Below are 121,896 nucleotides of genomic sequence, written 5' to 3' on the forward strand. Positions count from 1 at the left end.
AGTTCTTGTGGTAGCTTATTGAAAATGGATGCAGCGGAATACTGCACTCCTTTCTGCACAAGACTCAAGGAAGTGCATTCCACATGCAGATTTGATTTGTGCCTAGTATTAACTGAGTGAAAGCTGCTAACGCTTGGGAATAAGCTAATATTGCTAACAACAAACGACATTAAAGAAAATATATACTGTGAGGGCAATGTCAAAATTCCCAGACTATTGAATAGGGGTCGACAAGAGGTTTTCGAACTTACACCACACATAGCTCGAACAGCCCGTTTTTGAGTCAAAAATACCGTTTTTGAATCAGAAGAATTACCCCAAAAAATAATACCATATAACATAAGCGTATGAAAATATGCGAAGTAGACTACTTTTCGTGTTGAAATGTCACTTAATTCAGATACTGTTCTAATGGTAAATAAAGCGGCATTTAGTTTCTGAGCAAGATGCTGAACATGGGCTTTCCACAACAGCTTACTATCTATCCGTACGCCTAGGAACTTGAACTGTTCTATGTCGCTTATAACAGGCCCATTCTGTCTGATTAAAATATCAGTTCTTGTTGAATTGTGAGTTAGAAACTGTAAAAACTGAGTCTTACTGTGATTTAGCATCAAATTATTTTCCACAAGCCACGAACTTATTTCATGAACTACATTATTTGATAATGTTTCAATATTACACACAAGATCCTTCACTACCAAGCTGGTATCATCAGCAAACAGAAATATTTTTGAATCACCTGTAATACTCGAAGGCATATCATTTATATAAATAAGAAACAGCAGTGGCCCCAGCACCGATCCTTGGGGAACGCCCCATTTAACAGTGCCCCATTGGGACTGAAGATCATTACCACTCTCAATATTGCGGAGAATTACCTTCTGCTTTCTGTTCTTAAAGTAAGAGGCGAACCAATTGTAAGCTACTCCCCTTACTCCATAATGTTCCAACTTCTGCAGTAGTATTTTGTGGTCAACACAGTCAAAAGCCTTCGTTAAATCAAAGAAAACACCTAACGTTCGTAACCTTTTATTTAATCCGTCCAAAACCTCACAGAGAAAAGAGACTATAGCATTTTCAGTTGTTAAGCCATTTCTAAAACCAAACTGTACATTTGACAGCAAATTATGTGAATTTAAATGCTGCAGTAACCTTGTATATACAACCCTCTCGATAACTTTAGCAAACACCGATGGCATAGAAATAGGTCTATAATTATCAACATTATCCCTGTCTCCCTTTTTATAAAGTGGCTTCACTACCGAGTATTTTAATCGGTCAGGAAACCGACCACTCCTAAAGGAAAAGTTACAGATATGGCTAAGTACTGGGCTAACATACATAGAACAATACTTCAGTATTCTGCTAGATACCCCGTCATATCCATGAGAGTTCTTTGTCTTTAGTGATTTAATTATTAACTCAATCTCCCTCTTGTCAGTATCATGGAGGAGCATTTCAGGTAACAGTCTCGGAACACTTTTTTCTACGAGCGCTATTTGATTCCCTGTTGGGACTAGGTTTCTATTTAGTTCACCTGCTATATTCAGAAAGTGATTATTAAATACTGTACATATATGCGACTTATCAGTAACACGGGGCATTCCCACTATGCACTGATTCTATATCCTCGACCTGACTCTGCAGACCAGCCACTTCCTTTACGACTGACCATATGGTTTTAATTTTATCCTGAGACTTAGCTATTCTATCTGCATACCACATACTTTTTGCCTTCCTAATAACTTTTTTAAGCACCTTACAATACTGTTTGTAATGGGCTATTGCATTTAGATTGTGACTGTTTCTAACGTTTTGATATAATTGCCACTTTCTTCTACAAGATATTCTTATACCTTTAGTCAGCCACCCAGGCTGCCTGTTTGTGCTAGTACCCTGTTTTGAACGTTCTAACGGAAAGCAACTTTCAAAGAGCACGAGAAAAGTCTTGAGAAAAGCATTATATTTATCGTCTACTGTATCAGCACTGTAAACATCTTGCCACTCTTGTTCCTTGATAAGGTTTACAAAAGTCTCTACAGCAACTGGATCAGCTTTCCTAAAAAGTTTGTAACTATATTTAACATTTGTTGCAGCACAAAAATCTTTTAGACTTAAAATTTGTGCATCATGATCTGAAAGGCCATTCACCATTTTGCTAACAGAAAGCCCTTCTAGTAATGACGAATGAACAAAAATATTGTCTATGGTTGTTCTACTGTTCCCTTGCACTCTCGTTGGAAAGAATACGGTTTGCATAAGATTATATGAATTAAGGAGGTCTACCAGCATCCTTTTCCTTGCACAATCACTCATACAATTTATATTGAAGTCACCACATATAACTAACTTTTTGTATTTCCTATAAAGTGAACCAAGAACCTCCTCTAGCTTTAGCAAAAATGTTGTGAAATCGGAGTCTGGGGATCTATAAATAACAACAGTAAGAAGTTTAGCTCCAATAAATTTAACCACACCTGCACAACATTCAAACACCTTTTCAGTGCAGTGCTTTGAAACATCAATTGACTCAAATGGGATACCGTTTTTCACATACATGGCTACTCCCCCACACCGCAAAGAACTCCTAGAAAAGCTGCCAGCCAACCTGTATCCTGGTAAAGGAAGCTTCTGAATTATCTCCTTATTTAAGAAGTGTTCAGATATACCAATAATTTCAGAGTCAACATCTATAAGCAGTTCTCTAACTTTATCTCTAATGCCTTGTATGATTTGATGAAATATACAAATTACCTCATATACATATATATATATATATATATATATATATATATATATATATATATATATAATTATTATTATTATTATTGGTGTTTTGCCCTTAAAGAGCGCATTTGGACTAAACTACATGGCCAGTTCCTTTTGCTGCCTTCCTTGCTGCCCAAACTTCCCTCATTCGCTCGCTGTGTTTCTGTTTCCGGTCCTCTGTCCATGCTTCTTGTCGGCTTCGTGTCTTCGGCTTCATCTTGATTGCCTTTTTGGTTGCCCATATTTCTTTCATCTTCTGGCTGTGATCTTGCTTGCGTTCTTCGGTCCATTTTATGCCTGTTCGTTTGTCGCATTGTATCTCATGTAGTTTACTTTTCTTAATGATGTTTCTGAACTTTATTCTGTCGTTTATTGTGTCTGCTGTTATGTTGAGCTGGTTCAGGTCGTTTTCTACCTCTGCCACCCATTTGTTGTTTCTAGTGGTTACCCAGTCAAAGATCTGTTTGGTCAGCCTGTGTGATGGCATTCTGTATAGGTGTCCATAGAATTGTAGTCTGCGTTTTCTAATCTTTTCTGTGATTGTCTCTGTATGTTTGTACAGTTCCTCTGTAGGTTTCTTGATCCATATTCCATTGTTGTTAGTTGCGCCAAATATTTTCCTAAGTATTTTCCGTTCTACTTTTTCTAATTGTCTGATACGTGTGTACCCTCGGATTAGTGTGGTCTCTGCTGCATATAGTGCCTCGGGGAGCACCACCGTGTCGTAATGGCGTAATTTGGCTTTTTGTGAGATAGACTTCTTGTTGTAATGATTCCATACTACTTTGTATGCCTTGTCCAGTTTAGTCTTTCTTTCTTCATTTGAGTCTCTGTTATGTCCTCTCATTTGTAGCGTTTCACCGAGGTATTTGAAGTTTGCTGTTTTGTAAATCGTGCCATACTTTGTGTTCAGAGATGAGAGTTTCTTTGTGCTCATAAACTGTGTCTTTTCGTAAGAGATCTGTAGTCCAGTTTTGGAAGCGATTTCGTGCAGTTTTTCAATAGCGTCTTTTGTTTCCTTTATACCTTTCGTGACAATCGCCAAATCGTCTGCAAAAGCCAGGCATTTAATCTGTAGGTTTCCTAAGGTTATCCCCTGTTGTGATGTTTCCCATTCTTTTATGACTTTATCTAACACCAGATTGAAAAGGAGAGGTGAGAGGCCATCGCCTTGTCGGACACCTGTGCGAATTTCAAAGGGCTCTGATAGTTCCCCACAGAACTTTACTTTGGAGGTCGTGTTGGTTAAAGTTTGCTCTATGATAGCCCGTGTTTTGTTGTCTACTTTGTATTCTGCTAGAATTTTGAAGAGAGTTTTCCGGTCGATAGAGTCGTACGCCTTTTTGAAGTCAACAAAGGTAATGATCAGGTTCTGTTTGTGTTGTAAAATCATTTTCAGGTTCCAAATTTGTTCCGCACAAGACCGCCCTTTACGGAAGCCTGCTTGGTATTCCCCAATCAAGTGGTCGGTTTGGCATTCTAGTCTGTTCAGTAAAGCTTTAGAGAGGATCTTGTATGTGACCGGTAGTAGGGATATTCCTCTGTAGTTGTTCGGGTTAGTCTTGTCACCTTTTTTGTGTAGTGGGTGTATCAGGGCAGTTTTCCAGTCGTCAGGAATTTTCATGGTCTTCCAGATGTCTTCCAAGATCCTGTGGATGTCTTTGGTGAGTTCTGGGTCTTGTAACTTCCAGATTTCCGCGATGATGCCATCTTCTCCTGGTGCTCTACGATTCTTGAGTGACTTTATTATTTCTTTAACTTCTTCTAGAGTTGGAGGTTCACTATCTGGATTGTATGTGCTCGTTTCTGTCATCATTTCTTCCATGGGGGGGTCCGTGTTGAGCAGTTTTTCAAAGTACTTTGCCAGAATGTCACAATTGTTTTTGGTATTGGTTTCTAGGGTTCCATCCGGTCTTCTGAAGCACAAGTTGGGTGGTTGATATCCAGTCATATTTTCTCTGAACGTTCTGTAGAAGTTTCTTGTATTGTTCTTCATGAAGTCTGATTCGATCTCTGTCAGTCGCCGTTTGTCATACTGTCGTTTTTCACTGCGAATGATTTTGCTTGATTGCTTCTGTGTTTTCAAGAAGTTCATCCAATTCGCTTGGGATTTATGGCAACTAAATTTTTTCCATGCACTGATTCGTTGGTCAATAGCTTGGTCACATGTGTGGTTCCACCAACGGTGTTTCCGTGTTCGTGGTGCTTGTGCTAGTTTCATGGCCTCTCGGATTCTTCGTGAAAGTTGTGTCCAGTCTGTCGTTTTCTCCATTTTAATTTTGTGTAATATTTGTGTCTGGTTTAAAGTAACGTATTCTGGATCTGGTCTAACAATTTTGTTCTTCTGGAGCTTTTTCTTGGGCAAAGGACGAATCCTGATCTGTAGTAGGTGGTGGTCTGAGTCGAAGTAGCCTTTACGGGTGTCTATGTTCAAAATTTCTTTTTGTGAGTCTTTCTGCACTATTACGTGGTCGATTTGTAGTTCTTGCTTTCCGCTGGGGAATTTCCATGTGGTATATATATATATATATATATATATATATATATATATATATATATATATATATATATATATAATGACTTTTGAACGCTATTAAGGTAAATACATTATTTGTTCTCTATCAAAATCTTTCATTTGCTAACTATGCCTATCAATAATTAGTCACTAACTGCTAGTGCCTTCAGTAGTTAGAATCTTTCATTTAGATGGCAGTATTGGCGCTCGCTATATTGCGGTAGTTCGAGTAACGAAGTTTTTTGTGAGGTAAGTGATTCATGAAAGGTATAGGTTATTGTTAGTCAGGCCCATTCTTTTGTAGGGATTATTGAAATTCAGATTGCGTTGCACAAAAAAAAAATGTGTGTCAGTTTAGTGATGATCAGAATAAGTAAAGAGAGAACTGTCTGAGTACGTTCAGTTTTGCTCAACTGTTTGAAAATCAAATAACGTAAGAGTTTTTCCAGCACTGTCATTCACAATTTTTCCAAGGGGACGTTTCACTGTGAAATTTTATTTTGTTTTATTTGCTGCCATTTACAAACTATCTGTCACCTAGTTACTAAGATCGTGTTTTCACAATTTGAAATTGTACATATACGGCCTATTAAGCTTCTTTCGTTTCTTCTTCTTCCAAAAAGTTTAAGAGTCATGTAGCTTTAATACTTTGAAACTTAAAGCTAATTGGGAAACAGAAATAATTAAAATTAAAGATTTAGCTATTAAGAAGATAGAAAATTAGGAAGATAGAGAAGAGTATATATTTAGAACGTCACCACCGATGCTGTCCAGGAGGGAGTGTACGAGAAAGGCATTTAGTTTTGATCTGACGACACTGCAATCGTCCAGTAATGATTGTGGGTTCTTTTAGTGCTCTGGGAGATGGCTGATCGGAACTACGGCATATTAAACATTAGCCCACTTTATTACGAGAATGATAAAAAGATTTACATAACTTTATACAACGCATTGCTACAGGAATGATTCGAATGCTTACAACTGTCTTTGAACAGTAAGTAAGTTAGTTAGCTAGTTAGTTAGTTACGTGTTTCATAGATCAGTCTCATGGAAACCGTTATAATGCGGAACGTGTCAAGTGCATAAGAAATGCACACATGAATCAAAGTTTTTTTTTAAGAGAAACTTAAAAAAATTTTTACATGCCCTACCTGGTTGTAGATAATTGTTTTTCTAGTATAAATAGTACATTTGACTTCCAGTCAGAAAGATTGATATAAATCAACAAAAACAATCTTAGTTTCCCTTCAAAGTGCCACAAAATGCATACATTATATTTGTACCCATAGATTTATTTATTCCTATTCAAGAATTCATCTATGGTATAGAAGTTGTCAAGGAGATGTGATTTCGATTTATTGTTGAAACTATTATTGCTGTCTGTCAGACATTTTATTTCATCTGGCAATTTATCGAAACGTTTTACAGCAGCATATTGTACCCCTTTCTGTGCCAAAGATAGGTTAAGTAGAGGATAGAGTAAATTTTTTTTCATCTGGTATTATAATCCTGAATGTCACTGTTGTTTTTCAACTCGGCCCATGTTGTTGAGAACGAATTTCATTACTGAGTAAATGTACTGTGACGCTGTTGTAAGAATTCCTGACCTTTTAAATACATGCCTACAAGATGTGCGACTATAAGCCCCACACACTATTCTAACCAGTTTCTTTTGAGCAGTCAATAATTTTTGCGTAAGTGTTGAGTAGCCCAAAATATTATTCCGTATGACATCAGAACGTGAAAGAATGCAAAGTATGTCAGCTTGCGAATCTCTATATCCTCAAAATTACCACTTATTCTGATTACAAAAGTTGCTGAACCTAGGCGCTTTAGGAGATCCAAAATATGAATTTTCCAACTAAGATTGTCATCTATAAGGAAGAGCCAAAAACTTAGTGTGCTCTACCCAGGCAACTGACATCTGTTGATGTATTATCTTGATTGAAGGAACTGTAATTTTTGCAGCAGAAAATTGAATGTACTGCGTTTTTTTCGAAGTTTAGAGCAAGCCCATTCGCAGAAAACCAATCAATAACTTTTCCAAAGACATTATTTGTGTCATTTTCTATTGGAGTTTCTTTTACTGGATTGATAATGATGCTTGTATCATCAGCAAACAGTGTCAGTTTAGCTTCCTGTTTCAAATAAAGAGGGAGGTCTTTCACATATATCAAGAATAAATGGGGGACCCACGATCGAACCCTGTGGAACATCTAATGTAATTTCACCCCAGTTAGAGGGAGTGAGAAACTTCCTTAAGTCTCTTAATCCATATAAAGAAACTTTTTGCTTCCTGTTCTGTAGATATGACTTAAACCACTCTTATGCTGCTCCATTTTTACCATAGAATTTTAATTTTTGTAATATAGTGTCATGGTTCACACAATCAAATGCTTTAGATAAGTCACAGAAAAGTCCTATTGGTGACATTTTACTATTTAAAGACTCTATTATGTGGACAGTGAAATTGTATATTGCTGTTTCAGTATAACAGCATTTTTGAAATCCAAATTGTGATTTACTTAGTATCCCATTACTGTGTGCTTGATGCATGCAATTACAAACTCTTCTCTGGAAGTACTTGTTCACCATTTAAGAAAGTACAGTTGCATCAGAGACCTGAATAGTTCTGGTATCGTAACTAGATGACGCTGACTGTTTCATCAGAGGTCACGAACTGGGGCAGAGCAACTCCACGCTCGGCTCTATATCGACCTCTGAGAGAGTGTGTGTGTGTCTTCAGGAGCGCGTCCCAGAAATCACTGCGGACTGCAGCAAGACCTCGCTAATTTCTGTACTGTCGAAGTGCGCTGCCGACTTTGGCGTGGCACCACAATCTTTGGACGATACCGCACATTGAGCCTCTCACTCCAGGGCAGTCACCATCCGATCTACTACCACTTGTCCCCTGAGGGCGAATGCCTTAGCAATACTTTGAGCTTCTCGCCCTCAGATGCCTTGCTTCTACATCTACGAGGGTCACTCCAAAAGAAATGCATACTATTTTTGTAAAAACTCAGTTTTGATTCTGCATGTGTGAAAGTTTTACAGTGTGTAGATACATCCTTCCCGTTCGTTTTCAAACTTAGTTCAACCTGTTCCCGTGAGTGGCGCCGTCACAGCATGTTTCAAGATGGCTGCTACACTTGGCGTTCGTCAGAAGCAACGTGATATCATAGAAGTCCTGTGCTGTGAAAACGAGACAGTAGGAAACATCTACAAGAGGTTGAAAAAGGTGTATGGAGATACTGCTGTCGATTGCAGTACAATTAGTCGGTGGGCAAGCAGGTTACGTGATGAAAGCGGGCACAGCAATATTGAGGATTGTTCTCACAGTGGCAGGCCTCATACTGCACATGTTCCAGACAATGTGCAGAGTTAACGAATTGGTGACTACTGACAGACGCATCACAGTGAACGAACTGTCACGCTGTGTTGGGATAGGGGAAGGAAGTGTTTGCAGAATACTGAAAGTGTTGGCGTTAAAAAAGCTTTGTGCCAGGTGGGTTCCCAGAATGTTGACAGTAGCTCAAAAAGAAACAAGAAAAACGGTATGCAGCGAACTTTTGGAACAGTATGAGAATAGTGGAGATGAATTTCTTGGAAGAATTGTGACAGGTGATGAAACATGGCTCCATCATTTTTCACCAGAGACGAAGAGACAATCAATGGAGTGACATCATGCAAATTCACCCAAGAAAAAAAAAATTCAAAGCCACACCTTCTGCTGGAAAAGTTATGGCTACGGTGGTTTTCGATTCCGAAGGACTCTTGCTTGTGGACAACGTGCCAAGTGGAACCACCATAAATTCTGATGCATATGTGACGACACTGAAGAAACTTCAAGCTCAACTGAGTTGTGTTCGACCACATCGGCAAATGCAGGATGTTTTGCTGTTGCACGACAATGCACGGTCATATATCAGTCAAAAAACCATGGAAGCGATCACAAAACTCGGATGAACATCACTGAAACACCCGCCTAACAGTCCTGACCTGGCTCCATGTGACTATCATCTCTTTGGGAAGCTGAAAGACTCTCTTCGTGGAAGAAGGTTTGAAGATGATGAGTGACTTCCTTGTGCATGCAGCCAATCAGTGGCTCCAAGAGGTTGGCCCAGAATTTTACCATGCAGGTATACAGGCACTGGTTCCAAGATGGCGTAAGGCAGTTGAGAGGGATGGAAATTACGTGGAGAAATGAAAATATTGTTCCTAAACGATGTATCTACACACTGTAAAACTCTCAAACATGTAGAATAAAAGATGGATTTTAAAAAAAATAGTGTGCATTTCTTTTGGAGTGACCCTCGTACATTACGTTACTTTACATAGCAGCGTGTGCGGTCCTCTCTTTCTGCAATTCTCATACACTCTAATATTAATGCCTTATGAAGACCTGTTTTCCTGACACTTAGATAACTATACATTTAGTTCTTATTCTATGTTCGTCTGTCTTCACCCGTGCCGCCGTCGTCTGGTCTGCTACCGCTACTGTCTCATCTGTCTCGCTAGTATTGTCTGTGGAACTATTCGTTGCCTTGCACCTTACTGCTTGTTCTCTCGTCATTGTAAGTACCCTTCATGCAGCGCTCTGGATACTATGTCTGCAAAGTCGCTCATACTGGTTCACAAGGTTTGATGTTTAAGTGATTGTGTTATTTCGTCGTGTAAGTGCGCCAGTCATCTCTCCTGCGACGAACTGTCACAGTAAAAAGTATGTTTCCTGGCTCCCTCTCTCTCAACAGGCACAATCGGCCTCCTGGCCAAGGTTTACAAGCAACATCTGAGTGGCCCATGGCGGTTAACAAATAAACTATGCCCCAGCTGCTATTAACACATCTCGCTCCCTGATATTGGGGAAGAATACAGATGCCCTGTGGCTCTTTTCTCAGTTGTCCCTCTCCCTTTTCCATGAATTCACTCTCCGGGTTTTGAGCACTCTCACAGTCTGTGCGAGGTCTGTTCAAAAAATTCCAGAACATTCGTAATTTCGCGCCAATGGCGTGTTGGAGCTAAATGCGGTGTGCATCCCTGCACACGCTTGTGTTTAATGTGTAACTGCTGGAAGTTTCATTGTTGTATGTTTGTTAATTATTGTTCAGTGCTGTATTGAGTAGAACGTTTTGTCACACATTTTGCGAATTTCGAGATTGCAAAGTTAGAGGAGCAACGCGTCTGCATTAAATGTTGCGTGAAACTAAAGAAAACCTTCACAGAGACATAGCCGTATTCGGTGTTACGACACACGGTGATTTCAAACACATACCCGACTCATACGATTATAGTTGGTGGTGACTTTAATTTACCCTTTACATGTTGGCGAAAATACATGTTTAATTCCGGAGGTGCGCATAAAACATCATCCGAAATTGTGCTAATCACATTCTCTGAAAAATATTTCAAGCAGTTAGTTCATGAGCCCACGCGAATAATAAACGGTTGTGAAAACACATTTGACCTCTTAGCAACAAATAATCCTGAGTTAATAACGGGCATGAGAACGGATACAGGGATTAGTGAACAAAGGGTTGTCGTAGCAAGACTGCATATTGTAGTCCATAAATCCTCCAGAAATAAATGAAAAATATACCTATTCAAAAAAGAAGATAAAAATTCGCTTGACGCCTTCCGAAGAGACAATCTCCACTCCTTCCAAATTAACAATATAAATGTAGACCAAATGTAGCCTGAATTCAAAGAAATAGTATCGGCAGCAATTGAGAGATTTATACCAAATAACTTAACAAGCGACGAAGTTGATCCTCCTTGGTACACAAGACGGGTCAGAACACTGTTGCAGAAACAACGAAACAAACGTGCTAAATTTAAACAGGCAAGACTGGCGATCATTTACAGAAGCTCGAAATTTAGCGCGGACTTCAGTGCGAGATGCTTATAATAGTTTCCACCACGAAACTTTGTCTCGAAGAAAATCCAAAGAGATTCTGGTCATATGTGAAGTATGTTAGCGGCAAGAAACAATCAATGCCTTCACTGCGGTAGCGTTCTCGCTTCCCACGCCCGGGTTGCCGGGTTCGATTCCCGTCGGGGTCAGGGATTTTCTCTGCCTCGTGATGGCTGGGTGTTGTGTGATGTCCTTAGGTTAGTTAGGTTTAAGTAGTTCTAAGTTATAGGGGACTGATGACCATAGATGTTAAGTCCCATAGTGCTCAGAGTCATTTTTTGAATGCCTTCACTGCGCCATAGCAGTGGAGATTCTTTCGAAGACACTGCTGACAAAGCAGAGTCACTAAACACAGCCTTCCGAAATGCCTTCACAAAAGAAGACGAAGTAAATATTTCAGAATTCGAAACAAGAACAGCTGCCAACATGAGTAACGAAGAAGTAAACATCCTCGCAGTAGTGAAGCAACTTAAATCACTTAATAAAAGCAAGTCTTCTGGTCCAGACTGTATACTAATTAGGTTCCTTTCGGAGTATGCTGATGTAATTGCTCTATACGTAACAATCATATGCAATCGTACGCTCGACGAGAGATCCGTACCCAAAGACTGGAAAGTTGCACAGGTCACAGCAATATTCAAGAAAGGTAGTAAGACTAATCCATTAAATTACAGGCCCACATCATTAACGTCGATATGCAGCAGGATTTTCGAACATAAATTGTGTTCGAACATTACGAATTACCGCAAAGAAAACAATGTATTGACACACAGCCAACAAAGATTTAGAAAACATTGTTCTTGTGAAACACAACTAGCATGAAGTGTTGAGTGTTTTTGACAAGGGATTTCAAATTGATTCCGTATTTCTGGATTTCCGGAAAGCTTTTGACACTGTACCACACAAGCGGCTTGTAGTGAAATTGCGTGCTTATGGAATATCGTCTCAGTTATGTTACTGGATTCGTGATTTCCTCTCAGACAGGTCACGGTTCGTAGTAATTGACGGTTAGTCATAGAGTAAAACAGAAGTGATTTCTGACGTTCCCTAAGGTAGTGTTGTAGGCCCTTTGCTGTTCGTTACCTATATAAACGGTTTGGGAGACAATCTGAGCAGCCGTCTTAGGTTGCTTGCAGATGACGCTGTCGTTTATCGGCTAATGAAGTCATCAGAAGATTAAAACAAATTGCAAAGGGAATTAGAGAAGATATCTGTATGGTGCGAAACTTGGCAATTGACCATAAATAACGAAAAGTGTGAGGTCATCCATATGAATGCTAAAAGACAGCCGTTAAACTTCGGTTACACCATATATCAGTCAAATCTAAAGGCCGTAAATTCCACTAAATACCAATTAATTACAACTACGAACAACTTAAATTGGAAGGAACACACAGAAAATGTTGTGGGAAAGGATAACCAAAGACTGCGTTTTATTGGCAGGACATTTAGAAAATGTAACAGATCTACTTACGAGACAACCTACTCTACGCTTGTCTGTCCTCTTTTAGAATACTGCTGCGCGGTGTAGGGTCCTTACCAGATAGGATTGACGGAGTACATCGAAAAAGTTCAAGGAAGGCAGCACGTTTTGTATTATCGCGAAATAGGGGGGAGTGTCAATGATACAGGATTTGGGGTGGACATCATTAAAACAAAAGCGTTTTTCGTTGCAGTGGAATCTTCTCACGGAATTCCAATCACCTACTTTCTCCTCCGAATGCGAAAGTATTTTGTTGACACCGATCTACATAGGGAGAAACGATCACCGTAATAAGGGATATCAGAGCTCGTACGGAAAGATATAGGTGTTCGTTCTTTCCGCTCGCCATACGTGATTGGAATAATAGAGAATTGTGAAGGTGGTTCGATGAACCCTCTGCCAGGAACTTAAATGTGATTTGCAGAGTATCCAAATAGATGTAGATGTAGATACATGATTTTTAAAACAAGATTTATGTATCATTCAACTTAAAAGTAAGTTTACATTATCTGACGCATACATAACACTATTTTCTTCTTCAGACATCTTCTTGAGCTGCCAAAGAGATGGGCAATTATATATTTCCAACTTACAGATTCCATCATGCTTGTAAATTATGTGCATCCATGAAGCCTTCTCATTGCCTCTGATGCACATAATTATGTGTAAGTGGTCAAAAATTTGTACCTATGTCACCAAATCTTTGTAAGCCATCTCTGGATCATCCCAGCTTATTGTATGGAAATCACGAGTTAACTGTAAAACAGTTCTTCGAATTTTAGAACGCTTCAGATCTCCGAACATTTTCGGTGATGCGACAGTTGTGAAGAATTTGGTGATAACACATCAATTATTTGTGGTCCGACTCCGTAGCGCAACCGTAGCGTTTTCGCCTAGCACGCAAGGGGACCCGGGTTCGATTCCCGGCAGGGGGTGGGTGTTGTGTGTCCATCATGATTTTCGCCATCATTGACACACAAGTCGCTGAAGTGGCGTCAACAGACTTGCAATACGGCGGCCGAATCCCGAAGGGGATATCCCAGCCAATAAATGCCATACGATCCTTTCATTTTTCAATCATTTGTGAATGTGACAGAAGCAGTATCCCTAAATACAAACTGTCCATATTCATTGTAGAAGCCTTGAGTGTCTATAATGAGAGGGCGTGAGGGTGGGTTGGGGGAGGGGGGCAAGTCATGATGTCTGCCCCGAGTAGCAGTTTCAGGGGGAGCCAAATTCAAATTCTTGAAGAAAAAAAAAAATCTTGTATCACAAAGCGCCTAGCATCCAGTGCATGTTGGTCTATCGACTATTCATATAATTTTGAAACGCATTGCTATTAGTTTTTGAATACATTCTAAGTTGACATCTGAACGAATCATAAGCTGATTTTTGAATGCCTGTGTAGTGTGTGTGGTGTCTCTGCCGGGGTAATCCCCATCGGGTCTGGAAATAAAAAACATTTCCACAGACAAAAGCAGAAACGGCTATATGAACTGAACCGAATAAGCCTGAACCGGTGAATACAATCGCTGTTTGTTTATGTGGTTGATTCGGTGTGCGAATGATCAGCGTTATTATAATTATTAGTGACCTCTGTAGATTCAGACTACCTGAGTGGGAATAAACAACTAACAGGTAAGAAAAAGTACACTTTTTTTAGTATATCCGAGAAAATTAAAGTTTGACAGAAAATTTTTGCCAAATCGCTACACTACTAAGGGCCATTTGTACAGTCAGCGGTTATCAGCCGTCTAAGATCTGATCTCGGAACAGCACGGAAAACGCGTTGAACGAACACGAAATAACTCCTAACTGGCGAATAAACGCGGAACAACTAAACCGGTGATTATGTCAGGGTTAGTGAATTAACCGGAGCGTATATTTTGACAATGGTAGGAATACTTACGGAATTAGTGATGGCAAGATTGTTTGTTAGAATGAGGAAGGGGAAGAACCGCGGACGTCAAACAAATTATATGGAAGAATATGATGATGCCAAATTTATATAAAAATTTCATAATACTTCTTTTCGATCTTGTGCTCGAGAAACTGGAGCATATGAATGAAATGTGAAACTACCTGATAACTTAAAACTTTTTGCTTTTGGTGGGCCTAACAGGCCTTTGATATCGGTAGTTCATGAATTATATTCTGTTGTGCTATTTATGTAAATGAGGTAGATAAAAATGACCATTTGTGCCTAAAGAATGCAAATTTTTTGTAGTTTTCTTATTGTCCACGTTACGAATAATCTCAACCATTATTCATTGTGAGTTTTTTTTTAGGGCGGTGACTAGGAGCAACAGAGGCACCACAAAACATAGTAACTTCCACTGTCCTGAACATAAATCTGATGGCTCCCATTACAAAATATACACGTCTGAACTGCATAGAGCGAAATACAGTAAAGTGTGATAGAAGAATGCTGTATGAAGAGGTGTGGCACTGCACTTTGGCACAGCTAATACCGAATATGTTTCTTACATTTCCTTGAACATATATGATCTTTCCAGAAAGATGTGTGCTACAAGATGAACATACACTCCTGGAAATTGAAATAAGAACACCGTGAATTCATTGTCCCAGGAAGGGGAAACTTTATTGACACATTCCTGGGGTCAGATACATCACATGATCACACTGACAGAACCACAGGCACATAGACACAGGCAACAGAGCATGCACAATGTCGGCACTAGTACAGTGTACATCCACCTTTCGCAGCAATGCAGGCTGCTATTCTCCCATGGAGACGATCGTAGAGATGCTGGATGTAGTCCTGTGGAACGGCTTGCCATGCCATTTCCACCTGGCGCCTCAGTTGGACCAGCGTTCGTGCTGGACGTGCAGACCGCGTGAGACGACGCTTCATCCAGTCCCAAACATGCTCAATGGGGGACAGATCCGGAGATCTTGCTGGCCAGGGTAATTGACTTACACCTTCTAGAGCACGTTGGGTGGCACGGGATACATGCGGACGTGCATTGTCCTGTTGGAACAGCAAGTCCCCTTGCCGGTCTAGGAATGGTAGAACGATGGGTTCGATGACGGTTTGGATGTACCGTGCACTATTCAGTGTCCCCTCGACGATCACCAGTGGTGTACGGCCAGTGTAGGAGATCGCTCCCCACACCATGATGCCGGGTGTTGGCCCTGTGTGCATCGGTCGTATGCAGTCCTGATTGTGGCGCTCACCAGCACGGCGCCAAACACGCATACGACCATCATTGGCACCAAGGCAGAAGTGACTCTCATCGCTGAAGACGACACGTCTCCATTCGTCTCTCCATTCACGCCTGTCGCGACACCACTGGAGGCGGGCTGCACGATGTTGGGGCGTGAGCGGAAGACGGCCTAACGGTGTGCGGGACCGTAGCCCAGCTTCATGGAGACGGTTGCGAATGGTCCTCGCCGATACCCCAGGAGCAACAGTGTCCCTAATTTGCTGGGAAGCGGCGGTGCGGTCCCCTACGGCACTGCGTAGGATCCTATGGTCTTGGCGTGCATCCGTGCGTCGCTGCGGTCCGGTCCCAGGTCGACGGGCATGTGCACCTTCCGCCGACCACTGGCGACAACATCGATGTACTGTGGAGACCTCACGCCCTACGTGTTGAGCAATTCGGCGGTACGTCCACCCGGCCTCCCGCATGCCCACTATACGCCCTCGCTCAAAGTCCGTCAACTGCACATACGGTTCACGTCCACGCTGTCGCGGCATGCTACCAGTGTTAAAGACTGCGATGGAGCTCCGTATGCCACGGCAAACTGGCTGACACTGACGGCGGCGGTGCACAAATGCTGCGCAGCTAGCGCCATTCGACGGCCAACACCGCGGTTCCTGGTGTGTCCGCTGTGCCGTGTGTGTGATCATTGCTTGTACAGCCCTCTCGCAGTGTCCGGAGCAAGTATGGTGGGTCTGACACACCGGTGTCAATGTGTTCTTTTTTCCATTTCCAGGAGTGTATTCTTGAAAAATCAATTTTAAAAAAGTTTTCGACATCCTATATCAAATGCTCAAGTGGGTGGGTGGCGGGACCACCACTATCAAATTTTTGCTCCAGTTCAGAAATATTGTACATCTGGGGCCGATAATGATGTTTGCTTTCTCAAGGCTCATCGTGAAATGTCCTGAATGTGAAACAAGAGCTACACGTTTATACAACTCTTAACACGTTTCTCTGATTGGTGAATAATTAATAACAACTCATGTATTAATAATGTGTATCCTACATTGTCTCTGGGGGAATTTTCTGATGATACAAATTATCCACCATCAACGCCCTTGTAGTAAGAAGGACGGAACCTTACACGTGTATCATATAACAAACTATACAGGTTTTTACCCAGTCCAGCTGTAAGTCATTCTATGGGTAAATCTCTGAGTCCTGGTAAACTTTTGCAGTGCTTAGTTTACAACTGTTGAATACGTTCAAATCCTTTTTTCAGGTTTCCCTTCCCGTAAGTTTGCAACGCAAGTAAAAAGCTAAGGGGCTGTAATTGAACAACTATTTCAGTGGACCATGTCTGCCTGGAGTTAGCTGGTAGAATTGGATATTCAAACAGTTCCCATGAGTGTAAAGTTAGTGACAGTTGAATACCAGAATCCAGTACCTTTAAGGATTTCTACAGGTATACATGAGGCATATTCCATACTAATTACCCGTGCACAATTTTATTCTCTTTGAGCTCATCCTCCTTTGCTGGAATGTAGGAGTTATTATCCATCGCAATCTGTATCAGAATTGGTTCCTACTCTGCATTCATAATCACATGTTTCATGTGTTCGAAGTATCCCACTAGCATCTTGAGTGGAGAACACACAACTAAATAGTCATATGTCAATCCATCTATGAACCATCCTTGCTTTTGTAAACCATTCAACTCCAAGTCAATGCAGAAACATGTGTTTTAAGGGTCAATGCAATTCCAGCATCGAACAACATGGACTTTCTATTTAAAGGATTATGCACCAATATGTAACTATGTTAGTATATTGCCGACCATGGACAAGTTCTCATCCATGCCAGGCATTCAGTCCAGTAGGATGGGGATGCGTCAGCAGACATCCATTCGTATGAGGATGCAAAAATCGAAACACTCAACAAAGTTTCAGTGCAAAATTAACAGAACTGGATAGTTTTACCAGGACAACAGTTATGAAAGGTCAGACATATGAATCCCAGTTGGAACAGCTGAATGAAAGAATCCATTGAGGTGAACCATATGTCGAGGAAGAAACTGAAGCAATCAATGAAAGTCTCGATACAAGATTAATGGAATCAGACAGGTACATCAAGGGAATACCTATGAAAGTTGAATTGTATTATTGTGTGATGGAGGACATGAATGAAAGAACTTGCGGCTGAGATAGAACAGTTAAAAAAAGGAACAACCCATCACCAGTCTGAGAGTATATAAATTGTGTACTATTTCAAAACCTGTTTAGTCAACAATACATAAAGTTATCAAGGCACAAAAGGTTATTAGGCAGCAATTATTATTGCTAAAATTAGGAAAGCTGCAATGAGACCAGTGCATCTCGGAAACATGTAAACCGAGAGCCTTAAACAGCTCTTATGCACACCGAATAAGACTAATGGAGGAAGAAGAGCAGTAGAAGAAAGTGGACATCTTATTACTGATTCCATTAACCACCACAGAAATACTGAAGTAGGTGGAGTACACAGTGCCAGCAGGGAACAACTGTATATTCTGGGTAAGAACTGTACAAGTTTAACCAAGTACACAATACAGGTTAACAAGTGATCATTTGAAAGAATACCAGATTTAGTGGATTTAATATACAGGGTGATTCAAAAAGAATCTTGTCTTGTGACAGCCAGAGCGAGAGCACCAGCAGCAGCGAGTATTGTTTGTATAAAGCGTTTATTTTGCATTTTGTTTACGACCTTCCACTAAGGAAGGGATTCTATTTGTGTTTATCTGCTCTGCATAGTAACTAACAGTTCTTGATAAAACTTTACGTAGTTTTCGTGTTAGATTTCTTAGTGTTTTCTTGATCGTTTAGAACTGAAAGCGCCCTAAAACCGTCTTTTGTTTGTTTCGCGGCCGTTAGCCACTAGTCACTTGAATCAGCAGTTGTCTTGTGACAGCCAGAGCGAGAGCACCAGCAGCAGCGAGTACTGTTTGTATAAAGCGTTTTTGTACTTATTTGCTGCGCTTAGCTTTTAAATAGTTTTTCTGGGAAAACCTAGCGTAGTTTTCGCGTCTCGTATTTCAGTGAGTATTTCTTGATTATCAGAGTAGCTCATCAGAAGATTAACTTGGGAATTTGTCACCGTATAGAGTAGGGTAAACATAGTCATGTGTAGGGACTGTGGTTGTTGTGAGCGGACGCAAGGAGAATTGGCCACTCTTCGGGGGCAGGTGGAGGCTTTGTCTGTTAGGCTCATCGAGCTCGAGGCGCAGGCGTCGGCTCGTAGTGGCGTTGGGGCAACTGTGGTGAGACCTATGCCTACTTCGGTGGCCTTGGAATCACATGGAACCCCTGATGTCGCTGCGTCTTCCGGCAGTGAGCATCTTACCGGTCAGCCATCACTCCAGGGTGAATGGCGGACAGTGGTGGGCTCGCGCGTGCCTGGCCGAAAGGCGAAGGTGGGATCTGGCCGCGTGGCAGCTGCCTTACCCCTTTCCAACAGGTACGGGGTGCTTCCTAGTGGTGATGACATCGTTTCCGAGCCACCACAGGATGCCTCGCCTGTTGGGCCAGTGGCCGATTCTCCGGCAAGGTCCCGACAGTCACAGAGGGCGGGCCTATTAGTTATAGGGAGCTCCAACGTTAGGCGGGTTATGGAGCCCCTCAGGAAAATAGCGGGTAGGTCGGGGAAGAATGCCAGTGTGCACTCGGTGTGCTTGCCGGGGGGTCTCGTCCGTAATGTGGAGGAGGCCCTTCCGGCAGCTATTGAACGCACTGGGTGTGACCGGCTGCAGATAGTAGCACATGTCGGAACGAATGACGCCTGCCGCTTGGGTTCTGAGGCCATCCTTGGTTCCTTCCGGCGGCTGGCTGATTTGGTGAAGACAACCAGCATCGCACGCGGAGTGCAAGCTGAGCTTAATATCTGCAGCATAGTGCCCAGAGTCGATCGCGGTCCTCTGGTTTGGAGCCGTGTGGAGGGTCTAAACCAGAGGCTCAGACGACTCTGCGACTATAATGGTTGCAAATTCATCGACCTCCGTTATTGGGTGGAGAACTGTAGGGCCCCCCTAGACAGGTCAGGCGTGCACTACACACCGGAACCAGCTACTAGGGTAGCAGAGTACGTGTGGCGTGCACACGGGGGTTTTTTAGGTTAGAGGGACCCCCCCTTGGGCGAAACGATAAAATACCCGACGGCTTACCAGAGAGGACATTATCATCGTTGATAAAGAACGTCCGTCCTCAGAGACCAAAAACAGGAAAAGTTAACGTAATATTGGTAAACTGCAGGAGTATCCAGGGCAAGGTTCCTGAATTAGTATCTCTTATTGAAGGAAATAGTGCGCATATAGTATTAGGAACGGAAAGTTGGTTAAAACCGGAAGTGAACAGTAACGAAATCCTAGACACAGAATGGAATATATACCGCAAGGATAGGATAAACGCCAATGGTGGAGGAGTATTTATAGCAGTAAAGAATTCAATAATATCCAGTGAAGTTATTAGCGAATGCGAATGTGAAATAATCTGGGTTAAGTTAAGTATCAAAGGTGGGTCAGATATGATAGTCGGATGCTTCTATAGACCACCTGCATCAGCAACCGTAGTAGTTGAGCGCCTCAGAGAGAACCTGCAGAACGTCGTGAAGAAGTTTCGTGATCATACTATTGTAATAGGGGGAGACTTCAATCTACCAGGTATAGAATGGGATAGTCACACAATCAGAACTGGAGCCAGGGACAGAGACTCTTGTGACATTATCCTGACTGCCTTGTCCGAGAATTACTTCGAGCAGATAGTTAGAGAACCAACTCGTGAAGCTAACGTTTTAGACCTCATAGCAAGAAATAGACCGGAACGTTTCGACTCCGTGAATGTAGAAGAGGGTATCAGTGATCATAAGTCAGTGGTTGCATCAATGACTACAAGTGTAATAAGAAATGCCAAGAAAGGAAGGAAAATATATTTGCTTAACAAGAGTGATAGGGCACAAATCGCAGAATATCTGAGTGACCACCATCAAACGTTCATTTCTGAGGAAGAGGATGTGGAACAAAAATGGAAAAAATTCAGAAACATCGTCCAGTACGCCTTAGATAAGTTCGTACCGACTAAGGTCCAAAGCGAGGGGAAAGATCCACCGTGATATAACAATCATGTACGAAAGGTACTACGGAAACAAAGAAAGCTTCATCATAGGTTTAAGAGTAGTCGAATCATAGCTGATAAGGAAAAGCTGAACGAAGCGAAAAAGAGCGTAAAGAGAGCAATGAGAGAAGCATTCAACGAATTCGAACATAAAACATTGGCAAACAATCTAAACAAGAACCCTAAAAAGTTTTGGTCATATGTAAAATCGGTAAGCGGATCTAAATCCCCTATTCAGTCACTCGTTGACCACGATGGCACCGAAACAGAGGACGACCGAAGAAAGGCAGAAATACTGAATTCAGTGTTCCGAAACTGTTTCACTGCGGAAAATCGTAACACGGTCCCTGACTTCAGCCGTCGCACGGACGCCAAAATGGAAAATATTGAAATAAACGATATCGGAATTGAAAAACAACTGCTATCACTTAGTAGCGGAAAAGCATCCGGACCAGACGAGATACCCTTAAGATTCTACAGTGATTATGCTAAAGAACTTGCCCCCTTTCTATCAGCAATTTATCGTAGATCGCTGGAAGAACGTAAAGTACCTAGCGACTGGAAGAAAGCGCAGGTCGTTCCCATTTTCAAGAAGGGTCATAAATCAGATGCGAATAATTATAGGCCTATTTCGCTTACGTCAATCTGTTGTAGAATAATGGAACATGTTTTGTGTTCTCGTATTATGACGTTCTTAGATAATACAAATCTCCTTCATCATAACCAACATGGATTCCGCAAACAGAGATCATGTGAAACTCAGCTCGCCCTATTTGCCCAAGAAATTCACAGTGCCGTAGACACTGGCGAGCGGATTGATGCCGTATTCATGGACTTCAGGAAGGCATTTGATACGGTTCCGCACTTACGTTTAGTGAAAAAAATACGAGCTTACGGAATATCGGACCAGGTTTGTGATTGGATTCAGGATTTCCTAGAAGAAAGAACACAACATGTCATTCTTAACGGTTCAAAATCTGCAGATGTAGAGGTAATTTCGGGAGTACCGCAGGGAAGCGTGATAGGACCTTTATTGTTTACAATATACATAAATGACTTAGTTGACAACATCGGTAGCTCCGTAAGGCTATTTGCAGATGACACGGTTGTCTACAAGAAAGTAGCAACATCAGAAGACTCGTACGTACTCCAGGAGGACCTGCAGAGGATTAATGCATGGTGCGACAGCTGGCAGCTTTCTCTAAACGTAGATAAATGTAATATAATGCGCATACATAGGGGCAGAAATCCATTCCAGTACGATTATGCCATAGGTGGTAAATCATTGGAAGCGGTAACGACCGTAAAATACTTAGGAGTTACTATCCGGAGCGATCTGAAGTGGAATGATCACATAAAACAAATAGTGGGAAAAGCAGGCGCCAGGTTGAGATTCATAGGAAGAATTCTAAGAAAATGTGACTCATCGACGAAAGAAGTAGCTTACAAAACGCTTGTTCGTCCGATTCTTGAGTATTGCTCATCAGTATGGGACCCTTACCAGGTTGGATTAATAGAAGAGATAGACATGACCCAGCGAAAAGCAGCGCGATTCGTCATGGGGACACTTAGTCAGCGCGAGAGCGTTACGGAGATGCTGAACAAGCTCCAGTGGCGGACACTTCAAGAAAGGCGTTACGCAATACGGAGAGGTTTATTATCGAAATTACGAGAGAGCACATTCCGGGAAGAGATGGGCAACATATTACTACCGCCCACATATATCTCGCGTAATGATCACAACGAAAAGATCCGAGAAATTAGAGCAAATACGGAGACTTACAAGCAGTCGTTCTTCCCACGCACAATTCGTGAATGGAACAGGGAAGGGGGGATCAGATAGTGGTACAATAAGTACCCTCCGCCACACACCGTAAGGTGGCTCGCGGAGTATAGATGTAGATGTAGATAGAATACCACAACTTTAGGAATTTAAAACTCTGCAACGACAAAAGGCAGAGCTAAGCACTATCTGTTGGAGAATTAAGGGAGCTACAAAGTTTCATTTGGTTGTACATTTGTTCGCTTGAGGCGCTGTTGACTAGGCGTCAGCGTCAGTTGATCCTAAGATGACGACCGCTCAACAGAAAGCTTTTTGTGTTATTGAGTACGGCAGAAGTGAATCGACGACAGTTGTTCAGCGTGCATTTCGAACGAAGTATGGTGTTAAACCTCCTGATAGGTGGTGTATTAAACGTTGGTATAAACAGTTTACAGAGAATGGGTGTTTGTGCAAAGGGAAAAGTTCTGGACGGCCGAGAACGGGTGATGAAAATGTAGCACGCATCCAGCAAGCATTTGTTCGCAGCCCAGGAAAATCGACTCGCAGAGCTAGCAGAGAGCTGCAGATTCCACAATCAACTGTATGGAGAGTCCTACGAAAAAGGTTAGTTATGAAACCTGAACGTCAACTACCCGAGGCGATGGATCGGCCGCCAGGCAGCCCGTGACAGAGCACTTCATCACTGGCCTCCAAGAAGCCCTGATCTTACCCCCTGCGATTTTTTCTTGTGGGGGTATGTTAAGGATATGGTGTTTAGGCCACCTCTCCCAGCCACCATTGATGATTTGAAACGAGAAATAACAGCATCTATCCAAACTGTTACGCCTGATATGCTACAGAGAGTGTGGAACGAGTTGGAGTATCGGGTTGATATTGCTCGAGTGTCTGGAGGGGGCCATATTGAACATCTCTGAACTTGTTTTTGAGTGAAAAAAAACCTTTTTAAATACTCTTTGTAATGATGTATAACACAAGGTTATATTATGTTTCTTTCATTAAATACACATTTTTAAAGTTGTGGTATTCTTTTTGAATCACCCTGTACTTAAAAACTTCAAACACTGACAAGTATATGCTGTAAGAGGTAGAAATTTTTACTGAAATAGTATTTTTGAGTAACGTATGTAGGAAAGGCTACACACCAGGTAGATGAATAAAAAATCCCAGTGGTAGGAAATATCAAAATATTATTAAACTTGCATTAGCTAGTGCACATATCTCCATTCAGCATTAAAGAACGAATAAGTCTCTACAGTATATACACTATGTGATCAAAAGTATCCGGACACCTTGCTGAAAATGATTTACAAGTTCGTGGTGCCCTCCATTGGTAATGTTGGAATTCAATATGGTGTTGGCCCACCCTTAGCCTTGATGACAGATTCCACTCTCGCGGGCATATGCTAAATCCAGTGCTGTAAGGTTTCCTGGGGAATAGCAGCCCATTCTTCATGAAGTGCTGCACTGAGGAGAGGTATCGATGTCGGTCGGTGAGACCTGGCACGAAGTCGGCATTCCAAAACATCCCAAAGGTGTTCTATACGATTCAGATCAGGACTCTGTGCAGGCCAGTCCATTACAGGGACATTATTGTCGAGTAACCACTCCGCAACAGGCCGTGCATTATGAACAGGTACTGGATCGTGTTGAAAGATGCAATCACCATCCCCTAATTACTCTTCAACAGAGTGGGAAGCAAGTAGGTGCTTAAAACATCAATGTAGGCCTCCGAATTTTACTGTTGGCACTACTCCGGCAGATAACGTTCACTGGACATTCACCATACTCTCACCCTGTCATCGGATCGCCACATTGTGTACCGTGATTCTTCACTCCACACAACGTTTTTCCACTGTTCAGTCGTCCACTGTTTGCGCTCCTTACACCAAGCGAGGCATCATTTGGCATTTACCAGCATGATGTGTGGCTTATAAGCAGCCCTTCGACCATTAAATCCAAGTTTTCTCACCTCCTACCTAACTGTCATAGTACCTGCAATGGATTCTGATGCAGCTTGGAATGCCTGTGTGATGGTCTCGATGGATGTCTGCCTCTTACACATTACGACTCTCTTCAACTGTTGGCGGTCCCTGTCAGTCAACAGACGAAGTCGGCCTCTATGCTTTTATGCTCTACATGTCCCTCACATTTCCACTTCACTATCACATCGAAAGCAGTGGACCTAGGGATGTTTAGGAGTGCGGAAATTTTGCGTACATACATATGACACACGTTTGAAGTCTGTGAGTTCCATGAAGTGCCCATTCTTCTCTCTCACGATGTCTAATGACAAGGGGAGACCGGGGCACATTTTCCACCTTTTTACATTTTTATTTTTGTCCTTTTTATTTTTATCAGTTTTGAGGTAAACAACGGATCATTGTATTTCCTATACCTTTATCTACAGTCTTGTACAAATATTTTTGACAATAGTAAATACCCTTCTTGGCAGCAAATGATTTTGTCTCACCATGTTGCGTTGCCCCGTATGCGGGGCAAGTTTTCCAGCTTACTTAAAATGTACAGGGGCAAATTTTCCAACTGTACTTCAAATGGTAAAACAGAGATAATTATCTTGATTTCACTGAATATGTATTTTTATTATGGATTTACAATACGATACAAAAGAAGGATAGCAAAAGTGACCACATTAAATAAAGAGAAATGCTACTTAAAGGTTTTACAAAAATGTCACTTAAATGTTTTACAAATGCAGACATTTTTTAACGATACTCATACTCATTGTCCGAATCAATGTAAGCAAACAAAAAAATGTGATATTCCCTTTCGTACAGTCTTCATGCGTTCATTTCTTGCACTGTACCCACGTTTCATTTGCTTTAGACGTGGCGTATGACTCAAGGCAATAAATGCATAAACAATATTCATCTTCTTCATCAGCAGTGGAATTTAGATTCAATTCCTTTGTGAGATTTTGTTTTATTGCTTTTTTCGTTTGAAAAGGATAATAAAAACAGTTTCCTGGCTGGGATTCGCTTTTGTTTTTTCTTGTCTCTGTTATTTGCTTCATTTTGCAGTTTCCATTTTTTAGATAAATCATTTTCGATTTTCAGCTGATTTTTAATTGGAGTATCAGTCAACAAAGCTGACTTCCTTTTTTTCCTTCCATGTCGTGTTTGCCTCCTATGTGCCGCCTTCTCAATAGGCCTGATTTCTTCTGATGTTGTCCAAGTTTGTGTGGATGTAGAAGGAACGCCTTCCTGACAAGCAAGAGGAAAGGTCTTTGTAGAACTCAAGAGAACAGCTTCTTCGGAAATGCTAGTCTGTGTTGGTGTAGTAGGAGTTGATGAATTCGATAGGTTCAAATGGAGGCTGTGATCAGTCGTTTTTTCTGGTAAGTTTGAATACAGTCCCGGACTGATAGGCCATCCAGAATTTGATAATGTAGGAGCTGTTCTGTCTGTAAAGTAGGATGGCATAAAATCTGAGTCTGCAAACATTTCAGGATTAAGTGGGAAAATTTCTGAAACTTTAAAACCTGCCATAATATTGACTGGTGTTAATGCCTGTGGCGCAGCTCTTCCCAATATAGGTGGGATATCATAAACTGTCATAGATCTTTTGTTTGTGCACACCCATGCATCACAAGCTGTGTTAATTTGCTTTTTGAGAGCCCCAAACACACTGCAGTCTAAGGGCTGCAGCTTATGGCTGCAGTGAGGTGGGAAAGACAACAATGTGACACCGTTATCTTTGAAATAGTCCAATGCTTCTGCTGATAGATGGGAATCATGATTGTCCAGAAGAAGCAGACTTGGTCGTGTTACAGAACAACGTGCATAATTTACAAAGTGCTTGGCGAACTTCACAAAATTTTTTTCCATCATCCAGCCAGATGTGTTCGCATCACTGTCGCATCCAGAAGGGCCATCACGTAGAAAGTGCTGATGAAATTTCACCCTGGGGAAAATCAGAAATGGTGGGATGGTGTTTCCTGCAGCGTTTACAGCAAATACTGCCGTCATCAATGTTCCTCTTACAATGGCAACTGTCTAACAACAAGATCATTGAAAGTTGTTGTAATAATTATAATTTGACTGCTATTTGAACTGTATTATAAGTAAAAATTTAATAAACAACAAAATTAACTTTGGGACAAACCAAAATCATTATATTTGCTTGACAACTGCTTCTGTTCCTTATAAACTAACTCGTTTTGCACTACATTGAAAGACCGCACATGGAATCCATTGAACAAGCAAACAATTAACTGTCATCTGCGAATAACTCCAGGGAATGCTGACTGATAACATCGAAAACCACGAATATCTCGACAAAGTAACAGTTACTGTCATTTTAAGGCGTTTTCTAGTTCGTGCCTTGAGAATGACAAGGGTTTATATGCAGAAATATTGGACTTTCAGCGAATTTATATTCTCGAAGGTATAAAAATTTTTGAACACATTCTAAGTTGATTTATGAGTGAATCATAAACTGATTTTTTAATGTGTTCATAGCGTATATGATGTCTCTGCCAGGGGAATCCCCACTGCATCTAGAAATAAAATATCTTCCCACACACAAAACAGGACAGGGCTTTATGAGCTGAGCCGAATATACTCAAATGGGCGACTGCCGATCGCTGTTTGTTTATTTGGATGATTCGGTGTGTGAATGATGAGCATTGTTATAATTATTAGTAAAACCCATAGAGTCAGACTACCAGAGCAAAAATATAAACAGGAATAACAGGTAAGAAAGATTACATATTGTCTTCTTGGTGTATCCAAGAAAATGAAATTTTGACAGAAAATTTTTGCCAGTTCACTACACAGTTAAGGGCCAGTTTACAGTGCACAGTTAGCAGGCACTTTAAGTTCTATTCTTGGAACAGTGTGGAAAATACTTCGCATGTGCACATAATAATGCATAACCAGAAATGTGGGATAATTAAACTGGTGATTCTGACAGGATCAATAAAGTTAACCAGAGAATAAGTTTTAACAGTGGCAGGAACAGTAACAGAATTAGTGATGACAAGATTGTTAGAACGAGGAAGGAGAAGAAACGGGGACATCACACATACTATATGGAAGAATATGACTATTCCAAATTTACGCAATAATTTCGAACTACGGTACTATTACATTTCCGATCTCATGCTTTGAAACTTGAGAATACGAATGAAATGGGCAACTGTTTCCCAGCATAAAACTTTTTGTTTGTAGTAGGCCTAATAGGCAATAGATATTGGTACCGTACTATGTGGATTATATTCTGTCATGTTATGTATGTAAATGAGGTAGATAAAAATGACCACTTGTGCCACAACAGTCTCACTTATTTGGCATGTGTTACAATTGCTGCAATATTGCAAAGGCCTATTTCGTTTTATCTAGCAAACAGTGACAAAATAAACATATATTGAGAAACCACGCCGCTCAATAGTATTAACAGATTTTTAGCATTATACAATGATATTTCGATTTTTCATGTAGGAAAACATTTGACGACCTTTGTCGAGGTAATAGATTCTTTTCAGAGGGGAAAGCACACCATGTAAAGCTGTAGCCAGATTACAGAGAAAAAATGCTGGGACCTAAGTATTGAAGAAATGTGTACTGTAGCCTACTGTGTTGCTTGTCTCTTGCCATTACTGGTTTTATGTTTCCTGTATTTAATTTTAAGTCACAAAAAAGAGAACATTATTAGCTAATAGGGAATAAAGAGTGCGAATTTTCTGAAGAGGTTTTATTCTCCTGGTCACAAATAATACCACCCAGTATTAATTGTGAGTCTTTTTTAAGGGATTTAGGATGTCAAACCAGCCAACTGGGAGCAGGGGAGGCATCACATTCTGAAGACGTTCCCTGCTTTATTTCTTCTTCTTTTTAACAGTTTCTTCTACTACAAGGGTTAAGCCAAATTATTTGTTTAAATAATGAAATTAACAATCCAGTTATGCAAACAATACTTTTAAAATAATTGTTAATTATGTTGGAATTAATTAAGGGCTGGCTTTCCTAACATGTTTTCGAATACAGCCAAATATATCCTTTAAGAATACTATTAGTTGTTCCTTCAAATGTTTATAATTAGTACAGAATTTAGATTAGTTTATATGTCAACAATAGAATTTAAGTTACCGTACGAATCAATTACTGATTTCATCCTATACCAGAAAATACTAACTAGGCATAGTCAAAATAAATTAGAAAATCAATTACATACATAAATCTAAGCACAAAACATAGATCTGGTGTTATGTTCTTTAAAACTGAGGGCCAACCTTTCTCTTGTATGGAAATACAGATTATACACATGTATGTTAATGGTAATTAGTTGAAAGTGAAATTTAAGAAGGCAGATCTCAAAACAAGATGGGAAGTAAAATTATCCCAGCTTGCTTCGTCACAACATGACATTTTAGTTTCCACTGTCATTAATATAGGTTTGATGGCTTCCATTACAAAATACACACATTTGAGTGCCACAGACTGAAGTACAGTGATGTGCAACAGAAGAATGCAGTGTGAAGAGGTGTGGTACTTCACTTTGGCACACTTAACACCAAATAACATCTCTTACATTTCCTCAAACATATATGCTTTATATATCAAAGTTTTCAGAAAGCTGTACACTACAAAATGAACATATTTTTCAATTTTTTTAAAAATTTTTGACTTCCTATACCAAATTCTCGAGAGGGGGAGGGTCGCTACTAGCAAATTTTTGGCCCCCTTCGGAAATATAGTAGATCCAGGCCTCCTGAATGGTAGTCACTGCTGTTTTTCTTATATGTAAATACAAGTTTACTCTCAGGATCAAAACGAGAAGAAGAGCCAGCATGCAGAATAATTATATTTAAAACTGTGAGTACCATCACTCATCTTCGAGTAGGTGTTCCTGGAATGACTATGATTGACCAATGTTTCATCAAGGTAATACACTGTTGAACTACCTCCTTACCTTGTATCTTGAATCTTTATATGGGATATATAGTTCATGCTGACCTATTTCACTTCTTTGAACTAATAGCTCTCTTCTTAACATATCTGGAACCAATTTCTTTTCAATCCCGCGTCCGGCCATCTTGATTAGGTTTTCCGTGATTTCCCTAAATCGCTCCAGGCAAATGCCGGGATGGTTCCTTTGAAAGGGCACAGCTGACTTCCTTCCCTGTCCTTCCACAATCCAATTAGACCGATGACCTCGCTGTCTGGTCTCCTCCCCGAAACAACCCAACCCAACCAATGTGTTTTAAAATTCTCTACATTGTGAAGCATTAGCTTTGAAGTCAATTTTCTCCTGCTTAGCTGTAACAAGTTTTTCTCATGTCAGGCATTTCCCATTCAAATGAAGCACTTTAAAACATCATTGTTAAAACCATCCATTTCTGTTATAGGTTTCTTGCAATTTTGATGCCTTCCAGGCAGCATGAAACCAACTTTTTCTATGGTTCCTACAGCTCGTTTACAATTCTTTTATTTATTTTATTTATTTAGTCCTTCAAATCCTATATGTATAGAATATATACAAGGATATTGGACATGGTTAGGTATTTACAAGATAAAATACAGTTTGTATTACAATCCTAAGAACTAGATATTGAAGTAATTTAGCAAAGATTCATAAATACAACAAACATTACAGGCAACATACAAAGTAGAATATTAATAATGCATCTTTATTTTTGTTGTTTGGCTTTTATATATTCTGTCAGACTGTAAAAGCAATGATCAATTAAATATCTCTTGCTACACCACATGTTTCTGCAGTCCATTCTTGTGTCTTCAGATGCCAACAGTAGGAGACCTGCTTTCAAATTCATGTTGGAAAAAGTTATAAATGTGATAAATTATAACCCCTCCCCCCCCCCCCCCCCACCAGCTTATGAAGAACTTGACATTTATTGTCATCATCTGACTTTTTTTTCATTGCACTAAAACATTTACAGATACACAATCACAGCTATACTACTAAAAGGAAAAAAACTGACAGTTGAATGAGCAATTCGTTTATTGCGAAGTACAGCAAGCAGGAGAAACATTCTTGCTGTACAGCTATAACTTGGTACTAGCTCCTTGGAAAGAGAATGAATATTACACGCTGCCAGCAGCTAATGGAGGGGGATGCACAGAACAGCTGAAAATTGGGCTGCCTTCCTACATGACATGGACTTTAGTACTGTTGACACCACAAAAACTTGTGGTACTTTAATGTGAATGAAAATTTAGTAAATAAGAACTACAAATTTAACAAAAAAGTTTCTTGAGAAGAAAATACAACTGAACTGTCATATATAGGCTATTAAACACAAAAATTGCTAATAGTTGTGTGACAGTAAACAAAACAAATATGGTAGCTCCAAAACAAAACTTCAGCTACCACCAATGATTATACAAAAATACTCTTTGAATTGCAGATAAGATCTAGAAAGCAGTGAAGTGTGTACATCTCAAAATAAACATGTACTTAAACATATCATCAGCCCAAAATGTGTGAAATATGTGTGCAGTCAGAATAAACAAGGAACAAAAGAGGCAGTACTTAGAAGAACCAACAGGTAACAAATGGTAAAATGATGAATCTAGGAATATAGTACAACTCCCTATGCATTACTCCCACAGGTATTGTAATGACAGGGTTAGATTCGTTACGATGTGCACAAAGCCCTTTAAACAGTCGTTCTTCCTGCACTCCATAAGTGAATTGTACAGGACAAGTGGTACAGTGGGATGTACCCTCTGTCATACACTTCACAGTGGTTTTCAGAGTAATGATGTAGAAGAGTAAAGGTTTGATACAGTCTCCCGTAACATACTGCCCAAATATAAAGCTACATCACTATAGAATAAGAGAGAATGCTCTTGACTTACTAAAGTCCTACCTATAAGTAAAAGAAATCAGCTTCTGTCTGTAGAAAATCAGTAATCAGATTGTTTACCAGTCACTAAAGGAGTGCCCTAGAGCTCAGTTCTTGGACCCTTTTCGTTTATTATACTTGTTTTTGTAAATAACATGCTGTGTGAAACAGTCCTCTGTGTAGATAGTTCTATACTAATTGCTACTAGACGGCAGCTTGGAGGAATGATATTTTAACACAGCAACAATAACAGACATATGCAACACATGGTTGCACACAAATGATAGAAAGCAGAAGACATATTGTTAAATTTAAATGGACCAGAACAGGACAATAATTGGTTTTCATATTAACCAAAGATTTTGATGGGGTACTCATAAAGAAAAAATATGCAATATGCTTTCAGATAGTATAGCCTACCTGACGCATAAACTGGGAGGCCATATCAGAAAAAAAAAACACTTTTATTATAAGACTTCTTCAATTCACGTCTGGTCCTTGGAATTTTAATATGAGGAAATTCCAGTGGTGCAAAAGCAATATTTAAATGACAGAAAATGGCTGTTACATGTGTTACAGACCTTGCACCACATGTATCTTGTAGAAATTACTTTAAGGAGCTTAATATTACAGCAGTATCAAGTTTTATTTATAGTTTCCTGGTCTATACTAAGGAAAATCTAAATCAGTTTAATCATACAGACTCAGGATATCAGTATGATGCAAGAGATGCATATGCAACTTCCTGGCAGATTAAAACTGTGTGCCCGACCGAGACTCGAACTCGGGACCTTTGCCTTTCGCGGGCAAGTGCTCTACTGGCAAAAGTAAAGCTGTGAGTACCGGGCGTGAGTCGTGCTTCGGTAGCTCAGTTGGTAGAGCACTTGCCCGCGAAAGGCAAAGGTCCCGAGTTCGAGTCTCAGTCGGGCACACAGTTTTAATCTGCCAGGAAGTTTCATATCAGCGCACACTCCACTGCAGAGTGAAAATCTCATTCTAGATGCATATGCAGTTCCTACGCCATACACCAGAATAGTGAAGATCCATCACAGCTATTAACATCTTGGGATCATCTTAAAAGGGCAATGGAGCACAGATATTTCAGAGAACTTGTGTTATTCGGTACCTTCAATCATCCATTGTCAAGAACCTTCTTTGTGCTGGAAACAGAACATTTTATGCACAGTGCTGACAAGTATAGTACATCCTGTGTTTTTAAATAGCATTTCCAGGTTGTTAATAAACTCACTGCAGTAAGTGTGTGGAGTTCTAATAGCCAGACCTCAGTGCCACTGCACCATGACAAGAAAATCAGAGCAATTTGACCTCATACAGAAGCATATCGACTGTTGTTTTTCTTGTGTACTGAATTGGTGGTCAAATGAAGCTTTACCTATGGGTGCCCACAAATGGGCCTATTGATAGAGTCTGCCTGTTGCCACCAGCAGGGTATGTCATTAAACAATAAGTAGAAGTGACCGGAGGATAGGCTACTTCCATACAATTTGGTTAAGAACTAGAGAAATAATGATTATTTGTAATGGCTCCAGGTGAAATTTCACTCAATTTGGAAAGTAAGATAGAAGGTGTGATGAAGGAAGATCAGTTTGGAATCAGAAGAAGAAAAATTACAAGTTACATTTTTTGCGTTGCTGAGAACATTGTTAGAATGCGTTTTAGAAATAAATGATGAGCTATGTTTGTGTTTTTTGGCTGCCAACAGCACCATACTCTGGAAATATAGGACAAATTAGAAAAGACTGGAGGGATTGAAAATCTGTATAAAAAGAATGCATCATACAAAAAGTAAAATTATGTCTGGTAGTTGGTGACGTCAATAGTTTTAAAATTTGCAGAAAAGTGTGACATAATTGTCGCTACTTCTTACTCTAACTCCCAAATAAAGTAAAATACCGGTAATTAACAAAAAGCTAAAAATGAACAAGATGCCAAATTGTATGTCACCATCCCTTTTATTCCGCAAACTTACTCAGTTTTTACAGTAATGAATGAACAAGTTATATTAATTAATACAAGTGGAAGGAATTAACCTTCAATTCCAGTGAATAAGAATACTTCATGCACAGAGAATTTAAAACAACCTGATAACTACAACATGCAGAATGTAGTTTGAACAGCACCTATAGAAACAGCAGCAGCATTAAATATTTCACACATTTAAACATAAAATTTTTTAGAATAAATACTTCACTCTGCACTTCTGAAAGATGAAAGTTGCATGCTGAGAGTGAGAATCAGTGGTGGGCATAAAATGGTAATTGTGTCCTTCTGTCACCCACCAGATCCAGATCCTGATTGAACTGAAAACTTTAATCTCAGTTCACTTTTACGTAAGTTCCCCAATTATATTGTAATCATTGGTGGAAACTATAATCATTTAACAAGCAATTGGAAAAATGATAGTTTTGTTAGTGGTGGACATGATAAGACATACTGTGAAACATTACTAAATCCCTTCTCTGAAAACTACCTAGAACAGATAGTCTGGAAACCCAATCATGATGGAAATATATTGGATCTAATTGCAACAAATAGACCTTATGTCTCTCAGAATATCCACTTCGAAACTTGTGTCAGTGATCATGACACAGTTGTAGAAACAATGACTATCAAAGTACAAAGGACAACTAAAGCAAGCAGAAAAATATATATGCTCAGTTAACTAGATGAAAAATCAATGGTACCATTTTTCATTGAGGAACTTGAAGCTTTTACCACAGGGCAGGAGCATGTAGAGCAACTGTGGCTCAAATTTAAAAGAATAGTTGACCATGCACTTGACAGATATGTACCCAGTAGAACAGTTCATAATGGAGAGGAACCTCCATGGTATACAGTATATGAATCATCCTCCTCTAACATTACTCTTTTTTATAGAGATAACCCATACCATGTATACTATCGATTCTTGCATAGGTTAAAATTATCTCAGTTGTTTCACTAAAAAAATTCATATGATTTTGGATATGATGTATCATATTTCAGGCTAAAATGTATAAAAACAGAAATTAATGTGTTATAATCAATAAGTACTAATGACCCGCCAGGATAACCGAGAGCACTAATGCACTGCGTCCTGGAGTCGGGCAGGTGTGCCGGCCCCGGATCGAATCCGCCCGGCGGATTAACGACGACGGCCGGTGTGCCGGCCAGCCTGGATGCGGTTTTTAGCCGGTTTCCCACATCCTACTAGGTGAATAACAGGCTGGTCCCCACGTTCCGCCTCAGTTACACGACTCGCAGACAGTTGAAACACATTCACACTATTTCATGATTTACACTAGATGCAGACAGCTGGGGTACACTAATTCCATCCTGGGGGTACGGGGTGTGTAACGGTACTTGAATTACGCAACCATTACGGCACCTCACCTGAACCTCTCGATACCAGCAATATTCTACTGTATTTCTGTAAAGTAGTTGACATATTTCTGAAACAACATTCAGATTTGATTTCATTTGTGATACATCGATATGTTTATATTGCAATGATATTATTCTTATGTGTATTCTTTATTTTGTCACTATGATCTTTGACGTACTTGTAACTCTTATTTTTGGGAGTGTAAGCGATTATTAGTTAGTTGTTGAGTTGTTAGAGAGTCGGACCTTGAGAAAGTCAAGTCTTGAACGTCATGTTGGAAAGACGCATAACGTAGTCAGCTTATAAAATGTGAACTTTAACAGTGACTGTGAAGAAGATGTTTTCAACAAAAGTGTAATCTTCAAGAGTGGTTCGTGAAGCGCATCTACATAACTTTTGAATATAGCAGAATAAAAGCTAGGCCTCTTTGCATCCGAGCTTGGAATCATAACCACCTAGATTTTCAACGATTGAGCCATTATTTTACGACGAGACCAGAGTGGGAAACACGAAAAGATGAGTGCCTAGTTTTTTTTATTATTACATGAAATGACTTTATTAACTGTGCTCTAATGACACCTGCCACATAATATGACTGTTGTTGCCGAAAATGCAGTATTTAGCAGCGTGAGCAACACCACAATCGTTATTAAATGCTGACCTTTGTTGTGGTAGGGTTGTTAGAGGTGGCAGCAGGAAGGGCATCCATCCACCCCTTACTTGACCATGCCAAATCCATACTTAACCCTGCTGACCCTGCGCACAATACGGGATAAAGGCGGTACCAAAAGAAAGAAAGAAAGAATCAATATGTACTAATAGCTAAAATTACTCTTCTTTTAAGAATAATTGAATTTACAAAATTTCTGGGATAATTAAAACTCACATCATTACTTGTGCAATCTAACGCTTATTACTAAACTTGTTTCTGGATTTATTTATGAAATAATAATATAATTTGGTACATATTCTTCTCCTGCTGAAAAAGTTTGTAAACTCTTTTGCTTTGTAAATAGTGAGTACTGCAGAATGTAAGTAGTAGTGGGCACGCCTTCAGTTGGAAGTACAGGGCTATTACAAATGATTGAAGCGATTTCATAAATTCACTGTAGCTCCATTCATTGACATTTGGTCACGACACACTACAGACACGTAGAAAAACTCATAAAGTTTTGTTCGGCTGAAGCCGCACTTCAGGTTTCTGCCGCCAGAGCGCTCAAGAGCGCAGTAAGACAAAATGGCGACAGGAGCCGAGAAAGCGTATGTCGTGCTTGAAATCCACTCACATCAGTCAGTCATAACAGTGCAACGACACTTCAGGACGAAGTTCAACAAAGATCCACCAACTGCTAACTCCATTTGGCGATGGTATGCACAGTTTAAAGCTTCTGGATGCCTCTGTAAGGGGAAATCAACAGGTCGGCCTGCAGTGAGCGAAGAAACGGTTGAACGCTTGCGGCTAAGATTCACGCGTAGCCCGCGGAAGTCGATGAATAAAGCAAGAGGGAGCTAAATGTACCACAGCCGACGGTTTGGAAAATCTTACGGAAAAGGCTAAAGCAGAAGCCTTACCATTTACAATTGCTACAAGCCCTGACACCCGATGACAAAGTCAAACGCTTTGAATTTTCGGCGCGGTTGCAACAGCTCATGGAAGAGGATGCGTTCAGTGCTAAACTTGTTTTCAGTGATGAAGCAACATTTTTTCTTAATGGTGAAGTGAACAGACAGAATGTGCGAATATGGGTGGTAGAGAATCCTCACGCATTCGTGTAGCAAATTCGCAATTCACCAAAAGTTAACGTGTATTGTGCAATCTCACGGTTTAAAGTTTACGGCCCCTTTTTCTTCTGCGAAAAAAACGTTACAGGACACGTGTATCTGGACATGCTGGAAAATTGGCTCATGCCACAACTGGAGACCGACAGCGCCGACTTCATCTTTCAACAGGATGGTGCTCCACCGCACTTCCATCATGATGTTCGGCATTTCTTAAACAGGAGATTGGAAAACTGATGGATCGGTCGTGGTGGAGATGATGATCAGGAATTCATGTCATGGCCTCCACGCTCTCCCTACTTAACCCCATGCGATTTCTTTCTGTGGGGTTATGTGAAAGATTCAGTGTTTAAACCTCCTCTACCAAGAAACGTGCCAGAACTGCGAGCTCACATCAACGATGCTTTTGAACTCACTGATGGGGACATGCTGCGCCGAGTGTGGGAAGAACTTGATTATCGGCTTGATGTCTGCTGAATCACTAAAGGGGCACATATCGAACATTTGCGAATGCCTAAAAAAACTTTTTGAGTTTTTGTATGTGTGTGCAAAGCATTGTGAAAATATCTCAAATAATAAAGTTATTGTAGAGCTGTGAAATCGCTTCAATCATTTGTAATAACCCTGTAGATGTTTTTTTATAAGTTTGTCACCAACAATGTAATTGTGATTCTACAGTTTCTCCCGGCGTATTTGTTGCTCGAACAGTCCACGGGTATACTGCCGGCTCATAGAGTCCAACAGGCACAATATTTCGGCGATGAGACATGTCGCCATTGTCAGGTGCGCTAACGAACTGACCTCCTAAGCGCGGGAGGCCGATTCAAATCCCCTCCCCCTGCGAGCCGCTCTCTCCGCCGTCCGCGCCCGCACGCCGGCGGTCACGAAGACGTGGGCGTCGGAATCCGTCGTAGCGTCGATGTGCTTGCTAGTCCGCCCTGGTCTCCAGTTCGTACTTCTTGCTGAGTCTTCTTAATTACATTCAATGCTGGGTCCCAAGCCTTGCTGAGATTGTAGCCGCAATCTCAATTGATAAGATCTTCCCAGGTGCGAATTTCAATAGCCTCCCTTATAACGCTGTCCCAATATTTAGAGGTCAGAGCCAGGATCTTGGTACGCTTATAATCCATCTCGTGTTTCTCGGACAAACAGTGCTCTGCTACCGCCGACTTATTTGGATATTTCAGTCGAGTGTGCCTTTGATGTCCTCGGCAACGATCTTCGATGGTGCGTACTGTCTGTCCGATATAAGTCTTCCCACACTCACAGGCAATTTGGTATATGACGGCCTTCCTCAAACCGAGGTCATCTTTCACACTTCACAGTAATGCCCGTGTTTTATTGGGTGGGAAAAAGACGGTTTTAACTCGGTGTTTCTTTAATATACGACCGATTTTCCCCGATAGTCCGCCATTGTACAAAATAAAGGCAGTGGCTAGTTCTTCTTCTGTGACTTCATCCATCTCCACAGGTTGTGCTGTGGTGGTGGGACGGAGAGCGCATCTAATCTGCCATTCCGAGTACCCGTTTTTTCGGAACATGGTTTTGAGGTGTTCCAATTCCTGGGGCATATTCTCTGCGTCTGAGATGTTGCGCGCCCTGTGTACTAGTGTTTTTAGTACTCCATTCCTCTGAGAAGGGTGGTGACAGCTGTCTGCACGCAGGTACAGGTCAGTGTGTGTTTTCTTCTCGTACATACCGTGGCTCAGGGTACCATCAGTTCTTCTGTTGACCATGACGTCCAGGAATGGTAATCCTCCTTCTGCTTCGGTCTCCATAGTGAATTTGATGTTTGGATGTATGGAGATTAGGTGTGTAAGGAAGTCCAGGAGCTTGTCCCTACCATGGGGCCAGATGACGAACGTGTCATCGACATAACGGAAGAAAGAAGTAGGTTTCCAATTGGATGACGCCAAGGCTTCCTCCTCAAAGTACTCCATGTACAAATTCGCGACCACTGGCGAGAGTGGGCTGCCCATTGCGACTCCCTCCCTTTGCTCTTAGTATTCCCCATTAAACAGAAAATATGTGGAGGTCAATAGATGCCTAAAGAGTTCGGTGGTCTTACCGTGAAATTTCTGCGAAATAAGCTCGACTGACTCTCGTAGAGGCACCCTTTTCAAAGCTCTGTGGGATATCAGTGTCTTTCAGTCTGGAGTTGTCGAGACGTTTCACGAAATCCACGGAATGACGGATATGCTGAGGGCATTTATCTACATAGGGGCTAAGTAACTCAGCCAGATATTTTGCCAGCAACTAAGTAGGTGCCCTAATGTTGCTGACAATGGGGCACATAGGTACTCCCTCTTTGTGGACCTTGGGGAGTCCATAAAGTCTTGGTGGTACAGGTCCCTGAGGTGACAATTTCTTGGCATCCCCCTCTGGTAGATCCGCGTCCTTGAGTAGAGCCCTGGTCTTGTTTTCCACCGTCCTATAGGAGTCGTGATCTAGCAGGCGCTGCATCATCTCTATGTAGTCCTTATGGGAAAGAACTACAGTGGCATTGCCTTTGTCAGCAGGTAAGATAAAAATCTCAGAGCACTCTCTTAGGTCCCGAATGGCCGCCCTCTCTCTACTGGTAATGTTAGTCTTCGTAGGTTAATTCTGGTCAGAGCCCGGCAGGTTTCCCGACGCACTTCTTCTGCTGCTTCAGGTGGTAATAGTGCTGCTCCCACCCCTATGTTCACGCCGGTCGCGGACATCGTCAGTGCAGTGGAACAGGTTGCAGCAGAAGAAGTGCGTCGGGAAACATGCCGGGCGCTGACCAGAACTAAACCTACGAAGACTAACATTACCAGTAGAGAGAGGGCGGCCATTTGGGAACTAAGAGAGTGCTCTGAGATTTTTATCTTACCTGCTGACAAAGGCAATGCCACTGTAGTTCTTTCCCATAAGGGCTACAATGAGAAGATGCAGCACCTGCTAGATGACGACTCCTATAGGAAGATCAATGCTGACCCCACGAAGAAGGTGAAGAACAAGACCAGGGCTCTACTCAAGGACGCGGATCTACTAAAGGGGGACGGCAAAAAATTGTCACCTCAGGGACCTATACTACCAAGACTTTATGGACTCCCTAAGGTCCACAAAGAGGGAACACCTATGCGCCCCATTGTCAGCAACATTAGGGCACCTACTTACTTGCTGGCAAAATATCTGGCTGAATTACTTAGCCCCTATGTAGGTAAATGCCCTCAGCATATCCCTAATTCCGTGGATTTCGTGAAATGGATCGACAACTTCAGACTGAAAGACACTGATATCCCACTGAGCTTTGCCGTGGTTTCACTATTCACCAGGATGCCTCTACGAGAGTCAGTCGAGCTTATTTCGCAGAAATTTGACGAGAAAACCACCGAACTCTTTAGGCACCTCTTGACCTCTACATATTTTCTGCTTAATGGGGAATACTAAGAGCAAAGGGAGGGAGTCGCAATGAGCAGCCCACTCTCGCCGGTGGTCGCGAATTTGTACATGGAGTACTTTGAGGAGGAAGCCTTGGCGTCATCCAATTGGAAACCTACTTCTTTCTTCCGTTATGTCGATGACATGTTCGTCATCTGGCCCCATGGTAGGGACAAGCTCCTGGATTTCCTTACACACGTAAACTCCATACATCCAAACATCAAATTCACTATGGAGACCGAAGCAGAAGGAGGATTACCATTCCTGGACGTCATGGTCAAGAGAGGAGCTGATCGTACCCTGAGCCACGGTATGTACAGGAAGAAAACGCACACTGACCTGTACCTGCGTGCAGACAGCTGTCACCACCCTTCTCAGAGGAATGGAGTACTAAAAACACTAGTACACAGGGCGCGCAACATCTCAGACGCAGAGAATATGCCCCAGGAATTGGAACACCTCAAAACCGTGTTCCGAAAAAACGGGTACTCGGAATGGCAGATTAGACGCGCTCTCCGTCCCACCACCACAGCACAACCTGTGGAGACGGATGAAGTCACGGAAGAAGAACTAGCCACTGCCTTTATTCTGTACAATGGCGCACTATCGGGGAAAATCGGCCGTATATTAAAGAAACACCGAGTTAAAACCGTCTTTTTCCAGCCCAATAAAACACGGGCATTACTGTGAAGTGTGAAAAATGACCTCGGTTTGAGGACGGCCATCATATACCAAATTCCCTATGAGTGTGGGAAGACTTATATCGGACAGACAGTACGCACCATCGAAGATCGTTGCCAAGGACATCAAAGGCACACTCGACTGAAATATCCAAATAAGTCGGCGGTAGCAGAGCACTGTTTGTCCGAGAAACACGAGATGGATTATAAGCGTACCAAGATCCTGGCTCTGCCCTCTAAATATTGGGACAGCGTTATAAGGGAGGCTATCGAAATTCGCACCTGGGAAGATCTTATCAACCGAGATTGCGGCTACAATTTCAGCAAAGCTTGAGACCCGGCACTGAATGTAATTAAGAATACTCAGCAAGAAGTACGAACTGGCGACCAGGGCGGACTAGAAAGCACATCGACGCTACGACAGATTTCGACGCCCACGTGTTCGCGACAGCCGGCGTGCGGGCGCGGACGGCGGAGAGAGCGGCTAACGGGGGGAGGGGATTTAAATCGGCCGCCTGCCCTCTGGAGCTCAGTTCGTCAGCGCACCTGACGATGGCGACATGTCTGATGGCCGAAATATTGTGCCCGTTGCACACTATGAACCTGCGGTATACCCCTGGACTGTTCGAGCAACAATGTAATTATTGGTTTTTTGAGTGTGAAAATTATAAATTCAGTGTGATTTAGAAGAATGGGATAAAATAAAAAGATATACATAGCTACAGGCAACTCTTCATCAGTAATTTGTCTGCAAGAACCTGCAACGTTAAATTAAAATTTTCAGCAGCAAGAATGTACTCCTAGACACAACAAGATTTTGAGCCAGCAACAACAACAATGAGATAATCAACATAAGTAAAGAAATTTTCTTCTTTTGTAATCTTACTCCTCTCAAAGTTTTGAAAATTTGTGCAAAGAATGAGAGCTTTAATGGTGTTGTGTGGGAGGGTAAGATTACAACAGTCACAGTAAAGAAACTTCCAGAGAAACAAAGACTATTGCATAATAGTTGTAAAACAAAGTGTAGGCTTTTAGATAGAGAGATGCAGGATAAAACATGCTTGTCTGTTAAAAGAATAATGTGTGAAGCCTCCAGTGACTACTGTTGCAGAATATTGTCAAATGATCTTTTGCAAAATCAAAAGAAGTTTTGCTCATACATTAAGGTTGTTAGTGGCACCATAGTTAGTGCCCAATCCATAACGAATGAGACAGGAACTGAAACTGAGGGTAGCAAAGCAAAAGTTGAAATGCTTAACTCTGTTTTCAAATGTTTTTTTACAAAGGAAAAACTCAAAATAATAGCCCCAATTTAACCCTGAAAATATGAGTGAAATCAGTATTAGTGTCAGTGGTGTTAAGAAACAGCTGAAGTCATTGAAACTGAACGAAGTTCCAGGGCTGAAGGAATCCCTATCAGATTCTATATTGAATCTGCAGCTGAGTTAGCTTCTCTTCTAACTACAATCTATCACAGATTCTTCGAACAAAAAACTGTGTCCGTGGAAGAAAGTACAGGTCACAGCCATCTACAAGAAGGGAAGTAGAAGTGATCCACAAAACTACCATCAAATTTTTTTTTGTAGAATCTTATAACATATTCTGAGCTCAGTCATAATGGGGGATCTTGAACAGAATGACCTCGTCCATGCCAACCAGCATGGATTTTGAAGACATTAGGTGCAGTCCAGCTGAACTTGTTCATAAATCAAGTAGGGCACAGCCAGCTGAATCACATGACAAGATTCCTGGGTTCTTCTGTGCCATGCCTGGTCCCAGAAATCTCATTGACACCTTCCTCAGACCACAGAACATCAACAACAATATTTTTGTGGAGTATATATACAACAACGTTATCATCCTAAGCTACCACCATGCCAACTGGAACATGCGGCAACATGGTTTGCTGTGACTGACATCGTTCTACAGAGCCATGATATCTTTGATTGCAGTTCTAAGTTCGTCATCCTACTGAGGAACGCAGGAGAATGCACCCACTTTATCAGGGACATCATACTAGCCCCTCCAGCTAACAGCAAATTCAATGCCACCAAAGAGGTGTTGCTCCACCAGCTCACAAAAACACTGGAGCAACAGTTGGAATAAGTTATCATCATGTCTGTGATACCAGACATCACACTTCAGATGCTGTGGCTCTGCAGACATCTGCCATGGATACATATGACCATGGTCTTGCATGAACATGAAATAATGGAACACAAATTTGTCCTGGCTGACAGACTTTTAGCACTCCTGCAGCTACATCAATATGTGGATGTACTAGACAATAATGACCACTTTCATTACATTCCTACTGTGACAAACTGCCCACAGCTACTAGCATCTGACACATTCTGAGCAGTTCCATACATTCACCATGGCTGTGTTGGTTCCACAGTTGGCTTCGGTGACTGGGTAAGCAACTGCTCCATACCGTGCAACCACCCAAATGCAAAATGTGATCCAGATCGCAGCGCACAATGATGCCTCCCTCGGCTCAGACACATGGACCAATATAGTTTTGCCCCAGCTCTAGCAACAGTGGAAGTTCTACAATCTAGCTCACTTAACATATCAGTTCTTTCTACTTGACACCAGCTTGGAAGTGATCATCATCCCCAGGGAGAACCCACCAATGGAACTTATCACACCAGCCATCAAACTACACAACATAAATGATTTTCTAATCAAACTTCACAGACTGATCATGCACACCACAGATCTCAGCCTACATGAAAAATTACTATGGCAGTTTTTGATCACCAATGTTTGAGAACTGATCTTGGGAATGGATTTCATCTGTCACTTTCATCTCTTCCCAGATTTGAGTGAGGAATCCTGATGCATAACAGTAACAGAGAATCTGTACCTGACATCACTAGTAGTTCACCACTTTATACACAGTAGCGTTCAGAGGACACTAGACCACATGAATGAGGCAGCAACCATCATGGTATTAGTAGCAGACACACACATACAGCCGAAAAAGAATGCAACGTCCTAGCCATAGGCAAATATGATGAACTTTTCTCATAGTGTGCAGGTGTCCTCCACGTGTGACCTCACTGCCTCTCATGACATTTCAACATAGAAGCATTCAACATGAAACTGTGCATAAAATCAATATTAGACCACACTGTGTGGTTGAGGGACAGCATGAAAGACAGGTTGACAAAGGTTTTCTTTCCAAACAGTTCCCTCATGACTACAGACCACCCAGTGATGTCAAACTGGTCATGGTTACACCAAGACTATCGGCTAACAGGCTCCTAAATGCCATGAATCCTTGGACACAACAATTGCTTCCAAGCATGTAAGCAGAGTCAGATGTCACTGCATTCACAACCCATGACCTCCATCACCCAAAATTCTCCCAACACAACTTGGCGACCTCAATGCAGACCACTAATTACATTGCGGCCAAGCATGCTAACCTCCACCCTACATTCACCAATATCATCTGTATCAAGATGGGGCCAGGATCAAAACACCATTTCATTTTCTTCTCTCTTGGAGAGCAATAGCAGCTAGACTTAGCAGAGTTGGTCAAAAGACCTCGCTATCAATAATGCAAGTGCAATATAATAAGATTCTTCGGTCAGTGGTTGAGCTCCCGTGAGGAGAGTGACTTTGACATTGACAATCTGCTGTTTGCTATTGTATCATGTGTACACATCTTGTTTTATCTCCAAGCAATAAAGCATGTTTGGATTCCATTAACCTGCTCTCTGCATTTCACTATGATCTTTCTGATCAGGAATCCCCACAGTTTTTTTCTTATAAATGGATTTGTGTCATTTTGTAAGGGTGTTCAGCTTACTTACCTGGAAGGATGAAAGTTCCAATCTGTTATTATTACCTGTTTTATAATATTTCTGAATTTCTCTATGGGGGAAGCAATAATCTTAATGTACAAACAAAGACATGTAGAGCCTCTTCATTTGTCATCACATGCTTTCATTCGCTAATAATTCTCTCATCTCTCTTCTGGTACTTTATTTTGACAGGTGTCAATCTTTATAACACTGTTCAACAGTGTAAGTCAAAGCAGTTTTTAACACATTTGTTTATTACTGTTTAGTACTGCTGTTACTGTTTAGTACTGCTGGTACATGTATCTGTTCCCCTAGTGCTAATCTTTCTATAGTCTGGAGATTATACTAGCTTAAGATGTCTGTGATTCATTTTTATTACAATGATGGAGTTGGCATCACACCGTAAATCATTAAAACTGGCCATTACTAGTCAATGTCCAGTTAGGAAAGCTATTCAGACCACAATGAGAGGGAAAATAACAATGAACTTATAGCAGCAGAAGAGAACTGAAACTTGTGAAGTCACAAGTTCCTAATACCCCAATCTTGACTTCTCTCCCAACCAGGCTTATTGCTGTTTAAATTATGGACACAAAGTTATGGAAATTCCATCTCACCCTCTGATATTTAACCCCATATCCCCCAGCTATTGTTAGACTGACCTAGGAGACTAATAATACAGTGGCAAGCAAAGCCTTATATGCTCCACTGTGGTGGCAGTGCAATTGTTAGTTGATCACATATCTCGCAGATGTGATTCCCTGTACAAGTTTGATCTGCATCTGTGGTGCAAACTCAAGTGCATAGTGCAGTCATAGCAGATCATATAAGGCCACTCTTGGCACAATGTTATTAATCTGCTTGGCTCACTCCGAGAATGGCTGTAAGACAAAGGACCAATACGTTAGTGGAATAGACAGATTTTGCACAGCTGCAACAGACCTATAATCAAAATGTAGGAACAGAAAGAAGGAAATAAAGAAAGCATAAAATGCTGTCTAAAAGGAATGAATTATTAATTATGTATTTTGTTATAAAATAAATAAAAATGCTCATTTTATTAAATTCATTGAAAAAACTGCATATTATTATTGAGTACTGGTTGCATATGGTAACGCCTCTAATTCTTCGTGAATTTCAAGGTAAGGGTAGGAAACTGCAAAGAAACCATACATAAATATTTTATTGTTATTGCTGTTATTATTTTTATAAATATCAGAAGTAGTTCTTGTATTAATACTTAAACTAGTGCAAATACAAAGCCCTCATTTCTTAATTAGATAGCAACTGGTATTTTTATCATTCAGGATTTCATTGGTAGTTTGACTGAAACTGTTTTCACTTCTAGATATTCTTCCAGTGACTCTTCTCCACTGAAAACAGAAAAAATATGTTTATTATCTTATAGTTTATAGTTATGTGTGATCATAATTTTTTAAGTGTGATCTACTTACCAGTCTCTGCCGATTCCTGACATTTTGTATCCACCAAATGGTGTTGAAGACTGAATTGCATTGTAGCAGTTTATCCTGCAAAATGTAAAGAAATTGCCTGAATGATATTTAAAAAAACCTGACAAAATTTAGACTGTTACTGTATACTGTTTTTATTAAACAGCATTTTATACTTTGCAAGTGAACTACTTGAACCGTTTCATTTTGGTCACCTTATTTTACAAAACTGAGTACATGCTAACAAAATATTATGTGAAGAATGAATAAGTTAAGAGACATTTGTGATGAGTCAAAAGATAATCAACAATTTCCTTAGATAGTTATGCAAAATTTTTACTTACCACACAGAGCCAGCTTCAAGAGCATTAGCAACTGTCAGAGCACTGTTAATATCATTTGTGAGGATCCCAGAGGCTAGTCCATAAGTTGTGTTATTGGCTCTTTCAATTACTTCTTCAAGTGTTTTGAACTTGATTATACTCTGCACTGGACCAAAAATCTGAAACAGTTTTTAAAGAACTCACACTCATGATTAACATCACATTACAACTTGTATGTATGCCTGCTAATAATGATGCAATGAATGTCATCAATTTCACAACTGACTCTACAGCAGCCTTTATAAACCACATTGTATCATAAATAACATATTCTGTTAAAAAGTTAAGATAAATCAAATTATTTATAAAAGAATAGTTATTTAGACAGTAATAATGAAATATAGAAACTTGAAGAGTCAAAAGGAAATGTTCCTAGCCTGAAGACAGCTTGGAAAGTGTGAATAGTATTACGCTTATGTAGCTTGTCTTTAGTAATGTCTTTTGGAGAATATGTGACTGTTATTAAACAATTTTTTAATAGGCAGCATCTGATGTTATAATTTTGAGTTGACATAGAAGTTGCAGAGAAAGAATTAGCAAGTGTAATATGAATAGCAATAATGGAAATTCTTGTATGGAACAATACATAAAATAAGGGAAAAGCAACCATTCTCCTACAGCTGACTGATGTGTGGAGCATAGAAGTACATAACAGTAAGCAGTATTCACACTAGTTTCAAGGGCCTGATCTTTTTCTAGTAAAAGTGCACACATTCACACACACACACACACACACACACACACACACACACACACACACACACACAAAACACACACACACACACACACACACACACTCCTATGGCCAAGGCAAGACTGTGACTATAGGAGTGTGTGTTTGGGTGTTGGTGTGGTTGTGTGTGTGAATGTTTGTACTTTTTGTAGACAAAGAGCAAGAGCTTGAAAACTAGCATGCATACTGTTTCCTGTTATGTACTTCTATGCTCCATAAATCAGTCATCTACAGATGGATGGTTCCCTTTCTCTTATATTACACTGAGTATAATATGGGCAATAGCTAAACTGCTTGATTGAGCTTAAATTTACCAAATCAAATAAAAGTCTAAGGATACCCTTTACAGATGTCAAACAAACCAACGACATTAACAATTAAGTATTGTTTTGTAAATCATTTGTTCTTAATCAAATTAATTGTAACACAGTGATTTTAGTAGGAATGCCACAACTTTGAAGAAAGCAGTTGCATTGTTTGTTATACTAAATATCTGTTCATTATTGAATAATATATGCATGATCACATTAATATTAATGACTAGACAACCATTATCTATATTCATAACAATAATGCATTGTTCGTAATAAATGTTACTACTTGTCATTACGCAAGCAGAAATTTTCTGATCGTATACTTTCCAGAAAGGATAGTTAATTAGGCATGTTTTCATTTCCTTTTGATTCTGAATTACTTTATTTATGTGTGATGCAGATTTCTTTGAAGCCCTTTGAACCATGAAGAGACAACACTCTATATCCTATACAAGAAGGTGAAATCTATATTTTTTTTGTATTGTGCTACTGTGAATTATAGTTCATCTGGAGATCATATTTGTTACAGTATAGTGCAGTAATGTACTGGTCCATTTCCATCTTATTATATACACAGACACATTGAGATATAGGACAAATCAAGTCATATCATATTATTAACTTAACTTGATGAACATATTTGTGCAACAGTGAATATTGAAAATCAAACAGTTTAACAGGTAGTACTAAAACTATATTTTGTTAATTGAATAGGTTCTTGCATGCTACCACTTTACAAACTTCCTTGCAGATTATAACTATGTCCTGGACTAGGACCCAAGGAGAACCTTTTGGGCAATTGGTCTGCTGACTGAGCTGTCCAGGTGCAACTCATGACCTGAGCTCATGTAAGTAAGTCAGGCCTGGATAACTCAGTCAGTAAATTAATTGTCCATAAAAGGAAAAAGGTTCTGAGTTTAAGTCCCCATCCAGCATGTACGTTTATCTGCCAGTAAGTTTCAGATCAGCTCACACTCCACTGAAGAGCAAAAATTTGTTCTGGTTATCACTTTATAGTTTACATTCATAGGATAAAACTGTACTTTTGCTACCAAAAAAACAAGAAATATTTACAAACAATTTAAAATAACATGATAAACATGTACTGGAAAGTCACCAGTACACAATATCTTATGCCATTAAAAAATTCATCAATACTAAAATAGTACTAGTTTCGGAGGTACCTGTTAAGAGTTATTTCAAAGTGTGTAATATCTTATGTTGCTTGCATATAGTCAGGTAATTTGTTCCTGCTTTCAATGGTATGTTTGGTGTAATTTTTATATTAGGACGTACTGTATGCAGTTGCAGCTTTTACCTCTTATTGTATGCAGTTAGTGTTTGTACAAACTAGTTGATTTTGACAGCTTTCTATGTGAATTTATGATCTCCAAGATATATTAAGTATTAGCAAGGCAGTGTAAGGAGCTGCAACTGTTTAAGTGATTTGGATGAGGTTCTAGAATGAGTATTTGTGTGTGTGTGTGTGTGTGTGTGTGTGTGTGTGTGTGTGTGTGTGTGTGTGTGTCATAAAGCACCTTCCCCAACATATAATTGCATATCTTGACAGTGGTTTCACCTATGCACAGTATACATTTTTGATTGTTGTATCTGCAACAAAAAGAATTTTAAAGGTGTTACAGTTTCTAGTTTCTTCCTCGACAGAGTTATTTTTTTGAATTTCTGAGCGTTTCCTTTTTTAAGGCACATAAATGCATTGTAACTGTTTTATCTGCATTTATTATAAGCCTATTTTTGGAGAACCCCTCTGTAGTCTGTGATACACCCATTTCATTCATAGCTTATTAGCAGCCTTCCTTCTATTTTGTAGATTCTTTCATCGACAAACTTAATACAATTTTGAATGGGGTAGATGATTTAAATCATTTATGGAAAGTAAGAACAAAAACCTCAAAGTACACGTGTAATGTTTTGTATTACTGAGTGGCATAAATGTATACTGTATTTCACCACTGACTTCAACTGATAGTTGTCTGTTTTATTTAGTAGTGAATTGTTGCTTATATGAGCCTGGTCATTTATAGTTGCTTTCTCTCTGCTACGGCTTTTTGAATGTGATAGTTTTTTGTATTGGAATGAGGCATTTTTTGTGTGTTCTCATGGGTGTCACTACCACAAATGTGGACATTTGTAACTTGTAAAAAATCACCACCAGAAATGTGAAAGAATAATATTTCTGTCAAGCTGGAGGGCATAGAGTTGGATTCTTTTCAAAATAATTTATAATCCAGCACAGTCATATTTATCTGTAATAAAATAATAGGTTTCAGCCAGCGCTGTCCATCCTCAGATCATAAAATACAGGCCACGATTAAATCCCACCATATGAAACACCATGAAATTGACAATGTGGTTTCTTCTTGGTGAGACTGAACCACAGCCTTATTTTATGATCTGAGGATGGTCCACACTGGTCCCACCCCATCACTCTATTAGACAAAATAATAAATTATTTTCAGAAAAGTAATAAATTTCTTTTAAATATTTTGATTTTTCAAATTTTCCACATCAAGCTGACAACCTTGAAAACAAAAACATCTGTAACTATACCAGCAGATAAAAGTGGTAAGAATAAACTCCAGTATGTTACATTAACTGTTAACCAACATTAATAATAATATTGCTCACATAACATCAATCTTGAGTGTTTACTCCATAAAATGTTAAATAATAACATAAATCTACTCTGCTCACTTACCTCCTCACGTGCAATTTTCATCTCATCTGTCACATTTGAAAAAACAGTCGGTTTTACGAAATATCCTTTATCGCCATAACGCTCACCACCACATTCCACACGGGCCCCTTGTTCCTTACCAGATTTGATGTAGCTCATTACTCTCTCAAATATTTCGTCATCAATCTGAAAGTAATACAAATGACATCAAACCAATAAAGACAATTTACATGTTTATAATACAAAATTAATGTGGTAAGGTTCATTGAACTAATTTATAGGTGAACTGCTTGTATCATAACATGTTCATTTACTATATATGAACATTATGTGAAAGTCTAATACCACAACCTTATATCTTGTGAAAGGAGCTTGAAAATAAGATAAAAGAGATTGAGATGTGTAAAGAGTCATTTTCCACTGAGCTGCTTGTGAATAAAGTAGGACAGAAAATATTGATGTAATGTACACTCTGTCACACACAACATACAGCGGGTTACAGCATATATGCATAAACATAGATGAAGACTAGTATGTGGTATACATCACCAAACATGCTGTCAGGAAATGCTTAACTATCTTACTCTCACATTCAAGCAATGTCAAATCCAGGATAGAATGTAACAATATAATGAAGAGGATAATTGCTACTCACCATATGGCTGAGATGCTGAGTCACAGAAAGGTACAACAAAAAGACTTTCGGAAAGACAGCACACACACACACACACACACACACACACACACACACACACACACACACACACACACATATGACCACAGTCTCTGGCAGCAGCAGCCAAACTGCCAGCAACAGTGCATTATGGCAGAGGCAACTGGATCAGGGTAAGAAGAAGGCTATGGCGGGGAGGGGAAAAAATAGCAGGGTAGGTAAGGCGGAGGTGAAGTGCTGCCGGGAGTGTGCAAGGCTGAGGTGGAGAGTAGGGCAGGTAGGTGCAGTTGGGAGGTTAGACGGAGGACGGGGAAGAGAAGGGGGATAGTGGGAAAGGAAAGATGTAAAATGACTAAGTGTGTTGGTGGAATAGAGGACTGTGTAGTGCTCAAATGGGAACAGGATAGGGGCTAGACTGATAAGGGCAATGACTAATGAAGGATGAGGCCAGGAGGATAACGGTAATATAGGATATCTTGCAAGGAGAGTTCCCACCTTTGCAATTCAGAAAAGCTGGTGTTGATGGGAAGCATCCAGATGGTATGGGCTGTGAAGCAGTCATTGAAATGAAGGACATAACGTTGGGTGGCATACTAAGGAACAGGATGGTCCAGATGTTTCTTGGCCACAGTTTGTCAATAGCCATTCATGTGGACAGACAGCTTGTTAGTTCCCATGACCATGTAGAACGCAGCACAGTGGCTGCAGCTTAGCTTGTATATCACATGACTGGTTTCACAGGTAGCCCTGCCTTTGGTGGGATAGGTGATGTATGTGTCTGGACTGGAGCAGGTGTTGGTGGTGGGAGGAAGTGTGGGACAAGTCTTGCATCCAGGTCTATTACAGGGATATGAGCCATGAGGCAAGTGGTTGGGAGCAGGGGTTGTGTAGGAATGAATTAGGATATTGTGTAGGTTTGGTGGGCATCAAAATACCAAAGTGGAAGGGGTTGGAAGGATAGTGGGTAGGACAGATTTCAGGGCACAACAAGAGATAGTCAGAACCATGCAAGAATGTAATTCAGTTGCTCCAGTCCTGTGTGTTGCTGTGTCATGAGGGGAATGCTGCTCTGTGGCCAGACAGTGGGATTTTGGAAGGTGTTGGGTGACTGGAAATGTACGACATGGGAGTTCTGTTTTTGTACAATGGTGGAGGGTAATTACAATCTGTAAAGACCTCAGTGAGACCTCTGGTATATTTTGAGAGGGGCAGTTCGTCACTACAGATGCGCTGGCGGTGGGAGGCTAGGCTGTATGGCAGGGTCTACTTGGTGTGGATGGGTGGCAGCTGTCAAAGTGGACGTTTTGCTGGTGGTTGGTAGATTTGATTTGGGCACGGGCACTGAGATAGCTCATTTGAGATGGAGGTCAAAATCGTGGCTGGTGGCTTGATGAGTTGAGTAGGACCAAGCAAAGCAAATGGGGGAGCAGGCGTTGAGGTTCTGGAGGAATGTGGATGGGATGTCCTCACCCTTGATCCAGATCATGGAGATGTCATCAATGAATCTGAATCACATCAGCAGTTTGGGATTCTGGTTGCTTCGGAAGGATTCCTCTATATGGCCCATAGCTCTGCCCCATATATATTTGTGGGTAAGTCTTCAAAGAAGTAATTGTGGATGAGGATGTAGTTGGTCATGGCGACGAGAAAGGAGATTCCTGGTTTGGAATCCATCAGGTGTTGGGGAAGGTAGCATTCAATAGTGGTAAGACCATTGGCAAGAGGGACATTGGTGTAGAGGGAGGTGGCATCAATAGTGAGGAGCAGGGCACTGTATGGTAAAGGAACAGGAACTGTCAAGAGTCGGTGGAGGAAATGGTTGGTATCATTTATATAGGTGCGTAGGTTGCAGGTAATAGGCTGAAGGTGTAGGTCTATGAGAGCAGAGATTCTCTCAGTGGTTTCACAGCAACTGGCTTCAATGAGGAATCCAGAGTGGTTGGGTTTATGGACTTTTGGGAACATGTAAAAGGCAGGAGTGTGGGGAATGGTAGGGTTGAAGAGAGAGATAGGCTCTGTGGAAAGGCTCTGGGATGGCCCAAAGGATTTGAGGAGAGACTGTAAATTCTGCTGGATTTCTGGAATGGGGTCACTGAGGCAGGGTTTGTGGGTGGATTACTCTGACAGCTGGTGGAGTCCTTCTGCCTGGTAATCCTTGCAGTTCAAAACAAAAGTAATGGAGCCTTTGTCAGCAGGTGTTATTCTAAGTTTGGTTTCAGTTTTTAGGTGGGGGAATGCAGACCTTTCTGTGGATGTGAGGTTAGTTTGCATGTTGAGGGATTTGGGGAATGATGGTGAGCAAGGTTCAAGGTTAAGAAATTCTGGAAAGTTAACAGGGGGTGATTGAGGGTAGTTGGGGGGGAGGCGGGGGGTTGATCATGGTTGGAAGGAGTAGTGAAATAGGTCAGTCAGGTTTCAACATTGGTATTTTGTTGAGTATGGCTGGTAGGTTTGGTGGCGAAAAAATGTTTCCACTGTAGGGACTGGGAGAAGGAGGGAAAGTCTTAAGCACTTCCTGCATGACTGAATTTGGGGGTAGGGCAAGAGGTGAGGCTTTTGGAAAGGACTGATAGATCTGCTGGTGTAAGGCTTTTGGAAGAAAGGTTCATGACAGTGTTTCAGGCCTATTTATCTCCTGGATTCTATGTGGTGGTGGGAGGGAGTTTTGGAGTGTGGGGTAAATGTAGTAGTTTTGTAAGACAGTCTTCATCAGCTATGAGAGAACGTGGGGGAGGCTTGGTGGTTGTTTTAGAGGTAGTGGTCAGTGGTAGTCCAAGGCAGGAGTAGGAAGTGAGCAGGTTGGAGAGTTTTTTGAGGTGGTGTTGTGCATGTAACTCTGGTTCCTGGAGGGCAAGAGTTTCAGTGTGTGTTATGGGATCCAGGAATTTGGGATTGCATAGCAGGAGAATTTTATGGATGGAAAAGAGGTATTGGAAGGAGGTTTTGACCTGATTGACATGGCTTTGCAGGACTATGTAAGTGAGGGCTAAGCATTGGTGGAATCTGCACAGATTGAGGTCATTGTGCAAGGAAAAGTGGCAACCAGAGATGGGTAATTTGATGGTTAGGCCATTTGAGGGGATTTCATGTGCCAAGCAACAATGCTCGAACAGTGTGTGGGACCTGGGTTTTGGTTGGGGATAAGGAAACTTTTCTGTATTGACACAGGTGGGAGGACCAAGGATCCATGGTAGTAGAAAAAATGCGTAAAAATACGTAAATAACATAGAATTACGTCCGAAAAAATTAGCAAAAATACACACAAACACGTGGGAAAAATCACGGAACGTATGAAACAGATGGAATGAGGGAAAATAAGGTGAAATCTGAGTGAATAACTGATAGTGAAAGACGAAAACGAACTGAAATTGGCGTGAAGTCATAATGGGATTAAAGAAAAAAACAATGTTTGTAATGTGGATTGCAGATCTACGGTTGGATAAGTTTGAAGAAGGAGGATGGCAGATATGACTAGATTAGGTAAAATTAGTAGGTGCAAACTTGGAATAAAGAGAGGAAGGAGTGGGGAGGGCGGGGAGGGGAGGGGGTTGGTAGGATGAAATACAAGTTCATGTGGCACAGGAAAGGTGCAGGAAATAACACGCCAAAATACGTGAGGGTGATGCGGGGAGAGTGATATAAATTAAGGTATTGCATTAACGATATTGGCGAGAGTAACGTGGGACTTGAGATGCTGCACCAACAATCAGTGTGGTCTTGTAGCCGTCTGTTGTGCACAGCCGGGATGGTCGATACAGCGTGGCTCATAAGTAGACTATGCAGTGCAGTTTGTAAGGCGACAAAAGAAACACATGAAAGGAGAGAAAGAAGGGCAGACACTGAGTGCAGTAATGCATTAGAAAATAGTAACGAAGGAAAACAGCACTGGATAAGGATGGAAGAAAAGCTGTCAGGCACAATCAAACAAAGGGAAATCCAGGATGGAATGTAATAATATAATGAAAAGGGTAGTTGCTACTCGTCATATGACAGAGATGTTGAATTGCAGAAAGGTACAACAAAAAAATTGTTGGAAAGTTAGCTTTCGCCCTACAAGGCCTTTGACAGAAATAGACAAAACGCCCACACACATACAAACACACACTCACACACAGACATACACACAAACACAACTCACACAACACACATAACCACAACCTCTGGCAGCAGGAGAATTATGGGAGAGCCAACCAGCTGGGGGTAAGGAGGACACAGTTGCGGGGAGGGTAAGGGATAGCAGAGTGGTAAAGTGCAACGTTGGTGGAACAGACGACTGTGTAGTGCTGGAAAGGGAACAGGGGAGGGGCTAAAAGGGTAAGGACAATGACTAACAAAGGTTGAGATCATGCAGGGGAGGGGCTAAAAGGGTAAGGACAATGACTAACAAAGGTTGAGGCCAGGAGGGTTTAGGTAATTTAGGATATATTGCGGGGAGAGTTCCCATCTGCACAATTTAGACAAGCTGGTGTTGGCAGGAAGGATCCTGATGGCACAGGCTGTGAAGCAGTCATTAAATGAAGGACATCATGTTGGGCGTCGTGCTCACCATAAGGGTAGTCCAGTTTAGGTTGTAGATCACATGACTGGTTCTACAGGTAGCCCTGCCTTTGATGCAACAGGTGATGTTTGTGACTGGACTGGAGTAGGTGGTGGTGGGCGCAAATATAGGACAGGTCTTGCTTCTAGTTCAATTACAGGGATATGAGCCATGAGGCACGGGGTTTGAGCAGGAGTTGTGTAGGGATGGACAAGGATATTTTGTAGGATCAGTGGGCAGTGGCATAGGACTGTGGGAGGGGTAGCAAGAATAACAGGTCAGACATTTCTCATTTTAGGTCATGATGACAGGTAGTCAAAACCCTGGTGAGTTGCTCCAACTCTGGGTGGTACTGAGTCACAATGGGAATGTTCCTCTGAGGTCAAATGGTGGGACTTTGGGAGGTGTTTGGTGACTAGAAAGATAAGGCATGCAAAATCTGTTTTTGTACAAGGTTGGGAGGGTAATTACAATCTGTAAAGGCCTCAGTGAGAACCTCGGTATATTTCGAGAGGGACAGCTCTTCACTACAGATGTGACAGCCATGTGCAGCTAGGCTGTATGGAAGGGACGTCTTGGTATGGAATGGGTGGCAGCCACCACACAGAACAAAAGACCATTGTTGAAAGCTGACTGACTCAGTTCACTCCTCCTTCCAACCGTGACCCATCCCCACTGTTAACTTTCCAGAATTCCTTAAGTTTGAACCTTGTCTCAGCATCATTCCCTAAATCCCTCAACATGCAAGCTAACCTCACATTCACAGGAAGATCTGCAATCCCCCACCTAAAAACTGAAACCAGCCTTGTGATCCCAACTTCTGACAAAGGCTCCACTACCGTTGTTTTAAACCACAAGGCATACCTGGTGGAAGGACTCCACCAGCTGTTCATCCACCCACAAACCCTTCCACAGTGAATCCATTCCAGAAATCCAGCAGGATCTACAGCCTCTCCTCAAATCCTTAGGCCCATCCCAGAACATCTCCACACAGTCCATCTCTCTTCTCACACCTACCATTCCCCACACTCCTACCTTCTGCACATTTTATAAAGTCCATAAACCCAACCACCCCATACACCCTATTTTTGCTGGTACTGTGCCACCTCTGAGAGAATCTCTGCTCCTGTAGACCAACACTTCAGCCTATTACCCTCAACCTAGCCATCTATATAAAAGATACCAACCATTTCCTCCACTGACTCTCCACAGTTCCTGTTTCTTTAGCATACAGTACCCTGCTTGTCGTTATTGATGCCACCTCCCTTTACACTAACATCCCTAATGCCCAAGGCCTTAACACTATTGAATACTACATTTCCCAACACCTGATGGCTTCCAAACCAATCACCTCCTTCCTAGTCATCATGATCGGCTATGTCCTCAACCACAATTTCTTCTCCTTTGAAGGAATTAACTACAAACAAATCTGGGTACAGCTATGGGCCATCTAGAGGAATCCTTCTGAAGCACCCAGAATCCCAAACCATTCACCTGGTTGAAATTATTGATGACATTTCCATGATCTGGATCAAGGGTGTGGACATCCTATACACATTCCTCCAGAACCTCAATGCCTGCTCCCCCATTTGCTTCACTTGGTTCTACTCAACCCATCAAGCCACCTTGCCTGACTTTGACCTCCATCTCAAAGATGGCTACATCAGTGCCCCTGTCCATATCAAACCTACCAACCACCAGCAATACCTCCACTTCGACAGCTGCCACCCATCCATACCAAGAAGTCCCTTCCATACAGCCTAGCCGCCCGTGGCCCTTGCAGCTGTAGTGATGAACCATCCCTCTTGAAATATGCCGCGGGTCTCACTTAGGCCTTTATGGATTGTAATTACCCTCCAACCTTGTAGAAAAACGGATCTCCAATGTCTTACATTTCCAGTCACCCAACACCCCAAAGTCCCACCATCTGACCTCAGAGGAACATTCCCCTTGTTACTCAGCTTTTATCCGCCAGGAAGTTTCAGGAGACATATTGTCCCATACCTGTCTGTTTCATCTGATTTGGCTCTTTGAGAATTACTTCTATTTCTCAAGCTCAAAATTATCTTCAAATGAAGAACTAACAGTCAAAGCTGATGGGTATTGAGGAATCTGATTTTCAAGATGGGATTCATGCATTAATGTACAGGGAGACTAATAAAAATGTTGCACTGAGGTAAGTTCTCACCTGAGGCCCATGTTGAACAGTGACATCAAATGGGTCTCCAATCTTTTTTTCTTCTGCCTTAGCTTTTGACTTCTGTACAAACTCATCATATATGCTCTCATGCACAAAAGTTCTTGTTCCTGCACAGCATACTTGCCCTTGATTTACAAATATAGCATCATGTGCTACTTGCACAGCTTCATCAACTGCAACAATTAATTTTTACATTTGTTTTATTATATTTAATTTACAAGTCATGCAAAAATCTGTAAATTCTAAACCAGTACATCAAATATCTCACCAACTCACATACCTCAAAATATACAGTTACCTACAAATAATGGCTCATAGGTACCCAAAACAGAGTGCATCAGAACTGTATGCTCCCTTTTTGGAGACACCTGGGAGGGTTATGTCAACAGGCAGCAAGTAACGATATTTACGCAGCCAATAAGGCCTCTGGGCATCATGATGTAAAAGACTGGGACTCACCAATCAAACAATACAATACAAATGACTAATACTCATCATGATGCACAATAAATTGTGCAAAATGAAAAAAGAGCTTTTCACAGGTGACTATCTACAGCTGTTACATAATTTGAAATAAGCATTTTTGTGCAATCAGTTGTACAATTGTATGTTTATTCTCTATCAGTTTTGATTATTGTAATCATATTTGCAGGAGGAAAACAGTTTGCATCACTGGATAAAACATACATTTCTGTCAAACATGACACAACCAAATGTAGAACATATACAGGGTGTTTCAAAAGCGACTTTAAAAATTCAAAAATTCATATAAATTTATGGAAAGAAGATATAGAGCTGGGTTTAGTGTTATTTTGTAGGGAAACACATCATGCTTTTTGCCTTAAACTAAAGATGTTGGGTTTAGTTACCATTGGTTATCCTGCACACATGCCAGCAGAAGTCAATTTCTTCCCAAACTTGCTGTAACATTGCAGGTGTAACTTGCTCAGTGATGAAATCGATGAGGATGACCAAGAATGAAATGTTTACTTCAAGCAAGATGGTGCACCACCCTGCTACCTGGCTGACATCCAGGATTTTATCAGTAACTGCTTTCCAGGTCAATGGATTGGCCATAATGCGCCAATTGCATGGCCCCCAAGTTCCACAGACAAGACACCACTCGATTTTTTTAAATGGGGTTTCATCGAGGATACTGTGTTTGTGCCTTCTGTGCTGGCTTCTCTACCTGAACTTAGAGCAAGAATTTACACTGTCATGTTGACAAAACATTGGCTCACTCACTCAATATTGCCAGATGTGCTTGGAGAACCTGATGATTTCCCATGTCTTAACAATACCCGGTTTCTACAAAACATTTATGTCACTCATAAATTGTAGGCCTACTAGGAGGATCTTTAGCATACTTGGTATGGAAATTATGCTGAACTGTTGTCACCGATTTTGATTCTGCAAATAAAAACACACAGCTACCTTCCTCAGATCAGTAAAGGCAACCATCTTTAATGCTACTGCCACTAGCACTCATTACGGTGTAATTCAGCACTAGCAAGCTACAAAAGACAAAACTTCATGTATTTCCTTACAAACTGACACTACAGTCACCTCTGTAGGTACTATGAATTAATTTATATGAATTTTCAAAATTTTAAAGTCCTTTTTGAAACACACTGTATAATTATAACAGCAACCTGTCTCAACAGTCCATATCAATGTGCTGTGCCTTGGCACAATTACAATACTGTTGTTGTTCTTGTTGCAGTCTTCAGTCCAAAGACTGGTTTGACGTAGCTCTCCATGATACTCTATTCTGTGCAAGCCTCTTCATCTCCAAAAACTACTGCAACCCACATCTTCCTGAATCTGCTTACTGTATCCATCTCTTGGTGCCCCTCTACAACTTTACATCCAAGACTTCCCCCCATCACTACATTGGTGATCCCTTGGTGTCTCAGAATGTGTCCTATCAACCGATTCCTTCTTTTGGTCAAATTGTGCCACAAATTTCTTGTCTCCCCAATTCTGCTCAATGCTTCTTCATTAGTTACATCATCAACCCATCTAAACTTCAGTATTTTTCAGTAGCACCCCATTTTGGAAGTATCTATTCTCTTTTTATCTAAACTGTTTATCGTCCATATTTCACTTCCATACATAGTTACACTCCAGACAAATAACTTGAGAAAAAACTTTCTAATACTTAAATCTATATTCAATGTTGACAAATTTCTCTTCTTTAGAAATGCTTTTCTTGCCACTGGCAGTCTACATTTTATATCCTCTATGAAATCTTCACGGGTTATCAGCCGAGTGGTATCGTCTTCTAGTCGCAACATTTCAATGGATTTCGTTCCATCATCTTCAGGTGAAGATGATGGATATGCAAATTTTTCTTTGGGCACCTTTACTGCTTGTTCAATGTACATACTTAATAACATCGGGGATAGGCTATAACTCTGTCTCACTTTCTTTTCAACCACTGCCTCTCTTTCATAACCCTCAAGTGATATAACTGCTGTCAAGTTTCTCTACAAATTGTAAATAGCCTTTTGATTCCTGTATTTTACCTCTCTTACCTTCAAAATTTGAAAGAGAGTATTCCAGTGAACATTGTCAAAAGCTTTCTCTAAGTCTACAAGTGATATAAATGTGGGTTTGCCTTTCCTTAACCTAATCTTCTAAGGTAAGTAATAGGGGCAGTATTGCCTTTTGTATTCCTACATTTCTCCAGAGTCAAAACTGATCTTCTCTGAGCTCGGCTCCTACCAGGTTTTCCACTCCTCTGTAAGGAATTTGCGTTAGTATTTTGTAACCATGACTTATTAAACTGAGAATTTGGTAATTTTGACACCTGGCAGCAACAGCTTTGTTTGGATTGGAATTACTACGTTCTTCTTGAATTATGAGGGTATTTACCTGTCTCATACATTTTCCACATCATACAGTGTAGTTATGTTGAAGCGGGAACGTGTTTCTCCGCTTACAGTCGCTCATGTGCAGTGAACCGGCATTTATCACCGCGCCCATGCACTGTGCTCATGGGAGGGGCTTTGTGGCAATAAATGACTAAAGCGGTTTCTGGACAGGACACATTTATTTTTCCTGCCGTTACAATAAATGACAAATAATATACTTCGCTAATGTCCGCCTATATAGGCGCGTTGCACTGGCGGCACGGCTCGGTCACCGATCCCGGAGGGTGCACACTCCAGTGACGAGCCGTGGCGCGACCGCGTGGACCGAGCGAGACAAAAGGCCGCGTCACAGAATGTTCTGCTCTTGGCGCGACCGGAGGCGCCGTAGCGTCCGCGAAGAAGCGAAAGACAATTTAACGGCGACTGCGTTTACGACCGCGCGTACGCATTTACGGCGGAGTCACGTTGACTCGACGCACGTGGTCCGCGGCGGAAGAACTGGGGAGACGTGTGTCGCGTCGCGTCGACTAGCTCGCACTGGTGGCAGCTTTGTTCCCGTGCGGTACGGTGTGCGACGCACCGTTGCCGAAATTCCGCATAACGGTACAGCTGCCCCTACTTGTGTCGGCAGTGCCGTAGTTCAGCCCTTCGTGCGTTGGACGGTGCTGCCGCCACACAGATCCCCCCTTGGAGAGCGGAGCTCCATAGCTGCGAAAACGCGGCGATCGTTCGGTGGCGCGCGTGTGTTTAAAGTTCGCGCACTGCGTGATGGCAGTGCGGCAGCTTTGGCGGGGGTCGGTCGGCGTCGGAAGGGCGGCAGCCCGTGATGTCAGCGCGCCGGACCGGCGAGCGTGCCGTGGGCGTGTCCTCGCGCTGACGGCTAGTGACAGCGGCAGCAGGCACTGGCTGCGACTGTCCGTAGCGATGCGCGTGAAGGCGCGCGTTGCAGGTCATTGGTGGCGACGTCTCGAAGGCGCTTGCGCGAGTGCGGTACCGTCGGAACTCGAACGCGGGTCCGGGAGCTACTACGGACAAGCCGGGCGGTGTGGTGCGCGATGTCCGGAGCTCGACGAAGAAGCGAATGAGGTAAGCAGGCGCGGGTGCCGATCCGGCCTCAACGCCCGATGCGGCGGAGGCAAAAGACGCGAACGCGGGTCCATGAGCTGTGACGAACGCTCTACTGGAGTTACCGGCCGAAGGCACTTGCAGCTGGAGGTCGGGTCTCTACAGCAGACGGCGGCTCGTGGGCGCCGAATTCTGACGGCGTTCGGCGGCTCGGGCGCGTGACTGCCGGTTTCGGTGTCGTGGCGCGCTGGCGACGCAGCACGGCCGTTTGAATCGGACGCGGCGGCCGGCGCGCGTGACGTAGTCTGCTGGCGGCTGTGGTGGGGGCGACCGGTGCGCCTGTGGTGGGCGCGGTCCGGGCGGCCGTACCAGCTGCCAGGGCGTGGTGGTGGGAGGCGCACGTGGCGGCGCGATGACAGCGAGCAGCAGCTGTGTGTCACTGGCGGCTCCGGGTGCGGGTTCCGTCTGACCGCTGGCAGAGGGCGTGTCGTCCGTGAACAGATCTTCTGCCGGGTCGAAGAAATGCGTGGCTGATGGAGCGGGCAAGACGTAGGCTGGTTTGACGCGGTCGACTGACACTGTCGACGGCTTTCCGTTGCACTCGAGGACCAGCGTTTTGTCCCCTCGGGCGATCACGCGGTGCGGTCCACTGTAGGACGGTCGGAGAGGTGGCTGTACTGCGTCGGTACGCAACATGACGTGCGTGCAGCGCTGCAGGTCGGCGTGGACGAATATCTTCCCGGTGCCGTGCCGCGTCGGTGCGTGCGCTCGGAGGCCGGCCATGTGACTGCGCAGACATTCCGCCAGAGTGGGTGCCACGGCGTCGCGTGGGAGTCTTGCATCTTCGACAAAATCGCCCGGGATTGTCAGAGATTGCCCGTAAACGAGGTCGGCAGGTGACGCGCCGATCTCCTCCTTCGGCGTGACTCGCAGGCCGAGCAGCACCAGTGGAAGCGCCTCTGGCCATGAGGTGTCGTGGCAGGTTAGAGCGGCTTTGAGAGTCCTGTGGAACCGTTCGACCATGCCATTCGACGCCGGATGGTAGCTAGTTGTCCTGTGTAACCGGGTGCCACACAGTCTGGCAACGTGCGTGAACAACGCGCAGTCAAACTGGCGGCCGCGATCAGTTGTCACGTGACTGGGACATCTGAAGCGTGCCACCCAGGTGTCGACGAATGCGGTGGCGACGGTCTCGGCTGTGACGTCCGCGACGGGCGTTGCTTCCGGCCAGCGAGTGAAGCGGTCCACCATAGTTAGGATGTACCGCTTGCCTTGTGAGAGAGGAAGCGGGCCGACGAGGTCCACGTGAACGTGCGCAAATCGGCGTGTCGCGTCCGGGAAGGTGCCCACGGGTGCGTGGGTGTGCCTCTCGACTTTGGCGCGCTGACATGCGGTGCAAGTCCGCGCCCATTCGCGACAGTCCTTCCGAAGCCCGAGCCAGACGAAACGCGCAGCCACGAGCGTCGCAGTGGTGTTGATGCCGGGGTGTGACAGTCCGTGGACACGGTCGAAGGCACTGCGCTGGAATTTCCCCGGGAGGAACGGTCGGTGCGTGCCGGTTGAGGTGTCACACCAAATCTTCCGTGCGGAGCCGGGGACAGGCACCAGCTCCAGTTGCAGGCCGCTGGAAGTGTCGTGACGGAAGTGGTGCAGTTCTTCGTCACTCTCCTGTACTTGGGCCACGTCCTCAAAGTTCACAGGGGGTGAAATAACGGCACACGCTCGGGACAAACCGTGGGGGGTCCGGGTGTGGTTATTATGTGGTGCACCGTCGAATGTTTGATGTCTCTCGGTGCACCGGCTGGGCGGGTGAGGTCGGGGAATTGTTCAAGAATGTCAGCGTACGGTCCGGGGCACTTCACGGGTTTAACGCTGTAGTATGCAGCCTGCCGGCGCTGTCCCGCTATCTTTAACTTAGTCATGGCGTCGATGAGCTGGCCGTTTGCGATGTCGGCTAGTAGCCCGTAGTGGCCGAGAAAGTCTGCGCCCAGGATCGGCTCATTGACGTCGGCCACGGTAAAAGTCCACGAGAACGTGCGCCGTAGGCCCAGATCTATATTGCGGCTGTGTGTGCCGTAAGTTTTAATAGTGGAGTTGTTCGCCGCTGTAAGGCAGAGTGCCTCGGCCCGCCTGCGGTCTCGTAACATAGAACGGGGGAATATCGAGAGGTCCGAACCCGTGTCGACGAGGTACCTCACGCCTGCCCCCCGTTCCGTAACAAACAGACGCTTCGATATCATATTGCAGCCGGGTGCGCCTAGGTCCGGTCGCAGCTGGCGTTTGGGTGCGAGCAAGGAGCGCGGCACCTGGTTGCTTCGTTGCCGAAGCGGGCGTGGTACCAGCAGTAGCCGCTTTGTGCGTGGTGTGACGTCGGCGGGGTACCGTTGGAGCGGCTGTTGCTGCGTTGCCGGCTGCGCGAGCCACGCCGCCTGTCGCCCGGTCTGCTGCCGCCGCGGCGCGTGCTGCCCTCTTGCTGCGAGCGCGCCAACTGGTCGACTTGCGTCGAGAGAGCTGCCACCTGTGCGGTTAAGTTTTGCACTAGCTGGTGCAGGTCGGCATCCGGTGCGGGTGCGGGAGGCGCTGGCCGCCACGGAGGTGGGGGGACGGAGTCGTAAGCTGCCGCAGCTGCGGTGCTAGGCGCCGTTGTCAGCGCGTCGTGCACCCTGTCGGCCAAGTTAGCGACGGCGTCCAGCTGCATCTCCGTCTGTGCGGCTATCACTGCCTGCACCTGAGCTGGGAGGCTGCGCACCCAGATAGTGCGCAACAGCGAATCTGGCACCATATCGGACTGCGCGAGGCTCCGCAAGTGGCGCAGGAACTGCGAGGGCCTCCGATCGCCGCATTCCTCTTGCCGCAGCAGTTGGTGCACACGCTGTTCCTCTGACGACGAAATCCGCCGGATCAGCTCTTCCTTGAGCCGTTTGTAGCTCGACTGCGTCGGTGGGGCGGTGATTATATCCCGCACTTCGGCCGCATAGTTCTGGTCCAGCTGGCTCACTACGTGCCCAAATTTCGCCAGGTCGCAGGTCACGTGGTTGCTCATAAATACCGCCTCAACCTGGCTGAACCACATTACAGGGTCGCGCGGCCAAAAGGGAGGCAGCCTGATCAGTGCCCGTCCTGCGCCTGTCGGCGTTCCAGCGGTCGTAGGAGGCGTCGCTGTGGCGGGGATTTGCGCGCCAACATTGTCCTGAGCTGTCTGTGGCTGCGCGGCGTCCGCGCGTGTAGTCCGTGCCTGTAGCTCACTCTCTAGCCTCGTGTTGCGTGCGAGCAGTTCCTCGACGGTCTTTTGCAACTCCTCTAGTGTCGCCATCTTAGTTCAGAGTCGAATCCTCGTACAAGAGGAAAGTACACAGTGAAAATAACACAAGGGAAACACACGAAAAGAAAAAAAAAAAATAACACTAAGCAGTCCGCGATCAAAATATACGCACACAAAAACAATACAAAAAAAAGTTAGTTAAAAAAATTTACTACGGAGCACTGTTCGGCGCAGGCGTATGCGCCCAAGCCTACTCGTGGTTCCACGTCTCTCGTACCGACGAACGTTTGTCACCACGTGTTTTTTTTAGCCTCAGATCACGTCGGGGTCACCAGTGAAGCGGGAACGTGTTTCTCCGCTTACAGTCGCTCATGTGCAGTGAACCGGCATTTATCAACGCGCCCACGCACTGTGCTCATGGGAGGGGCTTTGTGGCAATAAATGACTAAAGCGGTTTCTGGACAGGACACATTTATTTTTCCTGCCGTTACAATAAATGACAAATAATATACTTCGCTAATGTCCGCCTATATAGGCGCGTTGCACTGGCGGCACAGCTCGGTCACCGATCCCGGAGGGTGCACACTCCAGTGACGAGCCGTGGCGCGACCGCGTGGACCGAGCGAGACAAAAGGCCGCGTCACAGAATGTGTGTCGCGTCGCGTCGACTAGCTCACACTGGTGGCAGCTTTGTTCCCGTGCGGTCCGGTGTGCGACGCACCGTTGCCGAAATTCCGCATAACGGTACAGCTGCCCCTACTTGTGTCGGCAGTGCCGTAGTTCAGCCCTTCGTGCGTTGGATGGTGCTGCCGCCACAATGTCATGGCTAGCTCTCCCAAGGCAATCAGTAGTTCTGACAGAATATCATCTGCCCCTTGTTTTTACTTAGATCTTTTCTGAGCTTTATCAAATTCTTTTCACAGTATCATATCTCCCATCTCATTTTTATCTACATCCACTTCCCTTTCTATAATATTGCTTTTAAGTTCATCTCCCTTGTATAGACACTCTATACACTGCTTTGACCTATCAACTTGCCTTCTTTGCTGAGGACTGGTCTACAGTCTGAGCCCTTGATAGTCATATATCTGCTTCTCTTTTCCCCAAAGGTGTCTTTAATTTTCCTGTAGGTGGTATCTATCATTCACGTCCTGCCAGTCTCCTTTTTTAAATGTTTGTATTCCCTTTTGCCTGCTTCATTTGCTGCATTTTTAAATTTTCTCCTTTTGTCATTTAAATTCAATCTCTCTTGTGTTACCCAAGAGTTTCTACTAGGCCTTGTCTTTTTACCTATTTCATTCTCTGCAGCCTTCACTATTTCATCTGTTAAAGCTATCAGTTGGTGTTCTACTGTATTCCTTTCCCCTGTTCTAGTCAGCCACTGCCTAATGCTCTCTCTGAAACTCTGAACAACCTCTTATTCTTTCAACTTATCCAGACCCCATCTCCTTAATTTTCTACCTTTTTGCAATTTCTTGAGTTTTAATACAGTTCATAACCAATAAATTGTGGACAGAGTCCAAATCTGCCTCTGGAAATGTCTTACAATTTAAAATCTGGTTCCTAAATCTCTAACTGTAATCAATCCGAAACCATCTGGTGTCTCTAGAACTGTTCCATGTATACAACACTCTTTTATGATTCTTAAACCAAGTGTTGGCCATGATTAAATTATGCTCTGTGCAAATTCTACTGGATGCCTTTGTCTTTCTTTCCTATTTACCTACTATTTTTCCTCTTCTTCCTTTTCCTACTATCGAATTCACAATTAAATTTTCATTTCTTTTAACTATCTGAATAATTTCTTTTGTCTCATTGTATATTTATTCAATGTCTTTATCATCTGCAGAGCTAGTTGGCATGTAAACTTGTACTTCTGTGGTAGGCAAGGACTTCATGTCTATCTTGGCTATGATGTTGCATTCACTATGCTGTTCATAGCAGCTTTCCCTGATTCATATTTTCTTATTCATTATTAAACCTACCTGCATTACCCCTATTTTACTTTGTATTTTTAACCCTGTATTCACATGACCAGAAGTGCTGCTCCTCCTGTCACTGAACTACACTGATTTCCACTGTATATAACTTCAACATATCTATTTCCCATTTTAAATTTTCTGACCTTATTATGACAATTACATATATTCTACATTTGGTTAGGTCATATTTCACCAAAATGTATGTTTGATTCATTGATGTACACTGTTTTTCTCCTGTGAGAGAAAGGGTGAACCACAGTCCTAATAGATTGCAATACCATTAATGAACACTTTATAATTAATGAATGCTTTACACACTGTGCCATCTACCATTCTTCATTTAATACAAATATGAAACCAGCAACCAAAAAAATTCTCTTGGTCAAAAATCACATCAAAACTATAAGTAAAATTAAAAACTCAAAAACAGAGGATTAAATGTGTAACCTCTGCAATCATGATGCCACTAACATAGCTCACAAATCATATTCCTGATGAAGGTGTGTTTCCGAAATGTCTGAAAATGAGTCACACTCCCAGTCTATAAGAAAGGAATTAAAATCCATAGAGAAGAAATAAAATCTTTGAGGTTTTGCCAGCGACATCATAATTCTGTCAGAGACAGCAAAGGACCTGTAAGAGCAGCTGAACAGAATGGGCAGTGTCTTGAAAGGAGAATACGAGATGAATGTCAACAAAAGCAAAACAAGGATAATGGAATGTAGTCAAATTAAATCAGGTGTTGCTGAGGGTATAAGATTAGAAAAAGAGACACTTAAAATACCAAATGAGTTTTGCTATTTAGGGAGTAAAATAACTGATGATGGTCAAAGTAGAGAGGATATAAAATGTAGACTGGCTTTGGCAAGGAAAGCATTTCTGAAGAAGAGTAATTTGTTAACACTGAGTATAGATTGAAGTGTCAGGAAGTCTTTTCTAAAAGAATTTGTATGGAGTGTAGCCATGTATGGAAGTGAAACATGGACAATTAACAGTTTAGACAAGAAGAGAATAAAAGCTTTTGAAATGTGGTGCTATAGGAGAATGCTGCTTAAGATTAGATGGGTAGATCACATAAGTAATGAGGAGGTACTGAATAGAATTGGGGAGAAGAGGAACTTGTGGCACAACTTGACTAGAAGAATGGATTGGTTAGCAGGACAAGTTCTGAGGCATCAAGGAATCAGCAATTTAGTACTGGAGGGAAGCATGGAGGGCAAAAATTGTAGAAGGGGACCAAGAGATGAATACAGTAAGCAGATTCAGAAGGATGTAAGTTGCAGTAGTTATTCAGAGATGAAGATGGTTGTACAGGTCAGAGTAGCATGGACAACTGCATCACACCAGTCTCTGGAATGAAGAACACAACAACAATAACAACAAAAGAGTGATGCAAAGAACAAGTTGTTGTAGGTACTGTAACATGGTCTTAACTCTTCTCAGTGTGCCCACAAAGCCAACACTAACCATGACTTTAGTGGTTTATTTGTCATTGGCACAATATGATGAGCAGAAAATGTGTGAAATATAAATACATGTAAAATGGGACGACTGTTGCACATTCAGAGCACAATAATGGGGAAGTGGAAAGAAGATTTAATAATTAGAGAAATTAGTAACTACTGTAAAATGAGGTAAAGGATCTTTCACAGTTCTGTAAGGTGTTTACAGTAGTAAAAATGAACTTAAAACAAAAGACATGGAAAAGAAAATGCACATGAACTAGACAAGAGTACACAACTGGAGTACACTTTTACTCGTAACTAGACAAAGACTTGAGGAAATTAATCAATAAAATTCTGCATCACTTGACAATGAGCCTCTTTTTGAAAATTTATTCACACTTCTATTGAGTTCCCATAAAATTGTATCAAGAATCAAGCAAGGTAAGGATTCAGATGTCAAGATCTACTGGGTAGTCTTGACTTTTGAATCTTTAGCTTGCCTTACACAGTTTCATGTGATTTAAATAGAAATTTGGAAAGATTTACAATTTTGAAGTGAGGCTGACTGTCAAGTGACACAGAACTTTATTGATGTATAGACCAAAAAACTTGAGGTGATCTATGGTACTAAATCAAGACATCCTCTCCCAGAAGTCAGTCCCACAGAGAAACTAAGTAACATGTGCTAGGAGCCTGTGTGGTGATGCTCTGTTTTTGTTCAGGACTTCAGTATTGAATAGAATAGAATCTTTATTAGTCTGTCAGACACAGGAGAGTTCCCCTATGTTTCCTTGAGCTTGATCACTTCACAAGTTCCATGCAACACTGCTGTCTGCTGCCTGTCTCTCATTCCAGGGACTTGATAGAAATTCTTTACCCCTCCTAAAATCTTCCAGTTGGCCTATGTGAGACTGATGCATTTGTCATAGACTGATACATTTACACAGTGAACTTGATATATTTACATGAGAATGATGCATTTACCTCATTGAGACTGATACAGAGTGAAGCCTATGTACTTTCAGAAGTCTTCATGTAATGCTCCAATTCACGAAAGTGTTGTTCCACTTAACCCTAGGACGCCTAAGGGGAGGGCTCGCTGAACCCACAATTTTTTTATGTCCCCTGCTTTTGCCCAAGTAACTTTCATACTACATATTCCCTTTGAGTTATTGTTTGTTGGCTATTTTATGAAATGTTAATGCCATTATATTTTATAGAAAATTCCCGCTTTGAAAGCAAAAATAAATAAACTTTTTATGGGTCCAACAACCCCCCCCCCCCCCCCCCCCCCTTAGGCTTCCATGGTATAGAAAATTTCCATTAGTAGGATTTCATATTTCTCTCTCTACAACAATGCAAGTTAGTTTCTTGTTGGTTGGTATTCTTGATATTCACAACAATCGGTTTACTTTCAGAGGAAGTGATTGTTGATGTCAGTCAGCTGTTATTTATCTTGTAAACTTGCAGTGAGTTAGTGCAGTTCCCTACTGTTCACACCCAGACTTAGAAATGACTAAAAGAATACAAGACTCGTCTTTAGAAAGAGTTCTGAATGAAATTTTAGATGAAGATTCTGACTCGGGGAGCGAAAGTGAATATGAAGATGGTGTTATGGAGTATGATTCAGATCGAGAAAGTGATGTGGATGTTAGAGAAGATGAAGATAGCGCAGCGTCAGGCAGTGACCATCAGGATGTTATTGTGGCCAAGTCTGGAAGAAGGTACGTAACCACACAGCCTAGAATTCCTTGGAGGTCTATGGCTAATATAGTAAGAGAGCAGGCAGGAGTAACTCCAGCTGGTGTTTGCCATTCACCTGGAGAAGCCTTGAAGTTACTTCTTATGCCTGACATCATGGATGTCATAGTAAAACATTCAAATGAAGAGGCAGTTAGGCGAAATGTTACTCTGACTAATGAGAAAGAATTGTATGCCTTTATAGTAATCCTGATACTTATGGGGGCAACTAAGGACAATTCTGTCAATGTACACGATTTTTGGTCAGACCTAATGGGTCGGCCAGTTTACAATGGTATTATGGCAAGAGAACTTTTCAAAGAACTTGTTGCAATCATAAGGTTTGATGACAAAAGTACCCGCCAGCTAAGAAGGGAAGCAGACAAGTTCACAGCAATCCATGATGTTTTCAACAAAGTGAATGATAGGTTTCCACTATTGTATAAACCAGGGGTCCACCTCACCATGATGAGATGCTCAGCTTGTTAAGAGGGCGCTGCCCTTTCAAAGTATCTATGAAGGATAAACCGGGCAAGTATGGCATCCTTATAGCATGATGTCTGATGCAGTTGACAGATACGTCTTGAATATGGAACCCTACATAGGTAATGTTCAGAATCTGTCGTAAGAAGAACGGGGTTCAGCAGCTGTCGTCAAATGTCTAGTAGCACCTGTGAAAAATACTGGTCGAAATATTACTACAGACCGATACTACAAATTGGTGTATTTGGCGGAAGAGTTATACCAAGACTACAAAGTTACTACAGTAGGAACTCTCCAGTCAAACAGGAAGCATATTCCAGACATAATGAAGAACACGTCAAATTGAGGGCTATATTCATCAATGTTCTTGTTCACAGACCCATCAACAGGTAGGCCTCCAGTAACTTTGGTGTCCTACATAGCAAAAATTAAACCAAGCAAAAACTTACTGATGTTGTCAACAATGCACCAAGATAAAGGCACTGTTGGAGGAGAGAAGAATAAAACTGAGATAAATGCATATTACAATTCCACTAAAGGTGGAACTGATACCATTAATCAAATGGTGCATGTGTACACCTGCAAGAGGGGAACAAAGAGATGGCCTCTATCTGTATTTTACTCTCTCATCAACATTTGTGCTATCAATGCAACCACCATCATCCAGCAACATCCAAGATGGAATGAAAAGAAACACAACAAATGGAAACTCCATCTTCTGCAAGCTGGGATGAAACTAGTGAAATTGCAGGTAGAAGAAAGAAGTGCCAATGCAAGAGGGTTATCTAACAAAATTGTTCAATCAATCGAGACTATTCTACAAAAGTAAATCAAAGAAGTGACAACAGAAGCACGTCAGCCTCTTGCAGGGAAAGGTCAGTGCCATATTTGTGTAAAAGAAGCTAAAACAAAGAAGCAGAAGCACAACAATCTAAGTAAACCAAAACAGTATTGTGGACAGTGTCATAAACACGTGTGTCACACACATTCAGAAAAAATTGTGAAGTTTGTCTCTTGCCTTGAAGTTGAGGACTCAGAGTAGTCTATTGTATATGAACACATCTGTATTTTGTATTGTAATATGTCAATTTTTTATTCACTCAATCCAATATTTATAACAATTAACAACATTTATAAACCGATGCCTTAGTTAAAATACATAAACCATTTTGAAAGTTGTAATTTTTTGTCAATAAACTTATTTAATACCTGTGGGCTCACTGACCCCCCCCCCCCCCTCCCCCTTAGGCATCCAAGTTAGAAAAAAGTCTTGGGCATCCTAGGGTTAACACTGGAGAAATTCATTTACAAGTTGAATTAAATCCATGGGCTCTAATGATCAAAATAATTAGCTAGTTTATAGCAGAGAGAAAAAAAAGACAAACTAGTCTGTACAAAGACAGATTCACATCACTGCTGTATGTTGTGCAAATTATTTATAAAACACACAGTAACTAACCTACAATTCATTAGTGACTTCCTGAGAAATCACAGCTTCATAAATCGCAGTTTCATATTTTATGGCTGTGGGCTACATGAAAGTAAATCATTTGAAAAGATTTATGTATCAGAATATAAACACACAAACAAGAAATCAAATTCAATGTAGATTTTGATATATATGATTTTTTGATGTAATGGGTCTCACATTCAATTCACATTTGCCTCTGTATCATATTGTAAGAAATACTTCCAAACTGTGGATTTGCTATAAGCAACGTTAAGACCTTTTCACCAGTAAACAGAATCACACTTCAAACACTATACAAGGAGGCACATTCTATGTGGAAAGTAATAAACAGGAATGCCAATACTTTAAAAAGAGCTGCTGCTTCCTCGGATACATTAAATTATTAAATAACTATGTCTTGTCTTCATTGCTAGGTTAGTATCTAGTGATCACACTGAGATTTCTTATGACATATTATTTAGGTATGTGCCATTTCAAATTTGTAATCATTCTCAATTCCTTGCTTTATGTCAGATGAGAGATTTTTAAAGACCCTTGCACTATACATTGATATCACTTCCCTGCCTTCAATCCCAATTATAATGAATTTTAATGGTATGTGCCACTGATCTTTATTTTTGAGATCTAGAAGTCAGTGTTTGCAAACTGCACAGAATGTGATTTTGGAAGAGAAGCAAATAAATTACAGGACATTTCAGTGATTTTCTTTTCTCAGTCTGAAGAAAAAAAAACCTTTATTGTCCCTTGGAAATGTCCATGCAGGATGTGGTGGCTGATGCACAGTGACCCATATTCATCAAATGTGCTGGACAAGATGATTCCCTTGTTCAGAAGGATAGGCCAACACTGTTTGCCCACTTTTGGCTGGTTGGTGATGCACTGTGGTGACAGAATTGAGGTGCATGCCCTACAATTTTTCTCAAATGAATTTACACAAACTATACAGTAAAAAAAAATCATTTTTGTGTCACTTATAGATTTATGTAAAATGAAGATAATCAATTATTGAAAATATAATGTAAATGGATAGATAAAAAATCTACTGACCAAGTGGTGGTAGTGGAACACACAAAAGGATTTAACTTTTACAAGCTTTCAGAGCCAGTGGCTCCTTCTTCTGGCAGAAGATCTGAAAGGGAAGGAAGAGGGGTGAAGGGAAAGGACTGGAGATATTTAGGGAAAGGGGGTACCGTTCAGAAAAGTCACCCAGAACCCCGGGTCAGGGGAGATTTACTGGACAGGATGAGAAGGAAAGACTGATTGTTGGGGACAGCACCAGACAAGATTTGAAAACCTGAAAGCTTAAAGGTGGAAGACAGGTAATATGCAAGACAGAGATTAATACTAAAACATTGTGCATGATTTAATAAAAGTGAAAAGCTAAGTGCATGGTATGTAACAGAGGTGGGAGGGGAGAAGGCAGAAAACACTAATCATAAAATGAAAGACGTAGGAAACTAAAATGGAGTGAAGAAAGGAGTAGTTACTGTGAATAAATGCTGAGACTTAAGGAGTTAATATACAAGATGTGTTCAGAAAGTAAGGTGACTTTATATTTTTATAAAAAGAATATTTATTTATTCATCAATATTCATGTTGTTCCCTTCAAAGTAACCCCTTCAGATACAATACACTTGTGCCAACACTTCTTCCAATCCTTGAAGCATTTCTCATAAGCACTTTTTGGTACAGCCTTGAGTATTTCCAACAATGCAGTTTTTATTTCCTCAATCATTGAAAACCTTCATCCTTTCATAAGTCCCTTCAGTTTTGCCAACAGGAAAAAGTCGCAGGGGGCCAAATCTGGTGAATATGGTGGCTGAGGCATGATTGTCATGTCGTTTTTGGCCAAAAAATCTCTCACAAGCAATGATGAATGAGCAGGTGCGTTGTCATGATCCTAAAGCCATGAATTGTTTTTCCACAATTCCAGGCTTTTTTTGCGTATTGCTTCTTGCAAATTGTGCATAGCTTCAAGGTAATACTTCTTATTGAGCGTACGACCTTGAGGCAAAAATTCATGATGCACTATGCTACTAAAGTTGAAAAAAACCGTGAGCAAAACTTCAACATTTGAATGAACTTAGCGTGCTTTTTTCATTCTTGGCCTTCTGGGATGTTTCCATTGGGAAGATAGAACTTTGGTTTCAACCTCATAACCATAAACCCATGTTTTGTCACCAGTTACCACCGCTTTTGACCAAATCGGAATCATCATTGATGTCATTCAAGAGCTCCTGAGCAATGCTCATGCGACAGTTCTTGTGATCAAAATTAAGAAGTTCTGGAACAAACTTCACTGACACATGCCTCACAACCGAAACATCCAAAATAATTGCATGGCATGAGCTGACCGATATGTCAACATCCTCAGCAACTTCTCTTACAGTATTTCAATGATTTTTCAAAACAATTTCCTTCACAGCTTCAATGTTATAATCTGTTGTTGATGCGCTGGGGTGTCCAGAGCAAGGTTTGTCACTGGCATCTTCTCTGCCACCTTGGAAGAGCTTGTACCACTTGCAAACATATTTTTTTACTTAGAGCAGACTCACTGTATGACACTGTCAACATTTCAAGTGTTTTAGAGCACTTGGTTCCATCTTTCACACAAAATTTGACACAAATTCTTTGCACCATTTTTTACAATAATTGAAAATCACCAAACACACTAACACATGTCTAACCTTTCTATCTGTCAAAAACATACAAAGTATGCTGTACACTTGAAACTGTGAACATATGTCCAGGAAATGTGTACCAACATAACAAAAAAAAGACTGATAATCGAATGTACATTGCCCACACAATTTGAAAAGTCAGCTTACTTTTTTGAGTAGCCCTCATAAATTAAGGCTAGGTGGGTGGCGAGAACCAAGGACATGTTGTAGTGCTAGTTCCCATCTGCAGAGTTCTGAGAAACTGGTGTCTGGGGGAAGAATTCAGATGGTATGTGTGGTGAAACAGGCACTGAGGTCATGACTCATGTTGCACAGCATGCTCCGCAACAGGATATTATGTATTGCCTGTATACATCCTCTGCCTATGCTCATTCATCCTTCTGATAACTGGGTGGTAGTCATGCCAATGTAAAAAGCTAAACAGTGTTTACACAGCAGCTTGTATATAATATGTGTCGTTTCACAGGCGGCTCTCCCTTTGATAGTATATGTTTTGCCAGTTACAGGGCTGGAATAGGTGGTGGTAGGAGGGTGCATAGGGCAAGTCTTGCAATGGGGATGGTCACAGGGTAGGAGTCGTAGGGTAGGGATATGTGTGCAGAAGGAGTGTAGGGCCTGACAAGCATATTACAGAGATTGGGACGGCAAGGAAAAGCTATTCTAGGTGTGGTGGGCAAAATCTCAGACAGAATGGATCTCATTTCAGGGCAAGATTTTAGGGTATTATTTCAGTTTTATGAGTTAGCTTCATGAGTATGTGCCCATCATTTTGTTAATGGTCATATTTATTGTGATATTTACAACTAAGTAACACACTGGATTAAATTCAAAAAGTTTGCAGTGAAAAATTGGGTTGGTTGGTTTGTGGGATTAAAGGGACCAGACTGCTACGGTCATCGGTCCCTGAAAAATTGGGGTTCCTATGATTTTGCATTTGGTACATGTTACATAACATGTTAATGCATATGAAATTTAGCTCTGTCAGTCTCCAATGTCGAGAAAATTCATCTTATATAGCACACTATCTTGTGATTGTGAAGTGCAGTGATAAAACCAGAATGAAATATCCATAAAATTCCTCATGTTTCATAAATGGTTTGAGATATCGAAATGAGATTTTGGAAAATGATTGTATGCACAGAGCAGAGTATTGTGCCATATGGTTATTATGCGAAACTTCAGTATCTACCATGTTATTCCACTAACTACAGGCATTTTCAATGAAAGAACATAGTTTTTAAGAGCCATCAATACCAGGTGAAACGAGAAATGCTATGGGTCTTAGAAAAACGTAAATGATGACATTACACATTTATTTTCATTTTGAGAATGTGCTTTTTTGTAAGCTATAGATTTTACTTGTCCTCAGTTCCTCACTTACTAAACTAAATAAATCACTGTTTCAGAATTCTCTCACAGCTGCATCTGCACAATGTGTTAGCAATATGACAATGTGTACATTCTGCTGTGTTTTGGCAAAAGAAGCATCCTTCACCATAACAACAAGAGAAATGTATGTTCTAATATAACTTCACCACTATGACACTTCTCTGAAAGTTAACAATATTAGGAAAAATATAGATTGTTAACCACCATTAAGATGACCTGCTGACTTTTAGACAGGCACAATGAAAAGACTTTTACAAATTAAAGCTTTCAGCCAAAGCCTTCTTCAACAAAGAAAACACACACATTTTAACACAAGCAAGCAAATCTCATGCACACATGATCACTACTAGTCCAGTGATAGCGGTCATGTGTGCATGTGTGGTGTGCTTGCTTGTGTCAATGGGTGGGTTTTCATTGCTGAAGGAGGCTTTGGCTGAAAGCTTTAAAGTGTAATAGTCTTAATGTTGTGCCTGTCTGCAACTCAATGGGTCATCTTTAGGATAGGTAGCAACCTATCTTTTTCAATAAACATAATCAATTTTTGAAAATATAATTTAATTGGACAGATAAAAAAATGTATTCACCAAGTGGTGGCAGGAGAAAATATATACAGAAGGTGTTAAAGTTTGCGAGCTTTTGGAGTAAATGGCTCCTTCTTCTGACAGAAGGGTTGAAGGAGAAGGACAGGTGAGATTTATGAAAAGTCACCCAGAACCTCGGGTCATGGGAGACTTACTGGACAGGATGAGAGGGAAAGATTGATTGTTGGGGATGAGCTTTGAAAACCTGAGAGCTTAAAGATGGTATATAGGGTAATATGCGAAAAAGAGATTACTGCCAAAACATCATACAAGAGTTAATAAAAAATAGAAAACTAAAAGGGAGTGAAGAAAGTAAATGTTGCTGTAAAGAATGTTGAGACCCAAGAAATTAATATAAATTAAGGCCAGTGGGATGGTGAAATTCAAGGACATGTTGTAGTTCCAAATCCTACCTGTGGGTATATGAAAAACTGGAGTCTGGGGAAAGAATCCAGATGGCATATGTGGTCAAAGAGGCACTGAGATCACTACTGTCATGTTTTAGAGCATGTCCTGCAACAGGATACTGTGAGTTGCCAGTGTACACACTCTGCCTATGCCCATTCATCGTAACTGATAACTTGGTGTTGATCACGCCGCTGCAAAAGGTCTAACAATGCTTATGCAACAGATGGTATACATAGCATGTGTTGTTTCACAGGCGGCTTTCCCTTTGATAGTATATATTTTGTCAGTTACTGGGCTGGTATAGGTTGTAGCAGGAGAGTGCATAGGGCATGTATTACAGTGAAGATGTTCACTGGGGTAGGAGCCAAAGAGTGGGTGGGGGATGGGTGTAGAAGGAGCACACGGTCTGACAAGCATTTTGCAGACATTGGGAGGGAACGAAAAGCTATTATAGGTGTCTTAGACAGAATGTCAGATAAAATGGCCCTCATTTGAGGGCATGATTTTAGGAAGTCATAGCCTTGTCGGAGTTGCTGATTAATGCATTCAGGGCCAGAATAATACTAAGTAAAAAGTGATGTATTCCTAAACTGACTTTTGGAGGATCAACAGTACCAGTATTGGATATGCTGGCCTGTGAAATTTGCTTTCGAACTAGGATGGTGGGGTAATTATGTCCAGTGAAGGCTGAGGTGAGAATGGTGATGTATTGCTGTATAGGGTCTGCATCTGAACAAATACATTTCCTTCTATAACCAAAGCTGGATGGGGGGGAACATTTGACATGGAAAGGATGGCCGCTGTCAAAATGCAGGAACTGTTGTTTGTTAGTAGTTTTAATGTGAACAGAAGCATTTAGTTGACCTTCAATGAGGAATGTCAAGGGAAGTGGCATGTTATTTGGGATAGGATCATGTGAAATTTAATTGGGATAATGTATTTAGAGATTCCAAGAATTTTAAAATGTGAGCCTCACAATGAGTTCATTTGGCAAAGATGTCATCAATGTATCTAAACCAAACCAGGGGCTGAAGGCTTATGGATCCCAGGGAAGCCCCAACCAAGCATCCCGTAAAAAGGCTGACATAGGAAGGAACCATCCTGGTTCCCAAGGCTCTGCCCCTGTTCTTTATGCATGTCTGTCCTTAAATCAGTGGCACAGCCATGAGAACCAGGATGGTTCCTTCCTTTGTCAGCCTTTTTATGGGATGCTTGGTTGGGGCTTCACTGGGATCCATAAACCTTCAGCCCCTGGTTTGGTTTAGATACATTGATGACATCTTTGCCAAATGAACTCATTGTGAGGCTGACATTTTAAAATTGTTGGAATCTCTAAATACATTCTCCCAATTAAATTTCACATGATCCTATCCGAATCCTATGCTACTTTCCTTTCAATCATATCTTCCTCACCAAAGTTCAGCTACACACTTCTGTCCACATTAAACCTATTAACAAACAATGGTACCTACATTTTGACGGTTTCCATCCTTTCCACATCAGATGTTCCCTCCCATACATCCTTGCAACTTGAGGTAAACATACACTCCTGGAAATTGAAATAAGAACACCGTGAATTCATTGTTCCAGGAAGGGGAAACTTTATTGACACATTCCTGGGGTCAGATACATCACATGATCACACTGACAGAACCACAGGCACATAGACACAGGCAACAGAGCATGCACAATGTCGGCACTAGTACAGTGTATATCCACCTTTCGCAGCAATGCAGGCTGCTATTCTCCCATGGAGACGATCGTAGAGATGCTGGATGTAGTCCTGTGGAACGGCTTGCCATGCCATTTCCACCTGGCGCCTCAGTTGGACCAGCGTTCGTGCTGGACGTGCAGACCGCGTGAGACGATGCTTCATCCAGTCCCAAACATGCTCAATGGGGGACAGATCCGGAGATCTTGCTGGCCAGGGTAGTTGACATACACCTTCTAGAGCACGTTGGGTGACACGGGTTACATGCGGAAGTGCATTGTCCTGTTGGAACAGCAAGTTCCCTTTCCGGTCTAGGAATGGTAGAACGATGGGTTCAATGACGGTTTGGATGTACCGTGCACTATTCAGTGTCCCCTCGACGATCACCAGTGGTGTACGGCCAGTGTAGGAGATCGCTCCCCACACCATGATGCCGGGTGTTGGCCCTGTGTGCCTCGGTCGTATGCAGTCCTGATTGTGGCGCTCACCTGCACGGCGCCAAACACGCATACGACCATCATTGGCACCAAGGCAGAAGCGACTGTCATCGCTGAAGACGACACGTCTCCATTCGTCCCTCCATTCACGCCTGTCGCGACACCACTGGAGGAGGGCTGCACGATGTTGGGGCGTGAGCGGAAGATGGCCTAACGGTGTGCGGGACCGTAGCCCAGCTTCATGGAGACGGTTGCGAATGGTCCTCGCCGATACCCCAGGAGCAACAGTGTCCCTAATTTGCTGGGAAGTGGCGGTGCGGTCCCCTACGGCACTGCGTAGGATCCTACGGTCTTGGCGCGCATCCGTGCGTCGCTGCGGTCCGGTCCCAGGTCGACGGGAACGTGCACCTTCCGCCGACCACTGGCGACAACATCGATGTACTGTGGAGACCTCACGCCCCACGTCTTGAGCAATTCGGCGGTACGTCCACCCGGCCTCCCGCATGCCCACTATACGACCTCGCTCAAAGTCCGTCAACTGCACATACGGTTCACGTCCACGCTGTCGCGGCATGCTACCAGTGTTAAAGACTGCGATGGAGCTACGTATGCCATGACAAACTGGCTGACACTGACGGCGGCGGTGCACAAATGCTGCGCAGCTAGCGCCATTCGACGGCCAACACCGCGGTTCCTGGTGTGTCCGCTGTGCCGTGCGTGTGATAATTGCTTGTGCAGCCCTCTCGCAGTGTCCGGAGCAAGTATGGTGGGTCTGACACACCGGTGTCAATGTGTTCTTTTTTCCATTTCCAGGAGTGTATATGTTCAGATGCAGACTCTTTACAGAAATACACCACAATTCTCATCTCAGCCTTCTATGGATATAATTACCCCACCAGCCTAGTTCAAAAACAAATTCCTTGGACTGGCCTTCAATGTATTAATCAGCTGCTTTGACAAGGCTATGACTCCCTAAAATCATGGCGATGAATGAGGTGCATTTCATCTGACATTTTGCCTGCTAACCCTAGAATACCTTTTCACTGCCCTCCCAATCCCCACAATATCCTTGTCAGACCCTTCTGCACCCATCCACATACCGTATGGCTCCTACCCCTGTGAACATCTCCACTGTAGGACTTCTCTTATGCACCCTCCTGCTACCACCTATAACAGACCAGTAGCTGACAAAACATATACTATCAAAGGGAGAGCCACCTGTGAAATGACACTTGCTATATATATATGCTGTTATGTAAACACTGATCGGTCTTTTACAGCAGCATTACCATCACCATGTTATCAATTAGGATGAATGGGCATAGGTAGAGGGTATATACTGGCAACACACAACATCCTGTTGCAGAACATGTTCTACAACATGACAGTCATGACCTCTGTACCTGTTTCACCACACTTGCCATTTGGATTATTCCCCAAGACAGCAGTTTCTCAGAACTCTGCAGGTGGGAACTGGTGCTACAACATGTCCTTGATTCTTGCCACCCAACTGGCCTTAACTTACATTTATTTCTTTAGTCTCAGCATTTATTCACAGTAACTATTCATTTCTTCACTCTTTGTTAGTTTTCTACATCTTTGATTTTCTGATCTGTTTATTTTTTGTCGCCCCCTCCGATCACTATCACATACAGTGAGGTTCTCATTAATTCATGTAGAATGTTTTGCAAGTAACCTCTTTCTTGAGTACTACAGCGTCTTCCACCCTTAAGCTCTCTCTCAGGTTTTCAAATGTAGTCTGGTGCAGTCCACAACAAATAGTCTTTCCTTCTCATCCTGCCTGGTAAGTCTCTCCTGACCTGGGGTTCTGGGTGACTTTTCTGAATTCCACCCCTTTTACCTAAACCTCACCAGTCCTTTTCCTTTGCTGCTCTTTCTTCCACTTCAACCCTTCTGCCAGAAGAAGGAGCCACTGGCCCTGGAAGCTTGCAAACTTGAATACCTTTTATATGTGTTTTTTTCTACTGCCACTTGTTCAGTAGATTTTTTTATCCATCCAATTACATTAAATCTATCCTTTTCCTAATATTGTTGATATTCCAACCTGGAGTTTCCATTGCTTGTTTCTCTGTAAGTTAGGTATGGTTAACAATTCAGGTGAAAATAATTGCTGCTTTTGTTGCATTTTTAGGAGAATCCTTTTTAGATACTAGGTGAAGGAGAGGTGATCTTTTTGGATGGTCATCATGCAGTGTGGGCATTTCTCCTACAGCATCTGCTCGGAAGGCCCACAAATATCGATCTCCCCATGCTCATCCTGCTGGCTGTGTATCTACCAGCCATGTTATGCTGCACACACTTTACATAATTTATATGTCAAGAATAAGTTGGAATAAGAACTACAAATTATGGTTGTGTCAATGGTAGCAATATAATAACTACCTAGTGAGTATGTCCTGAAACCAATGTACAATATTTATCAGGCTGGCTTGCAGCTGCATGTATCCAGAACTTCAAGGGTCAAATGACTACATTATAGTGTACTGTAGAAGTGCCACAAAGATTTTCCATTTAGTAACCGGAATTACACTGGTGAGAACTCACACAAGACAGATAATTAAGCGCATGTGTTGACGATAAATGTTGACATAGGGCAACAAATGTTATCATAAATTTTTATAGTTTGTGGGCAACATTATATAACAGTTAAGATAGTTAGGATCAGAAATATTGATTAGATACAAAATGAAGAACTGTTGGAGGTAACTGATAAGGGAAGACACCAATAGGAATTGTAATCAGAAGTGTAGCCATGAAAAGTTCTCCCACCTGTTGTTGTTGTTAAGGTCTTCAGTCCTGAGACTGGTTTGATGCAGCTCTCCATGCTACTCTATCCTGTGCAAGCTTCTTCATCTCCCAGTACCTACTGCAACCTACATCCTTCTGAATCTGCTTGGTGTATTCATCTCTTGGTTGCCCTTTATGATTTTTACCCTCCACGCTGCCCTCCAATACTAAATTGGTGATCCCTTGATGCCTCAGAAAATGTCCTACTGACCGATCCCTTCTTCTTGTCAAGTTGTGCCACAAACTCCTCTTCTCCCCAACTCTATTCAATACTTCCTCATTAGTTACGAGATCTACCCATCTAATCTTCAGCATTCTTCTGTAGCACCACATTTCAAAGGTTTCTATTCTCTTCTTGTCCAAACTATTTATCGTCCATGTTTCACTTCCATACATGACTACACTCCATACAAATACTTTCAGAAATGACTTCCTGACATTTAAATCTATACTCGATGTTAACAAATTTCTCTTCTTCAGAAACGCTTTCCTTGCCATTGCCTGTCTACATTTTATATCCTCTCTACTTCGACCATCATCAGTTATTTTGCTCCCCAAATAGCAAAACTCATTTACTACTTTAAGTGTCTCATTTCGTAATCTAATTCCCTCAGCATCGCCCGACTTAATTCGACTACATTCCATTATTCTTGTTTTGCTTTTGTTGATGTTCATCTTATGTCCTCCCTTCAAGACACTGTCCATTCCGTTCAACTGCTCTTCTAAGTCCTTTACTGTCTCTGACAGAATTACAATGTCATCGGCGAACCTCAAAGTTTTTATTTCTTCTCCATGTATTTTTGTACCTACTCCGAATTTTTCTTTTGTTTACTTCACTGCTTGCTCAATATACAGATTGAATAACATCAGGGAGAGGCTACAAACCTGTCTCACTCCCTTCCCAACCACTGCTTCCCTTTCATGCTCCTCAACTCTTATAACTACCATTTGGTTTCTATACAAATTGTAAATAGACTTTCTCTCCCTATATTTTACCCCTGCCACCTTCAGAATCTGAAAGAGAGTATTCCAGTCAACATTGTAAAAAGCTTTCTCTAAGTCTACAAATGCTAGAAATGTAGGTTTGCCTTTCCTTAATCTAGCTTTTAAGATAAGTCGTACTGTCAGTATTGCCTCACGTGTTCCAATATTTCTACGGAATCCAAACTGATCTTCCCCTAGGTCGGCTTCTACTAGTTTTTCCATTCTTCTGTAAAGAATTCGCATTAGTATTTTGCATCCGTGACTTATTAAACTGATTGTTCAGTAATTTTCACATCTGTCAACACCTGCTTTCTTTGGGATTGGAATTATTATATTCTTCTTGAAGTATGAGGGTATTTCGTCTGTCTCATACATCTTGCTCACCAGATGGTCGAGTTTTGTCAGGACTGGCTCTCCCAAGGCCGTCAGTAGTTCTAATGGAATGTTGTCTACTCCCGGGGCCTTGTTTTGACTCAGGTGTTTCAGTGCTCTGTCAAACTCTTCACACAGTATCATATCTCCCATTTCATCTTCATTTACATCCTCTTCCATTTCCATAATATTGTCCTCAAGTACATCATACTTGTATAGACCCTCTATATACTCCTTCCCCTTTCTGCTTTCCCTTCTGTGCCTAGAAATAGGCTTCCATCTGAGCTCTTAATATTCATACAAGTGGTTCTCTTTTCTCCAAAGGTCTCTTTAATTTTCCTATAGGCAGTATCTATCTTACCCCTAGTGAGATAAGCCTCTACATCCTTACATTTATCCACTATCCATCCCTGCTTAGCCATTTTGCACTTCCTGTCCATCTCATTTTTGAGACATTTGTATTCCTTTTTGCCTGCTTCATTTACTGCATTTTTATATTTTCTCATTTCATCAATTAAATTCAATATTTCATCCGTTACCCAAGGATTTCTACTAGCCCTCATCTTTTTACCTGGCCTTCACTACTTCATCCCTCAAAGCTACCCATTCTTCTTCTACTGTATTTATTTCCCCCATTCCTGCCATTTGTTCCCTTATGCTCTCCCTGAAACTCTGGACAACCTCTGGTTTAGTCAGTTTATCCAGGTCCCATCTCCTTAAATTCCCACCTTTTTGCAGTTTCTTCAGTTTTAATCTACAGCTCATAACCAATAGATTGTGGTCAGAGTCCACATCTGCCCATGGAAATGTTTTACAATTTAAAACCTGGTTCCTAAATCTCTGTCTTACCATTATATAATCTATCTGAAATCTGTCAGCATCTCCAGGCTACTTCCATGCATACAACCTTCTTTTATGATTCTTGAACCAAGTGTTAGCTATGATTAAGTTGTGCTCTGTGCAAAATTCTACCAGGCGGCTTCCTCTTTCATTTCTTAGCCCCAATCCATATTCATCTACTATGTTTCCTTCTCTCCCTTTTCCTACTACCGAATTCCAGTCACCCATGACTATTAAATTTTCGTCTCCCTTCACTATCTGAATAGTTTCTTTTATTTCGTCATACATTTCTTCAATTTCTTCATCATCTGCAGAGCTAGTTGGCATATAAACCTGTACTACCATAGCAGGCGTGGGCTTCGTGTCTATCTTGGCCACAATAATGCGTTCACTATGCTGTTTGTAGTAGCTTACCCGCATTCCTATTTTTTTATTTATTATTAATCCTACTCCAGCATTACCCCTATTTGACTTTGTATTTATAACCCTGTATTCACCTGAGCAAAAGTCTTGTTCTTCCTGCCACCGAACTTCACTAATTCCCACTATATCTCACTTTAACCTATCCATTTCCCTTTTTAAATTTTCTAACCTACCTACCCGATTAAGGGATCTGACATTCCACGCTCCGATCTGTAGAACGCCAGTTTTCTTTCTCCTGATAATGGCGTCCTCTTGAGTAGTCCCCGCCCAGAGATCCGAATGGGGGACTATTTTACCTCCGGAATATTTTACCCAAGAGGACACCATCATCATTAACCATACAGTAAAGCTGCATGCCCTCGGGAAAAATTATGGCTGTAGTTTCCCCTTGCTTTCAACTGTTCGCAGTACCAGCACAGCAAGGCTGTTTTGGTTAGTGTTACAAGGCCAGATCAGTCAATCATCCAGACTGTTGATCCTGCAACGACTGAAAAGGCTGCTGCCCCTCTTCAGGAACCACGTTGTTGTCTGGCCTCTCAACAGATATCCCTCCATTGTGGTTGCACCTATGGTACGGCTATCTGTATCGCTGAGGCATGTAAGCCTCCCCACCAACAGCAAGGTCCATGGTTCATGGGGGGTTCTCCCATCTATGGTTAATATTATACGAATTAAGTTAGAAAGGAGTATTAGAGTTCAGTGTTCCATCAATGATGAGGCCACTGGAGATGGAGCAGAGATCATTGGTGAAGCAGAAGCTCAGGTAAAATAAGGATGTAGAAGAGAAACCTTTTCAACAGACATGTTCTTATTTTCACCTTAATTAGTTTAGAGAAAATGTGGGTAACCTATATCTGGGTGGACAATCAGGGATTTCAGTTCTATTCCTCCAAAATGTTAGTACAATGCCTCAAGCACTGTCTGCTCAATGTGACTGAATGAAAGAACAAAAATGGCGCAAATGTATTTTTTACTCACCATTGACATCAGCCAGAACAATAAGAGGACTTTTTCCTCCAAGCTCTAGAGATACTTTCTTCAAATTAGATTTTGCTGCTGCTTCCATAATTATCTTTCCCACCTACAAAGGAGATATACATTAAATAACAATTAGAAAAGTTCTGTTCTCAAATATATAGCTCCATTTGAAACTAAAAGTATATAATAATGTGTTTTTTAAATGCTATTTAATACTGTCAGTATTATTAAATATTATTTAAAATAGAACTATTCAAAAATAAAATAGTCTTCAGGAGAAAGATTGAGATTATTTTAAACTTCACAAGGCTGTTCTCAGCATGGTTGTATTGGAAATAGTATTCCTGCAGATTCCTTGCACACATCTAACATTCTATGAATTTCGAGAAGGAGATCCTTTAATGGTATAGATTATAGATACCAGCATCTTCTGCACTCATGCATTTTATGCTTATCTGACAAAAGGCAAAGGTTCTCATAGTAAAATTCTCTCAAGCTTTCAGCTGCTTCAAGTAGTTTAAAACAAACAAGCTTTTAACTGAATGCTCCTCACCCATTCTCAAGTAACTTTGTAACTATGCCCAGAGGACTGTGCAGTGCTGACAGGCTACTGTGTGGTCCTCTGTTATTTGGCATAATGTAGATGTGGTATGGAGGGATATGGGGTCAGCAAACCACTCTCCTGGCCACTTTTGGCTCTCCCCAACTTGGAACCACTATCATTCAAGAAGCTCCTTATCTGGTGTCATGAGGCTGACTGGATACTGTTCCATTTCTCCCAGCAAGGAAAAATCCCTGGTAGTGTCATGAATAGAACCTGGGTCCTCTGTGGAGGCATACCCATTGTCATGTGGCTCTTGTGGTTCCTGTTGTTATCCTTATATACCCATGCTAATACCTTTGATGTCACTGGTGCCCAGTCCAGTAAACGTAAAGTAATGTTTTGACTGCATGGCAGCTGCACCCACTTTAACCTTCCTATACCTGGGTCCCAAGCTTTGCTTAACTGCTGTCTTTTTTGGGGGTGTTGTCAGAAATTTTTATCTTCATTGCTTCATTTATAATGTGATCCCAGAAACCGTTTGTCCATTTAGTAACAGATGTTTCACTGAATACAATTCAGTGGCCATTTCCCAGACCACATTTTTCCATTGCTGATTACTCAGGGAAACATGGGCAAAAATGGCTCTGGTGCTCTACGCAGCACTGTTCATTAGTGCATTATGTCTGCCTAGCATGAAACTTCCGCACCAACACAATATGTTGTATATTCCTGGTGTTGTAAGGCCTACACCCTCTTTCTTTGGTCTCACAAGTTGTCAAATTTTTGGTGGTGGCCCGAAGACAATCAGTTTTATGCATCTTTAGGAGTCTGCTTTTCTTTTCCATTACCGAGCAACAGAATGGCAAAACACAATTTTTTTTCATGTCCTCCTTGAGGAAACCTTCTGTTTACAAGGCTTTGATGAAATGACTTCCAAAATTTGTCAGTTGTTGTAGTTGTTCTGTTTGAAAACTTCTCATAAGAGGGTCAGTTCTTTTTGAACTGTATGAAATGGCTTCTGTTTTATGTTTCAAGTTTCTTAGAATGCAAAATTTCTGTGCTGAGTGCTGGTAGCTGGTTGCGTGCACATACCATTCTTTTGGCTGGGTTTTTGGTAAACACTGTTCCTGAAACATCCATTTGCTTTTCAGCAGACAAAAACATCAACGAACAACAAGACATCATCCTTCTATACCTCCTTCATGAACTTGATGTGGTCATGGATGTTGTTGATGAGGTTCACGAACTCTTCCAGCTTTTCATGTCCATGAGGCTAGACAATGAATGTGTCCTTGATATCACAATAAAAGCATCTAGATTTTGTGACAGCTGCATTCATAAGTATGTTAGCTATATTTGGAACCATGGCCTTCCCCTCACTATGTCGTCTGTCTGGTTAAAGCATTCTCCACTGTACAGCAAAAAATGAAGTTAGAGTGAGCATAAATAAATCCACTACAGTGTTGTCAAAAAACTTGGAGAGAGGTATATAAAGTATTTGACAGGAAGGCATGTGAATAATAAGACTACATCAAAGCATACCATGATATTTCATCCTCCAAGGCATAGATGTTTAATTGAGCTGATGAAGTCAGTCATATTATTGATATGGTAACCCATGTGCACGATAATGAGGCTGATCAGATGTTTTCTGAGTCAGTAAACCAGAGATCCAATGGTGCTCAGGATGGTCCAGTTGTAGGGATGTGTCCTTATGAGCTTTTGGCTGGTCATGAAATGTAGGTGATCAAATGGCTGAGAGGAGAGATTTTTAATGTTACTCTCTTCCAGTGACGTCCACTTGAGAAGCTCTTATGTCTTCTTCATTATTCTGGATAGTACGTTTCATCCTCCAGCATCGACAGGATGTTCACAACATAATAATTTGGCAATTGTTGAGGAACACCCAGCCAAAAGCTTATGGGCTTTAAGCAATTTGACAAGTCTGGAAGTTTGTGAACATTTTATTGGTATATACCCCCATCAGACCATGCATTCGTACAAAATGTTCTCATGTTTTTGTATTTATACTTGTAAGACAATAACAATCTGACTGTCACCCTGGATTCTCAAGAGCCACAGAATTAATTTAGATTTATAGTATTTGTACAGGGAGACTACCCCTGATTTCCCCTTCAAAATGTATTTTTGAAATATCCTATGTGTGCAACAAAATTTCATTACAATTTACACTAATGGGGTTAGGTGTGGGATAGGGGGGAGGCAAAACATTTTCAACTTCTTACACTGCCACCACAGCTACATGACAATTTGTATTGATACAGTAAGCAAGGGGGCAACCATTGTTGCTGTGTTGCTTGCCTTGATCATCTCCTTAAGAACCAATTGTCAGACATATTCACAGCTGATAAATCATATATGCTGTGTTACCATATCATGCTGGAGCCTTGTGCACTTTTAGTGTTTGTTGGCTGTTGTGCATTAATGTTTTTGTGTTACTATTGTTTTAGTTGTAAAAGAGGTCATCTGATAAAACATTTGTGACCATAAAAGGTTTTGAGAGTTGGAAGGTGAATCGCAATCCACAGACAGCACTGTGTGTGAGTACTTTGAATTAGAGCTCTATAGTAGGGGTCTGATTTTACAGTTTCAAGAGTGGTAGACTTAACAGTCATGGGCATTAGGATGTGAGAACTGAAAAGGGGCAGGAAAGGAAGGAAGAGAGCTATGGTTGAGTATCAACAGGAAAGGGGGGGGGGAAGAGGGGGAGTTATGACAGACATATGACCACAATGGACACATTCTAGTAGAACATAGTACACATACCTATCCGTAGTTATCATGAATGAGAGAAATACTTTATCTCAAACAAGCTTGCTTTTAGCCTCAAAGACACAAAGTTTGATGGAAGGAAGTCATCTGTTGTAACCCACATAGTAGTCTGGAGATACCAGTATCTGCATGGTGTGAGGAAAATTTAATTCATTCACATCACGCGCCTTGATAAGAATTTGGTCAATGTGTATCACACATTAATAAAAGGATGAATAGACCACACAACTAAAGAAAGAACAAAAATGCTGATAGGAAAAGGTAAGATAATCATCCATCATACTGCCTCAGTGCATGACATCATTGCAAACAATTTATTTGTATTTTTCATTCCACAATACAAGGTGATTATCATGAGAAGCAAATGCCAAGTTTTTCATAGAAATTGTTCCTAGTTTGCTGTTGCAAAATATTCCCTCAAATTCGATTATAGTAATAGGCAATGTCCCGTACCTTTTTATTGTGTCATACAAAGCTTCAGTAACACAATGGATGGAAGAAATTAGATATTTTCCTCTGGATACAGAGCATTTTTCCACTGCAAGAATTTAAAGGTGACATGAATAACATGGAGTTAATGTAACTTGTAAAGCTAACCAATCCAAAATCCCAACATACCAGTCTAATGAACTGGCTGCAGCAAAAGAGCATAGTGTAATCAGGTTTCTTCCATCCCATGTTCATTGCAAACCTATTGAATTTATTTTGGCCCAGGTAAAAAGTTAAATGCCAAGGAAAAAAAGTTTATTTGTCAGTGAGGTGGTAAGGTGGTGTGAAAGTTACTGTAAATATTACTCCACAGTATTGGTCTCAAATTGTGGATCACATCAAAAAGGTAGTCAAATAAATATTGATGCATGAAAGAGTGCTGGAGGAACAAACAGATGGTCATTTTTGCAGCTCCAGTGTCAGTTCTGAATCTAAGGAAGAGGATAGCAATGAAATCTACCACGCAATCATGCAGCTCACACAACAGTCAAGAGTGCTTAGAAATAAAACAATGGAAACTCCAATATCTCTGGCCCAAGATGGTGGAGTTGTCAGTCATATGTGTATGAGGTCTGCTTGCTTTTGTGTGTGAATGATGTGTGTTTCTCTTGTACTGATGAAGGCTGTGGCCAAAAGCTTTATGTGTCTTTTAACTGTGTCTGTCTGCAACTTTACATGTCTTCTTTGTGGTAAATAGCAATCTCTCTTTTCCTGCACTGTTATACTTTAGGAGTTATTCAAAGATTTAAGTACCCTCTTCAGCACTGTCATATGTTTTGCACTTAAGAATACTTTGCAGATGGCTGGCTTTGCATGAGCTGAAAACAGATGTGGCACACTCGTCTTATTGTGTCAACATGTTCATGTTGACTCACCCTGTGGATAACCATCAAAAGTCATAAGTCATTTTAATGACATGATAGGAAAGGAGAGAATATTATCCTGGACACCAGGGTATGTGGAATTTTGGATTAATGAAATTATGGACAGAGCAGCCATGGAGGTTTGAACAATAACTAAACATACAAAGTAAATGAAATACTTAAAAAGTGCTATATAGAAAACCAGAGCAACAGAAGGGAAAATATGCATAACTAAAGAACTTTTCCTTTAAATTCTGCCATTTTAGAACTATGAGAACTTATTTCTTAATCTGAAGACTGCACACCTACCAATAACAATAATTTTCCTCAAATTTCATCTGAATGAAACTGTCAACACTGAGTATATGTAGAGTATGCCCAAATCTGTCTAAATATTACTCAGACCATTGTTTCATGTAAATTCAACATTCGGGTGATAATTTTCAATAAGCTTATTGCAGTAGTACATCTATATTTCCTGAATGACAGGTTAACGAAGAATAACTAATGATTGAAAATATTTTATAGCCTATAAGGAGGAATTTCAGCTGAGCTAATTAGTCATTATAGAAACACTGACATATACCATTAGAAAGACCAGAATTCATACTTTACAGTAACATATTTTAATTTTTATGAAACTAATTAACTAATCAGATTACTAGTGTCGAAGTTTGCAACCAACTACAATTACTGTTGCCATTTAATTTTCACGTTTGACATTACACTTTTGTTACCCTGAATTTTCTGGACTAAATGATATTTCTTCATTAGTCGTTTAAGCCACCATTAAGAATTTGCATAATTTATCATAATTTCAAATATGGCTAATGTACTTATAAGTAGGTAATTCCCAGTGTAAACACACAAAATGGTCCTGTAACCTTTTATGTTTCATTAACAAAGCATTTATTATGCAAACCAAGTTATTGCTTGAATGCATAACTCAACTGTTCTAATAAATTCCAACCTAGTAGTTTAATAAATAAATATGTATTTCCTGAGATGATAACATATTCATACCTTTCAGAAGCCACCTCACCCAAAAATCACCACTCCCACACAAGCTAATACACGAGCAACATCTATGTATTGAGAAGTCCACCACTAACATTTGTATGATCAACATCTACTTTCGTCCCTGCAGTAACATATATTATCTTTCATTAACATCTTTGAGTCAATATGGGAACAGCTTCCGTTGCATGCATTATGCATTATACATTTTAAGCTACATGATGGATGTCTATGCATCTGTCTCTTATAGCAAGAAATTGATGTGTTTACTGACTATGTAAACTGAAACCAATGTTGTGTTATTTTACTGTCAGAACTTTGTTATAAATGGGCACTGTGAATAGGTGGACACTGCCATACTAACGAGTAAGATAATGGGAGTGTTTGCTTGTGAATAACATTTTATTTAAGGTATGCAACTGGCAATTGTATTGTCAAATGTGACAATAAAGGTGGAACAAGTCAAATCAATTAAAATTGTTGTGTTAATGGAGACACAGCAGCTAATGATCAACCATCAATGCAGCACTGGATATAAACTAGATACCACAGATATGTACTTTTCACGCTCTCTCACTATGGAAATATGGGGTAACTTTCTGAGGAAATTGTGGAGCAAGTTCAATATCATTTATCATACAAAAAGAAAGTAAGAATAATGGGGGGAGTATACCAAACATCATGTTAGAAGGTATTTAACTAAAATTAATTTCTCTTCTTACTGCTACGTACATGTTATAAACAAAACTTGTACAGGAAAGGGTGGCCAGTAATAAATACTGCATCTATGGAAATGAATTGAGACAAAAATACTTATGTACATGTATGACAGACCATAGCAATATTTGAGAAAGGCATAATCCATCCAAGCATAAAACCTCATAATGCACAAACCAGATCCCAAAAAAAATAGTAATTACCAAGACAAAAATTGTAATTCATCAATGGATGATTATTTGGTTGACCACAGCGTCTATACAATATGACAGTATCAATGAAGACAAAACTTTGTCACTATTTTTTACCTTGTCTTTAATAATAATATAGAAACCATTTTCAGAAGTATTTAGATTTTGATCATTTATCATTTCAAGTTTCATTGATTCCTGTGTGAAGTACTTCATGTGGTATCTTCTATTTCCAAACATATATTAGCTTTGTTATTATAATTTGCTGACAAGTAAGTATACATTATGTTTACAATGTTTAAATCAATAAGTATCAAAACAAAAATTACAAATATTTACCTCTGTGGAGCCAGTAAAGGCTACTTTAGTAATGTCTGGGTGTGAGGAAATAGCAGCTCCTGCAGTTGGACCGTAACCAGGTATGACATTTATGACACCATCAGGAAACCCTGCCTGTGAAGAAATGATTTATCAAGCTCAGCTACAACAGTAAAGATGTTGAGGGTGTTGGCAGCTTGCTAAGCAAGTTACCTCTTTAGCGAGGGCAGCCACATGCAGTGTTGCAAGAGGAGTCTGCTCTGCCGGTTTTAACACAATTGTACAACCAGTGGCAAGTGCTGGGCCCCACTTCCACATGGCCATTCCCAGAGGGAAGTTCCATGGAATAATTTGTCCTACTACACCAATGGGTTCCTTCCTTGTGTATGTGAAGTAAGGACCATCTGAAATAGTGTAAAGAATTAAAATGATAAAAAAAACCTTGGCTGAATCTACAGACAAGCTATTTTACTGATTCTCTATATTTAACACATGTAAAATTTATGACTAAAAATTTACAGTGAAAAGCAGAAAAATCAGCAGAGGGCTGAAGTATAATGTAGGGATTAACAGTTGATTTTCAATACACACAAATGTAACATATTCACATAATTACATGTGCTTCTGTGGTCATTGCCATGATGATTAAAATTTTCTGGGTGCAGTATCATGTCATTGTATAACATACATTAAATGTTAACTACAAAAATGTGTTTTGTCCATAATTCAGTGGATGCCTAAAGGCAAGAATGGCTTTGCAGGAGGGAAGGTGGTACTATTTATTGCAGTCAGTTCGTGTCAATACGTAACATTAGGGCCCAAGTTGCCAGAGTTGGCAGTCATGTGTGCATGAGGTGTGCTTGCTTCTATGTATGAAGGGTGTGTGCTTCTCTGTTTCGATTTTGCTGATGAAGGTTGCTGTCAAAAGTTTTGTGTAAGTGTCTTTCAACTGTGCCTGTCAGCAGCTTAGTCTAAACAGCCATAGAGGAGCTGTCAGTGCATTTATGTTCACACCAGGAAGAAAACATGTCTGCCAAAAGCCAAGTACCGATTTGCAGGCTATCACCAATCATAGACAAGCCAGACAGCCCAAGAATAGCTTCCCTCCTACCCTCTCCTGTCAGATTAGCCTATTGTATTCTAATTCTACAAATATGACATAATGACAGTGATTATCTGCAATAAATAGGGGCACCTCTCCTCCAGCAAAACCAGTGTTGCCCTGAGGAAGGACATTGTACCATCAAAATTTTGGCTTTATAGTTTATATTCAAGTTATTTTACACAAACATGCAGCACAACACTCAGAAGAACTTTAATCATAAAATGTAATGTATTGCGCATAAACAGACAGAAAACCCCGTAGCTTTGCAATTACACAATTGCTGAAAATCACTTGAAGTAGTCACATCCATGAAATATCTGCAAGTATATGTACAGAATGACTTACAGTGGAACCAGTACAAAAAACAAATCATTGGAAATTCATATGTGATAAAACGAGTAAAAAATTTAGCCACACTAAGAATTACTTAATGGGGGTCCTCTATGTGCTCAACTGATATAATGTCTACATGACATTATGATGAGAAGACTGTTCCAAAACTGTTTATATTTTTTACAAGTATTTTATAGTGCAGATGATTATATAACTAATTAAAGTGACACGATCATAAAACCAGAGAGTGACAGAGTGTAGGAGCAGAGAGTGGGAGGATAAAAGGCAGTTGACTAAATAAAGAAATTCTGACAATGTGAAAAAGGAAGGTTGGTTAACTGAGGTTACATCCAGGAGGGTGGAAAGAAGTGGGGGTATGTTCAGGAAGTATGATCCATATGGCCCATGTGGTGGAAAAAGCACTCAGGTCTCTTGATTTATACTGTATAGCATTGACGGCAACTGGGTACTTTGTGTCTGCAAGAATGATAGTTCTTCCGTGTCCATTCATGCATTCAGGCAGTTTAGTGCCATCACTCTGTACAAAAAACTGTGTATCGAACATACATTTTTGTCAGTCAATATGTATGGCTTCACATGTTGTTCTGCATTTGATGTGTTGGACTATTAAGTGGGGACTGGAGGCTGAAAAGAGTGGTAGTCACAGGGTAATAGAGCAGGTTTTACTTGTATATTACTTAAATTATTTCCTTTAAGTTGTACTATAGAGGCTACATATTAAGATTTATGGGTAAGCTACTGACTGGTTTCCCATAGCAAGTATACACTTTGTGCATAATGTAATCTTATGAGCCCCAATAACAGTAAGTTAATTAATCAGTTGAGTAGCTATATATTGTTAAGTTACTTTAAATGGAAAGTTGAGAGTTAAAGTGCAGAAACTACAATTGGAGGATACTCTGTTCCACAATCTGAATCTCACATTATCAGATTTTGTTTCATGTGTTACAGAATACAAAACAGGGCTATTTTTTCTTTTTTTAAGAAATTATCAGAATAAACATGTGGAATGAAGAAATGTCTACACCTCAAAATTCTAAGCAGATCTTACATTTATTAAGATTACTCATCTTATCTGGTTGACATCTAGAAAGAACATTACGCTTGCATTATTAACATCTTTCACAATGCTTAGGACAAAATTTAAACTGAAACAATGAAATTGTTATAGGCTATATGTAAATTCATGTAATTTTATAAACATTTTCCTATAGAGTCATCACACAGATTCATTAGTCAATATTCTTATTGATTTGAGAAAGTAGCTGCAGCTAGACAACATTTTATTATCACACTTGAGATTATTTCGAATAATCTATTTTGCTAACAGAATGGAAGAATACTTTATATGCTGTAAAGAACTTTGTTGATAAAATTAGTACCTCACTAGGCAAGAATAACAAAGTAACAGAAATCTTTTGTGACATGATAATGGCCTTCCACTAGGTACACCACACCTTGCTAATCTACATGCTACGTTAAGTATGGGATTACAAGTTGTATCCTACTTGAGGCATAAAATAAAAAGTGAAAACAGTAATTATTTCTTCAATAGCAGTAAACTGTTCTTAACAATAAAGTACATGGTTTGCCCATCAATATCCACTCTTCATTAGTTCTGTTTGCCAACAATACATGTGCATTCATTGAACATTGTGAAGCAGAAAATAATTCCCTGAGTGCACTAATACACATGATAACTTAAAACATAGTTCCAGCTATATGGTTTGACCCTCAACATTTCAAAAGCGCATTTTGATAAGCTTCAGAAATAAGAAGATAATGAAAGTGAATCTGTCAGATTTGTAGGACTAAATCCAGATAAGAATTTAAACTGGAATGTGCATTATGTGTACTTAGGTTGTGCAGCATTACATTTGCAATGCAAATATTATCCTCTGCCACTGACATGGACACTTGGAAAGATTGGATACCAGAGATATTTTGAATCAGTAATGAGATATGACATTGTTTTTGGAGGAAGTTCTAGCAATATACGCACACCAAAAAAACTTTTGCATCACCTCGGTTCCGAGAGTTCTAGAACCTGTACAGAAAATTGGAATAGAGATCGACATAAACATCATTTCTGCCCTTTTTATTGCTCGTGAAAGCCACACATTGCAAGTTTTACTACCATGCAGTGAAACCTTCAGAGGTGGTGGTCCAGATTGCTACACACACCAGTACCTCTAATACTCAGTAGCATGCCTCTTGCATTGATGCAAGCCTGTATTTGCATTGGCATAATATGCACAAGTTCATCAAGGCACTGTTGGCCCAGATTGTCCCACTCCTCAACTGTGATTCGGTGTAGATCCCTCAGGTTGGTGAGTCATGTTGTCCATAAACAGCCATTTCCAATCAATCCAAGGCATGTAAGATAGGGTTGATGTTTGGAGAACATGCTGGCCACTCTAGTCAATCGATGTCATCATCCTGAAGGAAGTTATTCACAAGATGTCCACTATGTGGCCGAAAAGTGTCGTCCATGAAGACGAATGCCTCGCCAATGTTCTGCCGAAATGGTTGCACTATCAGTTGGAGGATGGCATTCATGTATCGTACAGCCATTATGGCGCCTTCCATGACCACCAGTAGCATAGGTTGGCCCCACATAATGCCACCCCAAAACAGCAGGGAACATCCACCTTTCTGCAGTTACTGAACAGTGTGTCTAAGGTGTTCAGCCTGACCAGTTGGCCTCCAAACAAGTCTCCGACGATTGTGTGGTTGAAGGAACATGTGACAGTCATTGGTGAAGAGAACATGATGCCAATCCTGAGCGGTCCATTCGGCATGTTTTTGGGCCCATCTGTACCGCACTGCATGGTGTTGTGGTTGCAAAGATGGACCTTGCCATGGGCTTTGGGAGTGATGTCTTTGGGAGTGAAGTTGCACATCATGCAGCCTATTGTACACGTTTGAGTCATAACACAACATCCAGTGGCTGCATGAACAGCACTATTCAACATGGTGGCGTTGCTGTAAGTGTTCCTCTGAGCCATAATCTGTAGTTATTGGTCATCCACTGCAGTAGTAGACCTTGAGCAGTGTGAGCGATGCATGTCATCGACAGTTCCTGTGTGTCTGTAGCTCCTCCATGTCTGAACAACATCACTTTGGTTCACTCCAAGGCACCTGGACACTTTCCTCGTTGAGAGCCCTTCCTAGCACAAAGTAACAATGCCGACCCGATCAAACCACGGTATTGACCGTCTAAGCATGGTTGAACTACATGATCCATATACCTTCTTCCTGGTGGAATGACTGGAACTGATCAGCTGTCAGACCCCCTCTGTCTAACAGATGCTGCTCATGCATGGTTGTTTACATCTTTGGGTGGGTTTAGTGACATCTCTGAACAGTCAAAGGGACTGTGTCTGTGATACAATATCCACACTCAACATCTATCTTCAGGAGTTCTGGGAACAAGGGTGATGCAAAACTTTTTTTTTATGTGTGTATCTTGTATACTTAAGCTCCAAAACAAAATGATCAGAAACAGGTTTGCTGAAAATGTTGTTTATTATTTGAAACCTCAGACTTTCATCAGTCCCCTCCCTCTACATACATATATATTAAATTTTTTTTTCTTTTTACATAGTAACCCAAAATAATTAATGGAAAATCATTTTGTTCATTGATATATCACAAGAAATAAAGATAATTTTACACAACCTGTTCATCAATTAAAATTATGTGCTCAGATTATGCAATGTATGGTAATGAAAATATTCGACATGCTAAAAGATAAGATGTTGTGAATATGAAGTCATGTGTATTGAAAAATAAGCTAATTGATACTCTAGGAAAGGGATGTTCCCACTCAGTGGAAGAACTGATAATTTAATTGTGATGTCACTGATTATTATCATTAATATTCTGTTACTATAAGTTTGTATTCTCACTGTCATGCTGATGGAACAAGGTCTCTGAAACGCATTGTAAATCAGAAAACTTCAAATTTAGTGACTGATTATGTTGCATCTTATACATATTTTAGGCAGTCACAGAAACAGCTTACCAAATATATGTAGATACACTGGACTGTAGAAAGAAAGTTACAAAAACAAAGAGATCTATATCACACAATATTAAACCTGATTGAACAGTGTAATTTAAATTGGACAAGAACATATTTTATAAAAATAAGTAACTGAATAGTTTCTAAGAAAGGCATGTTATTAACTGAAAATTCAGAAAGTAACATAAAGCTGCACTCTCAAAGAGAACTCTTCATTATGAGCTGTTTAAGTGATATGCTCCATAGAGCATATGGAATTACCTGTAGGTATGAAGTATGCAGAGCCATTTTTCTCCCCCTGCATGTGAAATGTTGACAGTATTTACAAAACAGTTTGCAATTTCGTAAGCTATGGAATGAACCTATTTTAGTTATCAGTTTGAACATTTCATTGTCACAAATCCTCATCAGCTATCTACATCTACATCCACACACTGAGCACCACTGTGAAATGAATGACAGTAGGTATTTCTCATCATATCTCTGCTGGTATTTTAGACAATGTAAAAAAATGAAAAAAAAATTAAACATTTCTCAGATTCATAAATGACAAATGGTTAAGCTGAAATAAGCCAAAAGGTAATTTAATCAAAACCTAGCATTTTAGTGGTGAAGTGTAAAATATAGCTTTATCATCTTGCATTTAAATTACATCAGTAGAGGTCAATTTGCTTTTTAAAACAGTGTCCTACTTATTTCTCTGCGTGCTGTAAGCTCTACTGATAAAATATGATGCCATATCTCATTATACTGTCTCCCTACTTTTCTGTACTTACCGGTGGGGATCGTTTTCCCAGTAATCTTGTCACACCAACCCGCATAGTATCGAAGAGTATTAGCTGAAGAAGTTGCCTCATAAAAGGAACCATAAAAGAGTTTGCCTCCCTCCAATGTTAACAAATTTGCTATCTGTTGTGCATCTCTCTCAATTAAGTCAGCCAACTGAAATGAGAATATTAGTATTTTTTCTACTGAATAATTTACTTGATAATGAAAAGCAATACAATTGCCTGAATAAGATTTGAACACAACCATGCTTTATTAGATGCAGTTGAAATGAACGTACTGTGCCCTTGCGTTCCTTTGACCTTGGCTCACCATTGTAAATAGAAAATGTGGGATCGAACACATAAGGTGAACTCAGAATCACAGCATTACTAAATTTAGAAAGAAGCTTTTAACCATGATGATTGATATACACCCTTCGAAATTCTGAAGTTACGAGAGATAAAATACAGGAAGCTAAAGGTAATTTACAAACTGTAGAGAAAGCACACCACAGACCTTAATTGAGGGGAAGTGAGATAGTGAAGTAGCCCATCTCTCCTTGTCACTCAGTGCAAGCATACGGCAAGCAGTAATGGAAGCAGAAATTTAGAAATGAAACTGAAGAAAAGGGAGAAGAAATAATATCATTAAGGTTTGCCAATGACATTTATTCAGTCAGAGACAGTGTTTAATAAGCCTAAATAAATTACTACAATACTAACACATACTATGTGTACTGCAATACATGTAACATCTTGAGCTCCAGTACTGTAATTATTGGTAGGACCTATATTTTGCAGCGATATGATAGGCACTAGGGAGGGCTGTTTCCAAGATTGTAGCAGAGCATGTACTTGGCTGCTTCTTCATATTTCTTGTTAACTGATCAGTTTTGATTTAAAAATAAATTTTAATAACTTGACAAAATCACAGTTTCAACCTTTAAAAAGCTTCAGACACAGACCCCCCCCCAAAGATGATTAAAAAAATGTTAATTTTTGAAGCCAAAAATATGTTTGAATAATCTATAATGATTTTAGTAGTAGATAGTTATACAAAAAAAAATGTCAAATTGCAAAACAAAATAACAAAACTTTGCATCAATTATATATTTCTGTGCACATTTTAAATGTATATGATCAATGCATGATTTACACTAATCTGGTGGTATTTGAAAGGTGAAAATCTCTCCTTGGAAATTTTATAATGAACTCTTTCAGACAGTGTATCTTTTAGCAAGATCAGCTACGTTACATCTTCACTTACTTTCTTTGTGGGCTTTGATAGCAACTTAATGTATATAAGACTCTGGTATATTGTTCTTTGCAGCTAAAGCTTGTATATTTTTCTCTGTCCAATTTGCAAAGGTCTTTTACTTTACTTTTAATTTGGGAAATAGATCAAGTTAGGATAACATATAACAAAAATTGTATATTAATACTCATCACAGATTAGCTGTATTTATCTGAACTTGCCTTATTCATTAGCTTTGCTCGTGCTGAAGCATCCATTTCTCTCCACACAGACCCTCTTTTGAAGGCAGTCTTGGCTGCAGCTACTGCCTTGTCCACATCAGCCTGTAACAGCCAACATTCTCATTTCAGATTTACTATGTGGACTGAGCTTACAGAAAGGCTGTGTGTGTGTGTGTGTGTGTGTGTGTGTGTGTGTGTGTGTGTGTGTGTGTGCATTAATATGTGTGCCTCCCATGTAACATGAGTTAAATCAACATTTTGAACCAAATGTATGACTGTGTGAATTGTGTTGCAGTCATTACGTAGAGCCATGTGCATACACTTACAGCAAACACACACACACACACACACACACACACACAGTTGCTAAAGCAAACCACCATGTTTTATCTGTTAATAACAGGACCAAAATACATGACAGAATAATTACATATTAATTAAGAAAACATTCCAGTTTGACCATTGAAAGTACACTTAAAGAGCGTCTCTGGTCCAAAGAATGAATACAATCAATTATGTAATACTATCATTTTTAAGTCAGTAAAAATATTTTCTATTAATCTTAAAATAACCAACTTGTGTCCTCATCGATACTACTGTGTATTAGGCTTCAGAGGTATGCAACAAATAGAAAATGAGGCTGCCATACACAGGTAAAGTCACTCAGTTCCAAGCAGCAGCCTCCAGATGGCGTAAATTGGGATCACTTTCTGCTTCCACACCACGTCCAGCAGTATTTTTATTTATTATTTTTTTTTTATTTATTTCGTATTCAATTAATCCGTATTGTGATAAATCACAAGGATGTAGAATGAGTCATGATTACATACAACAGATATGATACACATATATAAAATGACAAAAATGTACCATAAGATTATGAATAAGTTTGTAGGTTAAAATCAAATCAAAGGTATAGCTCAAATAATATAAAACAATACCTAAAAAGGAAATATAGTACATTTTCCAAATTAAACAAATAATACACATATATAAAATGACAAAAATGTACCATAAGATTATGAATAAGTTTGTAGGTTAAAATCAAATCAAAGGTATAGCTCAAGTAATATAAAACAATACCTAAAAAGGAAATATAGCACATTTTCCAAATTAAACAGTTAATGTGATCTATAGCAAACAAATTTTTATCAGTATAAAAAATCATTGCTTTATCTGTAGATACTCATCAAGAGAATAGAAGGAATTTACCATTAGGTATTCTCTCAATTTACATTTAAAAGTAGGTAAGACATTAATGTGATCTTTAATACCTGATGGAAGGGAGTTGAAAATTTTTGTGGCTGAATAATGAACACCTTTCTGAACAAGACTTAAATGTTTCAGATCCCTGTGTAGATCATTTTTAGACCTAGTATTATGATCATGACATTCACTATTAGTTTTAAAAAGAGATAGGTTGTTAGAAACAAAAATCATCAAAGAAAATATGAATTGAGAGGTAAGTGTTAATATTTGTAACTTATGAAACAGACTTCTGCAAGAATATCTTGGATGAACACCACTCATGATTCTAACAGCTCTCTTCTGTGCAGTAAATATTTTTTTGGCTAAAGGCTTGTTGCCCCAAAATATTATGCCATACGACATGATAGAATGAAAATAACCAAAGTAGGCAGCTTTAGTAGCGTCCTCATCACCAATGGGGGTGATTACACGCAGAGCATAAGTTGCCACACTGAGCCTTCTATGTAGGTCTAAGATATGCTCAGACCAGTTCAGCTTGCCATCAATTAGAATGCCCAAGAACTTAGATGATTCACAGTGTAGTATATTTTGGTTACCACAGTTTAAGTGGCATACTTCATTTTCTTGTTGAGATGTGTGAAATTGCATATACTGAGTTTTCTGAATGTTTAGAGTTAGTCCGTTGCACTTAAACCAGTGTAGGATGTCAACGAGTACAGCATTACATTTATTTTCTAGGTCACTGTTAGTTCGACTTTCAAGCAGAATAGTGGTGTCATCGGCAAAAAGAGTAAATTTACACTCGGTGTCTGCGCAAAGTGGGAGATCATTGATGAAGATAAGGAAAAGCAAAGGTCCTAGGATGGACCCCTGAGGCACACCACACTTTAATGTGCCCCAATCAGAAGAAATGGGACTATCATTGGCACCATTAATTATCACCTTCTGTTTTCTGTTTTGCAGATATGATTCTATCCATCTACCAATGCTACCTCGCAAGCCATAAAAATTAGCCTTATGTAAGAGAATGTTGTGGTCCACACAGTCAAAGGCCTTAGACAAGTCACAAAAAATTCCAATAGGTGACATTTTATTATTTATTGACTCTAAAATTTCATTTGTGAGAGAAAAAATAGCCTGCTCAGTTGATCTACCTTTTTGGAAACCAAACTGGTTTCTGTTGAGTATGTTGTGGCTGTTAAGATGTTCTACAATTCTTGTATACATTAGTTTCTCTAATACTTTTGAGAAACTACTTAGTAGTGATATTGGACGGTAGTTAGATAAATTAGTTTTGTCACCCTTCTTGAAAAGTGGTTTCACAACGGCAAGCTTTAATCTCTCTGGGACAACACCTTGCTGGATAGACTCATTAAAAATGTGACACAGGACTTGACATATGTGGTCACTACAATGCTTCAGTATTTTTGGTGAAATGTTGTCAATACCAGTGGAATTTTTATTTTTTAAAGCCTTGATGGTATTTTTAACTTCAGTAATAGTAACTGGGGCAATACAAATTGGGTCATACGTGTTAGGGTTAGCTCTGTGTAATAAGTGCGTAGCAGCATTTAAGGAACCGTTACAACCTACTTGTTCTGCTGCAGTTATGAAGTGATTGTTGAATAAGTTGGAAACTGTTACAGGATTATGAATAACCTCATCCTTATAGCTTATCTCTGTGGTATTAACATTCTTGTTACTCTTGCCACACTCTCTCTTTATAACATTCCAAACTGCTTTTATTTTGTTCTCAGATTTATCAATTTCAGACTTAATATACAGGCTCTTGGATTTGTTTATCACCCTTTTTAAAATTTTACAATATAACTTAAAATGAGACCTTTCAAGGGGATCATTTGATACTCTTAGTGAGGCATGTAACTCCCTCTTAGTCCTGCAAGAAATTTTTATACCTCCAGTAATCCATGGTTTACTGGAAGAAACCTCATTGTTCTTTCTGACAGTTTTTTTTGGGAAAGCCATTTCAAATACAGATATAAATTCATTTAAAAAAAGGTTAAATTTATCATTAACATCTGATGTGCTGTACACTGGCTCCCAATCTATCTGTGACAAATAGTCGTTAAAGGCAGACACAGTTTCAGTGTTTATACATCTATAGGACCTATAGGTGTGGGAGATTTTATTGCACAAACTGATGTTATTTACTTTCAGAAGTTGTCCATCATGGTCAGACAGGCCATAAATTACTTTGCTCACACTAGCACTGTTGACTCTATTCTTGTCAATGAAAATATTATCTAGAAGGCTCTTGCAATTTTCTGTAACTCTAGTGGGCCAGGTAACCATCGCAGCCAAGTTGTAAGAATTCATTAAGTGGTCCAGGTCAGTTTTGAGGTTGTTATCAGTTAAGAAGTTCACATTAAAGTCACCTACAATTATTAAATTTCTAGTTTTAGAGAACAATTTGGTCAAAAGAGATTCTAACTTATTCATAAAGATGCAAAACTTCCCTGCTGGAGCTCTGTAAATTGCAAGCACAGTAAGTAACATGTCCTTTGCAGAAATTTCAGTCCCGCAAACTTCAAAATGTTGATCTACACAATACTTACTTAGATCTAAAGATTTATAAATGATTTTACTGTCTATATAAATTACAGCACCACCTTTCTCCTTACTTGTTCTGCAGTAATGAGTAGCTAGATCATACCCATCAAGCTGCAGCCCATCAATTCCAACTGTTACATGATGCTCAGTAAGGCATAAAACATGAGGACGGTCAACAGTGTCCATGTCCCCTAAATTTACAGATAAAAACTCTAATTTACTTTTGAGACTTCTGATATTTTGATGAAGAATAATAAGATTCTTATAGCTACCTCTACTGTCCTTCTGCTGGTCTGCTTGTCCATTAACACCGTTAGTCCCCGTTGCACTCAAAACTGTGTTGGATACATTAAGACCTATGTCGCAGCTGGAGATTTGTTCACTAGATGTCGTTGGCGAGGTCGGGTGGGTGCTGGCCATAAAAAATCACTGTTTCTTTTTGGAATTCTTCTTTCTCTCGTAGAAAATCGGGGATTACCTTTTATCCTTGGAGATACTGCATCGGAATTATTTTCCAGTTCTTGAGGTTCTTTGGGTGGAACTTCATCATATGGTATTAATATGTCATTGGCAGTGACAGGGTGAGACACAGCTATACATCTGTTTCTTGTATTCACATTGGTTCCCTGTCTATCTTGGCATGAATTGGTTTCTACAGTACCGGTACAAAATCTGACCTTTCTTGCAGAGCTGGTTGTAAGTGTTTTTACTACATCACACCGTTTCCATGGGTTTGATACTGATGAAGCAATGTTCCTGCACAGTCTGAGCTTTCCTGTTTTGTTCAGGTGTAGTCCATGATTAGTGTAATCAGGCCTTTGCAAGAATAAATTGACATCAATTACTTTCACATTATCAAAATTAGATGACAAATTCATTATATATTCATTAAATCTGTACACTGTTTCGTTGAATTCTGGCTTGTCATAACAGTAGGGAACGGTACATAACAATAGCTTTGTATGATCAAGTGCTGCAGTCAACTTTTCTAAGTCTGGAATAAAGTTGTTTTTCTTACGAATGTCATTTATTCCTGCAAGGATAATAACTGCATCGTCCAAATTGAAATCACTAGTAAGATCTGATGCCCCTTCAACTACACCACTGAGGCATGCATTTGGTTTAACAACAGATGATGAGTATATCGTACTCATCAGCAGCCAGCTCTGAACAGTTCCTGCAATTATGCTACAGGGCCAAATTCTACGAGTTCTGTTCTGAAGACTACATTCTGACTTAGCAGTCATTGTTTACAGAGACTTAGGACAGCTGAATGAGTGTTTCCATAATACTTTGACAATATCATAGACAGCCAAGAGACAGCCAAGTTAATTAGATTTCACTGTATTAGGTGCCATGTATCAAACTGTTAACAAAATTACTAAGTAAATTGTGTGATCCCAATATTAATAATTGTTATAGGTTATTTTGTATTTTGTAGCCATGTTTCTACTCTAGTGCAACACTATCAAGCAAGCATTTAAGTAGTAGCAGTGTCCCATCTGCCATTCTTTAATGTACTATAGCAGAAACAAGTTTTCTGCTACCAAGGATGTTTGGGCTGAATTAATAGTAACAATCAGTTAAAACACCCACCAGCTAGCATGGTAACTGAAGACTATAAAGTACAACATTTATTAATAGTAGTATATAATACTAATTATCCACACGATATCTAGCTCAAGTGAGGTGAATTCCTGGACAAACAATGCTGCATTGAGGAACTACTGAAAGTCTAAACTCCCTAGAATGTTTTGTTCATTATTTTTTACTTTTCTACAGTTTTTAAATGAGAGAATAATTCAAACTCCAAAACAGTTTACTTCGTGTTTTTCATTTCCTTTGGGAAAAAAACAGCTCAATTTGTTTCCTTCCCAAGCACAATGTGGCATGATATTACCTTCTACATCATGAGCACATTACTCTCAGATGCCATGTATATTCTAGTGGAAGGGAATGTAACCACTTACCTTATCTCCTTCTGAAACTTCGGCAATCTTCTGTCCTGTGGCAGGATTTATAACAGGAAACTTTTTTCCAGAGGCCGAATCAACAAATTCATTGTTTATAAAAAGCTGCAATAGGAATAGAATTTAGGTAAGTTTTGTGCACTGTGTTAAACACACAGGAAATTCTATATAAAGAAGGACTATGCATCTAGGCAGGTAACAACACAATATTTTACACTGTTTTCAAACTTCTATAAACAAATTCATTTCCCTACAGCCCATCTTGAGTATGTTCCGTACCTAATTAATGTACAGTACAGGAAAACACATGACACTCACTGTCTGCAATAGCACACTGATGATTTCAATTCTCCCTTGTAGCACTAGTTTTTTGCTTGATTTCTACCTTCTTTCATTATTCTCCCCAAAAGACATTTCCTCTGTTCTCTCGATTTATCGTATTTTCTCTCTTTTCTTTGTGCTGCTATCACTCCCTTAACTGTAGTTGTTACTGTACTTATAAATTCACAATGTTGAGGTCCAACACTCTCTTATAAATCACTTCCTGTTTCTTCCCAGAAGAAGCAACCTGAGGCTCTCAAAGCTAGGTGTCTTGTTATCTGTTTTGTGTGTATTTCTAACAGCTGTACTGGAAGTTGCACCAGTTGACAGTAAGTAATAGCCAACATGTAAGCCTATTTGAATTTAATGACATTTTCTGAATTTAATTTTCTTTTTTATGCAGTTAACTTCCTTAATTTATTTATTCATAATGTTCCATGAACCCCATCACTAAGGACAATCATCTGGGATATGGTAGGAGTCAAGGTGTACCTCAACAAGGACTTGAGATTGTTTCAAAACTTACTCTATTTATTGTATTAGTAATAAAGCATCACTATACTACTATATACTATTCATTTATTTTGATTTTAAATTTGATGTAGTAAAAATACAAAGAAATCCACTAACATGAACAATATTACTGCTTTCATGACCATACTAAATATCAGCTACTTTACTACTTTTGTATTTGTTTCCAATTGCTACGATATGTTATTATAATCTGTTGTCAGCTGCTATGTACTCTGTATCTCTTTACATACTGTTTTCAACCATCAAATTTACCACCTGTGTAATAAAGTGCTGTCAGAACAGAAAGTATTCCAATCATTGATAAATAAGAATTAAAAATGTGCTCTTGTGAGCTTAATATTTACACCATCCTACTAATATTTATCAAAGTTTAGCAATTACATATACAGTGTAAAAACAGAATCCTGTTTATAACATATATTACTGCTTGTCATGCACTTAATAAGAATCTTCTCCCATGAATCTATATAATAACTTGTAAGAGTGACTAATAATATATGTTTTTGAAATGATGAAGAATGTGTAGTGCTTTATAGTTTACTGCTTTATGCCTGATGGGATCTAGTTACCTCCAGAATACCTTGACCCCAATGAAGCCAGATCAAAGAACATAGTCAACTGAGCTTTTTTGTACATTGTAGATCTATTTGTTTCATCCATATAAATCTTAACAGGAGCTCAGAACATAATTTATAATCAGGTGCAAAAATTCTTAAAAAGGAAACTGAGAGTCTTCAGACATTTCCAAAAAATTAAAAGAAATATGTAGACTGTTAATACTATAAATCTCTCTGAGCTATATCTGAAACAATTTTCACGGTTAAAACAGCTCCATGTGTTTTAGAATATTATTTGAGAAATAGGAATCAATGTTCTTCAAAGAATTTTGAATATTGCCACATTCATAACCTCAGCCCATTTGTTGTTTATGAAAAATGTGGTAATGCCTACAAAGCTTTCAGTGTACATCTGAGTCCATCAGGCTGATGTTATTTGTTATGTGTTGAGGATTTCCCATACACTGTGGTTTATTATTATTATTATTATTATTATTGTGTTTGCGTCTAATATTTTTTATGTAATGTATGAACGAAATAAGTTCATTTCAGCAGGGATTTCCACTGTTATTGTGTTTTCTCCATCACAAATTGAATAAATTTCTGTTCTGTACATAGAACTGGCCTTCTCGATCCTATTCCTCTGATTTGTGATTACTGGAATTTATTTGGCCCAGTATGTAAAGACAAAGGAAAATGTGTACAACTAGATAACTAGGTCATTTTACACAATTTTCTTTTTTGAAGCAACACTTTTTTGCTGATTATGATTTAATAGTTTCAGTTATATTTTGAGTATACAAGGTACTGAGTGTTTTGACCTCTTTTATCGTTGATATACACAGTCCAACATTAATAATAGTTAGTTGCTAGATATTTGGTTAACAATATCTTTCTCATGGTTTTAAGATATGTTTTGCATTGTTTAACACCTTAAAGACCCCCAACTTAGACATTACCTTCAGAGTAAATTGAGTTAATGAATGGTAAAGAACTAATAGTCATATGCAATCTATGTCCAAGTAAATTTACAACTACTTTAGTTCTGTAAGCTTCAAAATTCGTACTCAGCTTGTTTATAAATAGTGCTATTCCCTTGTAAGATGTAGTTTCCTCTCTTGCATTTTTATCAGCCATTAATTCTCTGGTAATAGGAATCCCTCTCATAGGTTAGAGACTGGATATTAGGTGTAGATAATGAAATAACAGGCTACCATTTGTCGGTGGCAATTCTTGCGGACAGACAGCTTGTTGGTTGTCATGCCCACATAGAATGCAGCAGAGTGGTTGCAGCTCAGCTTGTAGATCACATGACTGATTTCACAGGTAGCCCTCACTGATGTCTTCACAGACCTAATTATCCTCCCAACCTTGTACAAAAACATATCTCCCATTCCTTAACTTTCCAGTCTCTCACCACCTCCCAAAGTCTCACCGTCCGGCCACCGAGGAACATTCCCCTTGTAACTCAGTACCACCCAGGACTGGAGCAACTGAATTACATTCTCCACCAAGGGTTCAACTACCCCTCATCATGCCCTGATCCTACCCACCCATCCCACACCGTTATTCCGCCATCCACCAAACCTATATGATATACTCGTCCATCCCTACACAATCCCTGCTGCCAAGCCATTACCTCATGGCTCATACCCCTGCAATAGACCTAGATGCAAGACCTGTCCTGTACATCCTCCCACCACCACCTACTTCAGTCCAGTCACAAACATCACCTATCCCAGTAAAGGCCAGTCAGATGACCTACAAGCTGAGCTGCAAACAATGTGATGCATTCCATGTGGACATAACAACCAACAAGGTGTCTGTCCACTGGAATGGCCACTGTAAAACTGTGACCAAGAAACAAGTGGACCACCCTGCTGCTGAGCACGCTGCCAAACAAGACATCTTTCATTTCAATGACTGCTTCACAGGTTGTACCATTTGGATGCTTCCCACCAACAAGAGCATTCCTGAATTGTGCATGTGGGAACTATCCCTGCAATACATCCTACATTCCCATAACCCTCCTGGCCTCAACCTTTGTTAGTTACTGCCCTCACACATCCAGCTGCTTCACTGTTCCCATTCCACAGCCCTCATTCCACCATCACACCACCCAGTCTTTTTACTTCTCTCCTTTGCCGCTACCCCCTTCCCCTCCCCAACTCCCCCCCTGCCCATGTCTAACCCACAGCACTTCACTGTCCACCATCTCTACCCTACTATCCCTCCCCTTCCCCACCCCAGCCTTGTCGTTACCCCCACCCAGTCGCCACTCCCATCACGCACTGGTGCTGCTGCTCACAGTGTGATTTTGGTTGCCTGAGACTACATTTGTGTATGTGAGTTGGATTTGCGTGTGTGTGTGTGTGTGTGTATGTGTGTGTGTGTTTTTGTGTGTGTCGTCTGCTTTTGACGAAGGCCTTATTGGCTGAAATCTTTATTTGTGACAGTCTCTTTGTTGTGCCTATCTGCGACTTAGCATCTCTGCTGTATGGTGAGTAGCAACATTCCTTTTCATAATATTGTTACATTCCATCCTCGATTTTCCATTGTTTGAATTAATGACATATCTGTTAGTTAAACACTGACTTCCAAAACTATTTACAGCTGACAGAAGTAAGATGGTGGCCATCTATGATAGACTCCAAACTGTTACAACAAAATGCACAAACTGAGTAGAGAAGAACTGCTCCATGCTAAATGTCAGTTCATTATCCAAACTATGCATAGTTTCTTCCACACAAATTCTCATATTATCTACATTTTTCAAGAAGCCACTGCACAACATTACTGTTTCTAGTTCTATAGTAACAACCAAAGCCAAGCAACTGAATGCACAGGAAAGGCAGCAGCTTTTAATAGCTAATGATAGTTTAACAGTATGTCCCCGGATTTGTCATGAACCCATTTACTATTCATAGGGAGTTCTGTTTCAATGTAATACCCAAACTTATCTCATCTCACAGACAAAACTAAGATCCAAAATGTCACCAGCTGTTCTCCACTTATTTTGCACACCATAAAAAACTGCCCAAGATGACTGATGGCTTGGGTTGTTATTGAAGCTACTACTATACTTCACTTAAACTGCCCCTCTGTCAAGTAAGAACTTAGTCTAAGTCTAGTAGGTTTTGAATGATTTTACATATTTTATGAAATTCTTCACCAGCTCTGATTTTTAATTACTTTCTGTTTTTCCCATAAATTCTCTGTTACTGTGTTGGCTGAGTCATTAGTTATATTTATGCTACCATACACAATGTTTTTCTTTTTTTATGTGAACCTAATTGACAGATAATGATTAGACACAATATATTGGTCAAATTATTTTGAACCATACAGGCCTACAATGTTTATAACTGAACTTATATCTAAATACAGTTATTTTGGGGCATAATCACAGTAACTCATTTTTAATCAGTAGGGTACTAGTTTTCTACATCAACTCATACATACAACCAAAAGTTACCATATGGTGTGTGGAAGAAGAAACCCACCACTTTTAATCATTTCCCTTTCTGTTCCACTCGCAATTTGAGTGAGGGGCAAAACGATTGTGTATATAGAGGAAATGGTGGTAATGTGGCCCCTGCAACAAATATGGCCCCCCTTAATATCTTAATAACATTTAGCTGAACTCTAGTGGTGATAGCTGGAACTAGTCTACTAGTATCCTCACTGGCCTGTAGGAGCACTGGAAGCAGGTCAGTACAGTGGTTGAGTGACAGTATGTTTCAAGCTCCTGTTCAGAACTTTCAGAGGTATGTGAATTTCACTTTATTAACGTACCATTATTGGTTAATACTTAGATGTCAGTGCCATGCATACAACCCAGAAAGTATTGGCAACAGTTTCAAATAGATTAAAAGGTGTGGTATTATTTCGTTTAAGGTGACTGTAATATGGCCCCCATTGGTGCTTGTAACGCGGACCTCAGGGTCCATATTATGAGCAGCCCATAAAATGTTTTTATTTTTGTTTCCACATGCCTAGGACTAATCTGGTATCTAAACCAACCCCCAAAAGGGAGGTGTGGGATAAAAATAAAATGTGAGAGGCTGTGTTTGCTGCCGTAAGCAAAACGATGGGAGTTAAAAAAGCACCGAAACATTTCACTGTCCCAAAAACAACTCTGCACTGGTATGTGTATCAGGCTAATACCCCACAGGTGGTAGATGTTGAAACTAAAAAGCTTGGAAGAAAACCAGCTGTACCAGCATGCCTAGAAAATGAACTAGTGGATTACTTACATTATATAGGGGCCAAATTCTATGGTTGTACTCATATGGATGTTCGAAAAATTGCCTACCAACTTGCAGTTAGGAATGGAATTGCAACAAACTTCAGAAATGAATTTGCTGGAAGGGCTTGGCCTGACCATTTTCTTCGATGTCATCAAGATAGCCTTTCAATTAGAAAGCCAACCGGAACGTCATATGCTCGAGCAAAAGGCTTTACCCGTGAGAGAATTAACTCATTCTATGACTTGCTGCAAGCTGAATTCCAGAAACATAAATATCCAGAAGATCGAGTATGTCACAACGATGAAACAGGCCTTAGTGTAGTTCAGACTAAGACACCACAAGTAATTGCAAGCAGAGGTAAATGCCAAATTTTTTCTCTGACTGCTGCAGAGTGCAGGTCTCTAGTAATGGTCATCTGCTCGATAGTGCAGGAGATTCTTATGTTCCCCCAATGTTCATATTCCTGAGAACGAATATGGCAGACGTTCTTATCTGAGGTCATCAGTCGTCTAGACTTAGAACTACTTAAACCTAACTAACCTAAGGGCATCACACACAACCATGCCCGAGGCAGGATTCGAACCTGCGACCGTAGCAGCAGCGCGGTTCCCAACTGAAGCGCCTAGAACCGCTCGGCCACAGCGGCCGGACATTTTATTGAAAAAACAAAGCCAACAGAGGCATCGCTTATACTACTCATCCTTGATGGTCACTTCTCCCATGTAAGGAAAACTGATGTGATTGATGTAGCAAGAAAAAAACTTCATCACCATTTTGTCACTGCCTTCACACATAACACACAAACTGCAACCCCTGGATCATACTTTTACGGGTGCATTTAAGACTCACTACAGTGAGAATATTCGTCAGTGGATGCTCCATGAAGGCAAACTTGTTGGACCCTGTGATATAGCGTCTCTCTTTGGTAAGGCCTACCTCCAGGTGTACAACCGGCATTAATGCAGTAAATGGGTTTAGGGTAACAGGAATTTATCCCTTAGAAAGAAAGAAATTTCGAGATGATGAATTCATCGCTGGGGGAGAAGTCCCGATTCCTGCGTCTGCCGACCTACCGAAACAACAGCAACCCAAAAAGAGAGTTCAGACTGAAGAGGACCTTGATGCTATTGAAATTGATGTCCATGGGCGTATTAAAATTGCATTTGGTGAGTCTCCAAGGGATATCCATCCCATACGTGAGAAGATGAAAACATCGTCTCGTGGGCGAAAACCATGTGTTGCTAGTCTTGCGACAGGATATCCATATAAAAATGAATTAGAAGCTTACACAGAAGAGAAAAACTGCAGCTAATCTTCGTGGCCCTGGACGCGGTCGACGGTAATTAGCAGCTATCAAAAGGAACTTGAGTTATGATATATCACAGACATCTTATTCTGGAACCCAAACCCAAACTCGTAGTAGAAGGCTTGGTGAATATGGTCGTGCAAGAGCCGTTAGTAAGAATAGTCGACAGTTAAAGAAAACTTTGATTAAGCAAGAAAAATGGACAGTGATGACTAACTAACAATAGTCGACAGATAAAGAAAACTTTGATTAAGCAAGAAAAAATAGAAAGTGATGACTCAGATTGTGTTGACGGTAACGTCTTGGGGCTCTCAACTGGTTCTGGTCATTCTCCGTGTGACCTTCCGGTTGGTGAACGCCAGCCAGATAATCTTTGCCTATTCTATGACGGGAAGTTTTCATATGATGTTCGTGGTGAATTATTGGTGCAATGCCTAATGTGCTCTTTACGGACTCACAACGAATGCGTGGGGGCAGAGAAAGAGGACTATGTCTGTTACTTCTGTTGCTAGTGCTGTGCTACTTTGTACTTTTATGGTTTTATGTTTCATAATAAATACGTATTTTAATTAAAAAGCAATTCTTCGTTTTTCTTGCAGCAAAAAATCCTTAAAATATACTGGGAGTCCATATTAACAAACACCATGGGCGCCATATTAAGTGCACATCTTGTTGGCTGTCAAATTTATCATCTTTGCGAAACAAAATAATAATAAATGTATTCTGACATTTTAATGAATTTAATCAATATAATGTCTTAGTTAACTGTCAGTAGAGTTTAACTATATCAATTAAGGTACTATTATTGTATTAATGTACAATATTTTATTAAAAAATATACTGGGGTCCATATTACCACCACTTCCTCTACATTCGTACCACTGCTACTTTTTCTAATATTATTTTCACAGTTCTTATGCGAAATGTACGTTTCAGCCTCAAATGTCGGCTCTCTAAATTTTCTCAATAATGGTCCTCAAAAATAACGACATCTTCCCTCCAGTAATTCACATTTCGAGTTGCCGGAATGCCCCCGTAATACTTGAGTTTTGTTTGAAACCACCGGTAACAAATCTGGCAGCCCGCCTATGAATTCCTTCGATTTTCCTAAAATTCTACCAATAAATCTAAGTTGACCATTCGCCTTCTCTACTACAGTCCTTACATGCTCATTTCAATTCATATTGCTTTGGAACGTTGTGCCTTTATATTTAATCGACATGCCTTGGTCAAGCAGCACACTTCTAATATTGTATTCGAACATTATGGATCCGTTTTTCCTGCACATCTGCATTAACTTACAAATTTTGGTCATACACTGGCCATTTTCAAAAGCCCCACATATTAAGCAGCAAGTATTGAACAGAGCGTACATAATATGCATTCAACCACATATCATGTGCACGTTGTTCTTCATATGATGTAAGACTTGTGGTCACAGTGAAAACCATGTTCCAGTGGTTGTGTCCTTCAAACATAAACGAATTTAGATAGTTAATGTTAAACACATTTCACCATAGATATACAATTGTTTTACTTCTAACTCAATGAAATTAGCTGGGTTCGAAAACAAGTTGCTGAAGACAGTTACATTGTGTCTTTCACCATTGCTGGGCGCTAACTATTAGAAATAAAACAAAGCTGGGTGTCAGTGACCTTAGGTATTTTCAGCTAATGTATTTTGGACTCTAACATTTATATGAAGTCAGCAGTATAATCTTAACTAGCTACAATAGAGTCGGCGAAATAGCTTTCAGCTTCGAAGCACAAATACCTGCAGGCGAAACGATGGTCTTCTGTAGAACTGCAACAACAGTGAGGTGTCGCTATAGATAATTGCGAATTCGCGCTACGTGATTGGTTGAGGTAGACGCGCCAAGCTGTTGTGCCAAGCCCTCAGTAACTGGCAGTGATTTTCTTTCGCCGTCTCTGTTTATAGCAGCAAACACAAACACATTGCTGTTGAGGTTAAAAACTGTATTTTTTCTGTTTCTTGAATCCACCTTCAGTGATGACCCAGGTAACATACCGTTACTACAAACTGTGTACTATAAAACACCAAAATTAAGGGAAATCTGGACTGAAGCAGAAGCATAATAGGCGGTCAGTCTGCTATCTCGCCATCCTTGAATGGGTTGTAGATACAATGTTAAATCCTAATCTTCCTTGCTCCCCACCAAGAACGGAATGGGAAAAGTAGCTGATTATGCTGGTACATAGTGTTCTCTCCATAGGTACAATATGGAGTTTGCAGAGTAAAAAAGTATATTCAGCTGTAAAAAGACTGAGTTAACTAATGAAATGATTTTAAAGAATTTAACATCTCTGAAGATTTTGCTACTGAAAGTCCCGTTTAAAGGAGATTAAAAAAATTGAAAAGAAATAACGTTAGCAAAACCTGAGTAATCATTACAGCAAACAAGGGAAAATTCTCTGTTGTCTGTCTTTTCATTTGTTGCCTTCCAAACATTTTTTTCCGCTTCCAGAACAATTTCGGCGAAGTGAGTTAGGATACCTCAAAATTTAACATAAATTGGACATTTGCCTTCTCATCTTTAATTTGCTTTGATTTGTGACATTGTCCTACCCACTTACTAATGCTTGCTGGTCGCTCGTATGTCTTATTGTGCTGCTCTACCCTCGAATGTAGTAGGGCCTACAGAATGGCGCGAAACAGTTCTGTTCTCACTGATGCGTCCTCTACAATGCTTTTTGGGACACGTTGGCTGATAATGACAGTTTTCTGTTTACTCCTTGTGTTACTGTTATTGTGCGGTTGTCAAGCATTCATATGCATGCAGTTATAATAGTGCATGTACTTATTTTCATTAAATAAAACTTCCCTTTACAAAGGTTTTCACGTTAATTATGCCGAATTAAAAATGTTCAACAAAAAGTATGGGCCCAAGACGTTTCATAAATGTTAAAAATAGAAGTACTGCGTGGAAATCCAGAGTCAGTAAAGTTACATGAGTGCCGAGTTTATTTTTTACTTTATTTTCGTCAGTTGATCGATCGCACGCACAGGCCGCCGTTTATTTTAACGTTCAGACCTAAAAATGAGTGTTACAAACTCATCTAGACTCCCAGTATTTGAAAAGTTGCTCGGGGAGGAAAATTATTCGATGTGGAAATCTGACATGAAGGCATAACTTAGTCCGTTGCGAAGTGTGAGATGTTATAGAGTACTTTCCTGGGATCCGACGAAAGTGGACGATTTTTGGAAGAAAAGAGACAAAAAATCGCATTCCCGATTTTCACTCTTCATGGACAAGACAAATTATTCCCACATACGGGACAAGAATACGGCAGCAGTAGCTTGAACAGTTTTGGCAAAAGCACTTGAAGACTCTGGCTCGCTTAGAACATTAAGCACAACCAAATTAGATAACTAAGTCGGTAGACGAATACCGCGATCAGATCATAACGACCCTGAGAGTGAAGAGTGGTTAGGAATTTTGCTCCTGGCTGGATTACCCGATCGTTATCAACTTATGATTATGGCACTTGAAAACTTGTGGCGCACTTACCTCCGGAGATTCTATCAAAGTAAAACTACTACACAATTCCCAAACGTGAAGAGTCAAATGGGAATGAAAAATTGGCGTTCTCTCTCAATGAACTATGTCATACAGAACGCGTTATTAAATGCTCCAGGTGCAACAAATAGAATCATGCTGTAAAATATTGTTCTAGCAGGGAGTGGGGGGGATAAAAGGTCGGTTGACTTAATAATGAAATTCTTCTAATGGAAAAAAAGGGAGATTGATTAACTGAGGTTATGCCCAGGAGAGTAGCAAGAAGTGGGAATATGTTCAGGGAGGATGATCCATATGTCCCATGTGGTGGAAAAGGCACTAAGGTCTCTTGATTTATACTGTAGAGCATTGACAGCAACCGGGTACTGGGTGTCTGCGAGAGTGATAGTTCTTTTGTGTCCATTCATGAATTCAGCCAGTTTAGTGTAGTCACTCCGTATAAAAAACTGTGCATTGAACACACGTTTTTGTCAGTCAGTGTGCATGGCTTCACACGATGCTGTGCATTTGATGTGTTGGACTATGAAGTGGCAAGCGGAGACTGATGGAAGTAATAGTCACAAGGTAATAGATCAGGTTTTACTTGTAAATTACTTAAATTATTTCCTTTAAGTTGCACTACAGATGCTGCATATTAAGATTTCAGGGTAATTAAAATTCGGTGGTCAGATTTTACAACGTATGGTAATGAACAGGCTAAAAGGTAAGATGATTCTGAATATGAAATCATGTCTATTGAAAAACAAGCTTCTTGAAAAGCTAGGAAAGGGATGTTCCTACTCAGTGAAGAACTAGTAGTTTAATTGGGATGTCACTGATTATCAGCATTAATATTATGTTAATATAAGTTTTTGTTCTTACAGTCATGCTCATGAAACAAAGCCTGCGAAATACATTGTAAATCAAAAAAACTTTATATTTAGTGACTGCTTATGTTGCATCCTAGATGGTCACAGAAACAGTCTAGCAAATGCTTGAACAGTCCACAGGTATACCGCCGGTCCATAGTGTCCAACGGGCTCAATATTTCGGCGATCAGACATGTCGGCATCGTCAGGTGCGCTGACGAACTCAGCTCCAGAGGGCGGGCAATCGATTTAAATCCCCCCCGCGGGCCGCTCTCTTCGCCGTCCGCGCCCGCACCCGCGCGCCATCGGTCGTTGGCGTCGGAATCTGTCGTAGCGTCGATGTGCTTGCTACGTCCGCCCTGGTCGCCATTTCGTACTTCTTGCTGAGAGTCTTCTTAATTACATTCAATGCCGGGTCCCAAGCCTTGCTGACATTGTAGCCACAACTTCAAGTAGTCATTACAGCAAACGAGCGAAAATTCTGTGCTGTCTGCCCTTTCATTTGTTCCTTCTGATCATTTTTATACTACAGTGTTTTTTCCCGCTTCCAGAACAACTCCGGCGTATTTTGTTAGTATACTTGAAGATATAACATAAAATGGACATTTGCCTGCTCTTCTTTAATTTGCTTTGATTTGTTACATTAGCCTACCCACTTAGTAATGCTTGCTGGTCGCTCTTATGTCTTATTGAGCAGCTCTGATCTCGAACATAGTAGGGCCTACAGAATGATATGAAATAGATGCACTCCTTTAAGTTCAGTTCTCACCTATGTGTCCTCTATAATGCTTTTTAGGACATCGACAGTTTTCTGTTTACTCCTTGTGTTGTTGTTATTGTGTAATTGTCAAGCATTCATATACATGTAGTTATAATAGTGCATGCACTTATTTTTATTAATTAAAATTTTCTTTCAAAAAGATTTTTCACGTTACTTATGCGGTACTAAAAATGCTCAACCAAAGGTATGGTTCAAATGGCTCTGAGCACTATGCGACTTAACTTCCGAGGTCATCAGTGGCCTAGAACTTAGAACTAATTAAACCTAACTAACCTAAGGACATCACACACATCCATGCCAGAGGCAGGATTCGAACCTGGGACCGTCGCGGTCGTTCGGTTCCAGACTGCAGCGCCTAGAACCACACGGCCACGCCTGCCGGCCCAAAGGTATGGGCCCAGGACGTTTCATAAACGTTACACATAGAAGTAGTGCGTGGAAATCCAGAGTAAGTGAAGTTACATGAGTGCCGACTTTATGTTTTACTTTATTTTCGTCAGTTGATCGCTAGCACATAGAGACTGCCGTTTATTTTAACGTCCAGGCCTAAAATGAGTGTTACAACCTCATCTAAACTCCCAGTATTGGGAAAGTTGCTCGGAAAATTATTCGACGTGGAAATCTGAAGTGGAGGCTTAACTTGTCCACGACGAAGTGTGGGATGTTAAAGAGAACCTTCTTTGGCTGCGACGAAACTGGACGATCTTTGGAAGAAAAGAAAGTCGCATTCCTGGATTGTACTCTGCATGGACAAGACAAATTATGCCCATATATGGAACACGAATACGGCAGCAGGGGCTTGAACGGCCCTGGAAAAGAGCACTTAAGAGTCTAGCTTGCTTAGAACATTAAGCACAACCAAATTAGGTAATTGCAAGTCGGTAGACGAATACTGCGGTCGAATCATAACGGCCGCTTTTAAATGAAGAGCTCATAGGAACTTTTCTCCTGGCTGGATAACCCGATCGTTATCAGCCTATGATTATGGCTCTTGAAAACAGTGGCGCAGGTAGCACCGGTGATTCTAATAAAGTAAAACTGCTACAAAATGTCAAACCTGAAGAAACAAATGAGAATGAAAAACCGGTGTTATATCTCAATAAACTAAGTCACACAGAACGCGTTATTAAATGGTACAAGTGCAACAAACAGGACCATACTGCAAAACCTTGTTCTAGCAAGAGCGAAAAAGGAGGAAGGTCGTCAAAAAATAACGATAAAGAAAATGTAACCAGAAAACACACAAGAAAGCCTTTCTTGCAGCAGCTTCTTAACAGCCTCAAGAGAGGGGGGGTCTAGCATTTAGATCCTTGTGCCTCGATACATACGACTAATGATGGAGAGAAGCTTCATAATACCAAGCCACGTATAGCTCAGTGGAAAATGGAGTTCCCGGGAGTGAAGAGCGCATAGGAATTGTTACCAGCCTGATATGGCTCTGGAAAACAGTGGCGCACGTAGCCTCCGAGATTCTATTAAAGTAAAACTACGACAAGATGTCAAACCAGAAGAAAGAAACGGATATGAGAAATTGGCGTTAAATCCCAATAAACTAAGTCATACAGAACGCATTATTAAATGGTACAAGTGGAACAAACAGAACCTACTGCAAAACACTGTTCTAGCAAGAGTGAAAAAGGAGGATGCTCGTCAAAAAATAACGATAAAGGATATGCAACCAGAAAACAGTCTGAACACAAGAAAGCCTTTCTTGCAGATGATCCTTAAAAGTCACAAGAAAGGGAGATGTGTTATTTAGGTTCTTGTGCCTCGATTGATACGACTGACGATGGAGAGGAGCTTGATAATACCAAGCCACGTAAAGCTCAGCGATCAGCGTATTAGGTGATGGCCTAATAGCAGAGCCCCCTAGATGTTTCCTTCTGGCCTATGCTGTAGAACAGTAGAAGCAGGATAATCTGACGTTCTTTACATCTCAAAACATACCGTGAATTTGCTCTCAGTTAGAAAAGCAGTAAGCCAAGGGCAGTAAGTATTACTTAATAAAAAGGGTCGACTTATCTACGTTCTAGAAGGTAAACTAATTGCCAGAGTATCGCCTAAGAATGTTATGTATTGTCTGAATACAGGTAAAATAAGTAGGGGAGTGACTATACAGTTGAACTTCATATTACGAGTCGATGTCAGTTTAAGGGGATGTGTGGGATTTGTAAATTGATATTGGCAGTTTTCTGTTTGCTCCTTGTTGTTTTTGTTACCCTGTGTTCATCAAGCATTCACATGTGTGCAGTCATAGTAGTGCACATACTGACTTTCATTAAATAAAACATTTCATTGCCACGCTAAGTGAATTAAAAATGCTCTCGACCGAATATTGTTATTTTTGTTACTTAAAGTGATTTCAAATGATGCACATTACCTGTGTGTATTTGAGTGCTGGAACTTTGTCAGCCATGACGAATAATGAGGGAAGGTGGGACAAAGGATATCACAAATCGGCACAACCTGGCAAGAGAGGCGTACTGACTCCAGACAGATTTCTTGCCTAGTTTATAAAACACTTGGAGTTACGTAATGCACGTGACAAGCATCATAAAGATAAAAGGAAGTCGGTTCAAAGATAAGTAAACTCTACGTCTGATAGGCCTACAGAGAGAAGTAATCTTAAGACACAATCAGTCACAGATGAAGGTCAGCTGCGACTTTTTTCGTCTTCATATATTTTTATTTTTTATTTTTTGCTTAGGATGTTCTCTGGGATGTCTGTTGTAGCGTTCATCCAAAGTTCTCCAGAAATTCCGTTATCGCGTTACAAGGCGATTTGTGAAGTGCCTCGGCTCCGGACGGATATGTCAGATACCGAAGAAACTGGTGACCCATTTAATTCGACATGTTATCACTTGACTTGTTGGAACGATGCTTCGGATGTTAGACTCAAAACACCGACGGAAGTTTTAACGGTTGCGCCTGGTCTCGGAAAACCATTCACAGTGGGAAAAAAACAGTCGATATCGCGGCCATTGTAGCAGTATCTAATTTCAACGTCGGCCTAACAGGCGTTATGGAAATTATGAAAGTATTCGAACCTGAGATCGGACCAGCCTGTTACAACTTCTGCACAAATACGGGCGAACCGCGTATCGAACGAACAGAGCAGCATTTAACTACCAAAGAGGCCCACAGGACGACCATGGCCTCGAAGAAGATGGAGGAGGTCCTCATTTTGGATCTGGAAGATTTCTGTATGGTCCGTGGATCGCTGATTAGATGTATGTCTAACTTAACTAAAAAAAATTTAACTCAAAACTTAAAACGCATTTTTCTCGAAACCGTGTTTTTCAGATTGGCGAGAAACGTAACTTTAGAGTAGTATGTACGATCTCGATCAGATTTTAGTGCCGGCATTCTAAATTGAGTTCTCTGACATCATACGTAGTGGTTTTGCGATATCTTCAGAAGTTTATTTTCGGTGTAAGCTTTTTTTCCTGCGAAATAAATAACATTTTGTTCAACGTGTCAGCATTTTGTTAGAACTTAATATTTCCAGTAATTATTCTAAGTATGCTGGTAGAAAATATACTCAAAATGACTTATACATAATTATTTTGTTACAGGTCTAATAGGAGAGCTTCGGGAATTCCCGTTGATGACCGGTATTATGAATGCAAGGATCCTTCCACCCGGTATAGTGTTTACAGGGAGCGTCCGATATGGACACAAATATGATTTCTTAAAGATAAAAGTATAAGGAATATAACTATATCATGATTTAATACGCTATTACCTTTTATTTTACC

General features: G+C 40.6%; 1 protein-coding gene across 1 annotated transcript; it reads right to left on the minus strand.

Moving 5' to 3' along the window:
- Positions 1-45,868: 45,868 nt before the first annotated feature.
- LOC126459374 (aldehyde dehydrogenase 1A1-like) lies at positions 45,869-120,640 on the minus strand. The gene is made up of 12 exons (XM_050095857.1): positions 120,519-120,640; positions 106,003-106,107; positions 100,253-100,354; positions 98,786-98,951; positions 92,737-92,927; positions 92,545-92,658; positions 85,592-85,694; positions 57,644-57,828; positions 50,267-50,431; positions 46,462-46,619; positions 46,121-46,195; positions 45,869-46,039 (listed from the first exon to the last, which is right to left on the minus strand). The coding sequence occupies exons 1-12, from the start codon at positions 120,552-120,554 to the stop codon at positions 45,970-45,972; spliced, it is 1,470 nt and encodes a 489-aa protein (XP_049951814.1). The 5' UTR covers positions 120,555-120,640; the 3' UTR covers positions 45,869-45,969.
- Between the last annotated feature and the right edge of the window lie 1,256 nt (positions 120,641-121,896).

The sequence above is a fragment of the Schistocerca serialis genome, chromosome 1 (assembly GCF_023864345.2).
Source record: "Schistocerca serialis cubense isolate TAMUIC-IGC-003099 chromosome 1, iqSchSeri2.2, whole genome shotgun sequence".
Lineage (NCBI taxonomy): Eukaryota > Metazoa > Arthropoda > Insecta > Orthoptera > Acrididae > Schistocerca > Schistocerca serialis.

What these genes read in the sequence shown, in the direction of transcription:
- LOC126459374 (XM_050095857.1), bottom strand. Translation starts at nt 120,554, where the DNA reads ATGGCTGACAAAGTTCCAGCACTCAAATACACACAG. An exon ending in TGGGAAAACGATCCCCACCG is followed by an intron (nt 92,928 to 98,785) that starts GTAAGTACAGAA and finishes ACACTATTTCAG; the next exon opens with ATGGTCCTTACTTCACATAC. An exon ending in CTGTTCAACATGGGCCTCAG is followed by an intron (nt 50,432 to 57,643) that starts GTGAGAACTTAC and finishes TATTACTTTCAG; the next exon opens with ATTGATGACGAAATATTTGA.